The sequence below is a fragment of the Lichenostomus cassidix genome, chromosome Z (assembly GCF_008360975.1).
Source record: "Lichenostomus cassidix isolate B80296 chromosome Z, HeHo_3.0, whole genome shotgun sequence".
In the NCBI taxonomy this organism is placed as follows: Eukaryota; Metazoa; Chordata; class Aves; order Passeriformes; family Meliphagidae; genus Lichenostomus; species Lichenostomus cassidix.
The window spans coordinates 23,922,477-24,044,372 of record NC_139511.1 but is presented as its reverse complement, the minus strand read 5'-3'; the positions used below and the strand labels follow the sequence as shown (position 1 = coordinate 24,044,372).

General features: G+C 41.7%; 2 protein-coding genes across 2 annotated transcripts in view; one reads left to right on the top strand and one right to left on the bottom strand.

Annotated features, from left to right (window-relative positions):
* Positions 1-349: 349 nt before the first annotated feature.
* On the bottom strand, positions 350-55,999 carry MUSK (muscle associated receptor tyrosine kinase). Its single transcript, XM_085042336.1, has 17 exons — positions 55,830-55,999; positions 51,716-51,842; positions 48,435-48,586; positions 46,895-47,022; positions 46,243-46,384; positions 30,691-30,815; positions 26,768-26,927; positions 25,274-25,280; positions 22,283-22,549; positions 17,298-17,473; positions 16,863-16,886; positions 15,672-15,760; positions 15,143-15,302; positions 13,722-13,911; positions 13,192-13,383; positions 6,861-7,009; positions 350-5,031 (listed from the first exon to the last, which is right to left on the bottom strand). Exons 1-17 carry the CDS (start codon positions 55,924-55,926, stop codon positions 4,355-4,357), a joined length of 2,862 nt encoding a protein of 953 aa, XP_084898462.1. The 5' UTR covers positions 55,927-55,999; the 3' UTR covers positions 350-4,354.
* Positions 56,000-99,604: 43,605 nt separating this feature from the next.
* SVEP1 (sushi, von Willebrand factor type A, EGF and pentraxin domain containing 1) overlaps positions 99,605-121,896 on the top strand; it is a 117,422-nt gene continuing 95,130 nt past the window's right edge. The window contains exons 1-3 of the mRNA XM_085042305.1: positions 99,605-100,300; positions 111,913-112,168; positions 113,342-113,518. Coding sequence (XP_084898431.1) covers positions 99,782-100,300; positions 111,913-112,168; positions 113,342-113,518 — 952 coding nt within the window. The 5' untranslated portion in view covers positions 99,605-99,781. The remainder of the gene's footprint in view (positions 100,301-111,912; positions 112,169-113,341; positions 113,519-121,896) is intronic.

The following is a 121,896-nucleotide window of genomic DNA, read 5'->3' as shown; positions in this document are numbered from 1 at the left end:
GATGACATTCCCATCTATGTGAGACATCTTACACCTCAGGAAACTGGTCAAGGCACTCCAATCAGCATTGCTGTAAAAATATTCCCCTTTCCCTTGTGTAACACTTAATGTGTTCTCATAATGTAAAGTTTCTTAATGTGTTCCTATAGCACCCAATTTAACCCACCAAAACAACACACCTTTGAGCACATACAATAAGTTGACTTATTGCTGAAATTGTCTGCAGTATAACCACTGTGATATTAAAGCTGTAATAGAGATATTTTGATAAAATTAAATATATCCATTTTCAGAAAACAGAACAAAAACATGGTGGAGAAGGAAGAGAACAGAGAGAACAGAATTAGTATTATCCTTTCCAATGTCTCTTTATTTTACAAAATATTGCACACATGAGTTACACAGGCTGAGATGATGAGAAATGTACATCTCTGCTAGGGATGTCTTTCAAAGCCATCATTCATGAAGGTATAACAAACAATCACAGCATAATAACTCACATATACCCTTGGGGAAATGAGACGAGACAGTTACATTTAGACCACAAAGTGTTTGAGAGGAAGTTCCTCTGAACCAAATTTGATCATGTTGCAAACAGCGTTCAATCAATTACAGAATTTAGGCTTATAAAAGTGCATTTTAAATGCAACTGTTAAATAAGGGCACGGGGACATGAGAGGATTTCTGTTGTGTTTGATTGATCAGATTCCACAATACATCACCCAGGGTAAAGATGTGCTGCCAGGGCTCAAGGCAGCACACTTGCAGAGGGAGTGGGTACATCGAATCTGCTGAAAATCCTCTTCTTGGGGTTCTCATCCAGTGCCAGAATGCTGGCTCCCCCACCTCTCAGTGGGAATGGGAACCGAAGCACAAAAAAGTTCATTTTTAATTCATATATTAGTATGGTCCCTGCACAAGGGTGACATGCAAATTCATGAAGCATTCCGTATCTTTTGGGCCAGTATGGACAGAACTAAATGTAGAAAAGTGCTTTACATTGCAGCACAAAAATGTTCTAAAATGAACATAATTTTTTTTTTTATTCATCCTCTCTCTCCACGAGTTATAAATCCATACTAGAGAAACAAAATATTTTTGCTTCCAAGTAACTTTTTTAGTAACTTTTTTAGTAAAGTTATTTCTCTTCTACTCTCTCATAATCCCTTTGTTTACTCCCATTCACAATAATTCATGTTAAATGATAATCGTACAGAGAGACTAGAAGGATAACACACTGTGTAACATAGAATGAAGAAGCAAAAGTCTTAAGGAGGAGCGAAAAAGTCAGTCAAAGAAGGCATGTCACAAAAGCAAGGAACCTCCAGCTCCTAGCAAACTGAAAAGCATACAACAGGAGGAAACAGTAAAATCCAGCTCCACACCAAGGCAGCAGAAGTTCTGCTACAATTTAATCCTCAAAGGACAGCACCCTTTAGGTGCTAAGCCCTCCTGCTGGATCAGTATGCAGAAGTGATTATCATCCCTGGAGTTGCTGAGAGTTTCTGAGTCTATCTTGAAATTATCTCCTTCTTCCTTCAACGCTAGAAGCTTTTTCCACCATGACCTGCAGTCACTGACTACCATACACTTCAGTGCATGCTGACAGTGCAAAGCCTACAATGCTGGATGAGGAAGACCTAATTTTCCACTGTTGTCCTAAATATGAGGTCACTGAGGGAAGGATTTGGGCTAGGAAAATAAGATGAAAAGGGCTACATTTCCAAGTTTGTGGGATTCCTTCTGTCACAAAGAAAATAGGTGAAACTTCCAAGCATGTGACGTTACAGGCTTCTAACAAGAAGAAAACTGTGATTCTGGTTTCAAAATCTTCTTCGTTGGGGAAAGGGAGAATGAACAATTGAAGCCAGCACGGTGATCCTAGAAGGCAGAAGGGCAGACTGTCCTCCAGACCATAAATGGGTGTGTTTGTTTACTTTTAGCACATGGTGCAGGTTTTGCAACCTGTTTTTCTGCACTTTGCTTAGCATGAGAAGCATTCCAGATTCAGAGGAGGTGCTAGGTTCCTGGAGTCACACCACCACCCACACACAAGTTCTGACCCCGCCCCCTCTAGAGAGGGTGACAAAATGCCTGATGCCTCGAGTACTGCAAGGACCTTGAATGTGCACCCTCCCTTACAGAGATGGTGCAGGTGCTGGGCTGTGTGCTAGGGATCAGCTTGGCAGAGGCTGCAGGCACCTCCACTCAGCTGAGGATACCACTCACCCCCATCCCTCCAGGCTTGCCTCCTCACTTCTGCCTCCTCGGAGCAGGGAAGACAGACAGGTAGCTGATACAACCTAAGAGAATTTAATGATGCACACTGCCATCTGGTCATAATGTGATAACGGGAGCTGTACAAGGAACTCCAGTATAATTTTAATTTAAATTGAGGTCTTTGGGGTTTGCAAGGGTACTTGTCGTTAGCATCCAAACCTCAGTAAACTGTTGTGTCATAGAAGCATGATGGTAGGACTGCTAAATGAGTAAGACAGCGCTGGTCACTTTGTGCTCACTGTGCAGATACCCTTTTAGCACCTCAACATTTTGCAACCAAAACTTCCTTTCTTGACACTGTCTTTGGTAATTGCAAACTCTTTGCTCCAAGTGAAAATTACACCAGTGGTCTGAAAACATTAAACTATGCTCTTGTGGCCACAAACAGAACAAACTATGGTTATTTGGGAAAAAAGTAAACAAACAAACAAACAGGAGAGCAGCAGAGGAAAGCATGTTCTTTTCAGTTTTGTTCTTCATAATGATTGACAGATCTTTTCAAGCTTACCTTTCAGAAACTATTGATAGCTGCTCTCCACTGCTGCTTTTTGGGTAGGCTCAACTGGTGTGTCCCAGTTACAGACGCTACACTGAACACTAATCCACTGGCACTCGTGCTCTGCAGTCATAATTCACATCCCTGCCTCAAGCTATATTTTGTATAAGCAGTGAGGCTCTGGGACAACTGCTCCACACTCCACACTCCACAAGGAGCTAAAAGGTTACAGCTGTCACTAGATGAATAAAATTTTCTCTGGCACTGAATAATCCATTACAATTTGGAGAACTTTTAGCAGAGAAACATTTCATGTTTGGAGGTAGGCTGCAGGCTATGTTTAACTGAGGCAGTCTCATCTCTGTCCTGCAGATGGACAGTTTGCAGTATTTCTTGTGTGCACCCACATTCTCCCCCTTCTCCACCTTCTCCTAACTAACAGGCTGTCTCTGAAGGCCACTGCTGGCAGACAGCTACCTTCCTTACTTCTGAGCCCGTAAATTGTAGCACAAGGAAAGGTGGCTAGCAAATATTGCGGTGGGGACTTAGGAGATACTGTCAGGAAAGGAAAACCAGAAACAGGAGGCAAAGATTTCAAAGGAAAATGAAAGAAACAATTAATATAACCTGCCACATTTCTGCAAGAGGGGCTGCGTTTCTCCCTGCTTTTGGCATGATGAAGACCATGCAGCGGCAAATCATTACACCTTGGATACCTACAAGCTCCAGGACTAGGCCTTTGGGATTAATTTCTCTCTTAGCACCAAATGGCTGTGTTGCTTCAGGGGAAGGAAAGAAAGATGTGCTGCAATGCTTAAGGAAAGCTTTTTGGTGAGACTTCAACAAATATCAAATAAACCTCACTCTGGATTTCCCCCATTTGAAAATGGAAATGCTTTGCAGGAGTTTGCTTGTCTGTGTAACATAAGGTGCAGGTGGCTGCCAGTGGTCCTGCAGGTTCATGTTTTGACATTATCAGTGTTACTGTCATGAGAGAGAGTGGAAGCTAAAAGGAAGAAGAAAGAGGCCTATGGCTTCAGAAACATCCGTTTTCTGCAAAACAACTGACTATGTGAAAACAAAATAGTAAACAGTATGCAAAAATAAAATTATAAACAGTATCCCCAAAGAAGATTGAACTCTGCAATCTTTTTTTTTAAATAATACTTGAAAACATAAGAGGAAGGGGGAAGAAAGGTAAAAGCCAAGAGTGTAAATGCAGAAGGGCATGAAGGGACCTGTTCGGAAGGGAAGAAACATTGGTTTGCCTTCCCAGGGCAACTCTGTGCTCCTGGAAATGCTAAATATAAGTACTGAGTAAGCATGGCCAGCACTCTCACCAACCTGAGGAGTTCTGTCTTGGTGGCTAAAGGTCAGCCCTGCTGTTTGGAACTACAGTCCCACTCAAGGAGGTACAGAAGGGGGTGCAGTCTATATTTCTTGCTTGGAAATGGCACAAGCTGTTTCTCCTCCCCCGGGTGGGACTTTGTGTGAATCCACCGTCCCTCAGGAGCTCATGGGCTGGTCCAAGTCAGTTTGGATAGCAGGACACAGGAGACAAGGAAGGAAGCACATCCCTCAGACCGACATGTTGGCCACGGCCCTCTCATACATGCGCTCCAAGATGCGGTGGATGCTGGCAAAGCCTGGCCGGTCCGCAGGCAACTTGCTCCAGCAGAGGCGCATCAGGTTGTAGAGCTCCAGGGGACAATTGTCTGGGCAGGAGAGGACATTCCCATCCCTCACATAGTAGATGACTTCTTCGTGAGCCATGCCATAGTAGGGCTGCATGCCATAGGAGAAGATCTCCCACAGCACCACTCCGTAGGCCCACACATCAGACTCTGTGGTGTAGCGGTTGTAGAAGATGGACTCGGGGGGCATCCAGCGGATGGGGATGGCATCATTCTCATTTGCTTTGTAATAGTCAGCCGAATACATGTTCCGAGAGAGACCAAAATCAGCAATTTTGACGACCATGTTCTCCCCCACCAGGCAGTTCCTGGTGGCCAAATCCCGGTGGACGAACTTGCGCTCAGAGAGGTAGGCCATGCCAGCAGCAACCTGCTTGGCAATGCAGAGCTGGCTGGTGCAGCACAGTGCCAGGGGGTTCGGGAGGCGAATCCTCGTGTCCAGACTGCCCTGTGCCAGGCTGCAGAGGTTGCGGGGTGAGCGGTCACGCAGGTACTCGTTTAGATCCCCATAGGCCATGTACTCGAACAGCAGGCACATCGGCTTGCCAACTGCACACACACCTGGCAGGGGACACACCACACTGGTCATTTGGGAGGCAAAGACACTTCTGCTGGGCAAAACCCAAAAGGTCCAAAAATACTCACACAAAGGGGAGACTTTCAACAATGCACGAAGGGCCAGAGAGAGAGGTGACCATGCAAATACAATCAACTTTGCATGCATCCATCATGCATCCTGTCTCTTTTGAATCTCCTTCATCAGGGATCTAATGCTGAGCTGTGGGGGAGGTGCTAACAAGTCATGCACTTGCCTGATTTGTCTTGACATCACAGGTAAAATACAAACTTTTGAAGCTATGTTTAATTAAGAGGCCAATGCTGCTTTAGTTAGCATTAACAAAAGTATTGGCCCCTCCCAGGTGCAACTACAAGGATGTACTTTTAGGAAGCAACTTTTAAAGTTCTGATCATGTTATTTTTTAATTCTTTTATTGCTGTAATTATTGTATTGATAAGTAATATTGTAAGGGCTACAAAGATGCAGGAAGACATCACGAGTATTAACAAGGGGCATGTTCAAAGGTTCAGGGTTCACTTGAATTGCAAGGAAACTCCCACCCTTTTGGATTTTTCTTTTTATTTTTATAAAGCTCATGCAAAAACAATGTTGGTTAAGGAAACATTTTTGGCATGACGGATATGCAAAAATGAAAGAAAGACAAATCAAAAACAGGCAGCAGAAAGGGGACATTTGACATATCTGTTAGATGCAGAATGACTCCCACTGCAAGGCACATGCTTGGCTCTACACCAGTTTCAACCGCACTTCCATGAGCCTTACAGATCATGCAGCGATATGGGGCAAATAATTGTGTGCCTATCATTAAACTGCCAACCAGCAAAAGCCAACATTTAAAATGTATGTGTTTTGCTTTCTTAGGGCCATCATTTAGCAATTGGCGATGCAACTTATTGTGAAATCTGAAATTCTGGTTGATGACTTAATGTTGAATCTTTGAGGAAAAGCAAATGGCTGTTCCCAGTGTAGTGAAATCAGGATCTGACAAGCATGACAAGTGCATGTGAGAGATTTATCATCTAAGCTGTCTTCAGCAATGTGGCTGCTTCTCCACAGCCCCATGATGTGATACTAGTTTGTACCTTTGCCCTTTGCTGACCTAAATATGTTAACAATAAACACAAAGCTTAATGGAGTTTGATCCATTTCCTGCTTTTCTTTTCTGAAGCCAAGATATCTGCATCAACCAAGCTTTCCCAAAACTGTGATTTATCTATTTCAAAATGTTATGGAGCTTCCTACTGAAATAAATTAAGAGTTCAGCCGTCTGTTCACAGGGATCAGATCTTCATACATCAGCTTAGACCAGGATTGCCACATGAAGGTGACCAGTAGCATCTACTTCAGTCAAAAAATGACAATTTACTAAAAGGAAATTTGCTCAGCAGCTTTCTTCATAGAAGAATTCCTTATTAGCCAAGCTGCAGCATCTAGACTTTCTTAAAAACCCCAATAAATAAGAGTTTTCTTTCAGATGAGAAGGAGAGGAAAAGAAGAGACCTCTTTTGGGGTTGTTTCTTTTTTGTTCATTTAATTTTGGTTTTTTTAATGCTAGTAAGTGTTCAGAAATCACAGTACTAAGTGGCACTTATAAAACTAACAAGACTTCTGCTATTTCTTCTAAGTATCCACAAAATAAATCACAGTTCCAGGAAGTTCATATCTTCCCTGTAAGACATCTGCGTCAATGTTATTAGACTGGAAGCAGAGCTAGGCAGCAAGATAGCCAGCACTGTAGCCAGTGCAGCATGAGGAGGGTTGGAAGTGATGCACCATCCTGTTAAAGCAACGGGATGCCTCGCTGAGGTACCTAAAAGCTTGACGATATTCGGATTGTCAAACTCTGCCATGAGAGCTGCTTCCCTCTGAAAGTCAGCCTGCATGTCTGCAGACGCTTCTTCCTTCAGCATTTTCACTGCCACCATGGTGAAAGGTTCGTATGGCAACAGCCCTGGGGCCCTGCAAGTACAGGGAAGAGAGGAAACCATCAGTGATCAATGCATGCACGCTAAATGCTGCTTCTGTTTCTGATACAAATAGAGAAGCCAACCAAAAAAAAAAAAAAGTGGAAGACCAATGAAAGGAGTATTAAAGCCCAGTTTAATCTCTCGGGCCAGCAATATGCATTGCATATTATAGAGATGTTTAATGTGGTTCAGGCAAGACTAAATTCAGTATAGTTTGTTGTTTTTTTTAATCACTGGTCTTGCTGCTTACACACTTATTACCATGACTGGTAAAAACATAAATAAGTAACAGGTTGGTAAGCAGCAACCTCTCCCTAAGCTGAAGATCACATCATAAACTTAATGGAGGGCAGGATGGACTCTTCAGTCCAAATGATTCACTTTTGGGTTGTAATGGCTGAGCTTACCAAAGTTGGACTCATTTTGTATGAAACTGATGAAAGAGGCTCCTTTCCCATACCTGGCACAATGGTGACTTTGGTACATCTGGCTACTGTTAGAGTGAAAGTAACAATTAATGTAAGTAACTATGTTCCTCTGTTTTTTAAGGAGAAGAGCCTTTTTTCACTATTCTCTGTGTATGTGTATCTGTGTGTGGCATGTGTATGAGCCTGTAATTCAACAAGTTATAAAACCTTTAGCTGATTTGAGCCGAATTTCATGTTGTGTAGCAAGGTCTAGAAAAGAGTTTATACCCTTAAAAGTTTTGTGGAAACACATGACAGGACAGAAGGGACAAAGCAACTCTGTGCCTTGTCCGAAGAACAAGCCAATGTGTGAATACACACGTTTTGACACTGGTGAATCTTCAATTAAAACTTATAGACACAAATCCTTAGAAAATAAAATCCTGACTTAGAGCAACAGACCTGTATTCTTATCCACAGGTCGCTGCACCCTCAACAAGTTTAATTAGATGGGCTTGCCAAAGATTAAGGGGTAGCTGTTGCTGAAAAAAAGTAACTTTCCACTCTTCAAACATGCGCCAGACCTCAGATGTACATTTTGTTGCCTGTGCAAATTCTTCCCAGGGGCCTTGCATCTAAAACACATTCCATACAGGTAGCCAGCCGGAGCCCATAGAGAGTGGTGCCCATTTATGTGTCAGGTTACTACACCAGCCTGACTGCCCTCCCACTGAGCAAATGCCAGGTTATTTTATTGCTCAGTAGTGCCGAGAGGAGATTCCAATTTCCAAAGCAAACTTCCTTGTCTTGTACTTCAGGCACATGGCAGTTGCAACAGTTGCACTTGCATGCTGTAAATGTCAAATGTCAGGAGATGGCAGGGTGTCCATCAAGAAAAGAATCACAGGTGGCCACATCACAGCTGAGACACTCAGGCAAGGAGGTCTGGCATGCCAGAGCAGAGGATCTGACCCCACACTTGTCTGCTACTGCCTCAATTACAGCACAATGTCTTCCTTCTTTTCCCCTGTGCTGGCAGCAGTTTGCAGTCTAGGAGGAGGGGAGGAGTACGAGCACCTACCACCTGCTGTCTGATCTCAGCACTAGAGCCAGCAGCAACAGCCTGAACAAAGCACTAGAGAATTTAAAAGTAAAAATAGAAGAGCCTTTATCTCTTCCAAATAGTGTCATAGATTAGCACTGATCCCTGACTAGCAGACCCAGCAACAGTGCCAAAGGAGGGGCAGGCAAAGTTCAGTCCTGCATGCTTTGGAGACTGACACTCACCCCAGGCTGATGTACACCCAACCATTCAATTTCACTGAATCCTGTAATGTAAACTAACCTAAATGTAACCAAGTGAGATTAACCTTCACAAGGCCTTCAGGCAACAGCCGGAGATTTCACCTTGGTAACTCATGGTGATTCAGTCCAGTTCTCGGCAGACCGAGGAAAATCACACTGATCTGGCACAGAGACAGAAACTGAAGTCTTGGGAGATAGCTATCAAAGTTGACCCCATTCATGCCCTAAAGACAGTCTTTGCACAAATGGTAGAGGTTCATCTGCAGGGTAGCAATGGGAAGCTGCTGCCTTTGAAGCTGGGGAATTCAGATGAAGGGACAGAGAGGGGAATGTTTCCTGAAAAATAAGTTAATTCTCTAGAACTGGGAAGCATCAAAAGAAATTACCTTAGGTTTTCTTTCTTGCAATAAACTAAAAGCTGAGGAGAAATGTACACTGTTTGTGCACAGGGTGGACAGCAACAGTCCTTGCCTGGTTCACCACCAATGGATTTGTGCACTAGTGGCATCAATTGGCTTTCGGGTACATGCCATTCAAAGAACTAATCAGCATTACAATCGGGAATCTCACCCTGGGCCTATCTAGAGAGTGCCTGACTTAGGTTCCCAGTCAGGTTTTCTTTCTAAAGAAGAAACTATGTAAAAAAATGAGGAGCTGTTTGAACCTGTATTTGAGATAGTGTCCTGTACTCATGTTGCTCAGCATAACAGTTGGATAGCTACTCTTAGCTCATTAAACAATGCAATTAACATCTACTGAATCTGCTGGAAACCTACCTTTACCCTATCCTTTGGTTAAATTAATCTGTGAGCAGGAAACTGCTCTGAAGCAGCAGTGGCTCATTTTATCATGTATTTTGCAGGGGAAGGAAAGGTTGTGTTTTTTTAAATTAACACCCACACTGGTTTTCAGCCATACTCGAGACAGCAGGTTTAAGACATAGCCTTTGCAGATGGAGATAACATGAAGAGACTTCTGTCAAGAAATTGACCTTGGGAAAAGCCTTGTCCCTAAGGAGGGACAACAATTTGTACATTTGTCTACCAACCTTCTAGCAAAAACTCAACACTGGCCAACTAGCAGACTCCATATCCAGGATTTTAGGCAGTCCAGATCTTCTGGTTTAGCCTGGACCACACAGCTGCAGCTCTGGGAGAAAACTTGCATGCTGGTCTGCAATAAGCTGCATGGGGCTGGTGCTCTGATGTCTTATGGGGCCAGAATGGTCCTCCCAGGAGCAGAATCAGCCACAAGAACCCAGATGGACCAGACCTGAGCCAGGTCCTGAATTTTGTTTTAAGAATGGTCACTTCCTTATCCTTCGAAGTGTGAGGCTGCTCCTGGTGAAGACAGCAGCCTTTCAGGAGAAGCTCGTAAATGATAGCTAGACACTTCCTGTCCTAACATGTTTCTTGACCCAGGAGTGAGTAAACACTGAATCAGGACTCACAGCAAGCCAACTGGCAAAGGCATTGCTGGCACTGTGTGCAGAGCTGTGTTTACAGAAGGAGAAACATGAGAGCAGGAGAAGTAAGAGGATTGCTAAACTTAGCTCGAGATGTCCATTTAACACACGTAGGAAAGTACATTTTATCCTTCTGAGATAGGAAGGCAAAAATTAAGAGTTGTGGTAGTTTCAGCAACCTGGATGCATACACAGCTTGTACTACTGGAGCAGCAGTTTGCACTGGTCTGCCAGCAATGCACAGAAATGCCACATCGGCTTACTATAAGGAATTACAATAATTATAAGGAATTATAAAGCCTTGGGGGGACCTTTGATAGACATGGTAATAAAAAAAAAGGAGGTTCCTTAGAAGCAATATTTCTGTAGCTCAATTCTTGAGCAAGCATCTCTCAGGATGTGGTACTCTTCACTTTGCAAATGCTAGATAAGGTGTGATGCTTTCTTTTTCTTGCCCATGTACTTTTCTTTCAGTTTCTGCTGACAATAACAAAAAGTTTTAATTGAAAGAAACTGCAGTCCTGGAGTGGATGAAATCCACATAAAAGGTCTTTACACTACTTTGGGACTTACTTGACCCAGCACTTAAGCAACATTTGAAAGCCCCTTGAGAAGTCTTGCTTGATATCTGTGAAAGTAATTTCTAGCTCAAGAAGGTCTGTGTAGCACTTAGATTGTATTAAAACTCCCGGAGCAGGGCTAAACCAGCACTTGGCAAGAAGAAGGTCTACCCTGCTCACACACCACAGCAAGATGCAGACTCCTGCTGCATGAGCACGAAGGTGATGCACCTCAGGGCACCCCAAGCGCTGTGCTGAGGCTGGGACAAGAGCTGCCCTGTACCCATGGTGTACAGTGCCCCAAGCATGGCTGTTGTGCAGTTTCTATAGCTTTGTTCTTGTTTCAAGTTCAGATGCATTCAGGCATCCAGGCTAACAATCCATCCATCACAGGCTGAGCATTTGTGACAATCCCAACTGCGCATCCTTTGAATTTTGTTATTTTTAGCTCTCTCTGTACTAAAGAAAAGTACGCCTGCTTTTCTTCTGTTAGAAATAATTTATCTCTTCATTAGGAAAAAAAATCCATCACAGCTATTGAAACTCTTTCCCAGCTGTACCACATTTAACGTTCAAGGAACTCATTTTCTATCAGGTCCATCAACAGCCTAACTATAAACATTACCAATATCTGCATTATGACTGCCTTTTGCAAGGATAGTCCTTTGCCTTTGCAGTCAACAGAAGAGTTTCACCAGGCTGATCTTGGCTGATGGTGGGACTCTGATAGTTCTCTGTGTTTTTTTGAGGTCATCATACACTACTCCAGATACAGCTAAAAAATCAGAAAATCAGCCATGTCCCATACTTGTTAACTGCAAAGGACAAAGATGACTGCCCCAATTAAGCATGGAACTAGACAGCCTGTACACTTTTCTTTCAGGAATTTGGGGATGAGACTTTACAAGGAAACCATTACTGTGCAAAGAATGTCTTGCAGAAGTTATGGATTCTGTCAAGACAAACTAGACATCTTCCATCCTCCTCATCTTCAGGGTTGTCAATTAAAGATTTTTCACATTTGTGGAAGTGCACAAACTCACTTCCCGTGATACTTAACAGAACTGGGCTGGTTATCATGTAATACCTTAAAACAGGTAACAAGGGCTGCAAATTCCAAAAATAAAAAGTGAAACTAACTAAAGGTGACACTGTAGAAGTCTACAGATAAGGGAACTTATGTTTATTACTCAAACACTGATATCCAGATAGCCACGGAGCCAACCAAGGATTGTTATGGCTGGAGACAGGAGCCATATGGAGGTAGGGCAGCATTTTTCTGAGACAAGTGTCCTTGTTCTGGCTCCTGGAGATAAGGACAATACAGTACAGCAGAGGTGCAGGAATGAGGCCAAGAAGCAGGCAGGAATGGACTGCAAGGGCATATCAAGAGCACACAAGACCCTCAAAGCCCCCAAATAATTTCCAGAAATGTCTGGAAGAAGAGGCTGTGCATGATAACTCACTTGCATAGAAAGTGAGAAACTAAGCTCCAGGGCACAGAAAATTAACTATAAGCAGGTACCCCCAGAAAGCTAGGGTGCACATGTGCCCCAGGACTCCAAACATCCCAACAGCTATATTGATGGTGGAGCCAGGACCACTGATTTCTCTTTTCTCCTTTCTTCCTTTCTTTCTCTCCTTTCCTCTTTAATCCATGTTTCTCTCTGCCTTCCTTTATTCACTCACCACTTTATTCAAAACCCACTGTTCTGTGCTTGTATAGGAGGTCAGGGACTATAAAATAGTCATTTACATGCCAGGTGTGTAATTTACTAAAAAAGATTTGTAAGCTTTTGCAGATACTCTGACATTTTCTGTTCCTTTTGACCATGGGCATCTACAAATCTTGGGTGTGCATTTCCTGTTAAGGTTGGGACACCACAGACACACAAAAAAATCTCCCTATTGACCTGTGTGGGTAGGGGTTTCAGGGGATTTTTGGTTTGGTTTTGTTTTGTCTCTGAATCAAATTGAAACTCGGTCAGGACTTAACTGTAGCATTACACAATGACTTCTGTGGTAATTACTGGACAGTATTGGGATTATAATGGAGATCATCACACGCTGACAATTCATAAATACTGAGAAATGCAAGAATTTCACAATAGGTCACATGTCACAGGCAGTACTCTTGGCAAAACCAGGGATGATAAATTTAGCTAAACTTTTACACCAGACTTTGGTATGTGAGTAAGGCATTACATCTACCAGAGAGTAGAAGAAAAGAGTAATTTATGTCAAAAGTTTAACAAATATTGACAGATAGCAGTGGACAACAAAAACAATTATCCAAACGTGAATATATGATTTGGTACACATGCATTTAAGTGAGTTATTATGTGGTTGGATGGGTGGATGGATGGATGGATGATTTCCAGTGCCAATTTTTCACAGGTACCTCCAGATAAAGAAGATTCACACAGACACTGCTTACCTGGCTTGGAAGACTCTCCCAAATGCTCCTTCCCCAATATCTCTCACATATTCAATATTGTTCCTGGGATATTCCAGGCTAAGCAGTTTTGGATTGAGGAGAAGCGGCATGCGTTGGTACATTGGGTTGGGATGCAGCCGGTCCAGCAGCAGTTCGGAGGGCAGAGTGGTGAGAGTTGGTGTCTCTGACTCTCTGAAACAATGGAGCAATTTTTGGTCAGTGTGTGCACAGCCCTCAACCAGAAGGTAACTAGCTACCTCTCTTCCTGGGCTTATTTCTTTCAGGATGGAAAAGGAAGCTGCAGCAGGGCTATTGAAGGAGCTTTGCAGCACGGTGTTGTGCCATGTCCCCAGTCACCAGGCCACCTTCTGCTCTGGCACAGAAGTTTGACAGAGCTTGCACTGGGCCGTCACAGGCAGAGGGAGTGCTGTTCTCCCCTACCAGATGTTCACAGGACTTTGCTCTGCGAAACAAGCAAGCCCCTTTTTCAAAGCAGCATTTCTTGCACTGAATTAAGTTCCAAGCTTTACCTTTTTTTGGTTTTCCACTGCTTTCGACGCCGGCAGCAAACCAGGGTGACTATGCTGAAGATCACAACCAGAGCAAAGCTGGAGATGATTGAGATGATAACGGTCATGGAGTATGTAGGGGAAAACGGAGGAGGAGGAGGAAGGTTTAGAGTCTCTCCATTTGGTTTTCTTGTTCCTAGTGATAATAACGCTGTGATGCAAATAAAATCAGAGGGTTATTCCTCTGCTGGTTTATCGAATTTTCTCTAAGAGGAATTTACAGAGCTAGCCTGCTGTCCTGGGAATTACTGACATTACAGATGAAACCATATGACCACATGAGAGGACCATACTAGGGAAGCCTTGTTTGCAGGAAGAACAATCCATTTGTTCTTGCAAAATATGAAAAGCCAAGATCTAGTAAAGACCAATACATAGTTCCCATTAAGCTGGGAACACAGCTTTGGTATAGAATACTCGCAAGAGTTACAGATAGGAGGTCACATTTGATAGTCTCAACAGTATTCAAATATAGTAATGTCTGCAGTGAGAAAGATCAATGGTGTACAATGTAAACCACAATGTATCATGTGTCCTAAAAGGAATCTGTGGGGAGGAGCATAAGACCAAGTAAGTACAGAGTGATACTTTCCTGAAATATCCTACTCCCCCCAACAGTTTTCATCTCAGTGTCTTTATGGGGCAAATATGAAAAACTACCTTTGCTGTATTATTGGGGGAAAAAAAATCACATAAGTACCTGCTGAGTACTTTCTGAGACATTCTAAAAAATGCTTTTCTGTAAAAACAATGATTGAACACAGAAAGAAATTTAAACTCTTCTTCTTAATTGCCACCTAAACTGAAAATTACTTGTGTTCAATTATGTCCATGGAACCCCTGTTCTCTGTGAAAGAAGATTTTCAAGTGCAGTCTTATATCCAAGCACTGAGATCCAGAAACTGGTAATCTTGGCTGAAATATCTTTCAAAAATTGGACTGTTCTTTGAACAAAAAGTAGCAGGAAGACTTGGTTTCAGCATCAAAGAATGAAGATATTTCCATCTTTTTTAGCTTATTTTTAGTGGAAATTGAGGGGTTTATTATTGAAGAAAAAAAAAATCACCCTAAACCAGACAACTTCAGAAAACAGCCTGAAACCCTACCTTCTAAACAGTGTGACAAATCCATTTTTTGAGAATACCACTTCATCCTTTTGCATTTATATAACCTAGGGCCAGGTTCTCAATTTGCTTGTCTTTGTTTCCCCCTCTTTAAGGGGCACATTTACACCTTCCAGTTAGAGATGCTGAGTGAATCTATGAGAAGACCCAGAACTGGCTGAATCCAGAAGACAACAGATTGGTGTATTCAGAATGCAAACACCTTGCATGGCCATAAAACAACCACAGTGGCAGAAATTATAAACTACAGTTGCCTACCATCGCCACAGGGAGACACACTGCAGTATTCCCAGGTCACAGCTGGGTCCTTTGTGTAGCACCAGGGACGCTCGTTCTCACCTCCTGGATTGCGGCAGTAATTTTCAGCATCAGAGAGCTCAGGGAAAACCTGAGGAGTCCTCCTGTGCAAGTGGGGAGCCTTCAGAGAGGAAGCAAATTTTTTTAGTGTTTCGGCATAATTCTCCCTGCTGTTATTAGTAAAACAAAATGACAAAAACAAAAAACAAAAAAAACAATAAAGGAGTGAAGAAAGCAGAGGCTTTCTTGAAACAGCTTTTCAGCTGCCTGCCAAAGTGACAGAGAATGCATCTTGATGCAGGAAGAGGAACTTGTAGATTGAAATATGATGAGGTTGTGAAACACCAGTGAGCTCCTCAAGAATTAAGGCAACCTGTTCCCTGCTCATCCCTTTCACTGCAACTGGGCTGCCTGACTCTGGGAAACTCGTTTGAAAAGCAAACCTTGAGCACAGCTCTCCATTTGGTGTATCTCACACAGATGTGCTCACCTGGTCGCTCCACTTCTGGCAGGGAATGCCGGATGCTGTTGTGTTAGCCGTGCCCTGGTAAAACTGGCCATTGCCAGTGTAGCAAGTCTCTGGGAGGGAAAAAAACATGGGGTTAAGGCATTTCAGACTATGTGCTCCAGCAGAGACTCACAAGAATAAAGTTCATGTCATTACATGAAAGTATGTGACAGCATCATGAAGCACATAAAAGGACTAGGCAGCATAGGCAGGGTAGTGCTTAGCCTCCTGTTTACATTCTAATGGATTTTGCACTCAATATATAAAATCAAATCTGGTAAAACTTCAAAGAGGGCACTGAAGCTCTTTCAGATTGAGAAAACAAGCTATGTGCCTGTAACAGTTGAGCTGCAACTACCTAGTTCACAGCATACCCATGCAGAAAATGCAGGGCACAACCACACTGAACCCACCCAAGCCAAACCAAGACAGAAAGCAAATCGCAGTACTGGTTCCATGATTCACAGCCTGCATTCTTACTGGGGCACTCATAGGAAGACACTCATGTTCCTCAGGTTCATAGCAGGGAGCTGGGATTCATAGTGGTTTTGCTCCTGCTTCTGTACAGTTCTTATCCCCTTTGATTATCTGGAAACAGCCCATGCTTTTCAGCATGCATGGAAATCATACCCTGAAGTATGATCTGAGTTATGATCTGAAGACATAGTATCAGTACAAAACAATGTACTTTATAAGGAAGGTGTGTAGTCACTTTGCATATACAGAGCTTGCTCCAGCTGCAGAAAAATTAGGTAGAAAATCTTGAGAATATTTTACTACAGGAATATGCATAAATGCCCTCACAGGACATATGTCCTCATATGTACCTGTCCTTATAGGAGAGTTTAATGAATGCTGGGATAATCTAGGAAGCAGGAAGACAGCAGAGGAGATGCAGCCTTGCATATTTCAGTGCACTATAGGCGGAGGGATGGGTACCACCTAAAACCCCTATGCCTCTCCCATAAAAATTTCCAGCCCATGGTCTCCCTGAAGAGCTGAAAATGTGTTTCCCCATGCCTTGGATGTGGAAACTCAGACATTCCCCAGTAATAACTTGAATTCATTCAGACAGGACCAGGGGAAAACACAAAAATACTGTGCCAATGGCAGCTTCAATTAAGAATATCATGTTCACCTCTAAAAACAAAGAGTCTGGAGCAGTCTACTTACTGGTTATGTTCTCCTTCTTAAATTCTGTAAAAAGACAAGACAAAATGTAAGGAGGGATTGTCCAGGTTGCAATATTATTGGATGCTTATTTAGAAACACGTTACAGGAAAAAGTCTCTTCCCTGGCAGTGCTTCAACAGCTTGTTTCTTTGCAAAGGCACCTGAGTGCCAATTTTGCTATTATTGAGATAATTTTTTGAGATTAATATGATCTTCTTGATAAAGGTCCAGGCTTTATTTACTTGAGGGATTTTTCCCACACCCCAGTTGGACAAGAGAGTCACGCAGCCAAAGCAGCTGTCACAATTCCGTGCACAGGCGCTGACAGGACCCACCATCAGCTTTTACTTAAGTTGTAAATTATGGATCATATCATTCCCCCCTCCCTTACCAAGAACACAGCTCTCTGGAAAATCAGCAGTGTGTGCCACCTTACCAAAGAAAGGGATGTGAGTGCAGGAGCTGGGATTCTCGTGCAGGCTGGGCAGCCTGTTGCATTCAGGAAGAGTGAGCAGCATCAGCCCTGGCTTGTAAATCCCCTTCTGAGAGTTCTCCTCCATTGAGAGCCATTCCTTAAAGCAGTAGAGATCCTTTACAGCAAGGCAATTCTCTCTACATTGTTTTGCAAAAAACAGTGAAATGCAGCTGTCAATAGCTGGATAAAAATGGCTGCATTTAGCAGTGATGTACAGGGGTTATGCAGGCTGACAAAAATCGATTAATGGGGTGACACTTCTTTAAAGCCAGTCTGTTGGCTCATAAAGCATAAAGGAAACAGTATGACATGAAACAGCTTCCTTTAGGAAACAAACAAAGATACATTTTTAATGAAGCAGGGTTATGCTCAACACACACCAATCTGTGAGGAGTTCATTCCTATCTTTTTCTGCAAATTTTTTTAACATCTACTAACAAACATCGTAGAATCACAGAATGGTTTGTGTTGGAAGAGACATGAAAGACATCTAGTTCCAACACCCTGCCATGGACAGGAGCACCTTCCACCATCCCAGGTTGCTCAAAGCCGCTGTCCAACCTGGCCTTGGACACTTCCTGGGATGAGGCATACACAGCTTCCCTGGGCAACCTGTGCTAGTGTCTCACTACTCTCACAGTAAATAATTTCTTCCTATTATCTAATCTAAACTTACTCTCTTTCAGTTTGAAGACATTACCCTTGTCTGTTACTACACGCTCTTGTAAATAGTCTCTTATTTCTAGAGTTAGAATTTTTCAGTACATTCTAAAAATCTTCTTGGCTTCTCTAAATTGTACTATAAAGTGCCATCTACTAAAAGCAAGAAGTGAGCTGCAATTTTTAATCTTGTTAAATTAAATATTTGCATATGCTATTAATCTCACTGAATCACTAATACTTTTTTTTTTAATTTTCTCTACAGACAAACTTTAAATCCCTTTTTTCTCTGTCAGCCATCTGCAGTAAAAGCTTTACGGTGTCTGGTAAAAAAGTGACATGTCTCCCACCCAATGTGTTACCTCTATAACAATGTGAAACATTCACTGAAAAGAAGTGCTTTGGATGTTTAAATGGGCCTTATATGAGAAATTGTTTGTGGAGAAGGGCAATGCAGAAATACCTACACTAGAGAAAAAAAAAAAAAAGAACAAGAAAAGAATTAAAATGCACCATCCTGGGAAGTTTGTGGATTTGTTGTATTGGTCAATTTATCAGTGATTTGCTTATTTATGTATTCTTGAGAGTGTGAGTTGCAAAACCAGCTTTGAGGTCACATGCAGAGATTACTTTTGTAGAGCTCAGCTGATGTTTTCACAGATCCACAGCTTTTCCAGCCATGACAAAATGATGCAGAAAGAGAAGGGTGTTTCTGGGGTCGTGAAGGATTTATCCACATTCATCACCTGGTGGGTTGATGCAATCTCTTTCATTATCCAACAAGATAATGTTGGCAAGAGAAGATGGGTATGAATTTCAGTAATGACTAACAACACTGGAAACTCTCTCAGGCACCTGAAGGATGGATGTCATTGGGAATTCTACCAGAGCAACAGCTTTACTGCAACAGTAATGGATGCCCTTCAAGTCCGAAGGCTGAAGTCATCAAAGCCCAGCTGCGCAGTGCTTGGTTTTACCAGTCCTGGTTTATTCCTTCCTTCCTTCTGTGGAAGCCAGAATGCAGCCAGATGGCAAATTTATCTTTTTTTATGTTAAGCAACACGTGGAACAGGAATGACCTTGTGAAGTAAAGAAATACTTAGATCGGGAAATGAGAAAATTGCATTTGAAGCACTGGCTGAGGCTTGGGAGACCTGGATTGAATTAGCTCTGTTCATTCCTGGAGCTTGAGCATCCTTAAAGAAACCCTTTACTTGGTGTTCAACAGTAAAATGCAAAAGATCATTCTTCTGCAATGCTGTCTGCTCCAGGCTTAAAGGAAAGTTATCTGCACCACAAACCCACCCTGGAAGAATGGTAAGGCAGCCAGAGGGAGGGATGTCCAGTCTCATCTAACAGGATTCATACCATTGTTGTAACACTTGATGCTGAGCAGCAAGAGCTTGGTGAGGTCATATGCAAAGATTACTTCAGATTATTATTAGTAATGTTATGTCATGAAGGTGACAGATGGACAAAGAACACTAATGGCAGAAGACAGCAAGTGTGCTAGTAGTGTTTCAGGGGACCAAAAGAGACTGTTTAAGAGGAGGTGGGCACACAAACACCCAAACAAAGGAAGACATTCCCCAAAACAAAACTGTTCTCCCCAGCTCGGTCACTTCCTATCAGCAGTGATTGAAACAGAAATTGAAGATGTTTCTTTTGCTGTTGCAATAGCAGGCATTACAAAAGACAGATGTAATCAAGAATTAAGAGATATCGCTTTCCCTTAAGAACTCTTATTTTAATCAATTTGCTTGTAAGTTTACATTCAGTGAAACCATTCCCATGCGGCTTTCTTCTGTTTCATTTCATCTTGTTTTATCCCCTGATTACTTTTATAACAGGTTTACTCAGCCTGTTAGTTGTTATTCTTGCTAGTTATCTTCCAAACCAAAATGAACACTGAAAAAGTGAAATGGGAAGAGAAAAAGTGGTGCAGAGAATAAATAATAAGACAAAACACATGGAAATACATCAAGGGCAATATGTCCCTCAAAAACGGGGAGAACTTTCCGATATCTGAGAGAGTTAAATTTTTACTCATGCAGTATTTCAGCTGAAAACTTGTGTACTCTAACCGGCTTCTGCAGAAAGCTATACAGTTGTCAGTAAAAAGTAGTTAAGGTAATTGGAAAGTAACCAAGACCATGTGAGATGTGTTCAAGAGCCCTCAGACCTCTCTCAGACATCAAGAAGTATATATTAGATGTCTGAGTTATCAAAAGGAGTACCAGGCTTTGGAAGAACTGCTGTCCAGCTGATGTGCCCTGAGAACAGGAATTGGTAAGGATGCTGTTCCAGGACTTTTGTTATGAAGAAGTTGCATTAAAATCAGGGGGGGAGGAGGGAGGAACAATTAATAAAAACCAACATTGACTCATGGATTTGAAGAAAGATGGTGCCAGGCAAGTCCATTAACATTTAGATATATTTGCAACTGCTGTAACTGTTAGCTCAGGTGCATCAAGATCAAGTGCATATTTATGTTGCTTTTTATCATTCTGACTTCAGAAGTGCCCCAGTAGTACAGGTCTTCAGTCAACTCACCATGAGTCCTGGTCCTGCAGGGCCACTCATGAGCAGGGGTAAATGAAGCAAGGCCCAGACCTAACTGAAATGCCTTGTGTGTAAAACCCTTCACTGACCAATGTGCTGTGCATGTGTGGCTGAGTTATAATTACTGTCACGCATCTTGAAAAAAGGCAGAGAGATCATGTACTTAAGGGCACAATGACAAAGACCAGAATAATGAAGTGCCAGGAAGGAGCCTGCCAGCAAAAAGAAAATTTTAGTACTTGGCTGTATGATTATCTCTGGATACTTGCACATTAACTTCTTTTGTAGGATATAATTTTGCTGCCTAGTATTCCACATCGACTGCTGTGTCAATGGTGGAATACTAGGCAGCAAAAGTACCAAAGAGAAAATTAAATATACAGTCAAGATTCATACTGGGATTTTCCTCTGTGCCTTTGGTTTACTGATATTAAAGGAGGAGAAACCAAAAGGGTCCAGATTATGAAAACAACACTAATTGTCATAAAAGGTCCCTACACATCTGGGGAAATTATTGCCCTTAGACATCTGGCCCAAGTTCAGCTAGCTTGCCATGTCTGTAGAGAAGACTTGTACTTTATATGAGACAACGGAGTTGGGGCCACTCTTCCAATAAACACAGATCTGAACAGTGTTTTAAAATGTGTTTCAAGGAAGACAAGAACAAAGCACTGCATTTTGGGCAGGGATGTCAATTGCCCAAATGTAAATGGGTAATGACTAATCTTCCAGGGGCTGAATATGTCAGGAAAAAAAGAAAGCTTCAACCTGATATATGTATGTGGGCCTGTCCTCAGCAAAGCACACCAAGAAACCATAATTCCACTATAGTTAAAAATAAAAAAACCTAGACTGGATACAGGAGCAAAATCTATGTGCAGAGCTTGGGAAAACCTGTTTTGTTGTAGTCAGAGAATGTGGGGAAGATGTAAAAACTCACTGCAAAGAGGAAGGGAAGAAACTCGCCTCCGTGACCATGGTAGGAGGACAAGAAACAACGAGGGAAGGACTGCTTGGGAGGTTGCATAGGGAGGGAGCAGTGTCTCTGTTACTGAGATGTGTTTACAAATACCTGTCAACAGTAGATTAGCTATGGTGAGAGATGCTTTGGACTCCTCAGGGTCCCTGTCAGCCCAATTTCAATGGACATTTCTCTGCATATAGAAGGATAAAATAACCAGATTGGAGTTTTGGTTTGACAGGTAAAATTACACAGGTTGTGCCTGTGTCTCTGGTCTCATCATTTTTGTCACATTTTTGTCACAGCAGGAAGTGCTAAATGATTGGTGTATTGCCTTGGCCAGATTTGTTGCATCCACTGGAGCTACATTTAATCAAAATTGCAAAGAACCAATTGCTTTTTATAGTAATAATACACATATACTGGCATAGTAAGATTTAAGTGATAACAATATAGTAATTATTGAAACTATTATGTCATTCAAATGGATTCTTCTTTTCAACACCATCCTCTAAATACCTGATATAAGATAGAGGTCTGGGCTTGGACTTCAGACCACACCCTAGCAATGAGAACAGTGATAGCTGAATCACTCTGTCTGTACACAGAAGAGAGCAAAGGGAAAACCTATGCAAACCTAGAGGGTCCAGCTTCACTCAGCTTCCCTTCCTACTGTAAGCCTGGACAGTCCCTCACCTCTCCCCCGCTGCCTACAAATCCCCATGAAACGAAAGTAAAATATGAGCATTTTTTCTTCATTTACCTGCACACTGGTTTTGGAGCTGGCCCAGCTCCCGAAGGATTGCACTCCTGGAAGATGTAGTTACACAGCAGAGACTCAGCAGCCGGTTGGCAGAATGAACTCACCATTTTCAGTTCAGTCCAGGCAGTGTGCACAAGCAGCTCTTGGGTCTCCTCTGGGTCAGCATACGAGGAGTTGAAGAAAACAAGAGCATTCTTCGCCAAGATAGCACTACACACCTCACCTCTGTACGTGCTGCAGTAACCTGCATCACCCTTGTACAGCTTGCTGTTGAGGAAAGAGGACACACACACACACAAAAACACGGAGTAAGCTCACAGCCCTAAACAGCTGCACAAGCACAATGCCTCTGTTTCTGAATAAAGTGGCGTGTGTAAGGCTAACAGAGGGCAAAGGAGATGGTAGATGGTAATAACCACTAAAACCAGCTAATGTAATCCAAAAATGAAACTTCTGCAAGGTACCCTAGTGTCAGCCCTGGTGAGCTCCAGGGATGAGGCTCTGACCAAGTGTTGTTAACATTTTAAGTGGACAAAAGACTGAGTGATCACACAGAACCGTGACCTGGCATAGCCCTTCACCCTGCCCCTAGGCTCTAATGGGAAAATATTTTGCTTTCCTTCTTCCCTGCAGCAGAAATCAGCCATGTTGCTTGCTACAGTCCTGTGATAACTCAGGATTTTTCACTCTGCCGTCTAACAAGAGTTAGAGTTTAATTTAAGATAGACTCAGTGATCAGGAGCCAGGTAAGTTCAACCCACCATGTGCCAGGGAATTTTTCACGAGATCAGACCAAGCTTCTGTCTGCCCTTCCTCAGCTCCTTCACCACCCCTAACGCTGCCCCTCTTCCACAGTTGTTTAGCTGGGGGGGCTTAGAGATGAAGAAGGCACAAGCCTCTGTATTCTTGTTCTTGGTGTTTCCCTGAAAGGTCCATCTTCTCTCTTCACCGCATCTCTCTCTTTAAAAAGTCCTGACACATAGCATGGAGACAGAGCTATGCAGAAGCAATAAAAATCACAGTAGGGTCATATTCTTTGAGGGCCATTTATTTATCTTTCCCATGTTTTGTACATCTAGAAGGAGATCTCCCCCTCCCTCCCCTCTTGCCCAGGGCCTCCCTCAAAAGGGAGCAGCAGGGTAACAGCAATGCACAGGTCAGTCACGCTTCAGAAGCTCCTACGGTCACCCAACAGCAGCAAAGTCTGTGGGTGAGGAGGTGCCCTCTGCCTAGGCAGCCCGTGGATCCAGAGTCCTTGGTATGGGAGGCAAAGCTGGGAAAACAGACTCCCTGTGTGTGGGGGATGGCCAAATCGGGGCAGGGAGGAGGGCTGGGTGCAGCTGTCCCCACTGCTCATTCGGTCAGTGTAACTGGGGTCAGGGAGTTCAATTCACAACACGCCAATCATTTGGAGCAGTCAACAGAGCTATTTGTATCTTTGCCTTTTATTTCTTTCCCCTGTGCAAATAATCACCCATTGTCAACTCGGGTTTCTTGCTGTTTTTTTCTTCAGAAAGCTGGAGGTACATGAACAAGGCATTACACAGGATGCTCACATTTCTGCTCTTCAGTTGCTGCTCTCTGCAGATGACACTTCCTGTCCCTGTTTTAGCTGCTCTGTTTTGGGCTCTGTGTGAATTTTTTTAAAATTTATTTTGCTGTGTCAAACTGGATAAAAAATGCAGGAAAGCACCAATCCCTTGAGGTTTACCAAAATGACGGTGATGCTGTGACACTGCATCATCCCAGGCTCCATGAACACACCTTCATGTGACACGGGAGTACCCCAGCATGCTGCACCAGTCTCACAGCCCATGACATCACCCCAGCACACAGCAGGTGTCCCCAAAGCACTGCACTGCTCCCAGCACCCTGCTAGAACTGTTCTTGGCATGGCAGGGGTCATGTTATTTACATCTTTCTGATTATACCCATTGTACTTAATCTGATATCTCCTTCTTTCCTGTGCCCCAGAGGCAAAAGCAGGGACAGACATGCGTGGGGCAGTGGTGCTGCTGACTTCAGGGGGCTGCAGGAACAGCCTGACAAGAGCCATCAGTGCTAACATTATGTTCCCTTGCTTTTCCAAAATATGCAAGGAGGCACAGATGAAATTGTGATGGAGAAGTAGCAACAACGTGTTTCTGTCAATGATTTGTCACAGAAAGGGAATGTCATGCAGCAAATGTTGAGAACATCTGTGGGACAAAAGGACTGAGCACTTGATCTGTGTTCCCATGCCTGTCATACCTGCACGGGTGCAGGTGTAAGGCATAAGTCTGCCAACATCATTGGGTGGTCACTTAATCACTCACAAACTTCCTGACTCGATCTTGCAAACTCCTGTGACAGAGGCAATAGGCTTTGCAGGGAGTCTGTGTCAGCAGAGTGGCAAAGCCATTTGCTCAGACTTTTCCAGGCTCTGTTCTTTTCTCTGATGGCCAGAAGCTCCCAGCCCATCTTCCAGGCTAACACTCTCATTTTCCTTACAGACTGAACTGCCAGTGCAGCATGTAGAAATATGATAGGATTCTAAAAAGAAAAAGCCAGCTGAATTGTTCAGTACTCCAAAAATTACTAAGTTGACATGCATTTCCCTTCACAAGGCTTTACTCATCCATAAGGTTGCTTGGAACAAATATAAACTTCTCTTACCCTAACCTCATGAGCACCAAACCAAATTATATTTATTATCCATAATAATAAATATTATGAGTTTAACTTGCAGTTAAGTTTTGCTATGAAAATTTATAAGGTCGAGTGGAATTGCAGGTGGAATTTACTTCAGAATAATCTGCCCACTACCATATTTCAAACTGCTGGCTTGACTCAAAACCAGTGATCCCTTCAGGTGAACCTCATCTGCATGATTGGCATCCAGAAACTCTAGCACCTCTTTTAAGCCAAATTAACCAAAGCCCCTTGGTTCATAATTTTTCTTCCTCTTGGCCCACAAAGAGCCTTGGCAAAACCACAGAAAGTCATTCTTACCTCCATTCTGCCGAGAGGCACCAGATCCAGGAATTGTGATGAACCAGGAGAAAGAAGAAATGGAAAAGACATCAGTAACACTTCATTGTTCCCTCTGAGATGCATAAGTTAATATTTCCATGCACGGAAATCTGTCTGAGAACTGTAATCTGTCTGAAAAAAAAATTCACCTAAATTCTGGGGGGTTTTTTGTACCTTCTTGTGGGGAAGAAACATCAGCAACAGTAAACAGTGTAAAGTGAGAAGGAATGAGGGGGAGGAAGTGGACTGTTGATAGCAGTGCCAGCTGAAATGGACTCTTGCACTCTAAACCCACACATTTATCCTGATCCTTTGGGTCCTACATAAGCAACAGGTAACATCCTCTGTTTAAGCCACATATATACCTATTACTTCAGGCAGCAGCTGTAACAGGTAGGAGAAGCCAAGGCTGGAGATGCAGCGCTGGCACACAGTGGCTTGCAGTGCCGCAGGGAGCAGGGCTGTGCCAGCACAGTGAGGAGGCACTGAGCATCAGTCAAGGGCCAGCACACCTCTGTCCTGGGAGCTTCTTGAGCTGGGACAAGGCCAAGGCAGGCTCCTGATAAGGTCTGCGTGTTTTTTCTCCTCCTGCTGAGTTCACACATTCTGGAGGAGTACAACTTCTCCCACTAGCCCAAAGTACCTGTCTGCTCCACTACATTTGCAGGACAGAGACTTGCCTGGGCTAAAAGTAGTAGTGGGAATATGAAATACAGCACAAAGTGCTGGGAATTTTATGGGGCAGAGTTTCCTGCTAGGTTTCAATACCCAGTGTAAGAAAGGGCATGATTGTTTTCTCAAGAAAGCAGAAACTAAGGCACAGAGAGATAAACAGGTGCCTGCCTGATTAAAAGCAGGGCCAGGGCTACCATCCCATGTCCTGTGTAATTCCTCTTTCCTCTAACTAAATCCCCCTGCCTGTCCAAAGAGGGAAGGAACAAGCTGCCACCTTTCTCTCTGTGTGCCAGTTGCTGAGATTTAGCTCTAACAGAAGTATTTCTCCTCTTCAAAGTATTTGCTCATCCTTTCCACATTTGAGAGATGCCCCTGAGAGAAGAGATTAGTCCAGGCAAGGAGGGGTACTACATGTACAGCAACCACCCTGCTTTCTGGATGCCACCCCTTCTGAAGCTGAACTGCTCATAGCTATTTTCACTTTGCTGTTAGGTGATACCAATGCTGGGTCACAGCCATGACTTCCTCCACATGGATGAACTTACCAAGTGTGCTTCTGGGACACAAAGTACAAGACAGCATCAAACATTCAGGAAATGACAGCTATGCCAGCCTCCAAAGTGTAAGAGTATACGAGGAAATAGCCTGGTGGAGGATGCACTTGTACTCAGATTTAGGACCCTGCACACTATCAATTCTCCAAGGCTTCCCCTCTTCCTCCAGAGTACTCCACACCCCTTTCCTCTTCCCCAGGAGGAAAGGTTAAAAATTTTAATGACTTCTTCTTTCCTTGCATACCTGAAATGCTGATGGTTGCTGCTGCTTTTGCGGCTCCAAAAGTTTTGCTGTGTTTGTTCGTGGCGAGGCAAGTGAACAGGCCAGGTCGGGTGACATATACTTGCAGTCTGGAATCAACCACTCTGTCCTTGACACTTTCTGCTATAGACCCTGCAGAAACCTAAACAAGTGAAAGCCCAGTGCAGTAATATTTCCAACAAAGAGGCAAACAAGGAAACCAAGGAAAAACCTAAGAGACACCGCTCCAAGCATTTAAATTAGCAGAGGAAGATGTGGCAAGGAGTCAAAAGTGACGGAGAGCTGAAGCTGCTGTAATTACTTTGGTGTTTTCATAGCAGCTGACTTCACATACAAAAATAAATGTTAAAAGATCTCTCCTATTTCACACTTCAGCAATACTTTGGCAATAAGGTTTCAGTTCAGGAGGGTCATAGTCACAATTTGGCTTATGTAACTGAGCTGGCTAATTACTCCAGGGCTTCTTGTAGTAGATTGTTTGCCTCTTCATGCCTTATCAAGGAAGGGCACAAGATGACTTTGTGGACATCCGCTATACAGAGGAAGAAAATAGTTTGGAAGTCATTGATTCTGGATTAATAGAACCACTGCCATGCTCTCAAAGCAGTCATGAGCAAAGCAAGTGCTCTGGCTCCAACGCTTCAACAAATATCTGGTAGATTTTTTTATCTCACAACTGGAAATACGGAAAGAGCTGCAAGTATTATGATTTTCACCAGCTCTTTTCCCAGATGAGAAATTCTCAGGTAAATGAGCTTGAAGCCTGCTGACTTTGGCCAGTTGAGCTTGATTTACCATCAAATCTTTCCTGCCAAATTGGCATTTATTAAAGTAGGAGGGTATGGTACATACAGACTCCATCTTGCAAAGCCAGTAGGAAGGAGGGCATTGCCTGCTCTAACCTTCATACTAATAGGAAGCATCAAATGAAATTCAAGTGAGATATGGCTGCCTGTACATCCCACAGGTGTGACCTGACTCTAAGAACATTGCAGATTTTCTCTCTGGATCCATCCCAGAAAAGCACTCTACCTACCCATCTAACTGAGAAGAAAGAGGTATCAATCTGACCTCCATGGAGGCTGGTAAAAATGTGCTTTCAATGAGGTCTTTCAGTGAGATTAAATACCCATAGGTATTGACAGTGATAATTGAAAAAGCAAGAAGGAACGCATCAATGTTGTGTCATAGATACAACATTGTAAGCAGATTGGATTCTCTATGAAACAAAAATGCTGAAAAGAACAAATTTGTTTTGCCTCACTCAGGGTCAGATTTGAGTTGTGGTGAGACAATGTTCATGGGAAGAAATCACTAAATAATCAGACCAGCACAGTTTGTAAGTACTGCACCAGTATGTCAGTCACTGTGCAAATGCAGGGACCAGGGATATTTTGGCCTTAAAATCTGAAGATAGTGGGAGCTCAGGGGATATTTTTTCACAGATTTCCCTTTTGTTACAGTGCTGCTCAAATTTAGTTTTGGAATCTTTCTCTCCAGAAACCACCCAGCACTAAGATGGTGCAGGGACCTTCTCAGAGGAAAGGAAGAATTTCCTATAGGAAGCCCTGCCTTCCAGCATCTTGCTAGGAGAGATGGCTGCTTGCCCCAAGCAGCTTGTGCTAATCTAGTCTTCTCTCCCTGCTTTTTCCTCAGGCCTTGAGTGTACCATATCTGGCAGTGTTGGACTGTGCCTGCTGAGCACAGAGAGCTGGGATTGTTCCTTCTGGCTTGGGACAAAAGAGGAAGAGGTTGCTCAGGTAACTGCAAGCGGTACAAGCAGTATGCACCATGTACTGTGGAAAATCACAGGTAGTGGAGCCTAGCACTTTGACACTGGCCAGCTGTTATTTTCCCTACTGGAAGCCTCAAGATGTTCCCTTCTGTTAATTTATTCTTTTCCCTTTTCAAGCATATTTTCTGAGATTTTGTTTCCAGGAGTTCTCTTTTTAGCCTTTAAAACACCGCCTCAGCTACCAAGAAATTAGAGATCTCTTCACATCTTCACACCTGCCTCATTTATTCTTGGATGTGTGGAAAACTACATTAAAAGTCTGTGACACCCTGTGGTGCATAGTGGGAGGAAAATAAATTGTGTTTCTACTTAGGCAGGCAAGGCCTCTGCAGCACAGAGGAGTTTGCATCCTCCTCTTCCAGGGCAGTTTAGTAAGTTCAGCAAACTCCCATTCTTTGAGCCTCAGGACAATTACAGGTTGATGTTCAGAGACCATAATGCCACAGGCATGCAGCATCTTCAAATGACTCACCATTGCTGTGAGCCAGCCCTCAAATTCACCATCTCCAGTCCACTGGTGTCCTGCTGACTTTCCCAGAGATGGGGTCCCATTAAGGTTTCCTTGCCATATTTAAAGTGAGGCAATCTGGAGCAGCACCCTCCTGCTACTGGGCTATGCCTTTCAGACAGGAATGACCAGTCAGGCAGTGGCCCCATAGGGGCTGAACATCATCTCATGTACCTCAGCTCTCTGTGGGACCCACAGGGAGCTCAGCAGAGGACAGGTCTGTGCTCTGGAAATACCCTGGCCTTGCCAGGCACCCTAGACTCCTGCAAAAAATTTAATTCACAGTGGGGAGGAATTCTTAAATAAACACCTGCAATTGTCTCAAATTAAATATTGTCAGAAACCATCAAGAACCCACAGGTCTCAGGGGAGGCTGATCTGATCCCTTTGCTGCTCTGCCTAGCAAACTTGAGAGAATACAGAAAATTAGCCCTAATCAGATTGAATAGGTATAGAGGAGGCAAGGAAGGCAAGACAGCCTGAGTAGCCATGGGGTCTTAATAACATGTTTTAATGTATGGAAAGAGGAGATACAAACCAGGATGATGATAGCCCCCTGAAGTAAGGAACAAGAGGATTTATAGATCCTGTTGGACAAGCAAGTCCACAGGAATGATCAGGATCAGCCTGTGCTCTTGGAGATGACAAGGGGGTCAGTGAAAAAGAGCAGAGGCAAATTGCCAGCCTGCCCTCAGCAGTCACTCTGCCTGCCTCCATAGCATCCTGGAGCATATATCCTTAAAAAAGCAGTCAAAAGACCAGAGAGAGTATAAAACATTGTTCACCATAAGCACATGAAGACTAGAGGAAACCCATGGCAGGCTTGGGCTGCAGAGCTGCTGTGACTGTAGTGCCCTGCTCACTCCCACACAGGCAATACTGGGTGTCAAGAAGGTCATCAGTTCACTGAAGTGAAGGCATTGCAGCAGCCTACACACAGGCATGAAAGCAAGGAAAATTGATAGCAAGCACCTATCTTAAGTGGTCAGGATCATTAGATCATGGAATCTTTTCTGAGAGATGCAGTCGATTTGCATCACTTGGTGCCTGCCACTGAAGAGAGTGTGCCTTAAGAACATGCTTCTGGCCAGGGATAAATTGGTGACACATTTCACATGACCTAGGTCAGTCTAGAAAATTTCAGATCTATTATCTTCTTCCAGTAGGCTGTGCATAATGCTGTTCCACAGGTATTTTACCTCAAGACAGTTTGCTCTATCCTTGGCTTCTGTTACTTTTTCAAATAAGCAATCTTGCCTTGTTATTGTTACCACATTATTAAAAAAGGAAAGACAGCTGTGAAATATACAACAAAGTACTAGAAATCCTGGCTTGGAGGAAAATTGAAAGGGTCTAAAGCACTGTTCATCTTGGGCTTTCCAGATCCTAACAAATGAAGTCATACAACACCCTGGAAAAGGGGGACAATGTTTTATCAGAGGAGAAAACTGCAGCAGAGAGATGAGACGGACTCAACCAGATTGCACAACAAGGTGCTAAGTTATGCAGGAATAGAAACCACTGGTTCTGACTCCCAGCCCTGCTGTTCTTCTGGCTGATAGAAGTCCTCCAGGGCCCAAATAATGTAAAAGAGGCACTTACAGCTTTCCCATTTTCCAGCCAGGTGACTGTAGGGACTGGATGTCCTGTCGCCGTGCACCGCAAGGTCACCACAGACCCAAAGGTGATATTTTGGGACTCAGGAGCCTTCAGGATTCTGGCAAACACTGTAGGAGAAGACAAAGGTGCTAGTTGAATGATAATGTAAAGCTGAGGCTGGTGCTGACATGAGGCTGCTCCCTCCCCCTCCCAGTGGATCTTGATATAAGTCACAGCTCCATTAATAAAAGCAGAGCATAGAACAAGCTTGCCAGTGAGTGACAGTCTTGGGAAAGAGACAAGGAGGAGAAAAAAGGTATTCAATGTGGTTACATTCTGCACCTTAGAGACCAAAAGTTTACCCCTGGAAATTTCTACATCAAGCCCAGTGCCTCAGAGGAGGTAATGTGCAAGAAAACCAAGAGGAAACTCTTCAGGAGCATGCAGATGGAACAGCTGACAGCAAATAATCAGCAAGCTACCATGCTGCCCTGCCCAGGTGACCTCCTGCAAAACTTGCTCCAAACCTTCAAGAAGGACCACCAGTGTGGACATGTGCCTTGAAGGTTAAGGGTCAGATAAACATCTCAGTCTAGTTGCAGTGATTATGACTTGCCACAGAGTGGTGCAAACACTGGCATTTCCCACACAGTAACAAGCTGCCCTAAGGTGAGAGTGTCTAACATCAAGCATCAAGGTATGAGAGAATGGCTGGCAAAAACTTTAGGCAGATAAGATTGCAGAGTGAAAGTAGATTTTTAAAGTGGCTTCTCATTTCTACTGCTCTTGCTTCTTTTGTGGCAATATGGTTACTGAGCAGTTTGCAGACAAGCAAAATAAGTATTCCCCCTTTTTTTGTTGTTGCAGGTTTTGATTTGGGTTTGGTTTTGGTTTGGAGGTTTTTTGGGGTTTTTTGTTGGCCAGAAATAACAACTGAAGAATTTTTGCTGAAAACGTATTTTGATCCAGCAACGGAACCCTGATGGTCTTCACAAGCTGCTGTATTTGGACCACAGAGAGAAAAGCAGAGAAGAGACATTTCCCACCTGGAACATTTGAGTTTTGACCCAAATTTTTTAATGAAAATGCCAGAATGTCTGTACGGAAGCAGGCTGAATAGCTCTGCCATTTCTTACTCCAGTTTCTCATGCTTAGTGAGTAACACCTTCTGGACCACACAGCAATGTCTAAAAGTTTCCATCAAGAGCTTTAATAAGCAGGGAAGTTTCTCTTGAAGTTGTCAGACATGCCTGAGATCTTGTTTGCCACTTTTTCTATCTCTATATTTCTCCTTATCAAGATATCTCGCCATGTCACAGTCTTCTGCTTGCACTGCTCAGACTTAAAATATCTGTCCCCACTATCTGGGATGGGAAGGTTTTGTGTGCAGAAATTCAGTTGAACTGAAAAAAGTATATAGTATGTAGCTTCCCATGTAGTCCTTCCACCCAGTTCTGACGTGGTATTCAGCTGAGATTTGTTTTAACCAAGAGACTAAGAACTGCTTTTGCTCATGGAGAGCAGTTGGAATTAATTCCAGCATGGAAACCTTTTTGTCTTAAGAGTACAGTCATTTAATAAGCTCTTGGGCAGGGTTTTTTAGGAAGATAACTTTAATGTCAGTGAAGTGAAAATGGTGAGAGGATAAATATTATATTGAGCTTCTTAATTCTTCTGTGTGCTCCAAGCAATCCCACTCTCTGTGCTCAGTGCCACTTGCTTAGAGTCAAAACAGAGCAGCATCAGGCTTCTGCAGGCCTCTTCCCCTCACTGAGGCAGCAGGTATGAAGCTCCAGCAGCAATAAGCAAAGCTGCAGTCACTGGCCAGGGGCTTTTCTCATGAATAACAAGCAAAATTAAACCTTTGCCTGAACTTTCACTTCAGGCCATTAACACCAGATGGTTTCGAATTCGGACCCTAGTTTTGCAGGCTAAGCTCATAATTATTCTTATACTTCATTTGGAGAAATTCTAAACTTTGGGCTCTGTCCTCTGGCAGCAGTTAGATTCACATGGCTCCTGCTGAAGCCAGCACATTAGCTTCCAGAGTGAGAATAAAGCCCTTAGTGCTTTTCTCATGCTGCCCAGTGTGCTTTCTGCTGGGACCCTGCCCACCTGATGCTGCTCTGACTCTACTGCTCAGATCCTGCCCAGTTAAGTTAACACCAAAGGGACAAATTACCAGCACCCAGTCAGACAATTCCAGATGGTGGCACATATGACCTCCTCTGCACTAGCTGAAATCTGCTAGGATCTTTCACCCAGGAGAAAAAAAGGCACATTTTGAAAATGTCAATAGTGCAGGCCGCGTACAAAGCCACAGTGAGCACTGTGGCTGGCACAGCTCATGCATGGCCTGGTGCCTCTGGGGAGGTCAGAAAGCTGAATTCCACTTCCCAGGATCCTCCCAGCAGCACTGATCACAGCACTCACTTTAGTAGCCCAGCACACTGCTGGTGAGCAGTTGGGTGAGTAGGGAAGTTAAAGGCTCAGCCCATTCTTAAAATCTTAAAACACCAAATACAAGGAGAAAAAGTCCAGCAACAGCTCCTAAACATTCACATGTTTCTGGTGGAAAGTACTGCAGGGAGGGATGGCTAAATAAAATTTGACCTATAAGGAACTTAGCTGATTTCTGAAGTGTGGAAGAATTGAAGTACTTCCTATCCCCAGTGCTACCATGTGCACTTTTCAAGACCTTCAAAATTGATTCATTAACAGAAAGAATTCTTTAATATTTCAAATACTTATATTTGCATGCTTTTAAAAAGTATTTTACTTAAAATTCAGCTACATACCTTAAGTACCTAGCTGTAGATGCTACTATTGAAATTACTTGAGGGGGCAATGCAGGGATTATATTATTTTATTTTTAAATGAGAAATTTCCTGGGACAAGGGCCAGACTCACCAGGTCCCAACAGGTTTTGGAGCATGGCTGATTGGCCCACCCAGGGGTACGTTTTCTAAAGTGCTCTTAATCACTTTGGGAAAAAGTACTCAAAAAAGAGCACCGGCTATTTCTCAACCACATCATCTGTGGGTAGATGACTGGCACATTGCCACTGCTGTCAGACTTGGGTGTTGTGGGAAAGTCAACAGCCACTGCCACCTTCCACCAGTGCAAAGCAGGGCAAGAAGACCCAGATGAGCTCAGGGTCCATTTTGGCAACTGCATAAGCAATGAAATCTGTCCTGTAGCTAAATGGCAGAAGAGCCCCAAAAATGATGATTTTTCTGCCCCCTCCCTCCTCCTCCCCTAAATTACACAAGGAAAGAAAAGAGGCAAAAGCAAGGAAGAAATGGCAAATCTGATAGTGAAGCTGGCAGAAAAAGGTGGGTGACAGGCAGGAAGAGGAAGGATCAGGAAATAGCAATAAATGTTTGTAAAATTCACATTATTTGGTGGGCTCAGGACATGGTTTTGTTCCCAGTTTTCCTCACAGTGAAAATTTCCAACAGTCAGGTGATTTCTAATACTTCCACTACTTGCCTGCCTTTTCCAGATCCTCTGGGATGTGAATTTTGCCAGGGCCTTTGCATGTTTAGCTATATTGCCATTACAAGGTTAGCAACATTTTCATCAATACGCTTGGGCTCTCTGCACTGGATTTACCTAAAGGCATGCCAAAAAGCAGAAAGGGAAAGTGGGCAGAGAGGGCTTCATTTATTTATTTATTTTAGTGGAAAATAAAACAGACGAGTTGTAAATGAAATCCAGACGGCTAAAAGCCAAGCGAGCATGTCAAATTTCACTCCCAAGCCCCTTAATAAATGTATGTTCTTTTGCAGCCCTGGTAAATGATGTGCTGTGCACTGCAGGGCTTGCTAGGAGGTATCTGTACCGTCGCCAGCTGCTCTCGTTTCTGAGAATTACGTAGCATCATCCAGTCCAAACAGTAGGGCTTTAATTCAGTCACAAAATTTTTATGCCATAAAAAGATTAAAGCAGCGTGCTCTCCCCCCTGCCTCCACTTTGAATGGCTAACTGTTTCCAGGCGACTTATATTCCCCATTGCCTTTGATTGAGCTGTGTTTCATCTCCCGGGTTTGGGGCCTGGTCCCACAGTCCTGGCAGATGCCTGCCCTCAGTCTGGGTAAGCCTGATATATTTGTGTTAAGGCAGGCTGGATTGGGTCAGTCACATCCGGACAGCTGCATCCATTGCCTGGGGCCATGCTGCTGCTTTTGGGAAGGGACAAAGTGATGCCCAGAGCACCATGACCAGTCAAGCCTTTGTTTTGGGGTGCGGGACAGGTTGCTTTTTATCCAGAGGCCACCGTGTCTTTGGTGAACCCTGACTTTAAGAGAACATGAGCAACACTTGCCTATCTGCACGAATTATCCTCCTGTCAACATCCACATGTGCTCACATCCAAGAGTTGTTGCTAGTACTGGCACACTGTAAAGCATCCCCAGTAGCCCAAACCAAAGTAAGAGCACCAGGAGCTAAATTTGTGTTTGCAACCACCTGGCAACATTACATGCACATTCCCTTCCCACTGTGGCCCAAGCCTGCCCTGACATATGAGCCAGACCCACTGTCTGCATACTGCCAGATCTGATAGCCCAACCTGCTTCACTTTCCCCAACTGTTTTGGTTTTGTCACAAAAAATGGCCTTGTGGGTGATTGAAACAAGGTCTTATGCATACTTCTTTTTTCCTGCTAAGCTGCAGAGCACCATGTGCAAAGGCAAATCCTGTGGGCACATACTGTATTTTCCTCTGCATCCAGTGCTGCATTGAGATCCAGTGTTTCTATTTTGCTGCAGGAACTGGTAAACTACATACTGCCTCTGAAGCTTTCCTGATATAAATACCCTGGCAAAGACTTCGCACTGTGCAAAATTCATGTGTAAGTACTTAGTTAAATTTCAAGCACATTTTGTTTGTGCTTGCCAGAGTTCCCGTATCTCTTTCATACCTGAAGCATGAAAGGTCAAAATTACTTCTTTTCTGCAGAGGTGTTCTCTGGGCTTGCACTTTGCTTACTAATCCATAAAAAAACATTAATGCTTGCCAGCTGTATGCTCAAAGAGCCATGAACTTGTGCCACTGTGATTTTTGCCAGTGAGAAGTCGGTTTGTTTAACTCCCAGTTCAGATTCATTCAGCTCATATCCATTCACTCTTCCTGACTAGTCTAAACTAGGCAGTCAAGGAGAGGTAAAAAGCAGAGGGACAACCATTTCCTTCCCACTGGTGAGAGATGAGGGAAGGTTTGAAATATACATTTTTAAACACATAGAAACCTGCACCATTTGTGCTTTCTAACATTAGATAACCCGTGTAAAATAAAAAAAATTATTGAAATACCAGGGCCAAGAACAGGCCACACACCACGCTCGTGCATCAGTGGTCACAGAGACAGCCACACCGAGCTGTGTGCAGCAGCTAATTGCATTCCAAGAGCCAGGGCTGAACAAGCAAGCCACAGTCTCTGCAGCTGACATGACAGAACCGAATCCCACCTTGGAGAACAAACATATCCTTCAGCAAGGACAGTCAACCACTCCTCTCGCAGCAGTAGCAGCAGGTTCTGAGAGTAGCTTAGCACTTCCAAAATGGATGGGTTAATAATTAAATCCCAAGATAACTGCAAAGTCAGTTTCACCTTGATCTCCAAGTGTTTCTTACCAAAGTTGCAGTACTGCAATATTTGCAAGCCTACCAAGTATACATAAAGAGAAGCAAAACAGTTCAGGCAAAGCTGATATATTTCCATTTATCTCTATCAAATTGCTTACCTATTTTTATTAAATCCATGTAAAAACATGCTAGAGAACCATGTGTATACAAGTTATCAAAAGAAAAATAAATTTACAAATGCAGTAGAAAATGCACACAACCACTGTATTATCTCTCAAGGAACAGCACTATTATAAATGAGGCCCAAAAGTGTAAGCTAAGGAAGAGTTGTAAGCAAGCTGTAAACAAGCTGTACTTCATTCATTGCCCTTCACCCCGGTTTTGTGGAAACCTGGGATGATAAGCCTCCAATATCTATGAAATATCTACATTTTGTACAGAATTTCAAAATCTCCAATCTCTTCTGACTCCTGATACATTATTTGGGAGGCTTGGGTCTTGTAGTAGTCCTTAAAACATCATGCAGCATGGGCCAGACTCCACAGCAATACATAGACACTCAACCTGGAGCCTGAGGCTGTGAGACGGACACCAGGGACAATTCAAGATCCGTGTGGAAGGAAGATGGAGCAAAGCACAACGTCTTCATCCTGGATCAAATGTGCTCAGATTCAAAGCTGTAGTGTCTAATATTAAAGCAAATTTTTCTTAGCAAGGCAGAAACTTTCCAAGGTAACTTTATTCTAGGGGGGACTCCTAGATTTATGGGTGATAGGACACTTTGCATCTGCAGAAGGACTCATATAATGATAAACACATCAGCCACTAACTTCTCAGCTGTGAAAGATTTTACACTGCATGTAGATGTTTCTGGAATCCTAAAGAAGACACCACAAATATGCAAAGACATAATAACCAGGAGCAAAATGTAAATAGATAGCTTATATCCTGAGTAACTATATAAAACCTGCTCTGTACAAGTGTTCTTCTCTATATACAGAGCAAACACCAGATTCAAGGACAAGTGAGGATAGCGTGTTCAGATTACTTCCCAAGGAAATGAATGAGGAAATTCTTTTCATGTCAGTACTGGTCTTACGTTTGTGTTTGGTGTCTTTGAAGGAAAGACCCTTTTAAGCCTCCCCATGCTCTGTCTCATCTACAGCACAGAGACGTATCAGGTGCCATTTAACTCTGCCTCTGCCCACTACTGCATGTGAAATTGGAAAGGTAGTTCCCAGCCACCCAAAGTCAAAGAGCAATTCCTTTGCTTGTCCCATTTGTGATCACAGCACATCATGACGGCTGCCAAGGCTACCAGTCTGTGTGCACATACTGAAATCTTCACACACAAATCTCCCTCTCCCTCTCCCACTCTACGGGATTGAGAAAGCTATTACGGGAAATCATGGGGATACCCAAAAATGAAATAATCCATGCATCATCCTGACATATGGTTTCCACCACTCGGTAAGAGCAATGCCATAAATTTAATTGCAATGTCATGTGAATAGTACTTCCTTTCATTTACTTTAAAGGGCTTCCAGAGGCAGCTGCTAGAATACTTCTTGGTTTGGGGGATAGCAAGGAGCCTGCTCCTTACCCACCTTACCCATCATGCATACGTGATTTTTAGTGTTGAAAACTCATCTAGTTCCTCCTACATCAGATATCAATATTTGTTCCAAATTCTCGACTCCCAGTTTGATATGTCCTTTTTGTGAGAGGCTATGTGGGGCTCCAGCCACTTCAGGATACTTGTCTCAGTTTGCTATGGCCCCCTTTATCTGATAGCTATGGAAATTCTCTACCCTCTACTCCCTTCATTGTTCCGCAGCAAGCTCATGTTTTCTAGCTAGCCAACAGTTTACAAGAGAGAGGGATTTTAACTGGCATATCTTTTATTTTTATTAAAACCACAATTCATGCAATGATATGAGAAGGTCATGTATTTTTTAAGTGTCTTTCAAAACTATTTTTTAGGAAAAAGAGGTTTTTTCAAAAGGAAATAACAAACTGAAATTCTTCTTAAAGGAGAATTGTGTGTATGTGGCTTGTCTTAAGCCCCCCAGGAGGCCTGTGCTGCAGCTCCTCAGTGCTGGAGGCCACCCTGTCACAACGACTCAAAGGCAGCATGAACCTCATGCCAATGTCACAGTAGAGCAAGCCTCAGGAGTAAATCGAATAGCTCGCACTTGTTTGTCATTTGCTGAAGGTCTGGGGCTGTTTTCTTCCTCCTGCAGCTTGCTCTGTTACCCTGTAATTAGGGCCATGGTTGTATCTGTGGCATCTGAGATCCTTGGGAGGACTCTAGTAAATGCTGTAGGTAGGAGGAGATTTAATGAGATATTCTGGGTTTTCAATTGCGCCCACACCACCCTGCTGAGGCCAGTCAAATACTTTGGTGTAATTACAGGCAAGCTTGTTCTTTCCCTGTAATGCTCCCTCCCCTCAAACCCTTTGCAATTTTTAAAAGCAAGCTGCATATTCACAATTTACTGTCATAAGACATTGCCTGCAGGTACACACACCAGCATCAATGCAGACAGCACAATCCTTTCCCAGTGTTTCTGGCTCTACTCTAGGCAGAGACAAATACTCTTCTTCAGTGTTGGTATCAGAATTTCCATGAGGAAGTTTCACCCAATACTTAAGAACTGCAAACTTCCTTGCCAGTCTGCTATTTGGCAATGCACCTCATCCAAAACACTCTACATCAAAAGATGACACAGATAAAAATTCAGATTTCACACTGAAATCTAATCCATGGGAAATGCAGCCAGGTTACAGTGGTGACTGGCTGCTTCAGTGCTCTCTTGGTATCTCCCTTTCCTATCATCTACACCAAATACACGCAAATTAACACAAAAGTGTAAAAATCTTTCTGGATGGTATATCAGGAGTCAGCTTTCATTTTAAATACATACCATCTCTGAAATGTGGTCTATCCAAATTAATAGAATTATCTGCACTAAATACATGCTTTTATTCCTGTTGCTTGAATTTTGGTGTGACTTTCTAATCTGTTGATTTATCAATCATGCAAATTTGTCCCATGACTACATAAGAAGTCAAAAAACATCTGAAGGAAGATAGTTCTTTATACTTTATGGGTATAGTCTCTTAATTAAGTAGCAATGGCATTGCTTTCTATTGTCAGCTAGTCTGCCGTCCCCTCACTGGGCAATAGTTAGACAAAATGATTTTTAAAAAAAATCTAGATAAAATCTGGCAGGTCCTTTCTTCTGGAGGGATGATTCTCAGAGGAAAACCTTCCTATTTTTAAGGCAAGGCAGTTCTCAGAAGTGGCTTGCAGGGGAACATTTTTGTGGCCTATGGCAGGGTATTATTTTAGTAGCTAGTAATAAGGAATAAAATGTGGCCAGGAAAAGACTTCTCTCTACCGGGGCTGGAAAACAAAACCAAACAACATCTAGATCAGAGGAGCGTGAGGAGCTTTGCTTCTACCCTTGTTTTGATTTGACTGCTTTATGTGCTGTCACACAGTAGCACAGGATGAGGTGGACCAGCAACACTTCAGCAGAGAGATGAATCAAATAGCTTAGTTAAAGAAAAGGTCATTAGTCCTCAGCTGATACCCCTGCAGACAGTGGGAAACTGTAGAGATTTGAACCAAAAATGTTAATAAATCCATGTACAATACAGGTAGTTTTTTGTTAAACACATTGGATCTTCTAACATTTGCCCTGGCTAATTTGTTTGTTTCCTTACAGATTTATGATTGCTAATTTCTAGATGTGTCTGTAGAGTGATGACTTTAAAACTAAATGTTATCCCACAGTATACTACTGAATTCCAAAAGTCTCTGGTGCCACAGGCTGGAGATCAACCTCAGTTTCATGTAAATAACAAGATGGAACTGCATCTAACTCAGTACATATCCAACTGGACCATCCACATACCCTCTCCTTTCGCAAAGCAGTCCCTGTATTTATTGCCCTTTTCTCTATTTTGCAACATTAAAAATGCATCACTGGGCAAACTGGAACTTCAGAGGTTTCACGATCTGGATGCAACGCCTAGAAAGACACAACAGGAAGTTTAATCTTCATCTTCAGGGGAAGAAAAACCTCTTGCACACAAGTTCCAGCAGACTATTTACACTGTCTTCCTGCATCAGTGGACTGCCATGCACATGCTGCTGTTGGCTTGGAAGGACACTTCTCAGAAGAGGTGTCCTTCTGCTGTGTTAGGGCCTAATCCACCACAACCCTTTGTACATTTCTTTGACAATAACTCCATTAATCTCCAGAAAATGCTCTTTCAGTATTGAAGCTAAAATAAGGCTAAGGCTGAAACGTGGTATATGGCTTTATATTTCATTTATAAGCAGATGTTAAATCTAAACTCTCAGAAATTCACAAAACTTTAAAATTTCATTTGTGATTTTTTTTTGTTGTGAAGAATGAAGAAAGACACATAGGAGCTCATTCTACCAATTCACAAAGTTGCACTTTCCTTCCCCCAAGGACAGAAAAAACATTCTCCAAAACAATGCAGAAAGCTGAGCCCAGGTCAGGTAATGACACCCATAAATCATTGCAAAATGTATTGGTTTGTATCTGTTCTGCAATAGGCACTTCTTATTTGATGTAAGAATTACATATACTTTGAATACTGGCTATAAGGGCAATATCAGAAAAAGACAGTGGGAGATTAAAGCAAAACCATCCAATGGAATTTATTTCACATATTAAGAAAAAAATACCAAAGCCGCTTCACTCTGTGTCTGAGTGATAAGCATCCTCATAACAGGAATATTCCCATGCCTCTCACCACACAACAGCTCATGGCTTTAAATGTATTCTTTTAATATCACACAATTCATACATAATGGATATGGAGGATACCGTTCTTAACACATGTCAAACCTTGGGGACTGCAGAGGGTGTACAGTTTTAGGCAACAGGCCCAGAACCTGAACGTGAGAAGCTCTTGCATAGCTTTTGTGGAACCGGTCCTATTAATGGACTGGATCGATGTCACTGCAAATACCAAAGAAAACAAAAACTCCTCCTGTTCTATGGCCTATGTTACATAAACAGCTGTCTAATACATAAAGGAATAAAACAGATGAAGGTCATACAGACCCTTCAGATTTCAAATGCTCAGAGGAGGCCTAAAAAATGCCCTCTTGGCACAGCTTAAATCTTTATGAAGCCCTGAATTTTCACTGACAACAATGGGAATTTCTGCATTTGAGGACAATTCTCAACACTACTGATGGCAATAGCTGCTCCCCTATTTATTTCCAAAGGAATGATTTCAGATAAAACTGGAACATCTTAGCTATCTCAGTCAACACCTTGTCAATAAACTTCAGCCTTCAGACATCTGTGTGAACTACAGATCAGGTGAGCAACCTGTAAGTTCTTCTATTCAACCATAGTCCTGAATCTTAGATTCATCCAGGAATCTTTCAGGCAGAGATTCCCTTTGAGCCTCAATACAGCAAACAACAGGAAATCTGTGGAAATCCTTTGGCAATGTACTGCTTCACTGAGTACATAAATGCTCTTCTAGGTTTAACAGAAGTGTACATTACCAAAATTGATAGTGCAGTGATTAAAAAGCTAGTTAGCAAAATGTTTAAGATGACAGAAAATGAATACAAAACTGCAGGTCAGAAATGCTGCCTCCAGGAAATCAAAAACACATTTCTTGGCAGACAGTCAAGATTATGATATTCTTCCTTTATCTCAGTGCACACGCTACCTCCTGTAGACATCTGTGGACATACAGTAGCAAGAAGAAGTCATCGTCACATGCTAATTTTAGCAGACCTATCAAACTCATCATTGTTTATATGTTTTGCTTTAAAGAGAAGTGTGGAGAAGGCTTGTTTCTGCCTATTGCACTTCTACTTTATGCCACTACTTTTAGTAGTCCTTTTTTCAAAAGTTGAGTGGGCTTTAACTAGAAGAACTAAGTAAGGAAAATAGAACCATGCAGCTTATGCACATCTGTGAATAAGCTCACTAGTGGAGAACCAATTTACAACAACCTTAGTGCACGTCAGAAAGAACCAGTCCTGCTTCTCCAAGACATTTCTCGAGATAAACCAAGGTGTGTGTCATTTTACTGCTGCAGGACACACCAAGTTCATAAAAATTGTGTGTAACGCTTCCCCAGGGGTGCTGCCTATCTTGCATGGCCACTCATTTAAGCTGTCTTGGCAATACTGTCCTCTTGTATCCCTTCCCCAGCCCTCACCTCAGAGCCTGCTCCCTGATGTCAAATCAAGGAGATGCTCCCTGGCCTGATTCTTCTCCTAATACCCTCCAGGCACCCCAGGCAGACATTCAGTGGGGGCAGTGCTGTCTATAGACTCAGCATAGTTCGCAGTAAAGAACACGGCTCTTCCCACAAGCCAAACAGTTCCATTCCAGTGGACCCAACATGTCCATTTTGATCACGTATCTACCACTTGTGCATTATGCCTTTTAAGAAAATAATCTATTTCACCGTCACTTGTCCAAATTCATATCAGTTTGCCCCAGACTTGGAGAAAAGATGCAAAAAGGCAGGTTCTTTAATTCTTTTTATTAAAATCCTGACCAGGATTAATCTACTAGAATTCACCACTTAAGCTCCGGTGCCTGAAATGTACCCTGGGAAAGCAAACAGGCTGTCCTAACTTGGGACAGGTCTGTGCAGGGTGAAACACCCACAGAATCTTTATCTCCTTCACCACATTCCCTTTTGAAAATCACGAACTGGAAAATCAGGAACTGAAAAATCAGTTCCACTAAAAGAGGCCTCTAATGCTTTCTTTTTCCTGACAAGAACAGCATCTGAATTTTCAGCTAAAACTTGTTGCTCAAATTATTTCAAATTATTTTGCTTTAAAAATTATAAAACTTCAAACATGTTAATGCTGTGCTTTAAAAGTAATACAGAGGCCAGTATAATGAGTGTTGAGGAAAGCTGGCAAAGAATAGAGGAAAAAATATTTAGAAAATCGAAATTTCAGCATTTTTCAAACAGTTCTGCCTTGGACCACTGAAACCAGATAAGAAGGAATTCTGTAAGGTGCCTCAGAAGTGTAAATGTTTGGGCCAAGATTGTTGTCAGTTTGAACAAATGTATCCTACATGGATCATTGTATGTACTTGTGACTTGCTGTAATTTCTGTGCCAAACTTGAACAAGTAATTAAAGCATGTGCCTGACCAAAAGTGCATTAAGGAGCCTGATTACATGCAGAAGGCAGAGTCAGTCTTTCAAGAACACCTCTGCACTTTGAACAACGCCTTGAGCTAATTGCAGGATGTGGAAGCCTAGAAGATAAGGGGCTAATATGTGTATCTCAAACACTGATTGCCATGTAGCTGTGAAGCCAACCAAGGATTGTTGGCAGCAACAGCCAGTTGCCAGCAATGGCTGGAGAAATGGGCCATATGGAATTATGGCTGTACTTTTTTGGGACAAGTGTCCTTGTTCTGGCTCCTGGAGCTAAGCACAGCAGAGTACAGCAGAGGTGCAGGAAAGAGTCCAATGAGCAGGAATGTAAGCGGAATGTAAGGGGGGGATCAAGAGCACCCTGAGGTCCCCCAACCCATTTCCAGAAAAGTCTACAAGAATGGGCTGTACATGAAAACTCATTTATGTAGACAGTGAGGAACTTAGGTCCAGGGCATGAAAACTTCACTATAAAAAGGACTACAAAGCCTGGATGCATCTACGTTCCAGGACCTTGCACACCCCATCAGCTGGATTAACGCTGGAGCAAGGACTGGTGATATCTCCCTCTTCCTCTCTTCTTTTTATTCACTCTCCTCCTCTTTAATCTCTCTCTCTCTCTCTATCAGTCCCTCTCCTTTTGTCCTAACCATTTATCCAAAGCCCACTGCTCTGCGCTTATACAGGAGGTCAGGAATTAACAAACGCATTTCCATGCCAAATGTTTAAGCTTTTGTAAGCCCTTTTGTCATTCCTTTCAGCCATGAGGACCTGTGATTCTTGGATGCTTCCATGTAAGGGTGGGATGCCACACGAGACTAATGCTGGACCCACTAAAATGGAAGCACACAACAAATCAGGATCTATGTGATCTAGATCTAGCTAGGCATAAATATGTACACTGCTCTTTGAATGGACACTTGCCTTGGAATTAAATATTCATAGTTAACCAGCAATGCTTAGTCATTTTATTTTAATATTAAACCACACTATGCAGGGTGGTGACTCCAGTGAAACTAGCACCAACATTTAAGAAAAAAATGTTGCAGTGTTATCACAGCAAAGCAATAAATAACAATTTTCATAAAATTTCAGAACACAATGAATGCTTAAAGAATACTGAAGAGTGATTTTCCTGCTTTGCGCAATTTTAATGTACCATTTACTTGGAGTTACTTTAAAATGCTGACACCTATGGGGTAGGAGAGGCAGGAGGGGAGGGATAGTAAAAATAATAATAAAAGAGCTGTGTGGGGGTGATGTATGTGGATACCTACCTGCATGCATACACAGGTATGTGCACATGTGGTAATGCTAAATATCCATGAGAATTAATCTAAAATACCATGATGGGAAGGGATTTGTATGCACAGCGAGCTGCAGTCAGGATTAATACATTTGGATTTTGGAAGCCAAAAATGCAAACCAAACATGGATCCGTCTAGTTTGGGTGGCCAAACCAAACAAAACAAATATACCCAAAATTAGGTATATAATATAGTTTTCCTGCCAGACAAACCAAGGTGAGCTTGGAGAAGAGGATTTCTTTGTTCACCCAACACATGAATGGAATATGAGGGGATAGTTTGTGTGTGAGCATTGAGCTGCCATTGATTAATTAGGAACTAATCTTCTTCGTTTTATAAAGAGCACATACACACCTCCCTAGTAGGGTATTTGTGGCTTATTTTGCCATTCCTTGAATTAACAGGCCACTGCATAATTCTGGAGATGGGGATAAAACAAGATATCAACCTCAGCAGCCTGGATTTTTGGTGCAATTCCAGCTTGCTTTTAGATTTCCTAACTGGCTCTGGCAGATCTGGAGCAATAAAATTGCAGTGCCGGAGGCTCTTCAGCAGGGAGACAGCGTTTATGTGCATGGCACCAAGTATCTGCCATTCACAGTTTAACTCTTGACAAGCCTTTGCCCATTGTTCAATGACAGGGGCCTACCTAAAACCCAGGACCCAAGATGTTCACATCAAGATCCAACAGTTTTCATTTTGTCTCATCGCTTTTTGCCTGGGAGAAGTACATCTCCAAATCTAGATTAAGAATAGCTGCCTTCCTGTTTTAAATCTGTTTAAGGAATTTCTAACATGCACAAAGTCTGTATGTATAAATATTAAAAAGGGAGGAAAAAAAGTCTGAAAACTTGATGCAATTTTTAGGGAAACAGCAGATCTGCAATAGTGTGTAGTTGGATCTAACATACCTGATACTGCTCTCAGAAGGAAGTGCATGATCCTCTTAGAAATGGGATTGCACACTAACTAACCTCCGGTAGTCCCAGGCCAAATGTACCCTACAACAATATTTTGAAACTTACTAGGCAAATGATGACCCTTCTCCACTTACTAAAGTACAGTCATTCTGAATCAGAAATAAAAATTACTTCATCTACCAAATCAGTCATTCCCCCACTCACTCCACAAGCCCTAGCCGAACCCAAATTCTCTCATAGGATTGAGGAAGATAGAATGCCTTGTTGCAAATATTTAGGTTCCCCTGCAGTCCACTGTTAGCAGCACTCTGAAACTGGTGGTGATTCACATCACAGAGCAAATATCTTCTGTACATAACATAAGAGTTGGACACAGAGTACATAAAGACGAGAAACTGAAAAATCCATCTGGTGATTTTCATTATCCCCTAGAATGGTTTTGTCGACATTAACATAATACTTCAGGTTAATTCAAATTAACTGGCTATGCACAAAGGGCAGGCCTGTGGAGCTGGAGTCTGGTTCAAAAGTTACTCACCTTCCACTACCACAGTTGCTGGTTTCGAATAGGCTGTGCCCAAACTGTTCTTGGCTACACAACGATACTGTCCTGCATCTTCTCTCTGAACATTGTGTATCCTTAAATTCCCAGAATCGAGGACAGCAATGCGGGCATTCTCCTGCCAGAGGAAGGAGAAATTGAGATGGGCACTCTACATGCAGGCTGCACACAAACAGCATCAAAAATCTGTTTACAAAGATTGGGTTAACACGCGTGAACATTATATGTGTTGTCCTACAACTGAAGGATTTGGGGCCAGCTCTTCCTGCTCAGCATTGTCACGACATACTCACCCAACCCTGTTTTTGCAGATCAGTGAATTATAGCTTCAAAACAGCTGTTATTTATGAGAACATTCACAGGTGCTTTCATCAGTATTTGGCCACACTTAGTAGTAACAAGTCTATATATCATATAAAACAAATTAATATATCATATAAAATATAGATACACAGAGAATGTTTGAGTTGTATGTAGAATTATTGCATATGAAGATATTTATGAGATGAGCCCTGGATTTTTCAAAAGCTTGCCTTCTAGCAACTGGAATTTACAAATACTTTAACTAATGCTAGTATTTAACACTTTAGCAAATAATTAGCATTACTAAAAACCATTCTCTACTCACCTTTACAACCACTTCTCCCTTGATCCATGAAACAGAAGGTTTTGGATTCCCCATTGTAGTGCATGGAAGAACAGCCTTTAACCCTTCTATTATTTCCACATTTATAGGTGGACGGGTTATTTTGGGTCCTAAAATTTTAAAAGCCAAAAATTAAAGTTGAAATAAAGCCATGGTATAATAGACTGAGACAAACTCAGAAATAAGAACAAAAACTCTGCTGTTCTTTCTGTGTATTGCCGCAAGATAGAGCAGTCTTTCTTGATCATGAACTGCCTCGGTAAGAAATAACTTTCTTCAGCACAGCATTCAGTTTCAGTTTATGGATGCAAAAGCAGCTAACTGGCATGGGTTATTTGTTTTTCTGAGTGGAGTTTGACAGTCATTTGAATTCGGGCCTGGGCTAAAATCCAAATTCAGATAAGAGTATTTCCAGTTTTGAAGAATGTTAGCATTCCAGGTTCTGACATTCTTCACTGCATAAACACTGTCTTATCTGAAATCTCAGATCTGGATTGAATTGATTTTGAAACAATTTTAACCCAAGCCTGCTTCTAGCTCAACAAGAAGGGCATGTAAACTCAATTAATTTTCCTAATTGAGGGATTTATAACTATGCTAGTGAAAAGGACAATGGAGCCTTAAGGATAAAGCATTCAAACTCCGTTAAAGTTAATAAGGGATAAATCTAAATTAATTTTACTGAAAGAGGAACATGGTCTATCTTACTCTGAGCTGAGAGAATAAAAGAACATCATCTCAGTATTTTCGGAGATCTGACATTTTGAGTCCTTTGCATGATAATGAACCACAGAAAAACAAGCTTAAGAGAGCATCAATCACCTCCTGGCCACCACCTGCAATTGACTGAGATGCTACAGAGCTCCAGAATTACCAGACCTGGAGGGTCATCTCATTAGCACAAACAAATCTTTTCCTACAATCAGATGCTTTAGCCACAATATATCTCTGCTGCCCATTAAAGTGCTTGTGTCAGTAACTCCAGCCATGTGACTCCAGCTTTACTGAGTTTGGCTGTATATATATCTCTTTGCAAGAACAAGTCCTTTGCCTTCCATCTGGGATGATGTGATTTACAACACAGTGCTCGAGACCATCCAACACTGCTACTGAGAGAATCTGAACATAATTTACCCGCTTTTACCAACCTCAGGCAGAAAGCTGCTTAGTGAAATCTTACATTTAAAACTCACATGGCATCTATGCAGTATTGCCACAGAGGTCGGCTCCATCAAGCTGTGCCTCTTTTACAGAGTTTTGCACAAAGGGGATTCTCCAAAGCATCGGTTTTGATCCTCTGGTCCTATCACAACTGTCTCTGATTCAATGCGAACAATCACAACTGCATTAAATTCATATATGATCCCACATGCCATATCTCTGCCTCAAAGGACTGCACCCAGCCTCTCAAGAATGTGGGTCTGCCCTGAACTTGGATCCCCAGGTGCCACATCTGGGAGTCTGATCAGGCTTTAGATTGAACACTTACATGGTGTCAGGAAGAAATTGCATTCCCACTTACGCATTTTCACCTGGAGAGCCCCACAGCTCTGTGCAGCTGCTCCAACCCCATTATCTGCTGTGCAGCAGTACACCCCATCATCACTGTCCTCCACGCTCAGGATGGTCAGGAGCTGCCCGTTCCTCTGGATGCTGTACCGTGTGTCGAACAGCCTGCAGGGCACAGCACAGATTGTTGGGGACAACCAGGGATGGAGATGGGGCATTGCATTTGAATATGCAGACTGTAAATGGCATTAAAAATCACAAAATTATTTACCTTTTATTTTCAACCCAGGAGGAGAAGGGAAGGTGCTGAAAATGTTGAATTCAGACTTAAGGTTCTGGTTCTCACTAGACCATGCAGTTCCTGGCTGCCACTAGTGCAGTACTAGTAGAGTAACTGTCCATCCAGACATCAGTAAAGTAAGTAAGTATCATATTTGGGATTTTGACTGGTCAAGGACAGACATGAGCACAAATAATTTTTTCCAGCCAGGTCCTGGTTTAACTATAATTGCTGAATGTAAGAGAAATACTGCTTACGTAGGAACAAGTGCTGACAGAAGTTGTTTAAAGGAACCTTCCTCAGGCAAAAAGATTTTTACAGTTGTGAAGAGACACAAACCAAAAGTCATGCACTTTTTGTGTCTACGTCCTGGAGTGCTTTTGTATATTTAAAATAAAATTTTTAATAAGTAAATAAAGAAATAAATAAAAACCAAACCAAACAAAACAAAAACAAACCAACAAACAAGCAAAGAAATATGCTGAAAGCATCTTAAAGTCAGAGGATTCTAGGACATCTATAGTTGAAGGACAGCAGGCTTCAACCTAGAGAGTTCAGAGAAATGAAGAGAAGCCCTGAAGCTGGAGCAAAAAAGATACAGGATATTGTAACAAAGTATGTGGAGCAAAGACCATCTTTATATGTGAGCATGATGGGAGAAGGGTGGTGTGTGTGTGTAGGGGGCATATGTGTATTCACCTGTGAGAGCCAGGGAAAGCAGAAAGATGGTGAGAAATCAGAAGGCTGAACTCTTCATTTTTCTCTGCAAAACTGCAAAGGTAAACTGCATATAAATAAATAGTATAAATAAACACTATAAATAGTAAATTTATTTGTGTTTTATTTTCACCTCTTTGTTGGTGCTTCTAGGAAGAACTTCCATGCAATTAGACTTTGATTCTAATGAACAGTGGCAAAAGCGTTTTGACCTGAGGATTGTGTCCCAAGCAAACATAAATATCTGACAGCTACTTATGTCATATTTTGTCTTTTACTGTTAAAAATTGTACAGTAGTCACTGACTAATCTGAATTTCCCATTTATGATATTACAGGTACGTATCTCCTTTCAACAGTATTTCACCATTCAGTTTTTCATCTCCCTACTCCTTTTCATCATGGGAAGAAAGAGCACCATGAACTCCTCCATAGTGTAACAGACATGATGACTCTTCTTTCCCTAAGGAAAGCTCATTGTGGGAAGCCCTGTTCTGGGAGATGGGATAGGTAACCATTTAAGTCAGCACAGGGCACCTGCTGGTTTACTTGCACAAGTTTTGATGTCAAAAGGGAAGGCACTTTCAGAAGACTAGTGCTGACTGTAGTCTCTGTCCTGGCCCTATTCCCATTGAAGCTGAAAGTTTACATACTGTTTTGTTTTGCAGGTTAACCATGTTGTCTTACCAGGATACTGGGACCTTGGCAGGAGAAGAAAATTTTGGAAATTAAATAACTTATACTAATTGCTTCCAATAACTAGGCCCTTTGAATTTTGATGTATACACACAGAGAGACACAGAAATACATTTATATGGGTTTTTTTCAGAAAAAAAAGTCTTTTGATCTAGTCCTTTTAAATTGTGCAAACACTTTCATCTGAGTATTTGGAAAGTAACACAAATATATACAGCTTATCTATTCCCCTGTCTTCGATCTGAACTTTTGTATCCAGCAGTACTGAATATTAATGATACACTGCCTTGTGAAACACTTGCTGCTATTCATGCTGCTCCAGAAGTCCCAGTAAAGGAATTAAGCACCTGAGCTCTCTGGCCTTACCGGAAGAGGTGTGTTTGGCTTCTGGAAGAGGGGATTGAGGAGACAAATGATCTGGTTTTCATATTATCTTAGAGCACATAGACAGTAATCATTTTAAAGACATGGGGAAAGAGACCTGCATGGATGGCTTTCTCTTCCTGCTTTGATTTTCAGTAATGGTGTCACTGATGGACAAGCAATTGGGAGAAAGGTGACCTGATTTGGAAATGACATTCAAGGAAGTTCAGACCTCCCTGCTGCAACAAAGCCAGGGTCAGAAGATTAGAACCAAATTTTGCTGAGGTTGCAGATGATGAAAAAAAATATTTCTGAAGGCTTACATGCATGAGTGGAACTTTCTGCTCTGTCCTACTCAAAAGCAGTTTTCCAAGCAGTAAGACCTCCTTCAGCTGCTGACTTATTTGGAGTCTCCTATGCCAGGGGTTCAAAGGCTGTTCGGATGTTTGATCATAATAGTGAGAACCATGCTTCAGGTGACCATCTGCCCAACATGGATATCTCCTGTGGAGAATGGTGTTCACCATGTTACACAAAGATTGTGCTGTAATTTTCCCTTATACAGGGAGTCACCAACAGCCATTTAGAATGAGAAACTGATGTGAAGCCATGTGGCAGATCTAATGTGATTTCAGAGCTGGAAGATCAAGAATAGTTTACTTTTTAAAAACCTGTGTACTGCAAAAGAGTAAAAGCAATTGTAACAGTTCCACTACACATTTCCACACTTCCAGAAGGCTGCCTTCTTTGTTGAAATCTTGATGCCTGGTGGTTAATGTTGGATAGTGCACAATGATGAGAAGAAAATTTCCAGATCCAGAGCTAGAAGCAAAAAAGAATGGCATAGCACAAGCCCTTACATGCAAAGATTCCAAGCACATTTAGACTGGTGACAAGTTCTGCTAAGCTCCTTTTAAATATTGTACAGTGTCCTTCTCCTTTGTAAATGCATAAACTGAGGAACAAAGCAGATTGAACTGTCTGAAGCTGGAGAGAAATCCCCTTGCATAGCTTGCAGCAGAAATCAACTCTCCTCAAGCTCAAGAGTATAAAGGCAGAAGAGCAGCCCTCAAGTGCTCTTATCACTCCCTAAGGAACACAAAAACCTATACAATTACAGCCACTCACTCTCTCCTGCCACAGACCCATTTTTATATTTCCAGATATCTCCTTTATTATGAAAGAAAGCACTGCCAGTTTTGGCAGGAAATGCTAGTGAGGGCTGGGGCTGCTCCCTACCTGATGGGAATGCTGTTGCGCGTCCATGTAATCTCTGGCTCAGGATATGACTCCACAACACAGACAAACTTGGCAACATCTTCCACCAGTGCATCCACTGTTTCCAGAGGAGTGCTGATCAAGGGAGCTGTGTGAAGAACAGAAAATGAGAAAGCCTTATGGTGCCTCCTGGAGAGAGTTACACAGCCTGCCAGACACTTTTGGTGGTGGGTGCCATGTCCCTGCAGGGTCACTCCAAGGGATTTTCCCTTGAGGTCTCTCCACAGGGCACAAAACAGAGCAAACCAAGCTCCAGCAAGCTCAGTGCACCTTATGTTTCTGACCCACATCTTCCCTGAGAGTCACATCACCAGGTGAGCATACTGCAAGGATGCAGGTGAGGCTGCCCCATTGCTATGAGGATGGCTTTGCATAGGCTGGAAGTGCAAGGGGCAGCACACAAAATGAAGCCAAGCTGATCTGTCCCTGGAGGGGGAACAGTGCCTCCTTATTAATGCAAGAGATTTGGGCTTCTTTGTCATTATTGCAGGATTTATTCACTCAACTATTCATCTTTCTTAAAAAAAAAAAAAACAAACCAAAACAAAACCAACACTAAAATCTGTTATATAAAAATACCAAACCCATAATATAACACTATATTTTTCTAAGCCAGGCGCACAAAGACTATTCAGGTCATTCAGATCTGTGTCATGACAAGGACACATTCTCTTTTTCTCACAGTTACTAACCAAGTAGCATGAGGGTTAAAAGTGAAATAGCTATGTCTAATGCTTAAAAGTGAAATAGCTATGTCTAATGCTTATTATTACAGACCTGTTGTCATACATTACTGGAATGTATCTTTAGAAACATTTGCCATCGCTCTGGTGAAAGACTTGAATCACAGCTGGAAGGGATCAAAGCATAAGCCTAGCCACTCACTTTCCCTGCTCATGATATTCATAGCTGCAACTGCCTCCAAAAATGCTTGAATGACTTGATCTATGGATCTAAGGGACACACATCCATATTTGCTGGGCTGGACTTCACTAACAACTGTGCTGAGATAAATTAATTTTACCATATTCCTGAAACATTACCTTGAAAATGTATCATGGATTCAGGAGTCTTCCCATTCCTCACTGACTGTAGCAGTATCTGGCCCCTTATTTTTTCACAGAGAATTCCAACTGCTGTGTATCTACTGGCCATCCTTAGCACAATAAGATTCAAATTCAGGCAAAAAATAAACTATATCAATTTTACCCTTCCCTCCCTAAGGAAAGGGCAAAAGAGAAGACATTCAGATTTAAGTGACTGAGAAGAGTAGAAAGTCTGTACCTTAATGCTTTTTCCCTTTACATGGAAGTCAAAATTAGAATGTCTTTGGAGTTGTGCCGGAATTAAGCTAGAGGAAGAAATTATCAGCTTCCACTATCAGTTTTATATAAAAATCTAAACACCTTTGACATTTCATTAGAATTAATCTGTCTCAATAATATTTCTAGATTGTATGAATTCATATTGTATCATTGATTAACAATAATGACTATACTTATCTAAATCTCAGAACTAGACCTAACACTGAAGATTTGAATGAAACTTCAATTAACATAAGTCTGTAACAAACTCACTGTTTAAGACCACTGCTTCAAACTGTATCATGCATCACTTTATTAGGTCATTTTAGGCTACATTATACAGAAATAATCATTTGTATCCTAGATGAATCGCAACAGAATCCCATGCCAGTGAAACCAAATGGAAGATTTCCACAAAGCCTAAATTTTCCTAGTACTGAAGGTTGTTTTAGGAGAATAACCCTGACTGATGGTTATCCCGTGTACTTCATGTGAGACGTTGCTGTTTCGTGACAGAGTTTATTGGGGTTTGATGGCATTAACCCCAGAGTTTTGCAATCTAATTTTATATAGTATGTTTTTGTTGCTGTTGTCCACATTCCTTGATCTGTGGAACGATGCTTTTCTAACCCTGGGAAATGTAAATTTTTACAGTAATGATAATTCAAAGCAACCAGTTTTATAACTGTTGTAACAATAAACACAGCCACATTACTCTCACAAGTAATGAAGTCACATTTGTACCAAGAGCCAGTATGCATAATGACAGTATTTTTTTCCTTGGGGAAACAAGACCTGTCAGATTTCTGTATTAAATTAATTATCTAGAAACAGTTAAATGCTTTTATGGTGTGTCTTCAATTCAATAGATGACAGAATATTGCATAGACATGGTCTGACATGGTACATCTTGAAAGCCAGAATACAGTTTTTTAGGCCAAATCAAGCCTCATGCTTGCAAGAAAATACTGTCCAAACTGACAGCACTGTGGTAATAGGAAAAAACTTTTTTAAAGCTGCCTTCCCAAATTCTATATCTGCAGAGAGCAACCATGACAGGAACAGGGATGTGTCATTCTCTCACACGCTCTTTCCCCTTTGTGATATTTAACCCAAGTAGCGACAGTGAGCAGCAGAACATGCCATCATTTCATGAGGTGGCAACAGAGCCCCAAAATGGCTGAGATGTCACTTACATCTAAAAGCCATCCAAACAGCTGGTGGCAGTCCTTTTTTTCTCCAGAAAGCACTCCACATCTATGATTCCTGCATTACTAAATTTTAACATAGGAAAATAAAATCTAAAAAATGTACAGACATATCAATTCACATATAGAAATGGAGCCAGGCCCTTCCATGAGCATATATTGGGGCTTTTTGATATTTTTAAGGTATCCTTGTGGCTTTAAATAAATTGAAAATAAATTAATTTATGTATATGTAAAGCCACACAGATGCTGTTTTTCTGGATGTCAGCTGTAGTTTCCCGAGATAGAAAAATGACCCAAGACTGGTCACGGGACCATGAGAGAGACAAATCCCCTGCTATCCCCAGCCCACCAGAAGCTTCCAAATTGCTTGACTTTGGATTCAGATTCACATTTTTGAAACCAGATAAGCCAGGCAAGCAAAGCAATGCAGAAAACAGAACCAGTCCCTCTGCAACATTGCAGACACCTGGAGAAACTGCAGTTTCTCTGGTCGAAAACTGCTCAGCTGTGATGTCCTAGAAAAGGGTACGTATCTGTTCATTGCACTGTGACACCAGAGAAAAAAAGATCTATCCCTGTCCTCTTTGTTTTTCTTGACTCTCCAATACCATTTGTCATACAACAACATTCAAAAAGACTAGAGTTCACCAACTTATTTTTGTGCCTTAGGAAAATATCAACATTTTTATTTCAAAACGTTCTTATAAGGAAGACACGTTATTCCTTTTTTTTCATTTTGAGAATAACTGACTAACAAATGTAAAAGCACAGCTCTGCAAGAGCAGTGATGATGGCCTAATGTGTGAATATTGGCATCCCCCTCAGGATTTTGTTTTGTTTTATTTTGTTTTCCTGAAGCTGCAAAGTTTCTCTAGTAAGCGTTGAATCGCACTGGACAATCAGCATTCAGCAAAAATTGTCACCCATAGGTTTACCAAATGGTACGTCCAGAAGACCACAGTTGCACATTGTACCTCAAAGATTTTTCTAAACAGATTTTTTTCCAATTCTTTTGTTGGCTAAGCGTATTTGTGCATATGCCCGTGTGCGTGTGTGCACACAAGATAAGAAGAAGGTATGTCAACTTCTGTTATGTGCTGTAACAAACAGTGTATATTTGTATTTATATACATATTCTTTGTAAAGACATCATAGCTATTTACTTCTTTTGAAGATTTAAATACAACCAACACAGGTGTGCTGAACACAACAAATCTTGTGCTTGGCAGTAACTGGCGCTAGCAGCCATTAACACTTCTGAGCTACCTTTCACACGGGAAATGTACATCCCACCCAGGCTCAACCCAAAAGTCTCCCCTACCTGTTACAAAGGACTATGTACTGTTCATAGACAAAGAACCTTAAATTCCTGTGAGAATATTTTCACTGCTATCCTTCTAAAAGCAGTGAAGTTACCACTGAAAGCAGACCATTGTTGTCCTTTTTGGGAGCACTACAGTACCACCCACCCCACCATTACCAGAAACACCTTCCCCTTTTCAAAACCTCCTTCAGCAAATGGCAAAAGAAGAGCAGGGGAAAAATCCCCTCTGAGCAAACCTTTCAGAAGTGTCTCAGCCAAGCTGAGGGCTGCCAGGGTGAGGACGTGCACCAGAGGCACCTTCAGCAGGTCATTCATGTTTGATCCAGAAGGCATCCCACTCCTTCAGGCGAGGCGTGCGGACCTCCCAGCCGGCTGCATTTCGGAAGCAGTGCGCAAGCAGAGCTTCTCTGCGAGTGACAGAGTGGGGTCTGAGGGATCTAAGTATAATCAGGAATTCTCCCACCCAGCGGTGGTGATGGACGTGGCCAGCTGGTATGTATCCACTTTGGTCAGCGTGAAAGCGTGGGGCTCATGAAACAAGAGAAAGCAAATCCCTTCTGCATTCCTTCTAAGCAAACAGAGAGCAGTACAATGGGCAAATGCATTTCCAGGGCAGTACCCTACCCTTGTGTTGCAAAATCACCAGACCTTTATTCCAGCACTCTGTAAGTGCAGTAGCAGAAAAAATGCTTGCCACTGCATTTTCCTTCAGCTTAGTCCCCCTCTTTTCCATTTTTTCTCCTCTCACTCACACACACTCCCTCTTATTATAACCTTTCAAGATTGGCTGTAATATGCCACCTGTTGTGCTGCTGATAGTATTTCTTTTCTTAACAGATGCATTTGCTGGAGCAGAAGAGGTTGGCATCGGTGACTAAAAGTGCCTTTCTGTAGGGAAATATGGCGGTGGGGTACTGACATTAAACGCCAGAAATGTCTTATTAACCACCATTAGGTCTCTGCCGAAGATGAAAGACAGAAAATCAACACACATTTTCTAGGAAGATTTAAAGAAGCATCAGAACCAAGATCGCCTGACTCACCCTGTCTTGCCCCATCCTACCACAAAGGCCTACATCATATTTTCCAAAAATATCAAGTAATTTGTATTGCCCATTTCTGCAGCATAAATATTTATTTGAAGAGCTAAAAGGCTTACCACTGTGGAAGGGCTGATGTGGGGGCAATATCTGCATTAGCAGAAGAGAAAAAGATGAATAATCAGTTCCAGAAGAACCTAATTGATGATCATGCTCTTGCAACATGGCTCCACATACTTCTTATCATTTTATCAGTTTAGTGGACTTTGCACTAAACTACATGGCTTGAGGAAAGGGAATGTGCAGTCATATATCACAGTAAAAGGTAGTTTGAGATCTCTGGAATTTCCTTTATTTGCTGAAACTCTTGACTTAAACCACTTTTAACAGTCATTTCTGCAATGAACATATACAGTTCAGCAGTGCTTCTTCTGAGGAGCAAATGGAGTAAAGTGGACCAGTGCTGTGAGTGTGTGAATCCCTATGGTTTGGCATAGCTTTATAATAGCAATGTTACTCTGGGGACATGCCATGGCTGAATAGGAACAAGAATCCCCAGATAAGTGCTCCTCAGAAGATTAATAAAGGCAGAGACACCCACAGAAGATGTTAAAGATATTCCAAAAATTCTGGAGCTAGCAATGACACCAAAGCGAAACAAGAAGACAACAATGAAACAACAATGATCCTATCAGGGAACAGAGAAATACTAATTCATGGCTGAACTTACAAGTATTTCTTTTGTTTAAGTCCAGACATATCCAATTAAACCACTCCATAGAAATACAACTTGGTCTTTTAGGGTAAAATTTTCTTCATGGAGGGACTTGACCAAAGACCTTTACATCATTGGATTCCTGTTTGGAATGTGCTACCAGGGCTTTGAAACTTCACCATCCATATGAGTGCAAAAATTAATACTTCCCTTTAACTTGCCAATTGCAGCATTTAGAAATGACACTGCCAGCAATGTCTCTAAATGCTAATAATGCCTTTGCATTTTGGGGATTACCAAAGTACTCTTTGTCTCTTATTTCTTCTACTTTATATATTTTTATTAAGGAACACAGTGAGCTCCACTGCTCTAAACTGAAAGGATGTTGAATTGGTTTTGCTTAGCCTAGTTTTTGTTAGTGAGTGGGGAGGGGTACAAAAATGGCTCCTGTGTGTCCTGAGTGAATGTTCTGGAAGTTTTTCACCATGTCCAGCAGAGCCAATCTCTGAAGATTATGGTCATGCTGCTGGCCAAGCATGAGCCAATTAGAGATGTCAGTTACGCCTCTGTGAAAACATATTTAAGAAGAAATCAAAACAATGTGAGCACACACTTCTTTGTAGTTAGAGGAGGAGGAGGTGAAAATATGTGAGGGGAAAACAACATGGAGACACCAAGGTCAGTGAGAAGGTGGGGGAGAAGGTGCTCCAGTGCTCCAGGCACCAGAGCTGAAAACCCTCTGCTAGCTGTGCTGAAGAGCATGGGGGAGCAGGAGGTCCCCCTGCAGCCCATGGAGTCCACAAGGATGCAAAAATTCACCCACAGACCATGCCAGAGGAGCAGGTGGATGCCTGGAGAAAGCTGTGATGTTGGAGTCTCATCTAAGAGGTAAAACTGCAAAGGCCTTGCAAAGGAGGGAAAGGCCTTGCTCCTGGGATGGAAGCAGCCTGGCCTCGGCTTGGGAGAGTCTGTACTGTATGGACAAGAGGACTCATGTTACAGCAGGTTCCAGCGGGATGTTGCTCCTGAGATTGGACCCACGCCAAAGTTACCAGAGGACTGTCTCTCGTGGGAGGGATCCCGTGGCTAAGTAGAGGACTCCTCTCCATTATGGATTGAGCAAATTAAAACCCCCTTACCCTGCAACCCCCGAGCTGTTGGTTGGAAGGAGGGAGGGGGTGAGCAGAGAAATCGTGTCTTAAGAGGGTGGGGGGTGTGTGAACAAATGGTGTCTGAAAAGCTTATTTTTACTTCTGATTTATCCTCCGACTTTGTTAGGTTAATAAATCACTTTGCGACTTTAAGTTTTCAACCTGTTTTTCCCTTTCTCAGTGCATCCTCCCACCAGTGCCTTACCTCAACTCACAAGTCCAGTCTGTATTTAACAGTTTTTTTTCTTCCTCTCTTCTGCACAGCTGCAGCAGGAGAGAGCAGAAAGAGAGCAGATATCCTAGGTGCCTGGCATTTAGCCAGAGTCAAACCACAACAGACATAAATGTACACAGTAAATGAGAGAAGAGAGGATACATGTGCAAAAGTGCATAAACTCCAGCTATGTATGCCACAAAGCTAAAATACATGTAGGAGGCTGGTGGTCATCTGTGTTCTGTGTCCATCATGGAAAGATGTTTCTGTATACAGTGAAATCAGTGAAAATGAAATGCTGGTGACACCAAGTCTTCTTTGATTCCAAGTATTTTCCAGGCTTACCTTATAAAAGTAAAATGCCTCTTTAATTTTTACTCCCTGGGATTATGAGTTTGCTGCTTGTTGGCTGGCGTGTTTAGGCTTTTTCCTGACAAAGCTGAGATGCATACAGTGTACGGATAATTGTATATACATCTGTTGTTACTTACAGTCATGCCCCAAGGCCTCTGCTGAGATGAGGTCCCAGCAGCCTACACAATAATGAGAAGCAGTCCAGTCCCCAACTTTCAGACATTGTGGGTGAAGCTTTGTTCCCACAGATTTCTGCTTATACCTCTGCACTGCAAATCCTCCAAAATCAGTTCATGAACTTCAGAACACAAGAAAAGGTGTGGAGTGTTCATTCACCTAACTACCAATTTTTCCCACTGCAGACTGTTTGCAAAGTAACTTTTAATATAGTATTTTGAAATAAATACATAAATACAAATAAAGTACTAATTTGTTAGAGTTTGCAGAAGAGATAATTGTCTTGCAGTTAATGAATTCTTGGCATCTCACCACTATGAGATTGTTTGCAGGACAGGACCATGCTGGACCTTTTTTCTGTACACCCCTGTACACCTCCCTCCTTCTTACAAGTATTCTGCTGAAGACTGATAGTTTTGCATGCTAATGTGACATAATCTGACTACTGAATTCTTTGAAAACTGCCTTTTGTCCCACATCACCCTCTGGGATGTCTTCTTCCTAGGTAGTCCTAGATGTTCATCAAAGTAGACAGGCTAGGACAGGTATTTCCAGCAGAAACAGTCCAGCCAGAGAACAAAATCCTCGTACAGAGACACTCAATAAAATTGCTTTGGCAATGGCCCTAATCACCCAAGCATCTAGTGATTCACACAGAAATAATCCAAGTCAGCCCTAACCCAGCCTGAGTAGTGATTGACTTGCCTGATTTCAGACTGAGGTGAGGCTGACTGGCCTGTAGATCCCTGGATCCTCCTTCTTGTCCTCTGACTGGGTGACATTTGCTTTTTGCCAGCTCTCAGGCACCCCTCCTGGTCACCACAACTTTTCAAAGATTTGTTGTTGGTATGAGGTGCAACACCACACCCTTTGTCATTGGCTTCTCCACCTCTTGTATGAGAAAGTTATCATCAATGCTTTCCAATAAGCTCTTAGATTGTTTGTGCCTTGCTGAAGGCAAGCCAGAAAATGAGCATGCTCTAACCTGCCATGATGGCAGATGTCTACAGACACAGAAGACTAGTGGTTTTCAAATCCCAAGCTGCCATGTCATGGCTCCATGTCTCTACCAGCCAGCAGAGAGATGGAAAGGATGTACTATGTGGTCTTCCCCTCAGATGGGTGCATACACTTGTCCCTGCATGCACTAACCTGATGTCTCATGCACACTTGTTGCTTGCTGCCTCAAACTGCTGGCCATTCAGACACAGGCATCCTCACAAAACATTTGACAGTGAAACCCATTTTGGGGCTGCACATGTGCCTTTCTAAACAGAAGTGCATCAAGGTCACATTGTCATAGGCCTATGGTCACACCAGTCCCCCCAGTGCACCCTACCCACTGTGCCAGCAGTACCTACAGGCAGCACAAGCTCCTGGGTGTCTGGCATGGAAAGAGCATCTTTGACAGTGCATGCCAGCATTAGGGGAGGGGATAAACATCATTTTAATTCTTTTATTATACACTGAAAGTCACTTCTTTACAGTGATCCTGAGTGGAAACAGCTCTTAGAGCCACCAGCTCCAAGGGATTTAATCCAACCTGCAACACACATGTGTCCAGTAAGGTATTGTTGCTTGCATCAGAACAGCAAATGCTGTACTCAGGGTAACACGGAGAGAAATTAGCTGTACTGCTGCTCTTCCTTACCCTGCACTTCAGGCTTTTTTGTTTACTGTTTTGGTTTTTTAATTGTCAAGGTGAAGGAAAGTCTTTTCTCTTAAGTCCTTTAAGAAACACAGACCCATCCCAAAGCCCCACTAACTGTGTTTAAATTGGAGGGTTTCAGGCACACTTGGCTTGGCCTCTACCCTCAGCCATCTGGACCAATCTCTGGTCTCCTACTAATATTTCAACACTTACTAAACTCTAAGGCCTGAATCTAAAATAATCCTCCTTTATTCTCTTGAGATTTTGTGGCAATTGGGAAACCTAAAATTTGCATTAATTTCTTGCTATCATCTTGTTGTAAACTTTCCTGCAGTTTTTCAGCTCACGGTATCTGACAGTACTGACGAAGGACAATCTAAGCTGCTGTTCTATATTTTGTGGTGGGCCAAAATTATGCGGTGTTATGAGAGGTAATTAGTGTAGTGAAATAGTGTAAATACTGTAAAGAAAGAGGAATAACCCTTGCCATGCATCTAGCTTTGCACAGTATATATAGCTCAGAGGGTGATCTGAATTATGATGTTTCTGAATTATATATGAGTTATTTCACAATATATAAAAAAAATTTCTCTGTTGGGAGATCTTACTCCTATTTCATTTCTGCCAACATGATCCAGCTCCATGCTGTAACACAGGGAAAGACCTCACCCTCCACAATCCTCTCCTCTCTGAGAGGATAATGCTGTCACGGTGTTGAGCTGGAGTAAGACAGAGATGCTGTGTTTTCCCAAAGAGGGTTGCTACAGAAATGTACAGCCCTTGTTCCTTAGCTTCTGGTTTCAGTCTTTTATACTCTGTTTGCCATCACAAGAGTGCAGTCAGGGGGGCCAGGATGGCTGCTGACACACAAAACCTGCTCTCCATCACACGGTACCACAACCCAGCCAGCGAGAAACAAGACCTGTATTTAGATACAGTTATAGCAGAGCCCTTACAGATTCCCCCAGGGACTCAGTGTGGATTTCCAGGCCATGAGAGCCACATGAAGGAGAACATATCCCGATAGAATCCCTTTTTGCAGAAATAAGGAGGTGTTTCACAACAGGAATACATTTGGGATTTAATGTATCCCATTGATTTTTGATCCCAGGATACTGCACCTTGTAATATCTCACTCTCACCAAGAAATAAATACAACCTCAGCTTGATCTGACTGTAACATTGGCAGTTACTGCACAAATACAGTCACCACAAAATAAAATCTGTCTATTTCATATCAGAACTATTATGAATAATATTTTAATTATTGTCAACACCTCTTTAAAACAATAAAAGCAAAAATCAAGGAAAAGCACAATGAAATAAATATATATGACATCTCATGTGTCAGACTGAAAAATGTTCAATTTTCATTTTTTGCCTGTCATTATTTGCTGTTCTTGATTGCTGTTTTAGATCATTGAGAAGCAAAAGCCAAGCAGCAAGAGTTTATAGGGAAGTCAAAAGCAAACAACCAGCTTGGTTTCAGACATACAGCCTCTAGCACAACTGGCTTCAAGTGAAAGATTGTGGTCCTGTACTCAGTGTAGAAATCAAAAGTCCTGAGTGATCATAGAATCACAGGGCTGTAAATATCTTTTCCTTCTACCACTATGACACCTCTGGAACTCACAGCATCTCTCCACAGCCAGCTGGGATCCAAGAGGTGTTACAACACAGGGGTGTGATAGGAGGAAACACTCAAGTTTGAAAAGTACCTGCACCAGGCAATAGCTTGTCTGCCAGTGGAACAGGACACTTGAAATGGAGCTGCCACATCCTGCCAGCTGATGGCAGGCTGCCATGAGGCTGCAGGAGGTGTGCAACACACGGGTCCCAGGGGCATTCTATTCCCTTTCCGTTCACTGAATGTGAGCCGCGTGCAGCAGCATGCAAAACAGCGCCACTCTTATTCCAGACAAGCTTTTTCCTGTTGGTCAAATAGGAAGAAGAACTTTGAAGCATGTGTAGCTGAGGAGTTTTTAGACACTGTGCCCCATGCTGAAAAACATTGTGGGGTGCTTTGGCCATACATATTAAAAATGAGAAATTAAATTCTGCTTTGAGTTAACCCCAGGCAACCCCACTGACGTCAATGGAGTGTAACTGAGAGCAGAAGGTTGCCTGTGATCTTTTTTTCTTAGAGTTCACCTGCTGCTCATTTGAAGCCATAATCCTTGGTGACATCCCAGTCATTTCTATAGGAGAGAGGCTTGCACTGCAGAGATCAGGTCCTACTGTGAACTTCACTCAATGAGGCATTCTTGGTGATAGTGTTTTGGATCATCTCAATATCTACCTGCTACAGCAGTCACATAGGCTGCTATTTAAACATTGCTGTGTACTATTTGGAAGTACCACAATTAGCACAGCAATATGTGTATGTCCCCGTGATAAAATGGCAAATCTTTACGCAGAGATGCATCCAACAGATTCAGCACATTTAAGAGCAAACACTGCAAAAATGGTATGCAGGTGATCTGAGGCAAGAAAAGAGAGGAGAACCAAAGACACAAGCCTCAAGGAAATGGTCTTAGCAATGCAGAGCTCCCCATGAACAATGGGCTTCTGAAAGGGGACTGCAGCCAGGGCACTGCTTTCTGCAGGAACCACAGTGGGGCTCTGTGTCCTTGTGCAACTTTAGCTGCCCTGCAAAAAAAGCCTCTGAGGCACACAGGGTGAGAGGAGGGTGTTCAGAAGCCCATAAGATGCTACAGAAGAGAGATGGGTATGGGATTTTGCACATGCCCGATGAGCCTGGGGATGAAAGCTAGACAGTGAGGAGAAACTTCTGCAGGTTCTATATAGCGCATGGCATTTACAATCATGGATAAGATGTAATACTTTTCTGTCCCATATTTATTATCACTGTCCAGTAATTTTCCTTAGGTTTATTAATCCTGAGAAAAAAGTAGATGACCTGATCCAAAATACTGGCATATACACAAGATTAGTCCACTGACTTCAGTGGACTTGACCAGAGAGTCTCATCCCTGCCTGTTCTCAACATAGCATCATTAAACATTAAACAAGTGAGGATGATATTCACAGTCTGTGGGCCTACCCCTACAGCCCAGGTGTGCAGGATGTCCTTCTGCCATTTACTGTATTGCGAGTAACTAATGAATTGTGCATCAGCTGTACAGCTGGTCAGGAGATGATGCAGATGGGGGTCAAGGATTTGTGCCTAAACTGAAATAGCCTTGTGACTAACTAAAGCAAAGCACTTTTACTTGAAAATCGAGCAGGCCAGAAGCCACTCCAGCAACTCTGCAAGAGACTGAGGCTCAGAAGGTAGGCTTAGAGCCCTATGCAAGGACCCTGGTACTGCTGCTGAGGGGCAGGGACTTCTCCTACATACCCCTGCCCTGACATGTCGTCCCCAGAGGGCACCTAGAGACAGATGTTAGCCTGGGTAAGGGCTTTTTCTCCTCTCCCTCCCCCTTTTCCATCCCACTCCAGATGGAGAGGGGGGTTCTGGTCACTGCTTCAGCACATCTTCACCTTGGACTTTCTTCCCTCACTAGTGGTGTATTTGCTGTGGACAGAGGGTCACTGGAGAAGAGGTTGCATTAGGGAAACCTACAGGAGTTAAGTGGTGTAGATATTCCTCAGGAGTAGTAAGATACCTGAGCATCTTTGCAGCAGTGGCCAAGGTTTAATCCTGTCCTAGAAATCACACTTGGCAAGCAGTACCAAGTTTCAGTCCCCAAAATAGCTTACAACCCAGTCAGTCAGTTCTTCCAGTCAGTGCTTCCATGGAGAGCCTTTGTCTGGGGCATTTTCATAGCATTTGCCTTTTTTCTCTAAGTAGCAGTAGCAGCTCTGGAGCATCTGGACGAATAAAAAATTCACAGGGGCAAATTCATCTCCTCTGACCACTGCAGCAGGCATGCAGCAAGGTTGGATTTCCCCCTGCCCAACGCCAGTTTAACGCACTGCAGCTGCCGAGCAGTGCCTGCTGGCACGTCTGGAGCAGGCGGGGTTTTCCCATGGTAAGATCCTCGTGTGGCTGCAGACTAGGCCTGTCAAACTGCAGAGTCATCCATAGTGCTCGGTCAGGCCACACAGCTCCACAGGATGCAATCATCTGTGCCCTGCAGCCCTCTCTGCCCTACGTCAAGGAATGGATCATTGCATCCCAAATTCATGACTCTTTCCCAGACATCTAGAGACACAGGAGATGTCCATGAGGTATGCACAGAGACCCACTCTTTTCTTAGCAGGGGCTGGAAATCCCACTTTCACTGACAGCAGAGGCCCAGCTCCTAATGGTGATAAGATAGTTGAAGATGCAAGATAGAAAAAGCAGGATGGACTTGAATTTCAGCAAAATGTCTGAAAATGTCTAGCTGGCGTAAACTGTTATCATTCCCTCGGCAATGGTGAAGCTATGTCAGTTTGCCTTTCCTTGAGAACTTCATATCTGACTGATATCACTGATAATTCAGCTCTTTGTCTTATCTGCACATCAGAGCTTCCCTGTGCAGCTGCTCTGCTCTGTGAACTGCTTCTCCCTCCCACACCATACCTTCAGCTGAAAAACAAGTAGTTGAGCCGATGGAAACATTTTAAATCCAGTCTCCGTGTAGACTCAATTGCTCACTTGGTCAGAGCATGGTGCAAATAATACCACAGTTGTGGGTTTGATCCCCATTCAGGCCATTCACTTCAGATTAGGACTCAATTATCCCTGTAGGTTCTTTCCAACTCCGAATAATCTGTAACTCCTGTAACTCTTTTATAATGTGCCATGTGTGAGGCGAAATGCAGTTTCTCTTTACCCAGGTTAGAAGTGAGAAGGCTCTATAACAGCAACTATCACCCATCAGTCAACATCTGTGCTGTTGAAGCACTCGAGGTGAACAGCCTTCTGATCACCTACTGGCAAGGCCCATTCTAAAATGCAAGGCATCTCTAAGAATTGTTTTCACCTGGCCCAAAACTGTGTCAAAGATCTATCTCATAAGCCAAGAAGAGTATGGACCTTGAGCTTCTAGCATTGGGAGCATCTACTGCTGCTGTGCAATATACAGGTATATATGGAGCTACAACATCCAACCACAGTCAGGGACCCCCTTTCTAAGAGAGCCTAGAATTTTAGTCTAGACCAAACAAAATGTCTTTGGGATATCTGGGTGTTTGGGTCCTCCTCAGCTCGCATGGACCCCAGAGCTGCTGTCCCCAGTCATGCTGGTGTGCTTTTCACACCAGCAGGAGTACCCTGGACAGGCCTTGCACAAACAAACATCACTCTCCTTTCTACACCCAGCTGAGCTGGGCAATTATTAGGCAATTGTCTACAGCTCTTGTGTAGAAGCCATAGCCCTAGCTCTGGTGGCTGTTGTCACCAATGCCAGCTGGTCATTCTTGTCCCAGGCCATGTGCTTGTCCCAGTAAACTCCTCTCAAACATTGCTGCCTATCCTCTTTCTCCAGAGCTATAGCACAACAATTCACCCATGCTTTAGTGGAGGCATTGCCTTCTTCGCACTCAGTTCACTCCTTTGCCTCCCAGGAGCACAGAAAAGCCTTGCACAGTCATGCAAGAGGCAACATCGTTTAGCAGCATTGTCAAGAGTCAGACAACATGGCATGCGTTTCTTCCAGGAGTCCCATCAGAGGGAGAAGAACATGTTCCTGGCTAATGCGCATCTCCCCAGATTGTGAGCCAGAAAAAGGAAGAATCAATTTCACCTGTAAATTGACAAAAGCATGTGGGATGGCTGCACACAGAGTCATGGTGCAAGCACATGGTGCTTCACCACAGTTATGTCTCTGCTTTCAGACACTGCAAAATGAAAGATAACTGCTATCCCTGATGACATTTACGTCCTGAAGAAAGTGTCATCATGGAAAAGATGTCAAAAGAGACATTCCACATGTGGAAACAACTTTTTTGTCCTTTTTTCTTTTTTTCTTTTTTTTTTCTTTTTGTGGACAAGCATGATTTTGAAATTATAAATGTGTGGTAGCACATTTGTCAAGGCACCTCCAACGACAGATGCATGACAGAGGCTCCTGGGGGCTTGCTGCTGGAATGTCAGAAATGCATTACAGAGCTACAGTGTTCAAAACATTCAGAGAAACAAAAATCCCTGAATTAGGCAATTCTGTCAGTCTGATGAAATAAGATATTAAGCTGAAAAAACTGAAGAATAGTTGTATTTTTGAAAATACACGAGTGTCCCTCAGGCATTCAAAAATCATGAGTCAGATCTTAAAAAAATCATAGCTGGCTTACACATAAAAATTGCGGGGGTTAGTAAGCTCGCGTTGTCTGCACTATTAATGGTTACATTCCTAAATTCTTCTGGAAAAAAATGGAAATTAAACTTCATTTTGTAATAAAAGCAAAGATTCTTACATAATCTAATAGCCCCAGGGGCTGAGGCATTAAGCAGAATATCAGATAATACGATAAAACCCCAACAGTTGAAAATGCTGGAGCTAAACTAATTTGTGTAGTCCTGGCAATAGATTTCAGGGCTGGTTCAAGAAACCATACCCACAGGAATGGTGTGCACTGGTGGAGTCATTCACAGACATAATTTTCCCAGGATGCAGTTTGTAGATAGTGGCTGTCAAAAATTACTTGATCGCTCATTTCATTCAATGGAAAAAGTCTCTCTGAATAGGAGAAAAGAAAAGCCCCTGAGGGACAGACTTCTGGAGTGACAAATTAACCAGCAGAACAAAGCACAGCATTTCAAAGGATCTTCTGAGGTTTTAGGGGCTTTACTTAGGGCGAATGTCTCCCATTGTATTTCAATAAATACACTGTGTTCCTCTAAAACTCGTCCTCTGTGTATCACATTGTGGTGACATTCATATATGTAGCATTAGGTTTGGCTAAAATACACTTATTTCTTTGCAAACAACTTAACTTTTAAGAGGACTTGAAGTTTGATTTAACAGCAAGAAAAAGTCTCAGCTTCCAAAACTTCCATAAGTCCTTGCCTGGCCTCTCCTAGCATAAATCAAAGCTCTTCCAATCATCAAGCCTCTCATGCTGGGAGATGACCTGGAGGCCTTGGGTCTCCACCATCACACTGAGAATGAATCTGGCATGGTTTCCTAGTCTTTAAGGATGTCACCATGCACTTTGCACTGCGAGGAAACACTTCCTATATTTGACTGGGGAAAATCCCATATTCAGAAACAATTCCAGAATCACAGACTTACCCTGAACATCATATCCTGCACATGTTGGGGTTTTTCCTGGAACACAGGTGATTATAAGCCTCTGCCAGGCCTTTCATAATCCTCTGCCAGACCTTGTGTTCACCCCTTGGATCCACCCAGCCTTGGTTGTTGCCGTACATCACGCAGTGACCACAGCATGTTTTTCTGAAATCATGTATCAATATTTCCAGCAAGAATGCTTCATCACAATTTCTTTGCCAAGTGATGCCACATCTGCCCATGGCTCTGTTACAAAAGACAGAGCATGATATGCATTTGCTAAAAAAAGGGATGATGTTCTTCCTCATCAGCCGTTGTCCTTAAAAGCAAAGGTGCTGCCAGTATACCACTCTGTGCTCAAGCAATCCTCACTGGCTGCTCCCCCCACCACCATCAGAAGCACAAAATTACACAATCCATTCTGTGCAGCTGCTATTTGAGCAACTGTGGTAATGTCTAGACTTTCTTCTCCCTTGTGTGAGCTCAGAGGCATCACTTTGCCCCAGCCCAAGCGCCTACAAAGCTTGATAAAAGATCTGTGACCCTTCTTGTGTGCCAGCCAACAACAGATCTGTCAATCTGGTCCTCCAGCATGGGAGGATTTAGGCTGTCCCACACGGAACCTCATGCTGAATTAAGTAAGAGAAGTTGGTGGACAGGCTAATGAAGACCTGCTGTTCTGTGGCAATGACTCTGCTATTCTCTCTGAGGCTGCAGTACCTCTCTGTGACACTGACCAGCCTCCACTGATGTCAGTGTGGGATGAGACACATTCCTTTGCCTCCATCCACCCTGCAGCTATTTGGCCTCAACATCAGCGCTGGGGGAAAGGAAGAGGGACATGTAACCAGAGATGAAACTGGGTGTGTCACTGGTGTACCACAAGTTTCATGTGGCAAGAAAGGAGTTAGCACAGCCAACAGTAAAGAAAGTGAGAAACAAGCTCATTCACAGGAGACAGAAAAGGGGAAAGAACCTACAAGTTGTGGAGTTGAACAGGGATGTGGGGAGAAGCTGAGTATGACCTTGAAAGATAAAGGCACTCGGTAGGTAGGTCTCAGACCAAGAGGATTGTGCTAATGGAAAAAATCAGTACTTGATGGTGTCTGGCTGAAAGAGATTTTGGTGTGGTTACCCCGATCTCACCAGCACATGCAGCTCACATGCCTGTTATGTTCATGAATGGCATATCTGCAACCCAAGCAGGCTCACCTAGACTTTTACACTGAGACCATCATACATTTCCAATGCTGCCTGCACTAGGTGAGGTCAGGAACCCACTCTGAACACCACTGCACAATATGAGCAGCTTAACTTCTGCTCAGCAAAAGCTCAGAGGGTGGTGTTTGCAGGATAGTTAAAAAGCATAACCTGGGGATCTCAAACTCAGCAATTAAGGATCAGTCAAGAGTGTTTAAAGTCAGAAGAAAGTCTGTTAGGACATAACTCACAATACAGCCTGTGACTTTTTTGCCATCCTTGTGCTGGCAGTCTGAGTCTGCTTCCAGTCTGCTGCCTTAGGAATGCTCTGGCACTGCAAATTTTGTAGTGATACACCTTAATTTTGAAGTTTATATGCATTACAAGCATATTGAACAAGTAAAGTAACACCTGTAATAATAAAAAAACAGTATAAACCAGAAGTGGATTGCAAAGATCTGCTCCACTTCTCTGCAGAGATATGCATTAATTCCACAAGGCTTTGTATTACTACTGGGAGTCATCTGCAGAGCTTCTCCTGGGTAGGCTTTTCTATGCATCAAATATTGATTCTACAGAACCTCATACAAAAAACTGGCAGTGAATGAATATTTAAGGAAAGTCTCCTGATTTTAAGTTGGATTCTTATATAGTCTTCATTCTATAATATGGTGTTAAGTGCCTGATTTTATCTAAAAGTTATTACTTTTTTAAGTCAGTTAACAGGGATCATTGAACATTGCCAAATTAAATGCTTCCAAACACTAAGAAAAATAAGTGAGGCCTTAATAAGCAAAATGCAGACAGGAGATTCCCAGGAGATTTTTTGAATACAAGGCCTCCATTATATTAAAAGTACTTACAGTTCATAGGAAAAGGTCATGGATAATCTTCTTCTTTAATTACATTTATATTTCAATTAGTTCAAATCTAGCTGAGTTTGGACTACTAAAAGATCTTCAGTGGATTTTCAGACTTGAGGAAAGACAATACAAATGGAATACAGTGGTGCATTTGTTAATCTGAAAAATAACTTCACGTGGTACAGAATGCAACATTCCCTAGAGAGTGTTTTAAAACATAGTCCCCGGCAATGGCTACAAAAGCTGGGGTGACTGATTCTGTATGACAATGAGACATTTCAGGCACATATCTGAAATAGTGCACCTTATTTGCCTCCAGTGAACTCACTCTTTCAGCAAGAGTGGAGGATCACAGACCTTAAGAAATATTGGTTTTTTACATGAAATTATAAGTCTGGTGGGTGCCTTAAATCTCCATTTCAAACATGCAGTCTTAAGACCCACCCGTAGCTCAACAAACCAATATCTGGCAACTGGATAATACTGGACATCCACAATAAAAGGATTAAATTAAAACTATTGAGATAATTGGTCTACAGCTTTTTTGACTCATCATTATGAAGTTTCACCAAGAAAGTCTGCTTTCCTATGACAATTTCTTTGTCAAGGCGTGTTCTCTTTAGGTTTTTTTAATGCATGATCTTGAATAGTCTGGAGTGAATTCACAAGGGAACCCATCCACAGGCTCTGGCAGAGAATGCTATTCCTCACAGTTGAAGACCCAGAGTATTGCTAGCATACAAAAAAATGTAAAAAAATTAATACAGCTCAACATGTCTAAAAGAAGAAATAAAATGTTGACTGTTAGGACATTAGTTCCTACCAGTCTGCCATTTTAATAGCACACAGGAAAAACTGCAGAGTTGACTTGGACTGAATGGGTCCTACTCCTGTAGGCATCTGTTGTGTGTCTGGCAAAACAAGGCCACGGCCTTTTTGACACTGAATGTAACACTGCTTGTTAAGTGAGCCTTGTGCAAGTCCTCACTGGGATTTTTCGTGAGCTGTTTTCATGCCTCCATCTCTGATTTCCTTCACAAGGCATGATTCTGTCAAGGGCAGACATGGAAAAAAAGTCCATTCTTTCTTTCAAAAACAGTGAATCTGGTTTGTTTCTATATTACTGTTTATTTTATGACAGTGTAACAAAGCCTGTAAATGTTGTTAAGCCAGAGTCAGTATTAGCAATGGAAATAATTACTACCACTTTAACTGACGTTTTGTTAATGTTACTGTAGCAATGTCTCATGAGTCATGACAGGATGGAAATTAATTTGTCACTGCTGTAGGTCTCTTTCTATACTATAAAGCAAGTTTCTCCTCTTACATTCATCTGCTCTAGTGCCTGTAGTAGAACTAATAAACCGAAAGCATGCTTGAACATCCTTGTACGTGCTGCCTTCTCTGTGGCCAAAGCATTTCAAGTGTTGTTTTGTTTAGGTAATAGAACAGTCATGTGAAATTGAGGCCCTGGAGAAGGCATCTCTGAAAGTCACATAAAGGCTCTGGACTCCTTCAGCCTTTGAAAAAGTGTATTTTTACAATCTTCACAAAGAAACTTGCTTCTGAAGACTTCATGGTATAAAAGTTGTGCCTCCTATCAATTCACAGCGTAGCCAGCTGTCCTATGTCCAAACTGACCCGACAGCACAGCACTGCATGGAGCCTGTGTGGCTCCCTTGGCAGCCAGAACTGGATCTTCATTCCTTGACATCCTTTCCAGGATGTCACCTCCTTGGGATTCAAAGGCTTCTTGACAATAAACTATAATACAGTAAACCTATATAAAGAATAAGCAAGAAGATGCATATTCTACCTGGTGACCAGAGAAGGTCCTTGCAGTGGTTAGGGCTGGAGCATAGGCCATATGAGGGATGGCAGAGGGTGCTGGGCTCATTCAGCCTGGAGAAGAGGAAGGGAAGAATGGAGGATGGACTGTACATCCAATCACTACGTGGTACACAAGAGGCAACAAGACAAAAAGGTTAATTCTGGTCTACTTACTAAGAAAGATTTTTCACCTTGAGGGTGGTCAGTCACTGTAAGACAGGCTTGGAGATGTTGCAGGGTCTCCAGCCTTGGAAACACTAAGTTTGATAGTAAAAAGCACACAATAACCTGTTGTAATGGGCCCTGCTTCTTGCAGGGGGTTGCTCAGCCAGAGGTCTCTTCCCATCTGACTTGTTCCGTGATTTAATTAAATCTTTGGAAGGTTTGTTTTTTAATTTTTCTGTCTGAAAAATTGTCTTCTAATCCCTGTTAAGTTTCTCTGACTTGGATTTAGCAAACTCACATTTCCAGCAAAATCTTAGATCAGTTTTCCATACAAGTGTTTTTATTCTAAAAATTCCAGCAGGAGAAAATTGGTAGAGTCTGATACCAAAATGTATTTTAAAAATTCCTCTTCACTTTTTCTTTGCCTGTTAAAGCAGAATTTGTTCAATTTGTGCAACCATTTTGCCATTATCTGTGGGTATGTTCAGCTTTTCTTCAATATACCGAGATCTCAGCAGCCTGATCAGTTTTTAGGTATTGGCTTAACCTGCATTTCCCCGTGTGGATTATGACTGAGACAGCTGCAAATTTAGCTGATTTTATCTGGCACACTCCATATCTGCATCCAAACTCTTCAAAAAGTGAATAAATAAGAGTGCTAATGCTAAGCTCTTTCTACTGAAGAGCTTTTTCTCATTTGCAGAGCTCAAATAAGCCCTTCTTCATTGTTAAGGGATTTTTATTTTATTAATTAAATTTAGCTTTTACTGAAATTTGAATTTGTTTTCAGTTGGAGGAGTGTACTTTGGGGGCGTTTGTGATATTTTAATGTCTGAAAATGATGCAGTCAGAAAAGCTGTAAGAAATTAGATTTAAAATGACAAGCAACATTTCTTGAAAACAGACTTCAGCAGTGAGGAAGCCTAAGGCTCTCATCCACATGTGTTAGAATCCAGCTTTGCCTCTGGGAAAGCATGCCTACTTTCTGTGACCAATGATGTGTCTCAGCCAATAGCTTTCCTGCCTTGTACTTGAAGAGCAAGATCTGAGTCCACCACAGTCCACCTCCACCTGCTCCCTTCACCCAGGCTGGTGCATTGATCCCTGGCCCGAGCACCTCTGAAAAGATGATAGTTCCCTCTCAGCACTGTGCTTATGCTCTCATAGCAACTTGGATGTCCAGCTGTGAGAAGGCTTGTGGACAAATGAAAAGTCAGAGTCTTTTCAGAGATTTCAAACATGTAGTTTAACACTGCAATGTTTCATTATGCCAGGATGTGCTTTGACAATACACAGAGGAAATAACAATGGGCTTTCCATCTGTAAACTCCACTTTTTCAGGTGAAATTTCAGCTCTTGAAACCAAATCCTGTTGTGAAACTCCTTCCAGAGGGCTTTCTGTGAGACTGATGCATATTCCATAAGTTCTGAAACAATACAATACCCTCTTCATGACACAGATATCCTGCACCATTTTCCTCATTTCACCATGGCTGTCTGGCTTTAAGCACTTCAGCAATACAGATGTGTATTTAAAACTTGAGGAAAACCAGAACATTTATAATCTTCATGATGTATTGGTCTACAACAATCCTCTCTCTTGCCTCAGGCAAAAAAGGCTTATCGAAGAAGGATCTGAGTAGGGAAACACTGACTAGTACATGACAAACATGTCTGCTCACCTTGGGAGTTAGCAGAGGCTGGTGTGACTTCTTTGTATTCCAGTAGCAGCTTCACTTAATTCAGTTCTCCTAGAAAATGTTTGGCCCTGAGGGCTTGTTCCCAAAAATGCACCAAGTTTCTCTAACCACTGGCTGAGAAAAGCATGACTATCATGCCAGTATGTTACCCACAGTATTCACAGTGCCCACAAATTAAGACCTGAAGGGCATTTTCTCAGATTTACTGAACAAGATAGGACTTGGTGGAAAACTTTAAAAGAGATTATATCCTGGAAATTTCCTGTCTCTTCCTCCATGTCTACAATCTGCAATCTCTTGCCCCATTACTTTCACAGCCTATATTTTCCTAAATTAATGGAATGCATCATTATTCAAAATAATGCAGAGCAGAAGTGAAGGAAAGCTGCAATTCTCTTTCAGTAGATGTTGTATTTTAGAATCTGGACTGACTACAGGTTGAATGCTATGCTGCAGTTCCACTGGAAATCCACGGTGTACCTACATAACACATGAAGATTTGCTCAGCTAAGTAAAGTGAGAAAACCTGGATTCTTCTTGTAGATCGTACATAATGTCTGTTGGGACTTGGCATGAATTGCCACAAGGCAGATAATTAAGTTCAATTCATCATATTTTATTTTATCAACTTAGTAAATATTCTTCTGGATGGAAGAGAATGGGTTAACTGCCTAAGACATAAATAAGGTCTGAGAGAGTCCCTATTGCTTCCTCAAGTCATGTGTAAGCAAGCAGTTTGTTCTTTGTGAGCATCACTTCCTGGTTTCTTTGACATACTTACTTTGTGTGTAAGCAGCACTTATTTATGAGATGGGGAAAGTCTGTTAATGAGCAATTCCACGGGGATCATTAAACCAAAGGCACAAAACACTTGTGAAATACTTCTTAGCAATATTCAACCAATAAAATCTGATACAGGTATGACTCAGCAACCTGGATGTCATGAGCATTTTCTGTAAACACCAGCCCAGATTTTCATCTCTTCCTCTCGTTTCTCTTTACTCGGAACCCTTTCATAGAATAAAATCTACAGAGGGCAGGAAAACTGCTAAATTCTAGTAATAAGATGGCCACTGCCTGATTTTGTCTATGAGGAAAACCCAGGTGCATTCATTCTAGTAACTTCCCCGTGTGAGTATTTAATTCTCCAGGAAAAGTCTTTCTCCTAAGCCATGTCGTACAAGCCATATGAAGAGTAGCTGAGGTCACTTGGTCTGTTCAGCCTGGAGAAGAGACTGAGGGGAGACCTCACTGCAGTTACAACTTCCCTCTGAGGGGAAGAGGAGGGGCAGACACTGATCTCTTCTCTGTGGTGACAGTGACAGAACGCAAGGGAATGGCCTGAAGTTGTTTTGGGGAGGTTCAGGTTGGATATCAGGAAAAGGTTCTTCACCCAGAGGGTGGTTGGGCACTGAACAAGCTCCCCAGGGAAGTGATCACAGCACCAGCCTGACAGAGTTCAGGAAGTGTTTGGACAATTCTCTCAGGCACACAGTGGGACTCTAGGGGATGGTGCTGAGCAGGGCCCGGAGATGGGCTTGATGATCCTTGTGACTCCTTTCCCACTCTGCATAATCAGTGATTCTGTGTAAATATTAACTTCGGTGAGGAAAATAAGCAACCATTCCTTAGACTGCCTTCAGCACAGTTTAAAACCAATTTTAGTAGTTTGTTCTTTGTGAACATAGTGACATCTTGTGGTTCCATGTGAAACATTCACATTCAGAAGCGCCATTTCCACAAAGGGTAGTCTAATTTTTTACATAAATTGCATTATTTTGGCTGATTCCAGAAGGCAAGGTTGAAAATAGATATCAAACTTGAAAATAATAAAGTTTTTTTTTTAAAAAAAAAGCTTTTTCTGAAGTGGCTGAACAGACTCTAAAACTTGGAGTACTGCAGTTCAGGAATTCATAGTTTCTCACAGAGCCACTGATGGTGAGACTCAGATCTGTTTCCACCACTCACTGCACTGTCTTCAGACAGGGGTAAGGTAAGTAATTGTCTGGGGAGTGCTGACTCAGGGTGACCCAGCCTTGTCCTTCTCCCCAGGCCCCTGGTGCAGGGGCACTTACACATGCACTGACACAGACCACTGCTGTGATCATACTTACCTAGAAGATCAGTTCTGTTCTTGTCAGAGAGCATTTCCAAATGCTGGCTAAATCAAGAATAAGGATATCTGAGTAACATGTGATATTCAGGCCACAAATCATCCCTTTTGTCACTAAAAATCTCAACTTCTCTGTACAAGGAGTTTTAACAAGGTCTGTGTTATTGCCTCAGTGAAAGAAGTAATGAAGGGGAATAATCCAAGACGTGAAGAAGAAAGACAGCAGATACAATGTTTGGCTGTGGGGATTAATAATTTGTCATGGAGCTTCTCCAACTCAGCCATGCATGTTGTTTCTTCTGGGCTCCATGAAGAAAGACCTTTTTCCCATGAAAGCAGGAGTCACTAGGAGTGGGGGAAACAACTAACAGGAATGCTTTTAACACCCACAAAGATTACGTGATCAACTTCTGATGTATCACAGTCTGAAAGGGCTGCACAGGCCGGCTTCCCCCCGGGCCGGGGTCCCTGGCTCGTGAAATTCCACCAGATCTGGGCGGGCAGCCCCCGAGGTTCTGCGGCATGGCAGCAGTCTTTAAACCACGTCAATTCAAGCAGGAATATAGTGAGACGAAGGAAGAACTGGACTCCATCTCTGTTCTGCTAGAGAGGTTTATTTGGGGTAACGGAGAAAAGGGGTGCAGGGAAGGAGAAGGGGGAAGGGAGACAAGGCAGGTAGCACATCCTAGCAGCCCAGAGATGGAAGACCTCGAGCTGATCTGGACATCACCTTATAAAGGGAAAGGAAGGGGAGGGACTGTCTCCCCCAGAGCCAGTCCCGGGGAGTCTGAAGGGAAGACAGGCATAGGGGGAACCCACCAATAGATTTCAGGGTACAGCAGAGCATATTTCAAAATGAACCAATGGTATACAAAGCAGAGGGACAAAGGAGCACATGGAATCCTAAAAACCCCACGTTGCTGCAAACTTCCACCTCTTCCAAGCAGTAAAAAGTGGACCAGCTGTTCACAAAACAGTTATATATTATGCATGCAGACTACATGTAACAACAGGTGCTGTGTGCATGCATGGAGCTTGTGGCTGAACAGCAGCACTTGGCAAAAGCAAAGCCCAAGGAGCCTACAGTCCCTCCCCATGGGGTCACTGTACCCCATGCACACCAGAAAACTGCTATGCAGGCAGATGCCCTGCCCCTTCCCTGGCTGCCCTCCATCACTGACCTCAGGGAAGTTTCCTCCAAAACACGTACGGCCGAAACATGCTCATCTAGAGGTGGGCTGGCATTTCTACACCCGTGAGACAGGAGGAAGGTAGCCATGTTAGGAAGGCAGCCATCTCAGCGTGCAAAGAATTGCTGGACAGAAAAGTTTTGTCCCTTACAGACTTTCTTTAGAGACTCAGTTTTTCCTTTGCCTTAAAAAATCATACCAATGTCTCTTGAACAAATTCTTTAATTTCTGTGTTGATTCAGCAGCTCTTCTTTCTTTTTCATATAACATCTAACTGATTCTGTGAATGCACTGTGACTGGCCAGTGTGCTGGAGAGCAGGTCCAGTGTTTATCCCCCACCATCAAAGCATGCAGGAATGTATTGCCTAAAGCCAAGGTAACCTTTGTGGATAATTAGGTATGAGGCTTAGTCTGAGGCTCAGGCTGTAATTACCATCCACATCGCTCTAGTGATGCCTGTTAACACTGCAACTTATATTCCCTCTGAGACACCCTTGTTACTGTGGGGGGCATGGCGCAGGAGGAAAACTGTATGAGGCAGAGGGGTTGTACAGGTTAGTACAACTGCTACTTGTTCATTTCAGTGCCTCCTGAAACAGAAAAAGAAAGAAAGAAAAGAACCAAGGAAAAAAAATAAAACAAGTGGAAATCTTGTGAGGGAAATTATTACAGTCTGCATGTGATCTCAGAGATAATACTGCATTGAATGGTTAATTGTTTCTTTCACTAGCCAGAGGACATTGTCTGCTTCCCCTGGAAAGAACATTCCAGCTGGACACTGCTAAAATTAACTTCATGGCTGGAAAGCTCAAAGTATTTACACCAGAAGAAAAGGCTGGAGATTGTACCTGTGGTAATTTCTGTTAATGCTTAGGATGCATTGCTCTCAATATGAGCCTTTCGGGAGCTGGGAAGAGTGCTTTACTCTAAGAAAGACCCATTCAGCAGTCCCCGGGAAGATCTGTGTAGTGCCTTAGCTCATGCAGGGACTGCTGCATTTTACTTATTTTGGGATGGGTTTTCCTTAGAAAACAAGAATTTGCAGAGTTTTGCCTTTGAGAAATGTAAGCAGCCTTTAGAGGACAGGAACTTTTAGAGGATAGGAAGATTCCCCTCAAAAACATGAGATTTCACTTTTTACAATCTGTTTTACATTTACAACGTGTCATAAAATCCATGCCAGCCTCTTCCCCTGTCTTTCCCTCCTGGCTTGGCTAAACCTTAGTGATGCCCACAGCAAGAGGCTGTGGCAGGGTGCACGGCCACCCACAGCAAATGTTGCCATGTGTGGGCTCCTTTGATCTGCATGGCAGGCTGACTTTGTGACAGAGGGAGTAACAAGCAAATGTCAAGCTGTCAGCTCTGACCATAAGTAAGCCTTCTGTGGAGGGAGTGGAGGGCACAGCTGGGTGGAGAGGCTACTCTGCAGGTTTGGCCTCTCTCAGAGCTCTGAGGTGCTCTCCTCAGCTCGGTATTGTAGTCTCTCATTCTTTCCCATGTGATCTCAAATGACTTGTGAGGGAAGGGATCAAAGTAAAGTTATTATAAAATGCTGTTTCAACTCATAAAGGCTCTGACAAGGGAAAAACAAGAGTAGCAAATAGAAGTCACACCAAATTGGGACTGGGAAAAGATCTTATCTGCTTGAATGGATTTTCGATCAGCTCTTCAAAGGCATTCAGAACTATATTTTGCCATTACTGCTTTCAGCATCATTCTCGGTCCCTTCACCTGAAATATTGTGACACCAGCAATCCACCAGATGGATATCTCTGCATATGCATCTACCAGGTCCTCAAATACAGGGCCACTTCCTATGGCTTGGCTGTGGTGAAAGTGGTAACAGGTGCTGCAACCAGGCAGACAGAAGAGAGGACAAGAGAAGAACAAGGTATTTTCCCGTCTCTTCAACTGACAAAATTGTCTATTCTTCTACCATCCTGAAATGGAGAGCAAAACTTCTGAAAAAGAGCAATACAGGGCTAAAACAGAAACAAAGTATTATTGATCTTAGATGAAACTGACTATTTATGGATTCAGATTTCCTTTGGATAAACATAATTTTAAAAGTGTTGAAATGGCACAGTTTGACAGCTCTTCCTTCAAACCATCTATTTTTCTGCAGTCTCAAAGCCGACTAATCTTTCTGGAAAAGATTTTGTGGGAAAATGCCACTTGTTGTCTACTCTGCAGTGTACCACTTCACCCTGCCTCTTGAACTATGAGGACACATGAGATTATGCCAGCAGGCAGAAGTGACTAGCTGCTTGGTTTATGGACTTTATTTGCCTCATTTATGCTGCTTACTTCAAATCACTTGTGGGTGTAATGAAAATAATGATCTCAGTAACTGGTGGTTTCTCAGATTCTGCTCAGAGCCCTTGGGCACGAGAGCAGCTTCAAATGTCATTCTGTCCATAGTATTTCAGTGATTGAATATTTGTAGCCTGCCTAATTTTAAGCCTTTCTTGCATCTATCTCTGCAAAAAAAAAGTGATCATAAGACATGCAATAATATCTTTTAAATACCTAACTCCCCCCCAGCCAAGTATATGGCAAAGCACAGCTCTGCCTTAATCCATCTTCACCAGGCATTGCAAGTATGCTGTGTCCAATAGAATCAGATGGACAATCACAGAAATTGGTCTTTTTCCAGTTTGGATCACATTTTAAGATAGCATTTGTGTTAGTGACCATCTAAGAAAACTGCTCTTACTTGCAGCAGTTTCACTAGAGCATCACAAGAGGGTAGCAGGGTGCTTTGTTGTGGCCACTGCTGCTGACTTGCAGTGCTAAGTTGGTACAGACACCCACTTCACCCTGCACTTGTTCTCTTGATCCACAGGAGAAGTTAGCCTCCTGAAAGAGTAAACATTATTTACTGTCTTTATTCTCTTGAAAAACAGCACAGAAAATTGGGACTGAAATCTGCATCAGAAGAGTTTTGGTTGACACTCTTACATGACAGCCTGTCTCACTGCTCAGATTTAGTGGAAAGACTAGACTCACTCTTCTCATGCAATTGCAAGAGCAGTTACTGTTCTCTGACCTTCCACCTTCAAGAGCAAATTTACTGAAATAGAATCCTGTCTTCTACATATTTCAGAGCCATCTTTATGAAAGCAGTTGCTATAATGTTAGTTTCCAGAATGCAGCTTGCACAGCTGTGCATGGTTACTGCTTAGTTGTTAGTACTTGCAGGACCCAAGATGCTTTCTTCTACATGGCAGACTTGTTTTCTTTTGGCACTGATGGTCTTGGAGGGCTTCCCAGCTAGGTCCAAAGTGGTTCTTTTCAAGAAAGAAAAAAAAAGTGAGCAAAAGAGAAAAACATGTGTGTCTCTGAGGAAATTCAACGCACTTGAAACACTTCGCATGCATTGGCATGAAAATAGAGAGCCACAATGATCATTGGTCCAATGACATGTTGTTATTTTTCACTGCTGCCTTTGCCTGCTTAATTTGGGAGTGTCTAGGAACAGCTCTGCAGAAGGAGAGGGCCAGCCTGGGTGGAGATACTCATCTAGCAGCTATTACATCAGGCTGTGTGTGGCTTGGCTGGACCAAGTTCTTTCCAGATAACCTTTTCTCTCAGGAAGAAGGGACTATTTTCTGCCCCATGACAAATACAAAAAAATGCTGTGGGCATTAGTTTACGTTCAGCAACTGGATCATACAGCCATGACTTGAACAGTTTTGGTCAGTTTCCACTAGATGATGCTGTAGCCCCTTCAGGGAAGAGAGGTTATCGCTGTTATAAGAGGGGAAATACATCCTCAGTTTTAACTACAAATTTAACTGATGTGCTCTTTCTGCTCATCCATTCACATCCAAACCCTCCTCTTGATCTTATACTAAGGGCATTCTAGGCAAGGTATTTTGTATACATGACGAGGTGCCCAGGTGACCACCCACTTACTTAGCAGGATATTCACACCTTGATGGCAGCAGACTTCCAGTGTCAGCCTGAAGTTCCAGTTCTCTTGTGTCTTCCTCCTTTATTCTGCATGGGACATTATCTAGGGTATTGTAACATAGGAGTTTGATAGTCTATGTCCAGAATACATCTGCAGCAATCAAGCAGGGCAGATGTCCAAAAATCCTGCCTCATTTAGCTGGAAGCTGAAACGACTCTTCTGGTAAATCTGTGATGTGGTAGCAATGGGGATCATAATTTTAGGAAAACAAACCTAAATTATCATCTTTCATGTTGTAGTGGTTGGGGAAAAAATGAGAGGGAGGGAAGTATGTGCATGTTCTCTGTGAGTGACTTTCTTAATGACACTCTCATTGAGAGTGACTTTTGCCAAATGCTGTTTACTTTTTGCTGTCAAATCTGTCTGAATTAATCACAAGGAACTTGATTGAAAAGTGAGACTTGTTCCCCTCTGCTTGCTAAATGACACACAGACTGAGTGTGAGAAACAGCCTGCCAATGGCTCCATCAGGAATCCTGTGTCAGTACAACAGCTGAAAAATAGAAGACATTTTGCCAAGTCTCCATCTTAGCCCATGTCTCTCCTACTGCTCTCCCATGAGTGCAGTTATATGGCTAGAGCATGGAGAAGGCTTTCCTCTACAAAATTCTTCTCTGTGGAACTGTTCTTGCACTGCTGGAAAATTCAAAAGAGAAATAAGGCAAGAATCTTATTTCAGCCCAGATAGGTCATACACAGCTTATGGCTGAGAGAATTAAGCCTAGATAGCAACAGATATGAATTTGGGAGGGCACATGAAACTAGACTAGCAGACTAGAAAAATATGAGGGTATGGTACACCAGATTAAATTATTTGTGTTCATTTCCAGGATCACAAAATTTTTTGCAGACTTTAATGCAATCTTCACAGGGTAGCTGGGCTCTAGAAGAAGCAGCCCTCAGTTTCTCATCCTGTGAACCCATACTTTTCTACAGTGACCTATTCAGAATGAATTTGTGGTATTTATTTGGCCTTACAGATTAAATAAAGAATTCTTCTTACACTTATGTCACAAAAAATAAATTTACCCTGAAACACAGGCTGTGGCTTTTGTTTCCTCTCTTCTTTTTTCAACACATCAAAGTTAACTGTGTTTGCTTCTAAGTTAAGATGCCTGATTTTTCCTTGGTTTTCCAGGTACTTCAAAAGAGTTAGATCCATATTTGACCAACTCACATGGTCAGTGCTGTAGCTTCCAAGGTCTAGTTATAGATGTGAAGATTTTTGGATGGCAATACTTGATGACATACAAATTTTTCATGATCTTGACCGAAATACATGACTTTGGTGCTTCAATTCACAGAGCTGCAAAAAGTGAAGAACTCAAGTGAAAGTGAACCATTTTCTTTGAGCTACCCTTTCCTGGATAAATTGTTGACAAATGGGAAGCATAAATAGTATTTTTAGACCTAAGCATAAGAGGAGAAAATTAGCATGTTAAGTGATCTCAGATGTTTCCACATGAACAGCCAAAGTAGTGCTCAGGAAGCCCTTGGTCTCCCCTGTGGGAGACTAGGCAACCACCACTGCTTTTTTATCCCCTCATGCACTTTTTGCGGGACAGAGGTCCATATGAGGACAAATTACTAGAGAAAAAAGCTTTGTGCCAGCCTCTCTCCACTTGATCCTCACAGGAGGCACAATATTGTCACTGTGCTCTCTCTTCCCTACCTGCCCAGCTCCTTTACTGAAGAGAAACGAACAAGGAAACTTCGAAAACCAACATACTAAGCCAGAAACAGTGAGGATTAACTATGTCATGGTCTTAGAAATCTAGAGGATTTAACACAGCCATCTTCTGCCTTTGCACTGCTAATGCTTTGTCTAAAAAATCCTTGTCAGTTTGACAGAAAGAGCTAATTCTATGCAAAGGCACTTTATGATTTAACTGAAAGTAGAATGGTGAAAATCTGTTTGTTCTCTGTACCTCAAATGCTCTAAGCCAGATATCATGGCTGTGATCCAGCCTAGCTTTCAGTAGGAATCTACACTCTAAATATGTGCATCATCTTATCAGATGCAAGCAGTAGCATGAATGAGAGTCACCATAACAGAAATATTCCCTGGACTGCATATATATGAATTTGTCTCTTTAAAATGGATGCTGAATATCTTCTTTTCATTGCTACTCACTTGAACAGAAAGCCTCTTTAAGAATTTTTTTTTTTAATCAAGCAAGGAACAAAGGGAAAGAGATTAAGAAATAGCCCTGAAAATATGTAGAATGACAATTTCAAGTTACCATGAACTTGTATAAAGTCTGCACAAACTTTTCATATGTTTGTAGAGTGAGTCTTGTTCTGCATTATTTTTAGAATTTGGGTGGGGTTCTTCCACTGTCATTTCCAAACCTCTTCTGCTGTCTGTACAGGCCTCTCATGCTATCCCATCCCTGGCTGGTATCTCCAGGTGTCTCTGCTGTTCCAAGGCTCTGACCTAACAATTGTTATGTTTAAACAACACCCCTGGGAGTGAGCTTTTCCCTCCCTGTTGGTCTTTAAGATGGGTGGGAAACAGACTTTCAGCTCTCAGATATGCACTGTGCTCTGTTCTTGCTGACTTTGTCCAGGTTAGCAGGATGCACAAACACACTCAGAACTCAGCGCCTGTGGTGACAAGACAGATACTGCTTACAACAGAACATGTTCTGCTGTACTAGTAAATGGCTTGTTGCATGATAAACCGTAAGGCGGCTCTATCACATTTGTTGTGCTTTGAGGCACCTGAATGAAACAATACTTTCCATCCTGGCCCTGTTGAAGAGCCAGTGCTAAAACTATTGACCTGCTTACAAGTGGGGAAACATTCTAGTTATGTAAACAGCAGAGAAGTGGTTTTTTTCTCTGCATTCCTAGAGTAAACTGGCTTTAGCTGAGTCCATAACTTCTGTGTGTGCTGTTCTCTTTGCTGAGAATTTGATTTTTTTAGAACAGCCTGTTGGCCACTTAAGCAAAGGGTTTCAGTGTGTTCTTGTAAAAGCCAGCAAAAGATTTTGAAAAGACATTGAGTGACCAGCCCCAAAATGCATTTCCAAAATAAGCAAAAACTGCTATGCTACATGAGGCCAAATGCTGCTTTGAGCAGCAATTGTTTCCAACAACAGTTGCTAATGGCAATTGAAGAAAACTTTACAACAGGACAAGTTAAATCATCCTTGTTTTCCTCCTCCTCTTCTTCTTCTTCTTCTTGAAGTACTGACTACAATAAATGCACACATTTTTCTCTTCCTTGAATCTATTGAACCTGTTTTAACCCATTCACATCACTGTCCTCTGCTATATTCCATCCTAGTGATTTTCAATCTAACTTCTGTAGTGTGTATAGCAGAGAAGAGGTCAAAAAAGGGGGAAGAACATATTTTTGCTAGTTTAAATTGGCTGCTTCTCATTTCAAGTCTCTTGCCTCTAACCCTTGAATTATGAGCAGTGATAATTCTCAATTCTCTACATTTTTTCATTTTATAGTTGCATTCTCAATCATCGTGTTCACAGAAGCATGAGTTATTTCCCATATATCATGATATTTCTGTTCTTTTGTTTGGTTTGACTTTGAGGTGAGGCAGGAGAAGAGGCATCTAACGTTACTGATCTGGCAACATGACAGGCTCGAATAGGAACACAATGCTATTTATTCTGTTTTTCTCTCTGTAGCTATAAGAGAAAGCTGAAAGGATTATTTTTAATTTTTCCCCACAACATATACATGGACTTGAAATTCATAGAGTGCAAGAATACTGTCACAACAGCACACAGTGGGCTCTGGTTTTCCTTCATTTGGATTGGACCTCCACCTTGACCACAACAACAGAAGACAGGTGGAAATTATGCTTGAAGTAAAAATAAAAATCTGAGATTGTTCTTGTGGAGCTCAAGCTCACTTCTTCTCTCATTCATTCAGGAATGTTGTCTGCAATGTATGTTGCAAGCAATCCAATCCTATATTCATCCAACTAAATTGACTCCACCCTATCAACAAAAATGTTATAAATTTTCTGGTTCATTGCCTTTTTAAATTCAGCTTGAACAAATATGTATGGGTCTTCTAACACGGAGTGCAATTGCTTCATCTTGTCTTGACTCTTTCAGATGTATTTCAGGCAAAAGATAGAGCAGAACAGACAGATTAACTTCACCTATTTGATAACTAGTATCCACGCAGTCCTCAAAGAAAGGCTTCTCTGGAATGTGAGAGATAACGAAAGCCCCACATAACTAAACAAACAGCTCAGAACAATAAAGTGATCCATGCAATTTCCTGTATTGTCTCTTTGGAGTCCCTGGCCTCATGAGGCTCCTAAGTGAGCTGGAAAAAGACAACCAGCTCAGCCAAAATAAGAGGTACTGCCATAAAACAAACACTTTGCAAGAGCTGTGTCAGCTGCAGCACATGTTATTTCACCTTTTCAACCTGCAATCAAAATTGAGATTACCAGGAGAAAGAAACAGCTTGGGAAGATTGAAGGATGTGTGTGTCAGGTCATGCTCAGAAGCAGCAAGTCTACTTTGGTCTCAGCATTATAAGCATTTATAAGTAGTCTGTAAAATACATTATGAAAACCTAATGTTCAGGTACACACCAGTTTCATTTCACATAAACACAGGGAAATGGGGGCCACATTCTCAAGTGCTGAATACTGCCTTCTTTCGACTGTATCCAGGGAGAGTTGTGTTGGTAGGTGCATTATGTTGCAAGATGTAGTTTATCCGAGTAACATGTAGCATTATAAATGGACCTTTTTGCATTAATTATTGAAAAATTCATGGATTTGTGGAATGAGATGCTTTCTCCCTATGTCTTTTTATTCCTGTTGGATTTTCTTTTTTTCTTCGTCTTCTTCTTCTTTTTTTTTTTTTCAATCTCTTGGAAATTAAAAAGAATATATCTCTTTTCCAATTTGGAGATGAAGTCAGATACTTTTTTAAATAAGTAACAAATGTTTAGTTACCACTCTGTGTCTGGCGTTTGGGTATAAGACAAGAAACCTGATGTTCAGTTCCAGCTGACTTTAAAGGTCTCTGTTCAGCCACATACTACTGCATCTTCACTAAGAATAAGCTTATAAATAAAGTCAGAAGAACAGCATGAAGCCAATAGACCTGCAAGCTCCTGTTTCTAACTGCAGATATCCTTGTTAAATGTTTGGTAAGCTACTATGAATAACTGTTGGTCCAGTTAAAGAATCCAGCAATATTTGTGTGGAGTAGCTAGCCCTGTGAGAGGCACAGCCTTAATTTACACTAATTCAGTGAGTTAGCAACACTAATTTTGTCAGCACTCCTTATTTATTGCAACTTCTGCCTCACTCAGTGCAAGCAGCTTCGTCCAAACAGTCAAGAAGATATCTGTGTTATTTCCCAGCCTCTGTGTAACCACTTTTACAATCTGAATGCATACCTAAAACTTTTCAAGTGGTCTTAAACATAGGATTAAGGTAGCAGGTAGAGATTGCATGTTTCCTGTAGCTCTCTGGAAAAAAAATGGTGTTCCAGACACAATACAAACTTTAAAACATTTGGAAGGCAAATGCAGGAGAGCTTGCCAGAGGATGGCTGTTTCACAACAGCTCTCAAGTTTTCAAAACTCATCTTCAATGTGTGCTAAAGGAAGCACATTTTAGGAGTCAGAATCATTACAAAATGGATCTCCTCTGACATACAAGTCCTGGTCACACTCATTCCACCTCCTAGCAGCAATGGAATGGTCCATACAAGCTCCAGCCCAAAGGCAAATGAGACAATAGAAATACTCTGGATAACCTTTCTAGGACATGATTTTTTATTTTGAAAGGGAAACAGGGGGACAGGGGGAAGTTGTGGTTTTTCATATTTTTTCAGTCCTTTCTTAGTCCTACATTTATTGCCTGAATACAATTCTACCTGTTTCTCTTGAAAATAAATTTAAAAAAACAAAACAAAACAAAACCCCAAACCCAAACAAAGAAGCAGACAAACAAAAAAATCCTGCAGTGTGAAGATCATGTAAAAACATTATGTCAGAAGAGCAGAGCCACAAGCTTTCCAGAAAGACTGATGTACTTCATGCTGGTTTTATTTGTTCTTACAGTGCAGGAGCACATTTTGTATGTTCTATATGTTCACCCATAGAATGCCAGAACATTTGCTGGTGAACTTAGCATCTTACCATTTAACCTTTAGCCACAACTATGCAGACTATTTAACAAGCCAGGCCAAGGAAGTTAAAGTTTTTAGGCATACTTGTGCAGTGATCTTAGAATTTTAATGTGTAAGTGATCAAATCTTTATATGTTCAAAGCCCAGAAAAATAAATGAGCTTTCCTATTTTGCTTCATGTGACTAGTAAAGATTGTTTTATGAAATAATAATCAATGTGACTTTCCAAGGTCATGTGCATGTTAGTGACAGAATTCAAATATAAAATGTCAATGCACTCTTAATTAGGTCAAGATGTCTAAGCAAAATTCCTTCTGTCCAAAGCATCCTCTTATTCCATGTGTAGGATAATTAAAATAAATTATGCCCATGAGAAAAGCCATGCTCTGTCATCAAAATCCCATTTATCTAGATAAGTTTCAAATCCCTCCTTGTTTAGTTCAGATAAAATTCATCTGTCTTTATTTGCAATTGGTCTGGATTTGCTTAAGCTTAGTGCAGTGAGTTGTTGGGGGTTTTTTTTTGCCTCTGTAGCTTCCATGATTAGGCTTACATCATTGAAAACAGGAATCCTTAGCCCCTTCTGCTTTCCTGCTGCCCTTACACTCTTTATCTCAACCTTTGTTGGTAACCTTTAGGGCCTCCATATTTGGCTATTCTCAAGAAGCAACAATCCAAAGAGTCACCAACAGGTCCATTTCACCCGGAGGTAACAAGGTGAGGCAGCATTTAAGATTGCAGGGAAGCACCACAGTTTGGCCATAGGTGTAACAGGGAATAGCACATTTCAATGCATCTGTACGCTGGGGAGAAGGCTTGAGACAGGCTGTCGTGCCAAAGACACAGGAGGAGGATTACATGCTCTAATTTTTATTTTTCTAACAGAGACTTCATTTCCTGTTCTTTCTTTTCAGTATTTACATTAGAAAGCACCTCCAGTTCCACTGAATTCTATGGCATAGCTCACTATGTTCACTACTCACCCATAAGGGTATATTCAACACCGAAAAGGATGGTTGACCCTGGCCTTTAAAACTGGAAAAGCACCCTACCTTCCTTCCTATCATCTGGAGTAAAAAACCTAGCCTCCACTTGTAAGGACAACTGCTTCCCTTACCCCTCACAGCTTCCCAGGAATTCATCATCCTTCTCCTCCAGGTTTTTCTGAGGTGTTGTCTGGGGCTGCCCCTGAGTTTTGACACTGCAGAAGAATGTATCCTCACAGTAAACTCTTAAAAAAAGAGTTAAAACTCTTAAAAAAAGAACTGGAAAATTCTTAGCAGAAGCAGGATACTTTGATTTACTATAGTTCTTGAAGGGCTTATGACCTAAATGAGAAGAAACCTCTATGAGAGGGAAAACCAAAAAGAGGGGGGTTTTTAAGTGGTGGTTGTAAGGGGTCTGGTAATACATTTAGAACCACACTGCTGTTTCTGTGTTCCTCTAATTTTAAGTAATATTTGTTCCACATTTTTTGATCCAAATCACCATGTCTACCTGTAAGGTAAGATCCTCATCAACAGCAACAAGAGAGAAAAGGAAAGCAAGCTTCTCCCTGCTTGGGTCTAGCACATACAAGTGGAGGGAAAAGGTGATCTTATCATCAGCAAAAAGAACTACTTTATGATTAGGTCTCAGGGAAGCTGGTATATTTTAAGGTGCTTAGTTTACATAAATGGCTAGTTGTTAGGGGTACATACTCTGTTTTTAAAGAATTAACATATACTCTGTATTTTGAAGGGCAAGGGACAGTTACTGCTGGGAACTTGTCCATTCTTGGAGATACTAACAACAAAGACTATGTGCCCCCACTACTGTTATTAAGTAATAACATTGCTTCCAAATAGCTTACTCTTTCCTTTTTAAATTATGTGATATGATACAACCTGTGAAAACCTTAACAAACTCTGCCTAACAAGTCTAACTCATGGGCTGACACTTGCACATGCACAAACAAAACAACACAGCAACAAAAAAGTGAAGCAATTCTTGTGCTTCTGGAGAAAAAGAAAGTGTTCCTTGTGGAATTATTTTGTAAGTATGTGTAATCAATTGTAAATAATAGGAAGAGTTAGTGTTTATAAGCAAGAAGCTTTGAGTGCAAGACTATTTAAATTGGGGTGAAATAAGTCATTGCTTTCATTCACAAAGAGAGTTTTCAAACCAATTATGTTATCTTATGACACTTCCGCTTATGTCAAGAAAGACTTTTTATGGATTGTATCTAAGAGAGGATTTTGTCAGTTCATTGTGTCAGTAATAGTATACTACAGTTATGAACAGGAATTCTCCCCATTTTCTTGGTATGTACAGGCTCAGTCTGGGTCTACTCCAATTTAAAATTAGAGTTTAGAATCAATGTAGAAGCCGGCACAGGTGCCCTCTGTATTTGCAGACCTGAAGGAGCTATTGGAAAGATCAGAATACAACCTCATTACTGAATACTAATTATCATGGTACTGCACTGATATGTTTAAAAGAGTGAATAAAATAGAGAGAAGTTAGAAGGAGAACTGAAACCACCAACAGGCAGGAAAGAAAATTGCAAAGCAGAGCCAAAATACTTCCATATACAATGCATGATCCAGGATCTTCAGTTCCTACCTAATAACCACTAACAAGCCCCAGAATTTCCCTTCCCACATGTCAGTAGATATTATTTGTATCCTACAGGATAAGATCTGCACACTGCCCTAAGTGATTCCATCCCACGTTTCTGGTAAACACCTGTGCTTAAAGCTCCAACTCATATAAGCTTAAGAGGCTTGATCTAAGCCAACTCTAAGTGGATTGATTCTCTTAGAGGTCCGTGAGCCATGACAGTTGTACCAGGATCCACCAGGCTATTATAACTCACCTAGAAAATGGCATTGTAGCATCCCTGATGATGAAGACTGCAAAGCTGCAAAAAATAGATTCAAATTGAAGCTGGGCTTGGTCGTGCAATGCTAGTCAGTGCATGGGCCTGCTAAGAGCTCTGTAACCTGGCATGTCTGAGAATGAGACACTGCTGGAGCAGAATTAAGTCCTCTCTGCTGTTCTACCCTTTGCCAAAGCTCTTCCCTCCCTGGGCATCTCTTTCCTTGCCCACAGCACTTGGTACAGAGAAGGGCTTTTTCTTCACTGATGCCAAAGAATACATCACAGCAACAGAATGGAGATTCTTTGGCCAAATCTATCCCAAAACTTGGTGTCTAATGCAAAGTAAATCTGCAGTTGAGTCACATAGACTTCAGTGAACATGGCACCAAAAGATCAAATGAAATTGTAAATGCTTTAAAACACAGTTTCAGTTAACTGTGTATGCAACAAGAAGAGAGCACAAAGGTACCCATAAGTAGAATAGCTTTATCAAATTAAAGAACAGTACCATGAATTGAGTTGACTAGACATGACTTTTCAACATGACTTAATTTTTGCACACCTCAGATAATTTCAGTGGGAACAAAAATAATTTATTCCTATTTATGACAAAAATCGCCATTGTACAACATACAGTAATTTATTCTAAGAATTTATTCTACATCTTTTACCCCAAGATTTTTTATGAGTAGTGACAGTATTGGCACATATAGCAAATTTTTCAAAATAGTATGTGAGTTTTGTTACTAGTTGTCCACTGACAAAAAAACAGCAGAACTCATCTTCCAACATGCTCTTTTCAGAGAGATAGCAATTATCTTTATTGATTGCCTTTCTGGTAATAATCATTATTTTAGCTCATTTGAGGATCATGCTTTACGTCCTGAGGAAGTTCATCTAATGGCAAATATGAAAAACAGTAGAAGTGAGACTGTATGTTGACTGAACTAGATTCATCTAACTCCATTTTGGTCACGCAGTACTGATCTGCTGACAGATGCACAGAAAATCTTTGTGACAAGTAGACAAAACACAAGACCATGGAAAAGGTAAATAGCAAGATATGGTTCCAGACATGATTACTCTGCAGAGAGGAGAACACAAAGCACAGAGCTCATCATACTGATGTGTCTTGCACCAGACAGACACACTTACGGCCATCATTTACATGGACACATGTATGTGAAGACAGAAAGACAATTCTTTCCTCCATACAACAGAATACAGGTATAACACCTAGATTATTAACTTCAGATTCAAATCTGGGTTTCTGAAATGGTGTCAGCTGCCATGTCTTCATTGGTTTCACTGATTTCCAAAGTCCATCCAAATTTTGGGGTCTTTGTTAGACCTTACTATGACAAAATTTTCAGCAGTAATAAATATGAATTATGCTTGCATATGCATGGACGAATTATTCTCACAACACTGTGTCTCAGTTTGAGTTCCCTGATGTTTATTTCTGTTTTGCTGAAATCTTAGTATTATCTTGCCTGTGTTAACCAGGCAGGAGAGGCGACTCTTTGGACTGTTAACAATAAGAGGATATAACCTGAATGTCCCTTCAACCAGAAAAAAAAACCCATGAGCCAAATAGGTCAGACTGCTAAAAGAAGTATTAAGCTATTCCAAACACTTTTTTAGTTTAACTGCTGCAAACACATAGACCTTTGGTGTGATTTTAAGTGGGCGAGGGAGCCAAATGCAAAACACAGCATGTCCTCCTTTCTGTTTGCTGTAACTTCTGATAGGCTGGTGAAAGGGACACTTATGGTTGTGTGAGTGACTTCAAACAAGGGTTTGTAAGCTCTTGGGGTGCTGAGTGTACCTGCTGTTAGGACAGAAAAGATGCAGCAGATGTCTGGAAGAGTACAGGATGAAGGCTGACACTCTTCCAGCTGTCCCAGTATTGTGACATGACTGTTGTCTGTGATGCCCCAGTGCTGTCCTCATTAATATGTAAAAGAGGTAACTGGACATTTCTGCTGATCTGGCTCTCATTTCAGTTTTTGTCTACTCCCATTTTAACATCCTGAGGTCAATGTTAATTATTACTGCTGTCCATGAAGTTAGCTAAAGCACTCACACTTCTTTCTGTAAGGGAAAAAGAGCACGTTCTTTTCTCCACCCTTGTATATTTTCTTTCTTCTGGCACTATGTTTTTAAGAGCTCTTTGTCCTAGATGTGTATCACAGTGAATCTGAAAGCTCTTCCGTTTCTCACGTCTTCAGTCCTGGATCGGCCTAAACTCAAAATAATATGTTGACTAATATACATATGAACTCTCATACAGAGGGAGAGTGAGGTTGTATAAATATAATATGAGCCATATCCTAGAATAAGGATCTGTCTATGGTCAAATCTTCTTTTTAATTAACCCATTCTAGGAAACAGTTTAAAGATAGACAAGTATAGTTAATATTCTTCTAAAATCTGGGTTACAGTGCTTCAACTTTTCAGAGGTGGAAGTGAGACATTTGTACTGTGTTGCAGAACACTGGCACCAGAAGGATTTTTATCCCACAGTTTTTCTGCACACAAATGTTTAGTACCCAGTGCATTACTAAATGGCTTGGAGTTCAACTGCTTAGCTACACACTGATGTGTGAAACATCTCCTTGAGAGAGGTCCCTGACATTTTCACTTAATGCCATGTAATTTTTTTATTAGAAAACATAGCAAATTCTCTCTCTGTTCATCACCTCTGTTTTTCCTCATAACGTACTATCTATCCTTTTGTCTGTGTTGGTTTTAAGACCAGATGGGAATTAAACTCTAAATAAGCCACTCCCCTTTCCCACACCCCTTTTGGTTAAGGGAGGGACAAAAGCAGGGACTATGGGTTGAGGTAAACATTTATTGAAAGCACAAAGCAGTGGAATAAACCATGTACCATAACAACAGCAATATTAATAGCAAAAGTATGCAAAAAGAGAAGGTGTTTTACCCAGAAAAAGGTGTTCACCACTGGGAACAAAAACACGACAGTGTAGGTAGATCACATCCACATGGTTTCCCCAGGCAAAGACACTCAACTCTGCAACACTGTCACATCTCTTTTCAGGTGTCTCCACCAGCCTGAAGATAATTTCTTGCCAGAGAACAGTATTTTCATCATAGCATCTTGAATGCACAACCGAAATGCTTCATATTCATAGGCAACTAGAAGTTGTGTGAATGTTAATGAGGAAGCTGTATCCCTGGAAACTGGAGTCATTCTTATCCACAAAGTTACTCTTCTGCTTGTGAGTTTCAGCTGCAATTGGGAAGAACTACTCTGCATGTCCCAAACCTTCTTTCTCACACACCTTAAAACTTCAGTACCTCTGGAAATTACAGAACTGTAGTACTCATTCAGAAAAGCACTTTCCAACCATATTTGAGAAGGCTATTCCTTAGATACTTTGGGGCCTGTTTGATATAGCAAAGAGAGTTTAGAAATTTACCCTCATTCTCCCAGAGCATGACTGTATTTTGCTGTGTTAGTGCAGAATATCTTGTGAAGAACATATGCAGAATGAGCAGTACCTGTGTGCTGTAAATAAGCAGAAAGACTGCCAGTGCTTTTGCATTTATAGCAAGTTTTGAAAAAGCAACGTGGAATAGCCTGCCTACCAGACCTATTTTTCAATTTTGTCAGCCTATTCAGGAGCAAATAAATGTCATAAACATGCTTCACTCTATAGACCTTGTTTACATCTTTTGTCCTGCCTCACTAGAGCTTTCAGAATCTCAAGTTACCTTGAATATGAACTTGTCCTTTATGATCAAAAATGCCACATGCCTTCCATGTTTTTCTCACATTCATTGTTTGCCTAGATCTTTCAAAAATCATACAGCACATACTTCAAGGTACAGAATATAGCAAAATATACTCACTTTAGCATGAATGTTGTAGGCCAAAGACTGACTGGGTGCTTATGGATAAAGTATGCTTCATGAATTCTGAAAAGCTTTACTCAGAAGGGTAGTCAACATCTGCTGTGCAGACAGAGACCAGCAGATGTTTTGATTTTGCCTACCTTTTTTTTTAATCTTGGAAGCTAGCCATATGATATTCTTGTTGTGCATTGGGCTTGTCCACCAGTGAAGACAAAATTCTTATGACTAAGCTTCATCATTGCCTGAATACTGAGAAGCAATATGAATCTTTTCTCTTTTTTATAGCTTGAACTAATAACCCATAATTTGGCTCGTTCAACTGCTTGTTTGCTCTGCTGAAGACTAAAACACACAGACCTCTGCCTGAAAGGAGAAACTTTTGGCAGACTGTCATTTCTCCTCCTACATAATAATCTTTTTCCAAAGTCATGTGGACAGACATTTTGCTCTCATTTAAGTGCCATATATTCTCTTCAGTCTGTGTCAGAACTCCCAGAGGTGTCAATGGGATTTGCGTGTATAAATCAAAACTGACTGCCTTCAATTTGTGTGTGTTTAAACCATATTTATGTGGGAAGTCTGAACTTCAAGTTTCTCCCCCTGGAAAATTTATCTCAAAATAATTACAGCCAGTGAGTTACTGCCATTTGAAAGGATTGCAAAGTATCTGTCCTAACTTTTAATGATAAAACAAGTGATAATTTAAGAGTTTAATCCCCTTTTATTCTTCCTTCTTAAGAATAGTCTTGTATTTATAGAAAATTCTTTGTTTCCTCCATATGTTCTGTTTAAGCCAAGGGCTGGGGCCTAAAATGGCCCAAAAAATCCCCTCAGATTTTATGACTAAGATCTTGATAGCCTAGAGCTTTGGGTCCTCTGTACTGAATGTATAATGCATCCTTTATAATGCTCTCCTCCACTCTCCCTTCACTATTGCAACTAAAAAAAAAATTTAAAATTTTAACTGTCAGAAACTGCTGGGACAGCGTGTTCCAGCAGCACATTCTAACATAGGGAGCTTCCAAGAGCAGACCCTACTTTGCAACAAGACTTCAGTCTTGCTTCGTCTTTGTCATGGTCTGGAGGCAGTAAATGAAGCTCCAAGCAGGTAAGGCACTGCAGCACTGGGAGGTGAAGCTTCTCAGCCAAGAGGAGAGAAAACACATTCCAGGACTCAGGAGCTGGACATGTTCTTTCTCCCAAAAGGCATGGGAAAGAAGAGACAAAGTAACTGCCCAGAGCCCTTTCTTTCTCCCCATTTCCTTTAGGGAACAACTCTGCTGCTTTCATTTAAACCATGAAGACTGAATATAACCTACAAGGGGCTAGCACTTCACTGATACCATATGGCTCTCTGGTGGCTGATTTCAGAGGTAATTTTCTGAGACTGGGAGTATTTCTTCCCCTACTCTGTGAATGCTGTTCCTGAAAGCTTTGCTCCTCATATAGTTCATCAAACACCCCCCGCTGAAATACTGCCTGACATCTGGAAGGGGAAGTGGACAGCACAGTAATCCTGTACCCTGGCAAAGGCTGAAAGGGAAGAAAGAAGACTAGATCTGCTAGCTACATATTGTGTTAGGTTTCCCCAGATGGACACTGTGTGCTTGAGCACAAAGAGAGTCTTAGAACAAGCTTAAGTAACATCAGGTTCTGATTTCTGTTCTTAAGCTGTCATTTTATCTCTACTTTAGCTAAAATTTAGAATGCTGTAAAATTTCATTAGAAGATCTAATATTTCAGTTGCAGCTGGGTTTCAACTGAGGCACAAAGTTGCTAACAGAACATCCTTACTGTAAAAACAAAAATGGCCTGCATTCCTTCAAAAATTGTAGGGTATGTGATATTGCGGCGTTGTCTCTGCAAGCACAAATACTGTGTGGGTTGAGTACAAGGATGTGTTCTGTCCAGCTGTATTTGGGGGAACATGAAGGGGGGGAAATACAATGCTTTTCTTCTCCATATTTGGAAAGATGCTTGGCCATGTTTCATTGAGTAATTCAAGCAAAAAGCTATTTGGCTAAAGGACAGCAATCCTCAGACTGTTTGTTTGCAGAAGGGTTTTTAACTGGGGGTAAAGATTTGCCTTTTGTTTAGTAAGCAGGGTGGTGTAAAATCACCATATGGTCTTGTGGGGAGACAGTAAAGAATTACTGGAATTCACAAAGTCTGTGGATTTTAATATGACAATTAAAGAGATACAGTAATGTGACTATAGAAGCAGTTGAAGTGCTGCTCTTAAGCTTTCCTTTTCAGGACCAGTCAGCCCTCTTCTGTCACATGACAAAGACAGTTTACTCACAGGATCTAATTTTTTTTTGTTACCTGCTGTTTTGTAATGGAATAGAGTCACAGTCCAGCACCACCTTCTTAAGTACATTGTCATCAGAAACCACATGAAACCTGCATTTTTTGTTCCAGTAATGAAGCCCAGGGCAGATATTTTGACCTTCAGGGACACTTAAAGTGGGAAAAACTCCTTCTGCTCTCCACTTCCCCATCTGCTACAGATCAGTATGAACCAAAGCACAAATAATATGCGTGAATACAACAGGGAAAAGACCATCAAAAGAAGAGGGCTTAAGCACACCAACATGGAAAGGATTTGTAAAGAGCTGGCAGGCAGGCTTGGAGGAGGCAATTTCATTACAACAGAGATTTCCCCTGGAAATGCTGCATTCAGGAAAGCTTAGTGAACATATAGTGAGCAGAATGCTTGCTGCTTACACATACACATGACCTTCACCATCTGCAAGATGACTTTTTTCTCTTGCAAGCATGGCCTCATGGATAAAATACCTTCTTGAGGATTTTACATGCTGAATCCAAGCTTTTAAGTTTCAGTTTATTCCAGAAATTATTCTAAGGTTTTGTTAAATCATATTAGGAATAGAGTTGAATTCTTTGGCTGCCCTCACTGTTTCACTCATGCCATTACATTTAGTTTACTACAGATGCTGATGCTAACTTCTCAGTGTCTTGTAATGCTTCAGTGTGTCCTCTTTGCACAACTAGATTGAATATCAATGAATGCAAGGAGAGTTACCTGTGTTATAGATAAGGGAAAATATACGAGGACAGTAAGTCACTATATACAAGTTATTAATTCTTTTTGAAGCCTTTTGCATGCTAGTTATACATGGACTGAAATTCCCCCTCACCATTCAAATTTTCCTGGATTTTGTTTCACATCAGTACCATGCTAGTGCCTCAGTCTTGCATCCACAATCAAAGCTTAGCTGTTCACCTATTTATTCCTTTACTATTGCAGACTCCCTGTGTGATAAACATATTTACATCTTGAATTGATGATTCACTCTGCTGCCCTGTACACATACAGCTTTTTGTTAGACCATTAAGAGCTTCTGTGCAGCATGACTGCAGGGACTGCGTGACTTAAGAAAATACTTTCACAAATTGTACATGTATCAAGGATTAATTTAAAATTGCCCTGTTTTTTTTTGCATTTGTAATTCTGATGAGATCACTAAGACTGAAATTAACTACTGTGTTTTCACCATTAGTCATACTTGACTGCACACTGGCAGCACAGGTGGTGCATATGAAAACTGGCCATTGACATGAACTGTACTTCCTTTGCTAAAAATGTTTCCAATACATCTTCTTTTCCTTTGCTTCTGAGTCCTAAAATGTGTGGCATTTATAAATATGAATCTTGGATCATGTAAATGTGGGTGAAACAAAGCAACTGACAGTAAGCTTTCCAACAAATTAAACCAGACTAGAGAAAAGTACTTTTTATGATCTGAAAACACGGGGGTAACAGAAGAACATCATAACTGCAATGATCCACTTCAGTTAGGAGCACCCTGAGAAACCAGCCTCTTCTTGCCTTTACCTTTCCATCCTTTCATTCTGGTTCAGGCAAGGACCAACACAATCTATAGCCCAGTGCAATGTAGATGAGAAGGGTAGGTATACTAGTGGTGTGATTCAGACCACAGCGGCTGCAATTACAGCACCACTTTTTTATCTTCCAAAGACCAGCGGTGCAAATCAACTTGCTGAGAACTTTGGTGGTTGTAGCAACTTTCAGCTATCCCTTCAAGACAAAAAGTTGCATAGTAGCCCAAGTACGATGTCATATCTTTCATTTCACTGTAACATGAACAGATACTGATCAGGCCATCTCATGCATATCCTTTGGTACCAGAACCATTTTTCACTTACACCTCTGTAATAGTGTCTGATTTTTATCTTCTCTTCAAGCACTGAGTTGCAGAAGTATACCTAAGAAGCAGATCTTTATGAAGCACTTGGACTACTACATAGATGTAAAAACACACTGGCTCTCTGTATCAGATGCATCATTTCCTTAATTAAACAATATATTCTGTTACTTAGTCTTTTGTCATTTGCAGTGAAATTTGAGTATTGCTGGAAAGTCAACAGGCCAGTATTGGATCAATTTTCCATCAGCTAAAGCCCCGGTGAATAAAGAATAAGTAACTCAAGTAAATGTAAACGAGGTGGTTGACTTGCAAATGCATCAATGTACCTGTGTATTCCATCACACTGTAATATGCCAACAAAAGCAAACTCAAGCAGAGAGGAGGAGTAAAAAATGTGTAAAGAAGGGGAAATACCAACAAAAGGCAGAAAGTTGCAATCAACAGGTTTACATGGCTAATCTGTCTCCGGGGAATTTTTCTGAGAGTGAGTTACTCTTGGAAAGGGATTTGATTAGGTAGAAAAGAGTTTAATTTTAAACCAATGGCTAAAATAAACCCAAGTTCTTGCCCCCTAAGATTCTAGAGAATTAAATCTGTACTGGGGTTGGTTGAAGGGTAGTGGGTCCTGAATTTCGTAGAAGGTCTCTTTGTAAGTGTACCTCTCTCCCAAAGTGAATCACAGACAGCAAGACAACACAGGACCTCTTCTGAGAAATGGCTTATAACACCACACTTGGCTGCCAGGAATTTTTCATAACAAGCACAGTTTATTGTCACTGTTGTTACACTCATGTATATATTTGCATACACGTGTTGATGTGCAGATGCAAGAGTTGTCCCTGCCTTTCAATGCAAAAATACTTGTGGACACTCACAAGTGGTATCTGGACACCTCGCTGTCATTTCCGTGAAACGTACATCAATTAAGTATCGCTACATCTTGAAAGTTGGAAAACTGAGTCCTCAGACGGCTGAAGTATGCCCTTGAACAAGAGAGGGAGACTGTGACAGAGCCAGGAGCGGGACCGGAGCATATGGACCCTCCTAACCTCCCAGCCGCAGGCGCATCCTCCCCGGAAAACAAAGGGCTAAATTAACCACGATTAATTCAGCACGTGTCAGTGCAAGCCCTCACTCCGTCTCCGCGAGCAGCAGCTCCCGCCTGCGCGGCGGGGGAGCGGAAAAGCCGCTCCTGACTTTTCGGGGGGGTCCTACCTTTCCGCCCCCCTTCTCCGAAACTCGGCATCTCTTAGCTTCTGCTCGGCGCGTTTCCAGTGGCCGCCACCCGCCCCGCTGCCGGGCTGGCCCCGCCAGCCGTGTGGAACCCATCGGGGCGGGACGGGGCGGCGGGAGGCGGGGAGGGAAGGGGGGGAACGCTGCCGAAAGGCGAGGGGGAAACAGAGAGAGGGGCGTGCGAGGGGCAGCGCCTCCACCGCGGGGGATTAAAGGGCGCGAATACCTGCGGGGGCCGGAGGGTAGGCCGGCAGGGAGACAGGCGGGACGCCCCTCGGAGGAGAGAGGAGGTGGGGCGTCAGGGGCGACCAGCCGCTCTCGTCCCGCGGCTGCCGGCGTCTCTCGGCACCCGCCGCCCCGCCATGTGGCCCCTGGTGGCTCTCTGCTGCTGGGGGGGGCTGTCGCTGTCACTGTCGCTGTCGGCGCCGCAGGGCCGGGCGGGCGGCCAGCCGGGCGCCCTTCTCCGCGCCCCAACTTTAGCCTCGCCATCCCTGGAGGCGCCGGCGCTGCCCGACACGACGGAGAGCAAAGTGGAGAAGCTGGGGCGCGCCTTCAAGCGCCAGGTGCGGCGGCTGCGGGCGCGCAGCGGGCGGCTGGAGCTCGTGTTCCTGGTGGACGAGTCGTCCAGCGTGGGTCCGGCCAACTTCCTCAGCGAGCTGCGCTTCGTCAAGAAGCTGCTCTCCGACTTCCCCGTGGTGCCCGCGGCCACGCGCGTCGCCATCGTCACCTTCTCCTCCCGTAGCAATGTGGTGCCACGCGTGGACTACATCTCTCGGCGGCGGCCGCAGCAGCACAAGTGCGCCCTGCTGGGACGCGAGATCCCCTCCATCGCGTACCGCGGCGGCGGCACCTACACCAAGGGTGCCTTCCAGCAGGCGGCGGTGAGACGGGCGGCGGGGTGCGGCCAGGGGTGCGGTGGGATGTGCGGTGACGGGCGCGGAGAGCGGACCGAGCGGTGGTGCCGTGAGGAGCGCGCTGTGGCGAGGCGAGGTCTCGGCATCGAGGGGAGGCGCGGCGATGTGTGCGGGAGTCGTAGTGCTTGTTGGGGTGCTGGGGTGCGATGTCTCGGTGTGCTGTGCTGTGCCCTGCGGTGTGCTGCGGGAGCGTGGCTCTCCGCGCTCGGGAGGGTGTTCGTGACAAGGCTGTAGGGCTGTGTGGTGGTGTGTGGATGGTGTGCTGTGGGACGCAGCGTACTCTGGCCAGGGCAATTAGTCACTATCTTCCCGTGCTGTCTGCGCCTGCGACTCCCATGTTTGCTGCTGCCCTTGCAAACTAATGTGTGAAATTCATTCTTTGAAGGGGCATGGAGCCCATGTCTCAATTTCCGAAATGATACATATGAGTCAAGTCTGGCATCTGAAACGCCTGCCTGGTTTCATGGTAGCAGGACCTAGTGCCTGCTAGCTGTCAGAGACACCTACTTACTGTTGCCAGGTGTCTGTTTTAATTGCTGATTACTTACCAAGGTCCTCTTAACCTGTGTACACTAAACCAACAAGTCGGGGATGGCCTCAGGAGCATTTCCAGACACCGGAACACAATCATCTGTAGTGCTGTCATACAGACCCATGGCAGAAGTTTGGTCTAGGCAGCTCCTGGGCCTGTGTTGGCACTTGATCATGCTGGAGAGACTTCCCAGTAGATGGTTCATGGCCAGTCTATTCAGGAAGCCTTTTTTACAAGGCTAGACCAGTCTCTTCCTTGTCACTTGGCCTCTGTGGTCAGAAATAACCACCAAACCAACTGTCATTTTCGATTTTTTTTTTTGTTTTTTTGCGGGGGGGGTGCATCTCATTGCTGGTATTGTCCTGTAGCTGGGCACTGGGTGCACTTGTTCTGAAACACACATTCTCATTTGGCACTGAGGAGTGAGACTGCAAGAGGTGCATCACTGCTGGGCACATGACATTGGCAAAGATTATTCTCTTCTTCACATTTGGCAGGAGAAAGCATGTCCACTGTCTAATGGGCTCAGAGCTGCACATGCCAAACCTGCTTTAGGAAAACACGTCCCTGTGTTAGATCTTCCACTGTGAAGCCATATTTCAATATAGATCCATCCCAGGAGTGCTGTGTGAAAAAGTTAATGATTCAAGTTAAAAATAACCATTAAAAACAAAGTACAAGCTTAAGAAATACCATCTGTTTTGTTGATATGAAGTCTTGACTAATAATATCTTTAAAGTGGAATAAACAAAAAAAATCCTTTCAGAAACCTACAATTTAGTTTCTTGAGCCTAGCTAAACTTTGTGGCTGCAACAGCATGACTGTCATTCTACACTGTGGTCTTATAAGAATGTGGGAAGAAAAATATTCACATGGTGACAGGGAGAATTAAGATAGAATGACAAGGTTAAATTCCGGTCTGCTTACTGGCTCTTGGTTAAAGATACTCTACTGTGGTTTTCTTCGGTATGATTTCTTCATGTCAGACAAATTAACATCTTCAGGGAATGCTATCCTTTCTAGACACACTTCAGAAAATGACTGTTCAAAGTTTAAAATACAACTAGTGGAATAAATCTAGAAAGTATTTTAAATATAACAAAACTGCTATTCCCTCTGGACTCTTAGACTGCTGCCTTATGGTTTTAATTGTCTTTTGGTGCAACCATAATTATTTTTTCTTTCACTTTCCTAAACTCTCTCTCTCTTTTTTTTAATTCTTCCTTTTCTTTTACACTTTAATTTGGGGTTCCTCCTGTTTCTGACCAGAATTCTCTGCTTCTTTCCCGAACTCAAAAGTATCAGCAAAATGTTACAAAGTCTCTGGAATTATTCAGTTATGCATTATAGTAACAGAAAATGAAGGAAAGTGCATTGTTAGAATAATCCCAGCACTTCAATCATCATGCAGCACTCTTCATTGGTAGGTCTTAAAGTGACCAATTCACATCTATGACAGCTCCACTGAAACCACAGAAGCAGAGAGATAAGAGAATTCTTCAAGGTCTTCAGGTCAGTTTGTGTCTGATCTGGGAACATGCATGAACAGGAGCAGGATTTACCTAGCAGTTGCTGTCTCAGAACATGTGGCAGCAAAACTGTTCATTTAACATCATCCTAAAAGCAGACCTGTTCAGTCTGACAGGCTGTTGCACATAATGTCCATCTTCTTTGAAAATATAAGAGAGCTCTTGCCAAAAGGAGTTCTCCAAAGGTACTTCGTGGACAAGTTTATTGCAGAGTTTCTGTGATTTGTCAAAGCTGCCCATGTTTACTTTTGCCAGGTGGACCACATTTTGACATTCCTACCCAGCAAATTAAAGATAAATTCTATGAGGTCCACAGAAATATACTGAATATACCACAAGAGACAGTGGCAAGAGATGGCATCCTATTGAGAAAGGCTGAACTACTACTGATGTCTGGGTTTGCCATCCTGTTTGCAATTTCATGCCACACTTGAGCTAGCAAGTGCTCATTTTCAGGAGCCTTTCTTTTAAAGCACACACAAATAGGCTTAGAAAGGGGAAGAAACTGAGCTCATTCATTCAAAACTCTTTGGCTTCAGTTTTTCACAGCATAAGTTGGTGGGACAGCCCAAACTACATGCAGCTTATGTTAAGCAGATTGCTTATTGCATTATGGAAAGCTACAGAGCTGTTGTGACAGCAGGAAGGAACCAAAGCAGAATAGAAAATACAAACAGGTTTGAGCAAGAGTTGCTCCTGATGCTTAAGGAATGCATCTAAAGGCAAAGGACTTCAGTGGTGAAAATTGTTGAGAGACCTGTAGGCAGAGATAACCACTGCTAAGAGCACCCATTGCACCTCGTGGGAGGGATGTGCATTTGTTAGCACATGGATTTTGAAACAGAACTGAGGGGTCATCATGCAGTGATGGAAGTTTAATGGTGTGTTCTTGTCTCAGCAGCTGAGAGTCATTGTTACATATATGCCAGCATTGGTGTTCCATCTTTATTGATGGACAGTTTAAACATCCTGAAGCTACATTGGTTTTGGTGGGGTAAAGAAAAAATGAAAATAAAAATTATTTAAACTTCTCCATGTGGCAACCTCTTGGTGAAACTATATCTTCTACAAGGAAGATAGTCTTATTTCTGTCTTTCAGTGGAAGTAAAATGGGGAAATTTTCTCTTCATAGTTGAAGTGGAAGTTGTAGGTGTGCACTACTATTGAGCAGAAGTCAGAGGTAGCACTCAGACAGCCTTAGACAAGTCAATAGTTCTAAACAATCTGGCACAGCAGTAGCTGAGGGAACCTTTGGGAGTTCTGCGTTATAATAATAATTGTGGCATTAAAAAGGTAGTCTTTTTGGTTTTGTAGTTCATCTTTTCTCCATTGAAGTCAGTATAGGTGTAGGTATAGGTATAAGTACAGATATATATATAAATGCAAGTGGAAGAAGTCAGGACAAAATAAGTTGATTTATTTTTAATTAATTTCCTAGGCTTAAGAGAGGCTTTTACAGAAAAATACATCATATTAACCAGTACTTCCTGACATAAACCTCAGCATTAATATTCTGTATGTAGTTTATTTTGCATGTTCTGTGATATATGTTTTACCCTTTGTCCTCCAATTCCACGTGTTACTGATATTTCTGAGTCAAATTTTGCAGGTGAGACAACATGTTTGTGATGCTCAGAATTTTCTGACTTTTCTATGTGCAGAAATTAAAAGCACTATTGCTTTTAGCAACAGATTCTTCATAGACCAGCACCCTGCTTAAATCTTGGAGCTGCTGACTGCACTATGACATTAACACAATTCGAAACAAAAGCTCTTGTTGAAATTATGATACTCCCTCTGGTTCAGGGTCTCACTGGCAACCTCAGGAAGATGCCAGGAAGCCAGGAAGATGAAAAGCCTCCTTGAACGCAAGCAGCAATCTGTAAAAAGAGAGCCCTGGTGCTCTGCTGAGCATGCCTAGTAGGAACAGTTAAGCAGAGACTGATTTCTCTCCCAAATACTCCCCCACACCCAGTTGGTCTGGGACATCTCTTATCAGTGATAACTTTGTGTTAGTGTTGCTCAATTCTAGCAGTCCTGGAGGGGAAAAAAAAAAGTATTCAAAAGATAATTGAGCAGTGACAACTGGCAGTAGATAGGTCAGGTCATGAATTGTGTTTGTCCTTTGGAATTAATTATTTGGTTGCACTTTTCTTTTTTTTCCTCTGCTTTTTTAAATAAATATTTAAAGCAAACATAAAACAAATATTTGGCAGATGTACTAGTCAATAGCGATGTGAATGCTCTGAAAATACATGAAAATCAATTACATATTCAGTAAAATATTTTTGAGTCCCTATTTTTATTATTAGCAGAAGACCAGAGCAGTACTAGAGAAATTAAATAAGATCTTTGTTATATCAATGATGGAAACTTCTCACAGACAAAGCAAACTAGGATTTTTCATTTTTCAAGTCAAACTGAGATCTACTAGCAAAATGATATTTTGATTATAGCATACAGCATAGCAGCATATAAGGGACTCCAACAAAGTCTTTGCAAAGTCTTGATAAACTTGTTAAAAGCTTATATAGCACCAAGAGCTCAGAAGGTGTCTATGTACATTACATGCCTTATTTTTCAATGTCCTGTTTTGAAGACCTCAGAATGACAGAAGATGAAGGATACATATATTAGTCTTCTCCTGTAAACTAGGTGCATTCTGTTCTTTCTAGTTCAGAGCTTGAAACCGCAAGCAACACAATTTCAGATCACCTGATCTAACAGTTCTGACACAACTGTGTGAGTCAAAATTCTATGTAGGAGCTCCTGTCTTTACAAAGACAGTGGTGATTTTGGGTTGTTTGTGCTTTTGTTCTGGTTGCTTCTAAATGTGTTCAAGTTGGAGTTTGAATATACCCAGGGATGGAGAACCCATCAGCTCTCTGGGAAACCTGTTTCAATGGTTGATCAGTCTTGTAGCAAAAATGTTGCTTCCACTCTTTTGTGGAATTTTAAATGGAGCTTTGGTATTTAAATATTTGCTTCTTGCCTCATGCTACCAATTAGAGGATTCTGTATACATCTTCTTTACTCCCTCCCCTCATAAAGTATATATGTATATGCATGGAAAGGAGGACCTTAAGCCTCTTTTCCTCTATCTGAACATTACTAGATCTGTCAGTCTTTCCTCAGATGTCATGTCCCTACATTTCCTGGCTTGAGCATGCCTGGCTTTTTACCTGTGTGCTTTCATCAATGTAGTGGGGTTGTCTGACACAGTTGTAAAATTTGCTTGTGTCACACCTGCCAGTTATTTAAAGAACTGTTTAAATATTTTAAATATCCAGATGGTTTCTATAGATGTATCCTTTCTCTGAATTAAGAGTATGTGTCTCACTAGGGGAATATGCATGAAAGGCTTCAACATTAGTTAATTTCTTCTAGGTAGGTAATAAGTCTTTCTCTTACAAGTCTTCTCTCTCTTCTGGAGCTTGTGTAGCAGTGCAGAAGAGAGTGGTGAAAGGCTGGAAGCTAAAACCTCTAACTTGGAATATCTTTTAGTTCATTTCCTGAAACCTGAAGAGGGGATAAGATTCGTTTGTTTGGAGCAATGAAAACAGCAGTGTTTAGTGACCAAACAAAACCATGGTGAAATCAGACCTTTGCTGTTTTAGAGAAGGAGCACAGGAGGTGTAGGCAGGTCTTTTATATAGAGGAATACAACATTTGTAATGGTACCAAAAATCAGTAAAATTAAACTCCTTCACACCAGTGCAACGTTTAGAAGCAGGCATTCTGTATTTGGCTGGATGCACAAGGGGATATCTCCTCCAAAATATCATGTCTGCTGAGTACAGAAAAAGCTCCTGTTTATATACTACATTTTACACATATTCATAGGTTTTCTCAGAAAAAGCATACATATGATAATCATTTCCCCGAAGCCATTAACATATGTTCCCTTCCCTCTGTGCACGCTTTTTCTCCTGTGGGACTCTGGTGATCCCTGGTGGGCAACCCCAGAGTTGTGCCTGGTGAATTGGCAAAAGTTTGCACTATTGGGCTGCTTGCTTTCCAGTTCTTCCCACAGAGTAAGCATTGTGCAGTTCCATAGGCCAGTGGTTTTTGAAGAATAAGCATAGTGTTAACCCAAACAATTCTTCACCTGGCAACAGTTTCATGATGAAGGGGAAATGTATTTGTCACCCACCAGCTTTGCGTTACTCTTGTGAGATGTCCAGGTTCCTCAGGAGTGCTCTGGATTCAGTGAACAGATGCCTTGGCTCCACCAAAAGCTGTGTTTGATCACAGTACTGGTTATTTTTTTCTTTATAGAATATTTGTTTACATAAAATCTCCTGTCAGATTTGGACCTTTTTACCCGCAGGAAGGGTGAAAGCGAAGAAACTTTGAAACAAAAGTTGAGCTTTGCAAAGAGATTTAGCATTGCCATTTTCCTTTGTGAATGAAATACTGATCTGCTTCTGAAGCCACCTGTAATAAATGAAGACATGCTGTTATAATATTCTGATGAATATATGGATCACATCTATGCAGTGGTTTTTGTGAGAAACTAACATTTATTCATTTTAGTGTAAGATTAATAGTGAATATGTTGCATTATAGATAGTTAAATTAATTCTGTAATATTATAAAATGGAAATTATTTCTTTTATAGTAAATAGGTGATCCTCTGGGGGAAAAAATCATCTCATTCTATTGAGAACTCATCCCCTGGTGTGTATGTTTTATATAATTCCTAGAGTGAAAAGAAAGTGTAAGTGGCCTCCTGGTGTAGCAGAGCTGAATTGGTCTCTAGTGGAGAGCTTTCTGGTTTGCTTCTGAGATGCAGTTAGTGGTTCATCCTGACCTATAACAACTAACATTTGCTTTGTAGCCCTTAGGCAGTGTATTTCCTACAAGGTGAGCATTGGATAATGTTGTTTTGAGGGCTAGGTTGCAACTTAAGCATTTTAAAGCAAGCTTTGCTTGGCAAAGATCCTGGGGCTGTCTAATATTATAAAGCCTTAGCTTGTAAAGTGAGAGAGGGTAACCCATTTCGCTTGTTTCCCTCCAGACAGATACATTAATATCCAATTCTGTATGGCCAAAATCTTCTCAAAAAGCAGTAGAGAGAATAAGTATAGGGACCAGGCCCAAGATCATAAATCTATGGATTAGATGCAGAAGATGTAATTGAACAAAGAATGTAACAAAGAATCTTTGAGAACATCATTACTGTGGCTGTCAAGTGACTGAGGAAGTCTTTGCCCTTGGTTGCTTCACATCTCCTAGTTTTTTATTACAAACTCAGTGTAAATGTTAAAAACACAGAAATTAGAGTTTAGCTGGTTTTGTGGCTGTACTGATAGGATTTTGTTTTCCCTTACAGTAGTGAATTTCTAGAGGAGAATTTTGTACAACTCTTTTGTTGCACAAGACTTCATTTTTTAATTCTCAGGACTGTTATTGGCGCAAAAAATTGGTTAGTCTGCCAGGTATTTGTACACACTAAACAGTCACTGAACACAATACAGATGGTAACAACTTTTTCGTAATGTGAAAAGAATGTTTTATTTATGATCTGGAAGGATTACTGAAACTGACTGATCTACTTCTCTTCTGAAGGAGGTGTAGACAAGAAAATAGTTACTGAAATAGTAAAAGACTCAGTATTTCTAGTAGCTCTGTGCACTTCTGTTCAATCATTTAGAGCACTAGTTGTTTCATTTTGTTTTGTTTATATTTATCCCCTATTAATTTATAGTAGTGACCAAGTGGGCTAAGTTTGCAGTTGAATAGGCTATTCAGCTCTATATTTTGAGTTATGAGTGGTGCTCAGTTTTATTTGATAGTAAAGTCAGAGGCAGATGTGGATATTCATGTTAAAGAAAGAGGTTCTCAGGATCCCTATAACTTACTAGTGCTAGTATTTAGAGGGCTTTTAAACTGTGTTTATTGAAGACCCTGACAATTTATGAAAGGACTGCAAAGCTTTGTCATGAAAAGATGTCATCTTTATGTAGATAGAGTCCATGGAGTTGGCAGGGGCTGGTGAACAATTCCTGGGTGTACTTATAAGTTTTGGGGTTAAACAAGTTTAGGGGTTGAACAAACATTTTAAAATACGTGAACTTTCCATTGGGGAAGAGACAGCTTTCAACACAATTTTCTGGAGAGGGAAGGAGAGGGGTTTCTCAGAACAGAGGGATGTAAGTCAGGGTCAGAGAAAACAAAAATGATGCGAAATGCTACATAAATATTGGAGAGAAGAGTAATGCAGACTGATACCTGGATTGTCAGCAGCTCTGGCAGGATGGTGGCCTGTCCCCTGTGTCACTGTGTCTTCACAAAGAGAAGCAAAATACTAAGTAGACCAATGGATATACACAAATTATTTAAAAATAGACTTTGGTCTGCTCCCCCCACCTCCTCCCTGCCCCCCATGTTGAATGTTTCTTTCCTTCCCTTGTTGTTTTCCTCTGCCCTTATACAGCAGGGATTCTGTGTCTAGAGTTACAGCTGCAAGACATGAGGGCCAAGCTGGTCAGTGGCTTTGTTTTGTTTTGATTTCTAGGGGCAATATGTAGCAATCCTCTCTGTTTATCTGTTTCTCTGCTCAGATTCCCTGGTGCCTGAATATTCAAGTCCTCTGGGTAGCAGAAAGACAGCTTCATGCTGGCTTACCTGTTGGCTCAGTTCGTGTCTGTGTGTGACAAAAGTGCTGTCCGGAAGAGGTGGTCACCCTTTGAGATGCAGAGGACAGAAAAGCCTCTTGCCTTATCTGACGGCGTATTTTCGCCTCAAAAATTGTTATTTGCTCCTCAACAATGGTCGTTTACTGATGCTTTCCATTTACTCAACCCCCCATCTTTTAAAAGAGCTTGCTAAACAGTTTTTCATGGGACCATGAACTTTCTCAATTACATGGAAAGTCGTGGAGAGTTTGTGTTTCAGGAGTTTCAGAGGGTGTTTGTGTCAGTCTAATTTTGTAAAACAGAGATCCCTGCTTATTTACTAGTCAGAATTAAATAGTCCTGAGGTATCTGTGGTCCTGGCTGGACTGTTGGGGCTCAAGCTCATTAGTTCACTGCCCATGCAGACATGTCTGTATGTTTAGGGAAAACATGCAAGTTTGATTGCTACTGATTATGAGCATTAGCTGCTGAAGACCTAGGGCAATGTGTAATGCCCACTACCTTCACCTGCAATGCGTGTGAAGCTTTCTGTTATGCACCAAGGGAAACAGTCCTGAAGGATACTACAGAAATTACCAAGCCACGTCCTTCCAAAATTTAGCTTTGTTCCCTCTTCTGTACATGTTGTGACACAATCACAAGCTGAAATCATTCTCTGCTAGAGCAATCTGCATGTAGGTGGGATCTTCAGAGACTTGCATTGGAAATCTTCATTGTGTCTCTTGCCCTGTGTAAGTTGTGGGTCCTTCCTCAGTCACACACGTTCCGCAACTTAGATGTATTTGGGGCATATTTTTCCACCTTTATTATGTGATTGCAAGTTCTTTTTTCAAAGCTCAGAGATGCTACAGTTGCCAAAACTAAGTGAGTATGAATGGAACATCCATTTTCCTTGTCTTATCTTTGAAAAAAAATGCCACTTTTACTGAAATAGCTTTAAACAAACATACTGAGTGCAGAATTTCAGCCTGAATACTTAAGAAGTTGGATAGAAGTTTTAGTTGCTTATACTCTATTTTAAAATAGCACTTCTACATGTTAATTGTATGTGTTAATTATAAATAGCACTACCCTGTCTACCTGCAATGTCACTTGTCTCAGAGCATCAGTTTTGGAATGAGAATAAATTTTGAAATTAGGCATTTGTACTTTTTTCCCTACTGTTTGTCTTCATGTTGCCTTTTGTCTTGTCTTTTTCTTCCCAATTATTTTCATTCTAGTTTTCCACTTCATTCTGTTTCCCCACTTCTTTCTGGTTTTCCACTTATGACTTAAGCAACATGAGGAACAATAAGTTTGATTTGTGAAGGGTATTTTTGTCTGCAAGGGAATTTGGTTTCACTCCCTTTGGGTTTTGCATACAAGTAGTAATAAAATCAAGCCCAACAGCAAAACAGTGCTTGGCAGTCTCTCAGACCACAGTGCCAATGGTATGTGCTTTGATTTATGGGGTGTATGCTTGGTTTCGCTTAATATCTACCTGAAATCAGTGAACTGACAAATCAAAATCCAATTGTCCTGAAATGTGGCCTGGCTTAGTGAGAAGGTGTACAAAAACTCTTTAGATTTTTTTAGACTGACCTAGCTAGTAAGTTTTTCGATGAGCTGAAAGCCAGACAATTTTACTTCATAAGACTTACATAAAGGTTTTGTAATAAAACAGCTCAGCTCAGTTGATCTCTGGTTCTGGAATTTGTGCTTTTTAAGAGTGACTTAAGCACATTCACCTACTCGTCATACAATGACAGGACTTTTGGAGTATCATTCAAAGGTCTCTTAAATGTGGTCTTTTGCATAGATTGTAACATGATACAAACTATCTTTGAAATAAACATGGTCATAATTTGCCTGCTACCAAATTGGATGTCTACATTTAATTCCTTCTGCATTAGTTCCCAGAGGATGGAAAAGTACACCTTTGCAATCCCTTGCTTTAGGGTCACGGACAGCAGCTGGCCACAATCAGGAAGTTGCTGGTCATCCCTATTTTGCTCACACTCTGGCAGACAGTTGTTAATCATCAGCAAGGTAACTCCATAGGGTGGCTTGTAGTGCATGGCACATCAACATTGCATCTATGCCAGTGCTCTGCTTTCTGTGCAAAAATCAAATGTACTCGCAGAGTAGATAGCACTAGTTCATTGCCAGACTGGGAGGTTGAAATGGGCAGGAAACTGTTGGGCCTGCTCTTACTCAGGCAGTACTGAGTGGTGTCACACATGCTTTGTGTGAAGAAATAGAAAGAGAGAGCAGCAGGGCAGCAGGGACTACAGGTAGTTTTTGAGGCCATGATGGATGATCTAAAGTGATCTTAGCAAACTGTTGTAAGGGACAAAAGCACTGCTCAATAGGGACAAATGGGGAATGCTATGCTGGGTTTTAAATAACCAACAGTCCTAATGTTTGTTAGGAGAACACTTAAAATAAATCAGCAGTGGGGTTTATAGCTTAGTGGATGGAAACAAAAGATTACATTAAAATATTTTAGACTGTATTTTGGATCTTGCACTCGATTTTCAGTGTTTGTATTACCTATTTAAACTTCAGTCTGGACAAAGTCATGCAAACTCTGATCAGAATCATTGCTGAATCTGATGCATGGCTGACTTTATCAATCAGCATGAAAAGTGTCTCATTTCCTATTGTGTCATGATTTCTGTGATTGTGCAAACTGTGACCAACTAAAGCATGACTCCGTGGTTGGCCTTGTTCGACCACAGGCTCTTTGTGCAGATGTTTGACCTTTGTTATAGCAGGTTATCTTGCAAGGGCTTAATTATCTGTATAGTTCAAATACAAGAAGTCGTATAATGGAGGAAGTGGATCAACCACTGTTAACCCTTTGCTGAGGTGTGCAATTTAATTTTCTCTTCCAGCAAATATTACGTCATGCCCGTGGAAATGCTACAAAAGTGATATTTCTCATTACTGATGGATATTCCAATGGGGGAGACCCAAGGCCCATTGCAGCATCCTTGCGTGAGCTTGGAGTGGAGATCTTCACCTTTGGGATATGGCAGGGGAATATCCGAGAACTGAATGATATGGCATCCCATCCAAAAGAAGATCACTGTTACCTTCTTCATAGTTTTGCTGAGTTTGAAGCTCTGGCACGCAGAGGTCTTCATGAAGGTATTAATGCCCTTACTTCAGACATCCACAGGGAGCAGAGAGGTCTGAATAGAAAGATCTCCAGTACTATCTTGTATTTACATTTCATAGAGTGTTGACTCCCTTTTTATTTTTCTCATACTTTCTTCCAGAGGTGTTTGTTCCTCAGTTAAATGGACTAACTTTATTTGGCTTAACTTATCATCAACAAATGTGAGCAATGTATTGCTGATGTATATACATACTTACATCCATTCAGCTCTTCATTTTATCCATGAAGGACAGGCTATGCTCTTGGCCCAGTGTAACTTGTGCTTGAATGGATGTACCCGGTAGTCTGATACGAGAGGCACCTGGTGTACACGTTAGGACTAGACTTAGTACCTTTATGGTATCTCACACAGCAACAGCAGTTAGCTTGTTCAGAGCTGATCTGGATCTCTCTGTGTAAGAGTCAATATAATTTGTGTTTATGACCTTATACATGCAGTAAAACTGGAAAGAGGAAGAGATGGAAAGAGAGTTTGGACTGTGGTCTAATCCTCTTTTATTCTGCTCTATTCTATAAAAAAGGTTCTGCCTGAAAAATAAAGTTGGTTTAGACAAGCAAGTGAGAACATATGAATAAACATTTGTTTGACAATGCTGCTTGATTGAGGCTTAGAACATGCATCAGACTAGCTATTTGCATTTATTTGCTACAATTTTTTTAAACTTGCTACTTTAAAATAAGCTTTTCTGGTGCTTTGTTGCAATCCTGTTTGTTCCAGGTAAGGTTGGATTGGTCTACGTGAATGTGCCAAAGGAAAGATTTTTATTTTATAATATGACCAACTGGTTTTACCTGCCATGACCAAATGTTCCTCTGATGCCAAACAGGGCATCCACCAAAGCTGGGAGAAGCTGTCTCAACAGCTTTTGTTGGGAGTGAGACTGCTTTCTAGCAGTGTTAGACTCAAATGAAGCTGACTGAGAAAATTTGAGTGCACCATGGATTTCAGTGAGCCTTTTTCCAGAATAAGGACACCAATCTTTTTGCATTTTGAGCATAGAAAGGTTCTCCTTCATGCTGCCATCATGACTCCTCAGAGCTGGAATCTAGGGTTTTTAACAAATGTTTCACTAACGATATAATGTGAGACTGTGAAATTACTTTTGTTTGAATTCTTTCTTAATTAATTGGTACTGTTTCAGACCTGCCCTCTGGCAGCTATATCCAAGAAGATATATCCCATTGCTCATATCTCTGTGAGGCAAATGAAAACTGCTGCGACATCATGGCAAGCTGTAAATGTGGCACTCACACTGGCCAGTTCGAGTGTATCTGTGAAAAAGGATACTACGGGAAGGGACTACAACATGAATGCACAGGTGAGTCTCAAGTCTCAGTGTTTGGGTTTCTCTGTATGCTCTGAATACATGGCTAATCTGTCTGAGAGCTAAAAGATCTATTTGGGACTATGGCTACGAATTTGGGTCAGAATGCATCCAAGGCTGCTGAAAAACTCTGGCTGAAGACATAGAATAGCTCTAGCAGTCAAACTCACAGCATACCTTGTCTTCAGCAATGGCTCAAAGGAAAGAGGTAAGAATAAGGCAAATATTCTGACAAAGTAGAACTTCCCTAAAACACAGCACTCTGGAAATTCGTGGCTATGGGTTTACCAAGTCTGAGGCAATATCTTTTGCCTTCAAGTGCTCATCCTGCATTTTTTTCCCTCATGAATTTAGCTGATCACTTCTTGAACTTCCATAAGCTTGCATGTTTCGAGAGGGGCTATATGAGTGGATCTTTGCAGGATAAATTATGGCAAGACTTACAGTCATGTAAATGTGCGTTTTCTCTCACGTTGATTCCCAGTTACTATAGAGGAAGAAAACATTTGAGTCACTAAACAGAAACTTGTCATCACATTTTGATAATACTGGTTTTGTTGCTACTTTTTGGACAAACCCCTTTACTAGTGTGAGTTCAAAGTATGATTAAAATAACAGCAGATTACACTTCTTTACAGAAGTTCTGTAAAGTTGTATTACCCTCCCTGCTGATAATCCCATTGTAATTCACCATGTGCCTCTGGAACACCTTTCCTTTTTTCAGTAAGCAGGAATTCATTGGGTTTTGAGTGCAACATGAGTAGAAGAATGTAGCTAGGAATCAATGTCAGTACTGGCACACTGGGTTAGAATCTCATTTTGTGTAAGTGGTTGCAGCTTCCTTGTGTGCTCAATTAACTCTGAGCAGATGCACTATTCCATTTTGCTTATTTTCAGTTGTAATTCTCATTTATTTAAGACAAAACCACAGTTCCATAATATTTTTTTGTCTTGTCATTAAAGTAATTTTCCTCCACCTTGAGTGCCATAGTAAGATATTGAACAAAATAGATACAGCATTTCTGCCTCTATCAGTGGCTTGTATCATTAAATACTGTTTTGAACTGTTCCTAAAGAGAGCAGGACTATCAATTTTGAGTCGCCCTTTCTGTATGAAAGGGTCTTTTGATGGGTTAAGCATGTGTCTCAAGTGCCACCAAAAATGGTAGAAGTCAGATTTCTTAAAATGGGTACTTTGCAGCTGGAGACAAAAGTTTCATTTTTGCTTCCTTGGTAGGTGCTTCTGAAATAACTTTGTAGAAGGCCTGGTATTAGATACATTGCAAGTAAGCTGATGATTGCAGCCATCTGCTGTATATGGGATGGTAATTGAAGTTGCATACATCTGTTTTAGGGAGAATTTGACCTGAGTATCTCAAACTTTTTCATTATGTCTGTTCTGTTCAACTCTTATATTCTTTAAAGTTGACAGAAACAAAAGAAAATGTGTGTTCTTTAGAGGAGAAACAGCCTATTTTGAAATCTTTTATTCCGAAAAGGATTCCAACTTTTTTTTAACTTTTCACATCTGAGCATAGCTGTGGATTTGTAAAGCATAAGGAATCTTAAGAATGCATCTTAACTTTTCCTCACTTTATAATGTGCAGGAGGATTTGTGGCAAGTTTACAGTGACAGGACTTCAATTTTAATTTGACTATTTTTAGGGGCGTTTTTGGCTAAACTTGCAGATGCTCCACTAGCCTATGTTTCCCTAATACAGTAAGGCTTTTTTTTAATAATTTTAATTAGGAGGGAAATTGGTTTTCTGTGAAGTGTCTGTTGTTTTTGCTATTTTGTTTATTTTCTGTGGTTATTTGCTGTATGCTCTTGTGCTTTGCATTATACCACCTTACTGTTGCTTATGGTTTTAAACGTGAGGCATCAGAATAACATGTAAAAAACATAACTTTTTTTTCCTTTCATGATTACCAAAAAACACTCACTAGAAAGCTTCTGTAAAATAAAATAGCAGCCACATGCTTTGTGCCGAAAAGCAGAAATTCAATGTCCCTCTCCTGCTCTTTGTAATATTGTTGATGATGTGCCACTGAAAGAAGAATAAAGTGACTGTTGTCTACTTTAAAAAGCAAACCAAACAAAACTTCTTGGCCCACACTGGGAGCCTCATGCAGCCAGAGGCATCTGTGACAGTTGCGGCAAAGGAAGGGGGAGAGAGGAAAAACGGAGGCAGGATTGTAACCAGTTCCCAAGAATTGCAGAGTACATAAACACCTCCTCTTCAGTTACTCTTTACTTTTTCTTCTCCTTCTTTTCCTTGATTACAATTGTTGAGGTTCAAACTAGAGACAACCAAAGAGAAATACAGAAGGCAGCAAAAGTAAATCTTGTGATTTTTCATTAACACTCTTTTTTCCATTTCTTCATTAAAAAGGTGAGTTGTTCAAATCAACTGTAGGAGAGTAAAATAAATGTCCAGATCTTCATTTGTATCTTCTTCTCTCTCTGAGGACATTAGGATATACATCTTTAACTCAGCGTTTTCACAATTTTTTTTCAATAAGACTGTCCTTGGAAAGTTCTGTTTTAAGAGGTCTCTTGGGTTTGGATGACCTTTTAGATTCAAGATGATGCAACTAAAGATAGCATCCATCATGTTCACCCTATCAGTTACTCCTAAGCACAGCCACAGTTATTGAGGAGGTTAGGAAACTCTTGTCTGTCTGGAACTAGTTTCTTTTATCTAACATGTAGACACCATTTTTTTGCAGCACAAGGTATCCATAAAGATGATGTGCAGCTCACAGAGGGGCAGAACCAGTAACTTAATTCCTTGTAGTCTAGGCTGGTTATTCCTTCTTTTGTTTATATTTAGCTCGCTGCTTGGGTATAGTTATTTAATTCTGCTGTGTGTATGAATATTTAATAGGTTGCCTATGCTTTTGTTTAGGAACATGCAGCATATCAGTAATCATATGCACAGCCACTAGGGCAACAGTTTTGGCTTCAAAACACCACGTGGATTAGATTTCTAAAGAGCCCTTCCAACGTGAAATATGAAATCATGTGAAAACTTCCTCTTTTTTTTCCCCCTTTTCTTTGCAAATATTAATTCAGAACACATTACTGAAAAGACCTTAAATGGAGGATATGTAGATCCAGCAAGGCAGGGAAGATTTGCATTTTGTGGTTTCTTGGACTGTGGACCCAATTTTCATCAGAGCATTTTTTCCATGAGATTTTTGGGATTGTTCCTGTGGAGAATGCAAAACAAAACCTGATGTTCCTAAATTGGATATCTTTCTAGCTAGAAAAAAAAAAAAAGTGTTTAAAAAATTTGTGTTTAATATATTACTGGCAGTTCTTAGTCACAGAGGAAGAACTTCAGTTCTGGTGGTGAGTCCAATGGCCTAGTCCAAGGAAAGTAAACATCTCTCCTGCCATGCTGCCCCTTTCCTCCCTGCCTTTTGATAGGACCTTCTACCCCGCAGAAGCTGAATCACCCTTTCTCAATATTTCTTTATGGGAGGTGTTTCTTTAGCTACCCTGGGGGAGTTAATGGCTTCATGAAACTTGGCCAACCATCGTGGAACTTGGCAGATGGTACTTGGAAATTTTCACTAAGTTTTCAAGATTCCTTCAAGTCCCAAGGCTCCCAGAGTTAACAACACATATAATAACATATGCTATCCTCTTCAGTGGGTGCCTATCATGGATCTGGAGAAGAACCACCAACAGTGCTCTGAGATTCCGACAGACAGGGAGGAAAAAGAAAGCAAGAACAGGAGTGTGAAAAAGAGTGTAGAAAATGTCTCCAAGCATAGTAAGATTTCAGGCTAAATTTGCCTGTTGAATCTGAAGGTTTGAATTAGTTCATGGAACTGCAGATTTTCAAACTCTTAGAACTTAGCTTCTTGCTGTCTCACAAAGCAGTGCTATTTTATGCTTTCACTCATTGATTCTGGATCTTAAAACTAGGTGGAAGTTTGTTTGGATTCTTCTCTTCTCCTTTGCTTTTAATTTCTAATTCAGAAAAATACTCTTCAGTTCTCACTTAGCTGTCACAGCTCCTTGTGAGACCCACAGCCATTGAAAACTGACAAATTGAAAAAGGGACAGTTCCTTGAAGAAAGTGTAAAGTGGCTGCTGCTGTGATATTTTGAGTCACATGATAACCCTGCGGATCTAGATAAACCAAAACAAGAAAGCAAAAAATCATTTTACGTCAGATGATTTCAAAAAACTTGGATTACAGCTGTGCAGACAAGTGGGGATGCATGTGCTTAATGAAGCATTAATGAAATGCTTTCAAAACCTGAACCATTGGGAAACACTTAGGAGTTAGACTCACCTAGTGTAGGCACAGGAAAGCTTTACTGGACAGAACTTTCTCTGTGTACAACATCTGTCAACCTGTGATTCACCCCTTTTACTGAACAGCTCTTTCATCATGATCCCATTTCTGTAACCCTTTGAGATACTTTTGTATGCTTTATTATTTGTAATTTAGTCTTCTTTGTTTGCAACCTCTCTTGAGTGACTTTCCATCTGTGATAATGTGCAGAGGTTCTATTGTGAATATAGAACACAATATTAGAAAATACCTGTGACTAAGTAATGGTGAATTGATATCTAATTAACACTGGCAAAAATATTCCTTGCTGCCATTCTGTGTATTTTTTTCTCTTTCTTATAAATCTTGTGACTCTTTATGAGTAAGAGTTTCAGGATAGCATTGTGATGGTTAAATACAGAAGAAATGTAAACGTGTTTTTCTATTGAGGGTATCATAACATCATGATGGGTGAGTACAGGAGAAATGTAAATCAGTTTTCCAGTGGTTTTCCACTGAGGGTACTGGAAGACAAGTGGATGAGAAAGGTGGATGTAAAAAACAAATATATAGACAATTCTATGGAAGTTTAGTAGGTTAATTATCTTTTAAAAATCTTTTTAAGACTTAAAACAATAATGTAAAAACATTAATAATTATTGTTTTCATTAAGACTGAAGAAAACGGCTTTTACAAGTATTTTGTGTGCAAAATAAATACGTCTGGAAGCATGCAGGCATGCTGTTCAAGAGTTTTTTCATTTAAATCTGCTTTCTCAAAAGTTAGTCCCCTGAAGCCCAATAATTCTTACCTTGCTTCTGGAAATTAGGGTAGATGTTCTCCTGCTTGTTTCTATAGGAAGCAAAGCAAAGACTGAGGGAAAAACTTAATTGGATGCTGCAAGATTTTTCGAAATGGAGCACACAATAGAGATAAATTCCTTTGGATTGAAAATTCAAAAGTATATTGCCAGCATATTCTTCATATCAGGAGAGGCTTTTGGTTGGTTTTTTTCCTCTTTATTTTGTAGGAATGACTCTGATAGAGATGAAGGTAGCTGCATGTTACTACAGGAGCTTTGCTGTTATTATAACTACTTAAACCATTCCTAGAAAGTAATTTCTATTACAATTAATTTGCGAGTTTTAGTCTTAGTGCCTATGAGTTTTTGAATAAGTGTCAGGATTTCTGGCATCATAAAGTTGCCTCTGAAGTCTTGTCAAAATTGATTCATTTAACTGGACCAAAGCTATTCCAGATTTTTTACATTATAGCACTCTTACTGTGACAAAATCAGGAATCCCCTGTGTCTCTGTGTTTGGATTTTGATGGATTGTACACAGTGTGTTTGTCATGTAGTCAAACAAATTTGATTCTTAGCTCTCAGAATCCATTTCACATTGAAGTGGAGTGTAGGAATATTTTCTTTTTTTTTTTTTTTTAATCCTTGTCTTGATTTATGCTGTGAAATTCATTCTACCCAGGCTGGTAAACATTGCAAAGGATTTTCCCTGTAAGAAAGAGTACTCTTCCTTCCAACATTTCAAACAAAATTATCTACTTCTTTCCCAATATGATGGAAGTATTGTGTATAAAATGCAATTTGCAGCAATTGCCAGTGTTCAAAGGTGGTGACCTGTTACTTGCCTTGGTTTTGCTGGGAGGGAGAAGAAAATGTAGAAGCAAAGGTGCACAAAGCTCGTCAGGTCATACACCACATCTAAATAAGGGATTTGTTTGCAGATTTTTGCAAAGGCTTTCAAGGGATGTGTACCCAAAAGGCAATATAGAGGTTCCTTCCATTACCTTCTGTTCAATTGTCCACCACCATCATAACAGCATAAACACCATAACGAGAAGGGATGAGATTGTTTTTCTGCTGCCTCTTCGGTTCAGTCCTGTCCAGATGACTTTTCTGTGCTCTCTGTGGAAGATTGTCTGACAGGTTCCCCAGGTCATTTCACAATTACTTCAGGGAAGAACCCTCTCTGTCCTCTGCAGTTGTGCTCCTCGCTCCCTCTCAAAAATGAAACATTCTCTGTTTCTTCAGACCCACAGGGGTCCAGAAGCACTTCAGCTTCTAGTACCACTCGAGCAAAGACCATGGACAGCCAGAAGCATACGGTAGGAAGAAGACCATGATGAAAACGGTTCAAAAGCATACTCAACTTGGAGAAGAATTACAGCACATAGGTTGCAGATACTCTATTATAAGCTGATTGTATCTGTCAAGTACTCAGCAGCCAGAATGGAGCATTTTGGTTGACTGTCTTGTAAGCAGCTGTGTTTTCTTCTCTCAGCGTAAAATCTGCTGCAAACAGCCCAGATTTCTCAACCTGAAACAATGCTGAGTGCATAGCAGAGTGTGATCTGGTCCCTAGGGACTGAGAAAGCAGCAGCTCAGATCAATTTCATCAAACAGGAAATTGTTTTTTACTGGGTTTGGTTGGTGTTTTGATGAAAACAGAATCAGGACTATGCCTAGAAATGGGAACCTCTTCAGGCCAAAACTCTAGGGTTTCGTTTGTAACCAGGCAAACAAAGCCAGAGCAGCAACTCAACAGTTCCAATGCAGATGTTTAGTAGAACTGACACCTGAAGGTAGCTTGAGAACTTGAATTTTTTCCCCCTAGTCTGAAATTTATTGAATAGGGAGTGTTTTAGTCAATGTGTTGGTGTGAAGCTGAGAAACATTGATATTACAGAAGTGGGTATAACATAGTTAAACATATAGTCTTAATTATAGTAATGTCATTTAGATATAATTTGGACCTGACAGATTTAAAACAAAACTCAATAAAATTAAGCACTAAATTGCAGGTTTTAAGCAGTGCAACACATAGGGAAATTGCAAAAATCTACCATCTGTGTAGGTGTGGGCAGATGCTCTGATTTTACACAGACCTGCACTTACTGTAACAATCTCAGATCTGGCTCCTTCTCCTGGCCATTAAGAAAATCTGCTAGGTTTTTTTCCCCTGACATCAAAAGAAATATTCTGAGGATAGCCAAAAAAGAAGGAGGACTTTTGCCCCCAAAACTTTCCAAGAAAGGACATTCCCTTGTAAATGTTAGTAAGTATCTATGTAAAATTGCCATCTCCTTGTGGCATGTAATTTGTTTGTCGAACAAAAATTCCAGAAGATAAAGTGCAAAACTTTTCTACATTGAGGCTACCAATGCTGCATGCCTTTTTTTCACAGATTATTGCCATTAACTCCAGCCTGTTTGTTGGTTAGAACTTCACAGATTAGTTGAGAGTATATAATTCCTCTGACTTTGTTTTTGGTTTTATGGTAGAAAAGTACTTACTACATTCTTACCTTGTTCCCCTAGAGAAACTCATATCTGGAAATACATATAGGTGGTATTAAAAACTGTATAGAGATAGAGACAGGAAATACCAGTGCTGTGGTGGAACACAGAAGCACCTACATGATGGGAATACTCTAAGTCACATGAATTTAAAGATATGTATTCTGAGTTTTATGTCTGTATAAAAGTGTCTGGAGCTCTGGAAGAAATATTGTCTTGTTATTTTGTTTTCTCTTCCTCATTTCACACATTGCCCACCTGCTGACTTCAGAACATGCCATGAAGTCTGTGCGGACGTGGGAATGCCAGTTTGTTAAAGCCTACTGCAATAACTTTAGCAAGGAAGGAGTCAAGGCCAATGCCTTTTGTATCAACGACACTGTGTCTGCTCACTCTGGGGACTCCAGTCCAGTGTGGAGGTGCTCTAGCAAATTTAAATGCAGCAGATAACTAGTCTAAATCTTCTGCATCTCTTACCCCTGTGCCTTGAGTCTCAAGACAGAAGGTATGGAAGAGGGGTTTTCTTGAAGGAATATGAAATGCTGCAAAAGTCACTCAAGTAACTCTGTTCACAGGACTAAGTTTTTCTAAATACAAGGAGGAGAGTGGGAGGCTGGGTAGCCTTGCTCTGAGGAGTCATGGTACCAATACAGGATGTAAGGAATGCTTGCCAGGCTTCACGGTCGTATACCAGAAGAGCTACATGTTGCTAAGCTGGTGTTTCTTTAGACTTCCATTATTGTCTGTCTCACAGAGGCATTAGTA

Excerpts from the sequence above, each read along its gene's own strand:
- MUSK (XM_085042336.1), bottom strand. The coding sequence starts at position 55,926 with ATGCCTTCTGGATCAAACATGAATGACCTGCTGAAGGTGCCTCTGGTG. Across the intron at positions 47,023-48,434 it reads GGCTCTCCAGGTGAAAATGC|GACCCAAAATAACCCGTCCA; the intron begins GTAAGTGGGAAT and ends TTAAAATTTTAG. Across the intron at positions 26,928-30,690 it reads GGCTGGAAAATGGGAAAGCT|GTTTCTGCAGGGTCTATAGC; the intron begins GTAAGTGCCTCT and ends TCACTTGTTTAG.